The sequence below is a fragment of the Equus przewalskii genome, chromosome 21 (genome assembly GCF_037783145.1).
Source record: "Equus przewalskii isolate Varuska chromosome 21, EquPr2, whole genome shotgun sequence".
Lineage (NCBI taxonomy): Eukaryota > Metazoa > Chordata > Mammalia > Perissodactyla > Equidae > Equus > Equus przewalskii.
The window spans coordinates 772,074-907,389 of NC_091851.1; the positions used below are offsets into that span (position 1 = coordinate 772,074).

General features: G+C 48.4%; 1 long non-coding RNA gene across 1 annotated transcript; it reads left to right on the forward strand.

The window, feature by feature from the left end:
* The first annotated feature begins 29,752 nt into the window (after nt 1-29,752).
* LOC139078180 (uncharacterized) lies at nt 29,753-89,260 on the forward strand. Its single transcript, XR_011531016.1, has 2 exons — nt 29,753-29,832; nt 85,357-89,260. It is a non-coding gene; the product is annotated as an uncharacterized lncRNA (long non-coding RNA).
* Nucleotides 89,261-135,316: the final 46,056 nt, after the last annotated feature.

Sequence of the window (135,316 nt, forward strand, 5' to 3'; positions counted from 1 at the left end):
TCGGCTCTGGCTCAAGGGCAATTCCTCTCCATCAGAGATGATAATGGAGGGCTGCTCTTCTCTGGGGCTTCGAGGGCACGGATGTGGGGTCTGGGACTCGAGTTCAGGTCTTGACCATTGCTTGGAAGCTGTGGAGTGTGGGTGTGTCACCCCTGCCTGGGCCCCCTTTCCCTCCATTTGAAAGCGAGGTCAGGACTCTTGTGGGGGTCGTCTTCAGGACCACAGGTGGATATGGAGCTGCTGACTTCCATTGGTTCGGTAGGCTGGGATCTGTAGCTGCCTGGCCTCAGGGGGTGGGAGCAGGAAGCCAGCTGTCATAGGGGTAGCAGATCTTGTCAGCGTGTGGGCCCTCCGGTGGCCACCTGCCCACATTCTGCCACACACCCAAAGGTCTTTGCATCTCTGCTCACAGGACAGGAAGGGTTGAGGGGGCAAAAGCCCCACCCAGGAGGGGTGGGGGCTGGTGGGTGAACACCTCTCCAAGGGGCACCTTCTCCAGTCCCAGAGCCCTAGCAGAGGGAGCCAGGGGCCTGGCCAGGAGGGCCACCAGCCAGCACCTTACCTGGCCTCTCCTCCTCACTTCACACCCCTCGTCGTGCTCCCTGGGAGCACCAGTGTAAGGGGCGGAGGTCTGCAGGGTGGGGACTCCTCAGCCTGCCAGGGCTGTGTCCCATCTCTTGGCCTGGTGGTGTAGTGGTTAAGTTCAGGCACTCCACTTTGGCGTCCTGGGGTTCACAGGTTCGGATCCCGGGTGCAGACCTAGCACCGCTTGTCAAGCCACACTGTGGCGGCATCTCACATGAAACAGAGGAAGACTGGCACAGATGTTAGCTCAGCAGCAATGTTCCTCACACACACACACACACACACACACACACACACACACACACACACACAGAGGAATATTATTCAACCATAAAAAAGGATGAAATCTTGCCATTTGTGATAACATGGATGGACCTCAAGGGCATTATGCTAAGTGAAATAAGACTGAGAAAGACAGACAGAGAAAGACAAATACTGTATGATCTCTTTTATATGTGGAATTAAAAAAACCTGAGCTCACTGATTCAGAGAACAGATTAGTGTGTGCCAGAGGTGAGGGGCGGAGCAGGGTGAAGTGGGTGGAGGGGTCACAGGTGAGAGGAGGAGCCCAAACACTTGGTAGCTTGTCCACTGTGTGACGCATACTGTTTTTTTTTTTCTCTATTTTGATGAACATTTTGCCATTTTTTACACTGTACCAGAACAAACTGAATTATGACTTATATTTCACGATTTGGGAAACTGAGTTCATACACAATGTTAAAATTAATTTATTATGAAATTTTACTCACACACTGAAGAGCATCTAAACCACATGGACCGTATAAAGAATAAAAACAAAGCGAGCACCTGTGCAGCTAAGACTGAGCCCAGGCTACGAGTGAGCATTCCAGGGCTCCGCCCCCTCTCCACACTCACGTCCACTCCAGGGACGGTCCCATGCAAAAAACCCCTAAAACAAAAAAACAATATATTTTTTTCTTTGACCATTGTGTTATGCCATTTTAAATTTAATTTAAGGCGGTGCTACCTCAGAAATATTTGTGTTAAAAAACAGACATAGGAAATAGAAATGAAGTAGAAAATAAAGCGTTGCAAAGCAAACAAGCTCCCTGCCAAAGCCCCAGCGCATTGGTTATCCCGCTGAGGCCACAGAGAGGGATTGGAGTCATTTTTGTCGGTTGCTGCTTACTATTCCAGAAAATGCGTCTGACAGTTTGACCAGGTCTCTCTTAAAGAGTTTTATCTTTCTATTTGCTGGATGTTCCGGTTGTGTCTTGCTGCCTCAGTCGGTGCCGGGAAAGGAGCACACGAGGCAAGCCAAGGAGCATGTGTGCACAGGCCCGCAGGGTGTGGCCCTTTCTCTTGTGGGGTCAGCACGAGGGCGAGGTCACTGGGTCACTGAGGGCGTGTATTTTGAAACTTGCTATTGCAGAAGTCTTCCCCAGAAGGCTGTAGGAATCCAGTCCCAGCACCCCCAGCAGAGGGCGAGGGTTTGTCCCTGAGGCTATAAGCACTGGGGCTGTTGCTTAACTTTTCCCGTCTCCTAGGTAATCAAACTGCTGTTTATCTCACAGCAGACCAGTCGTGCTGCTCTGTGAACTCGTCCTAAAAACTGACATTATCTGCATGATATTTTTCTGTTTAGAAATGGTCTTTTTCTGTATTCTCCCCCTTTTCTCTCCAGCATTCTCTCTTGGTCATCTTTCTTGTCATTCAGATAACATGTTTCAAACAGTTCCCGGGAGATCCTGGGTTCTCGTTCAGCTGCTTTTCTCCTCTGTTTCCTCTGGCCCCTGAGCCCTGCTTGCAGGCAGCGTGGCTGCTTGGCGGTTCTCTGGGAGTTCAGTCTCAGGGTTTCTGGATAAGATGTTTTTTTATGATTGGCACCTGAACTAACAACTGTTGCCAACCTTCTTTTCTTTTTTTTCCCCTGCTTTTTCTCCCCAAATCCCCTCAGAACATAGTTGTATATTCTAGTTGTGGGTCCTGCTAGCTGTGGCATGTGGCATGTGGCATGCCGCCTCAGCATGGCCTGACAAGTGGTGCCATGTCAGTGCCCAGGATCCGAACCAGTGAAACCCTGGGCTGCCGAAGCGGAGCGTGCAAACTTAACCACTTGGCCACGGGGCTGGCCCTCTAGATAAGATTTTTATCCCGGATTGCTTTATAGGAAGCTTTTCAGTTTTGTAATTGTGTCCAAGTATTCTGAATGTATTTTCTTTGTAGAGCACTCATCCTGGCTGGGATCAAATGCATCTTGATTGAGTCTGAACTGCCCTCCATGGTGACTGAGCTGGTTTCTGAGCATTTCTTCCCATTGGTGGTTTTTGTTGCTGGAGAGCCAGGCTCCCGGCCTCTGTGGAACCAGCGCCACCCCCTGCAGTGCTGTTATATCCCAACCAGCAAACAGCAGGGTCTCTGTGCCCTATGGGGGAAGGGCTGCCGCTTAGATTACCGTCAGCATGGTGTGCACCTGGGGACCCACGCTGCCTTGTCCAGAGGAAGAGGGACGTGTCAAGTGTGAGCCGACACGTGCCCACAGGCCACGGGCAAGTGGAGGTTTGGGATGGCAGAATCGACTCTTCTGAGTGCCTTTCTCCTCCTCCTCAGCTCTGGAGAGCTTCTTGAAGAGCTGGAGAGGAAACCAAATCACAGATGTTTTATCTTTCAGTTTTATTGAGATATAGTTGGCATACAGCACTATGTGAGTTTAAGGTGCTCAGCATGACTTGACTGACATATATTGCAAAGTGATTACCACAGTGTTTCATTAACATCCATCATCTCATATAGGTTCCAAAAAAAAGAGAAAGAAATGTTCTTTTCCTTGTGATGAGAACCTTTAGGATTTACTCGCTTAGCGACTTTCCAATATCCCATACAGCAGTGTAGCTACAGTCACCACGTTGTGCATCACATCCCCAGGACTGACTTATCTTATAACTTGAAGTTTGTACCTTTTGACCACCTTCATCCAATTCCCCCACCCCCCACCCTCCTCCTCTGGTAACTACAAATCTGATCTCTTTTTCTATGAGTTTGGCTTTTTTTTTTAGATTCCACATATATGTGAAATCATATAGTATTTGTCTTTCTCTGTCTGACTTGTTTCACTTAGCATAATGCCCTCAAGGTCCCTTCATGTCACAAATGGCAGGATTTCCTTCTTTTTATGGCTGAATAATATTCCATTTTATATATATACCACAACTTTTTTATCCATTCATCCGTTGGCAGAGCCTTAGGTTGTTTCCATGGAAACAGAAATGTTTTTCAAAGAATTGGCACCTACATGGAATCCTTTAACATTCTCAACTGTCCATAAGAGTCTACACATCAAATGAAAGAGCTGAGAGGAACTACGCCTCTGTGGCATTGCTGTCATCTATCTACCTACCTACCTACCAATCTATCATCCATCTATCCATCTATCTGTCTACCTACTACCTACCAATCTATCATCCATCTATCTACCTACCTACCAATCATCCATCTATCTATCTATCTACCTACCTACCTACCAACCTACCATCCATCCACCTATCTAGCTGTCTATCTACCTACCAACCTATCATCTATCTATCTATCTATCTATCCATCTATCCAGGATCTATCTAATCTGTCACTCTAAGTGATAATGTTCTATGTAGAAAATTTGAATTATTATGCGACGGAGTATAGTCAACATAAGAAAACTTGCACATAATCTCACTATCTACAGATAATCTCTCTTAATATTTTTGTGATTTTCTTTCAATGATACACACACACATGCATTTATATATTTATTTCAAAATTTTATATATATATTTAAAATTTGGCTCATGCTGTATATGCAATTCTCTCTTACTTAACAATATATTGTTAGCATTTAACCACATCATCAAGTATTCTTTAAAAGGTAATTTTTAGATAAACTTTCTATTGAAGTATAATACGCACACACGAGTGCACACACCATAAGCACGTAGCTTAAATGATTTTTCACATGAAAACGTCATTTTTGTACTATAAAGTAATCTCTTGCATGTAACTCATTTGTGCAGCCCCTTGTTGCTAACTTTTCACAATGGTGGATAGCTCTGTGGTGGACATCCTTGTGCACAGATCTTCCCGTCCATCTTGGGTGACAGATTTTTAATTGAACACACACAACCGATGAGAACAGGCACCACTGTCTTTCGCTTTGGGGACCTGGGACCCGGGACCTTTATACAAGGGCCCACGTTCATGTGCTACTTCTGCAGGATTCGGCTTGTGTTGCTTTGTGAACGGGACGCAGGGGTAAAGAGCCACAACTGGCGCGACTCAGGGTGGTGCAGTGGCTGGTCATCTCAGGCAGCAGCCGCCCCTCTGCCTTTTATCTGGGCAGCCATGTCCCTGCCTCGGCGGTCAAGGGGGACATTACTGTCAGCCTGCCTCTGACACAGGCCCAGTGCGCCGGCTGAGGGCATGGTGTGGGGTCCTGAGCAGGGCCTGAGCTCAGCTGACCTTTGCTCCCCAGGACAGTGCTGCTCCAGTGTGAGGAGGAGGAGGGGCCATGCCTGCGTGGGGCTCTTGCGGCCTTTGGGTGCCTGGAGGAGAGCCCGGCCCTCCACCTGCCTTGGACAGGGTCTTCCCAATGCGAGGGGCTGGGGGACTCTCCAGTCCAACGGTCGGATTTCTCTTCTCTTTTTGCCAGACTGGCTGCTTGCCTCTGTCCCTCCATTCCTCCCTTTCTTCTTCTTTTTCATCTTTTGACTGTTCCGTGGAAATGCAGGCTCTGAGGAAATATTACCCCTGCGCTCTGAGGTCAGTGCGGGGCTGTGGAGACCTGAAACAGAGACTGGCAGGTGTTCAGAGGGTCTACTGCCATGTAACCAACCACCTTGAACTTAGTGGCATGCAACAGCGACCATCACCTCCTGCGCTTCCCTCTCAGGACCTGGGTGGGCTCCGGTGGCGGGTCTGGTCCTAAGCCGCTCCAGGTCGCTCCTGCGACTGGTTGGATGGGGCTGGAGGGAGCAGCGGCCTCATTTCTCCTGTGTCTCAGCCTCTCCGTGGGGTCCTCAGTATGGGGCCGCATGCCTCCTGAGGGGGCTCCCAGAGGTGTGGCCTGTGCCTTGGCCAGCATTGGCTTGATGCGGATCCACAGTTCCTTCCGAAGCGGGGAGTGGGGAGGATTTGAGGCGGAAGTGAAGGCTCCACGATGTGTGTCAGAAAGAAAAGGTGAAGAGGTAATAAACCACGCCCAATAAGGAATGGTCGTGACCTTGGGTGCGGCAGAAGAGGGGGAGCGAGGGCCATGCAAACTGGGGGGGCAGGAGGCAGAGCTGAACGAAGCGTCGAGCACTTTCTGGTGGGAAGTCTGACGTGAAACACAAAGTTGCCTTGCTTTGACTGTAAGTCCTTTCCACTTCACCACATCTTTAGTAGAGTCAGCCATAGACGCTTGGGCCTTGGGGGAGTGTGTGTGTGTGTATGTGTGTGTGTGTGTCTGCATTTGTGTGAATTTGTATTCGTGTATGGTGTGTATGGTGTGTGTGAACACAGTGTGTCTGTGTGTGTGTGAATGTGTGGTATGTTTGTGTGTGTATTTTTGGGGGGTGTAGCGTGAGTGTCTGTGTGTGGGCACGTGTGTGCCCGTGAATGTGAACAAAGATGGTGGCCTTCAGACAAGATGACCCAAGGAGCAGAGGCAGTCAGCAGAGGCAGGGCTGGTGCTGGAGGCACCTCAGAAGGTCTGTGGTGGATCTCTGGAGAGCCGCTGAGGAGGCAGGACACTGCTGAGGGCTGCACTGTGGCCGGTGGGAGGGGGAGAGGTCAGGAAGACAAGCTGACAGAGGCAATATGGAACCAACTGGATGTCCACAAGGGCTGCTCCGTCCTGTCGGTGTCTGTGTGACAATGGCGTAGGCCACCGTTTTCGAGGCGTACAGGTTGCGAGTTTATGGCTATGTGGTTTCCTTTGCATGGCAGTTCTAAATAAGGATGGAAGGTCAAGGTCAAGGTACGCTAGGGAACTAAGCTGGTTGAAACGGCTCTATGTCACTTCTCTTACAGGTCCCCAGAGGGTGGCTCTGGAGGAAGGTGCCAGCCCTACGTCGGGCTCCATCACTCACCCTCCGTGAACCCCCTAAGCCTCGCTGTAAAGTGGATGAGATGCCCACTCATGCAGGCTCTTGTGAGGACTGCCACAGGGTGTGTAAAGCCATACACCAAGTCTGCCCCGTTCTTCCCATGAGGACTATGGAGATCTAGCAGCCTCAGAGGGGCCCCCTCCCCTGAGGGGCTTAGCACTTCCCAAGCACACTTCCACTCAAGGGAGAGAATCCCAACTCTAATTAGCTTAGCAAAGAGGAACTTACTGGGAGCTGGGGATCTCTGTGGGGTGCAGGGGGGTCTTAGGGACTGCCTGGACTCTTTCTGTGAGGACAATTTAGAAAGCATGCCCTCCATGCTACTGTCACACAGGGAGTCCTAACACCATCCGATTTCCTCAGATGCAGGAAGATGCAGTCCCAACAAGAGCTTTGCAGAGCTGGTTTGTCTGAATCTGGCTCCAAACGAGGTTCCCTCACTGAACGCCTGTGCGTGGGCTGGCGCCGGGAGCACAGCAGCAAACACACAGGGCGCTGCACACTGCCCAGGGCTCTGCTCTCGAAAGGGGACTGCACACCCGCCTTCGATTTCAGAGTACCCAGTGGAGGCAGCATCTACCGCCCCGTGGGAGAGACAAGGTGGCCATGGGACACATGGGAAACACACGTCTCCAACGTGACTCCCAGGCTCTGTGACTGGAGTCCTAGCATCTTCGTGTCCGAGAGGATGCAGGGGTCGGATGACCCAACTTCCCTTCTACGATATTTCCAGAGTCTGGGTTGCCACCTTTGGTTGCCAGACCATGTCTCAGTTTGAAGACCCTCCTTTTGTTGAATTAGACGCAGATTTGGTTGCTCCCTGCTGAGCTTGGTTTGGGGATTGCTTTCCTTGCCTGTTGGTCAATGTCACTCCTAGTGGGGGCCCAGGGCTATCTTCCCACTCAGCAATGAGGCCCCTTGGGAACATCCCTCCATGGCCTCGACTCCTCAACTCCGCCCTGCAGTGTCCCTTTCTCACAGACACAGACGGCACCACAGACGGAGGGCTTGCTGAGTCTGTGCCCTTCCCAGGAAAAGCCCTGTAGCAAGGGGTTGGGAATAACGACCGCAAGTCTCGACCTTAAAGCCCCTCTGGGCTGAGAAACCACAGCTGCATGCAGTTCCTGTTCTGGGGGTGAGGAGGCAGAGGCCCACGGTGCCTCCCACATGGGCTGTGATGACTTCCGTTCACCGAGCTCTGATGCCTGCCGCCCCTTCTAAGCTCTTTAAGCTCATGTCAGTCCCCATACCATCCCCACCTCGTGGGGTCGGTGCTCTAACTGTCCCCATTTCATGGCTGTGAACACCAGGCACAAAATGGTCATGTAACCTGCCCGTCATCAGCGAGTGGTGGCAAAGCAAGATCTGAACCCAGGACATCCTAGTCTGTGCCACATTCCTCCAGCGGTTGCTGTGGGCTCTGTCATGTCATCTTCTCCTCTCCGGTGCCTGCCAATGCTCCACCCCTGAGGCAGCTCGGGGGCCCTGGAGGTTTTGGGACTAACGGGCTTCACCTTTGGGCAGAGGGCAGGATTAGGTCATGTCACATCTGGGCATGACTGGGCCCTGCATTCAGTAAGGAACAGAGGGCGGGCGAAGCTGACAGTTCTCAGAGTTTTGGTGTCCTGCAGTTTACCTCACCGGGTGAAAATCGTCCGTGTGACTCCTCCCCATCGTAGTGCTCCCTGCAGGAGAGCCTGGTGGGTCCTGAGCTCAGAGACTTCTTAGAGAATCTGGGCCCCTGAGACAAGAGTGCTTGAGCTTCCCTCCTCCCTCTGCAGACAGAGCACACTGCAGCCTTCCCTGCCCAGCACAGCTCGCGCTGGGCACCGACCATGTGAGAGCAGCTCCTGTCCTTCTGTGCATGGCTCGCATTATCCTCCGTGCAGCTGGTGGGTCCAAATCCACTTTCTGAGGGAACTGCTGCCAAGTGCAGAGGGTGGGTGAGACCAGGGTTGCACCCTGCTGAGTGCAGAGCTCCCATGTGGCCCAGGTCACTGGCCCTGCAGCCTCACACTCCTCATAACTGGTTGTGGGGCTGGGAGGCCATGAGCAGCACTGCCTGGAGACTGAGGGCCCCAAATCTATTATTTCAGAGCTGGAGAGAACTTCGACCAGCAGTTCTAGCCTTGAACATGTGTGCAAATCAGATGCAGATCTTGTTAGAATGGATTCGGATTCAGTGGGTCTTGGCAGGACCCGGATTCTGCATCTCTGACCAGCTCCAGGTATGGCCGAAAGGGCTCAGGGCCGGTGCAAGATCTCATAGGGGCTTAACGGGAGTCCCCGGGAGCTTGAGGGGTCAGGTGGCATGCATGGAATCTGGGGCTCTGCCCCCAGGCCCTCTCCTCTCTGAGGCTGCTGGGATCGTGGCCAGGCTGGCCTGTCTTCTGACGTTTGTGCATTTGCTCTGGAGTTTTGGCTGCCCCCGGGTGGTGGTGGGGCCACCTGCGGGACGGCAGCTGTGGGCACAGGAGACTCCCCATGCATCTCCCTTCCTCCAGTGTCAGTGCCTGCTGGCATCTGCCTGCCCTGGGCGGTTGACTTTGTATTTTGTCCTGAGGTGATGGTTGTAGTCCACGGGCAGGTCTGTCTAATAGGAGCTTGCTTGGCTCTCACCAGAACGAGGTCTTGGATGTAGGGGACGTGTCACATGGCCTAAGATGCACCGTTATTTTCCATATGAGTAGGTATCATCCAGCACCCCTGGCCTTACTGTTTCTCACCCGCATTCCATTGCACATCCTCACCCCCCACCTTTCTCCCTTCCTACACTCGCTCCCTCATTCTCTTCCTCTCAAAGCTGCTCTGCACCCTCCCCACCCCTTACACTTGTACATTACCCTGGCGGGGGTGAGGGCCCAGGGCCAGTGGTTCTCACACCTGAGCTACACCCAGAGTGACTGCGTCAGGCTCCCTGGGGTGGCCTCGGGGTCTTGGAGAAGGGCCCCAGCAAAGGAGAAACTGTACCCTCTGCTTAGTGGCCCTTTCAGGACAGTCTAGCTGGCAGACTGAGAACTTAGCGAGAATGGCAAAGTGAGCCTGCACTGGGCCGCAAAAGGCAGAAGATGCCACCGCCTCAGACCTGGGCCTGAGAGAGCAAAGGCCTGGCTTTCAGGAGGTTGTGCTGGCTGTTGGAATTTTGAAAAGCCCCCCAGCTGATTTAACCTGCAGCTAGGCTTGTGAGAACCACAGCTTGGGACCATCAGTTTTTTGAGATTTGCAATCTGCTCAGCCTCGTTCAACCAGCTTTGCTCACATCACCATCCCCAGTCCCAGCTCGCTCTGCCCAACACTGGCTTCCTCTTTTCCTTCTCAGAGTCTCTCTAGTTCTTAAATGTAGTGAGAACTCGAGGGCCGTTCTCTTCGCTCCAGTGATGCATGTACTCGTGAACACGTTTGAGCAGCTCTTCTGTGCAAAGGGCCCCCTCTCCAGCTTTTGCAGCTGCCAGCCTATGGTTTGGGCCAGGCATCTCTCTCTAAGGGGGTGGGAGGGCTGGCTCGACAGCAGTGCTGGTGCTGATAGAAGCACGGTGCCTGGAGGGGCCACTCCTTGAGGTTCCAGCACGCAGGAGACAGCAGTGGGCCAGAAACTAGGAGGGTGGGAAACTGCGAGCAGGTCCCAAATGACCAGCTGGGGAAACTGGGCAGGCCGCTCCCGGGCCGGCCTCTTTACGCACGTGCTGAATGCAGCAGGTCACCCACGAGGAATCTGCCATTTCTCATGCTGTATTAGTTATGTTCACACTTGATTTTAAAATGTTACTCTTTTTATTGTGATTACAAAAGAAAATTGTTCAGTGCACAAAATTTGAAAATGAAATCGTAGATGAAATAAGAAATGTGAAATTGTTCACCACCCAGCGAGAATCTCTGCGAGGGTGTTGGTACATGTCCTCCTAGTCCTTGTGTCAAAATTGAACCCTGCACAAAATTCAGTGACTTTGCAACAGCTCTGTGAGGTTGGGGGAGTAGAGAATGCTATTTGGGCAGGTTGAGAAGGCAACCTGAGGGCAAGTCTGAGGGTGAGGTGTGTGCGGTGATGCAGGTGTGTGCACACTCGACTATGGGAGACATACGATCGCCCACCTGTGGGCTAGTGTCCCCGCGGACTTGCAGACACACAGACTCTGACATGGTGGTCTGGGGTGGGCCTGAGGCTGTGCCTTTCTAACCGGGTCCCAGAGGAGGCCCTGCTGCTGGCCTGTGGACCGCATCTGAGTAACAGGCACTGGAGAAGATTGAGGCAATCCCGCTGACCTGCGTGCTGCAGACTCCTGTGGTGCCATGGCGTGAGATGGGGAGGGGTCATGTCTCCTTAAATGTCTGCTCTAGACCTTTTAATACAGAACTTGCAAAACTTTATTGTGAAAAATGTTCCATGTTCCATTTTATGGTTTTCAAATTAAAATACTGGCTCTCTGGGGAAGCCTCTTCATTGTCAAGGATAAACATAACATGTCACTCACCCTGAAGCATCTTCTCAGCTCTGGGGCACTTGTTTGCCCAATTCTTGGGGAGGAGTGCACCTGTGACCCAGGCTGGGCGTGATACCGGCCCTGATATCGGTTTCCCCTACATTAAACCCAGCACAAATGGGGTTAAAACCACAGCGTTCATCCCCTTTCCCTGCTTACTCCTCAGCTTCCCGGCACCAGAATCCATCATCCACCACGGAGGCAGACACCCAACGATACCCACCTGCAGATTTCCTTATCTCAACATCCTCTTCCCGCAAGCAGCCTCACAGGGCCAAACACAGGCTGGTGGGAAAACGCTGACCAGCAAGGCCACAGGCTCCCCCTCCTTACAAGCTCACAACCTCTAAAACCCCTTGCCTCACATATTTCGGAGAGACGAGACGAATTTGAGGGCTCGCTTGTCTCCCCGCTGATGTCACCCAAAATAAAAGAGCTTTCCTTGCCATAAGCCTGGTGTTGCAGTTTTATTCAGCCCCTCTTGTGTGGCAGGTAAAAAGAATTTGGATCTGTGTCCAGTAACAGGCGGCCATACGGCGTTCTCTCCCACGGGCCTTCAGACAGCCCCTGATCTCTAGGGAGGAAGAAGGAATGAGGTTGCAAAAGAGAAACTGTGGTTTTCCGACTTGACAAAGCAGGAGAGTATCTTTTATGTCCACGGTGAGCCTGGGCTTCACGGCCGGCAGCAACCTTCCCCACCCACCTACTGGTTTGCAGCCCGGCACTGTGCAGTCCCTTGGCAGCCTTGCAGTGGCAGGCACCCACAGCCTCCTGGACGGCTCTGCAGGAGCACGAGCTGCGAGGCACAGCAGTGCAGGGCGGCTTCACAACAGGGCTGCAGTGTCTTTTCTCCATCAAAATCAATTTACCCAGAGAACATAATTACGCTGCCAAAACCACTCTAAGCGGCCTGAGGATAAGATGAGAGCATCACAAAATGGAATGAAACAGTTGGTTTTATCTTAAAAAAAAATCTGGAGAATTGGAAAATGGCTTGAATGCACAGCTGTGGCACTTCCCAGAGCTGGGAAGTGGGAGCTGGCTTGTTGTGAGCATCATTTCCTGTCCGGGAGCCCTGTAGCCTCTCGTGGCAGATTATGCGAGGTTTGGCTGGCTTTTCTCCTGCTTTTTGATGGTGACATTTTCAGCCTGGTGGAGGGAGAGCGACCCCGGGCCCGCCCCAGTTTCTGCAGCAGCTTCCCTGGGAGGGAATCTGCTGCCTGGGGTGCTGCTCCCAGGCCTGGGGAGTGGGTGCCGTTCCCTGAGGACCCTGCCCTTCTGAAGGGTCCTCCCTGCTCCTCGGGACCCCGGGCCTCTGCCTCCTGCTCTCCTCGGGAGAAGAGGTTAGGCTGGAGGACACTTGGGCTTGAAGCCAGCCACACTGGATTTGAACCCAGGCCCCTTCATTCTCTAGTGGGGTGACATTGGGCAATCATGAGACCCCTCTGAGAACCTCAGCGTCTCACTAGCAGGCGAGACGTGCAGAGATGTGGCCGGGGTCACTGAGAGACTCTGGTGTATAAAGTGCCCGAGGACAGGCGAGGGGGGCAGGGATTTACCCAAGAGCCTCAGACTTCAGAGTCTGATGCGGGCCAAGCCCCGTGTTTCCTCCTCTGCCCCAGAATGGGTCTGAGGCCTGGACCGGGACACTTGCCCTGGCCCGGGAGGATGCTGCCCTGGGGCGAGTGTGTGTAAGAAGTTTCTCTTGGTGGTTGTGTTGGGGGGATTTTGCTTCTTGCTGCTGGTAATTGAGGCCGCAGAGGTGGCATGGTGCACCTATCCTTCTGGATTCTTCAGTCAGTTGTAACGTTCACCGGCAACATCCATCATTTTATCAGCGCTCAGTGAACTGGGAGCTCATGACTGCACCCTCTGGTTTTCCTGGCTCCGTCAGCCTTCTCTCTGCTTTTACACACGCGGTATTTAGGAGCGTTGACAGTGTTCCTAAAATCCCTTGGCGCCGAGGGCAGGTTGGCAAGCTCGCTAGAAGATTCTGCCACGCCTCCTGTCGCACTACCATCCAGTGCAGACTCACGCTTCTCCTGGTCCTTACCCAGTGCCTGCCTTTGGGATGTTGTTCCTTGTTCATAACTCTCAGGGCAGGCTGGCTCCAGGGAAGAGGGACCGACCACTCTGGGGGGTCATGACCTGAGGGCTGATGCTTTACAACTGGTATTTATTTATTTATTTTTTAAGATTTTATTTTTTTTTCCTTTTTCTCCCCAAAGCCCCCCGGTACATAGTTGTATATTCTTCGTTGTGGGTCCTTCTAGTTGTGGCACGTGGGATGCTGCCTCAGCGTGGTCTGATGAGCAGTGCCATGTCCGTGCCCAGGATTCGAACCAACAAAACACCGGGCCACCTGCAGCAGAACGCGCGAACTTAACCACTCGGCCACTGGGCCAGCCCCCAACTGGTAATAATTTTTGAGATTATGAAATATTCCAAATGTACAGAAAACACCAAAGTATTACTACAATAAGCATCTGACATCTGCCACTCAGATTCAAACAATAGTCACCATTTATCCTATTTAGTTCAGATTCCTCATTTTTTAAAGAAACAAAACATTATGCGCACAGCGGAGAGCCGGTTCTGCGTGCCCCTCACTCCATTCCTCCCCTCTCCAAGTGGGCACAACTCTTCAGAATTGGGCATTCAGCGTACTTCTTGTTGTTAAAGTTGATATGGAGAATATTATACAGTCCGTAATCTTCTGTAACTTCCTTTCTTTCACTCATCATTAAGTTTTCAAAACTATTCATACTCACACATGAAACTCCTGTTCATCAGTGCAGCAGTCACACTGGGTCTCGCTGTGTGACCATGTGACGGTGCACTCCCCAGTCCTGCGTGTTTCCAGTCTTCCATCTGCGTGCACAGGGGAGATTCCCTAGGGCGCTGCTGGGAAACAGAATTTCTGGTCAAAGGGAACTTGTAGCCTTCTCTAAATTTGCATTTTACTGACCATTTGGGTTTGCTCTTCAGTGAAATGCAAATTCATGTATTTTTCCATTAGATTGTTTGTGTTTTTCTTATTTTTTCTAGTTTTGTATACATTATGGTCTCAAATTCTTTTTGTTTTAAGACGTATCTTGCAAATCTCCTAGCGTTTGACTTGGATTTCCGACCTCTGTGTGGCACCTGCGGATGGACAGTTTTGAAAAACAACAGTGAACATACCCGTCTGCAAACTCACGTCCTGTTTAACGAACACTTCTACGGAGCCACAAAGTTAGTGTCTTATTTCGGCTCCTAAATCTTTAGGTCTTCCTCTGTTTGGTGGCGTGCATGCTTGAGGTGTGATCCATTTCCACTCTTTCTGCGGCGCTCACCAACTGCTTCCGGGTCATCTCTCCACTGCTCCGCAGTCTGCTCTTGCCCTGTACTAAGCACACGGGGTTCGTTTCTGGACTCCACACTCTGTTCTGTTGTCCATTGTTTGTCTCTGTGTTATTTTGGCTTTGTAATAAGTTTGACAATTAGTTGAGCAAGACTTCCCCTGAGTTTTCCTTCCTCAGGAGCATCTGGGCTCTGCTGAGCCCTTTACCCCTCCATATATGTTTTAGAATCAACCGGTCAGTTTCCGGAAACTATCTCATGGAGATTGTGACTGGGTTGCAGTCGTCAGTTAATGCTTGTGGAGAACTGCCATCGTCACAGTATCGAGTCTTCCTGTCCACAGTTTGTCGTTTACTTAGGTCTCCTTAAATGTCTCTCAATCAGTTTTACGCATTTTCCCCACATAAAGTCTCATATATCTTTTGTTAGATTTGTTCCTGTCCACCTTTAAAAAATTTATTTAATTTCTACCATTGTGACATTTTTCAAATTAATTTTCTAACATTTTCTGGGCTTTAGAAATGCAATTGATTTTTGAATGTGACCTTATTATCTAGGAACCTTGCTAAACTTTAATTCTAATAATTTGCTTGTCACTTCCCTTTTTTCTTGGGTTGTCTATGCAGACAATGAAGTCCATTGTAAATGACACATTTGTTTCCTACTTTCAAATTCTTATATACTTAAAAAAGAATTTTACTTGTCTTCTTGTGCCAGCAAAGCACCTCCAGATGACTTTGAGTAGAAGTTGTGAATGTAGATGTTCTTGTCGTGTTCTGATTTTAAAGGGGGATGCTTTTTAGAACTTTTACATGGTGTATGAGATTTGCTCAAGTCTTTTTGCATATAACCTGATTAGATTGAACAGCTGTCTTTCTATTCCTATTTTACTAAGAGTTTTTTTTTTAATTGGTGATCTCTTTTTTCAATTTTTTGTTGTGGTAAAATACACATAACATAAAATTTATCACAACCATTTTCAAGCGTACAGTTCTGCGGTATTAAGTATATTCACATTGCTGTGCAGCTGTCACCGCTACCCACCTCCAGAACTCTTTTCTTGTAAAACTGAAACTCTATAACCATTAAACAACTCCCCATTCCCCTCTATGCCCTGGCCCCTGGCAACCACCATTCAGTTTTCTGTCTTTATGAATTTAACGGCTCTAAGTATCTCATCAAAGTGGAGTCATACAGTGTTTGTCTTATTGTGACTGGCTTATTTTGCTCAGCATAGTGGCCTCAAGCTTCACCCATGTTGTAGCATATGTCAGAATTTCCTTCCTTTTTAGGGCTAAATAATATTCCATTATATGTATATACCACCTTTTGCTTGTCCATTCTCCTGCTGACAGACCCAGGGGTTGCTTCCACCTTTTAACTATTGTGAGTGATGCTGTAATGAACAGGAGTGTACAAGTACCTCTTCAAGGCCCTGCTTTCAATACTTTTGAGTGTATATCCGGAAGTGGGGCCATTGGATCACATGGTAGTTCTATGCTTAATTTTCTGAGGAATCTGCATACTGTTCTCCACAGCAGCTCTACCATTTTATGTTCCCACCAACAGTTCACAAGAGTTACAATTTCTCTACATCTTCGACAACACTTATTTGCTGTTTTTCTTTCTTTTTTTAAAAAAAATAATAGCCATTCTAATGGGTGTGAGGTGATATCTCATGGTAGCCTTGATCTGTAACTCCCTAAAGATTAGTCATGTTGAGCATCTTTTCATCTGCTTATTGGCCGTTTGCATATCTTCTTTGGAGAAACATCTATTCAAGTCCTTTGTCCATTATTGAATTGGGTTGTCTTTTTGTTGTTGAGTTTTAGAAGTTTTCTGTATATTCTGAGTATTAATCCCTTATCAGGTATATGATTTGCAAATATATTTTCTCATTCTGTGGGTTGCTTTTTCACTCTGTTGATTACGTCTTTTGATGCACAAAATTTTAAAATTTTCTTAAAGTCCAATTTGTCTATTTTTTCTTTTGTAGCCTATGACTTTGGTATCGTAGCCAAGAAATCATTGCCAGACCCAATTTTGTGAAGTTTTTTCTCTATGTTTTCTTTTAAGAGTGTTACAGTTTTAGGTGTTACATTTAGGCCATAGATCCATTTTGAGTTAATTTTTTGTATGGTGTTGGGTAAAGGTCCATCCTCATTCTTTTGCATGTGAATACCCAGTTTTCACAACACCATTTGTTGAAAAGACTCTCTTTTCTTTATTGAATGGTCTTGGCATCCTTGTTGAAGGTCATTTTACCATACATGCGAGGGTTTATTTCTGGACTTCTCTTCCATTAGTCTATATGTTTGTCTTTATGTCAGAACCACACTTATTTGATTACTGCAGCTTTGCAGTAAGTTTTGAAATCAGGAATTGTGAGTCCTCCAGTCCTTTTTCAGAATTATTTTGTCTATTCAGTGTCCCTTAAGATTCTATATGATTTTGGGGATGAATTTTCCTATTTTTGAAAAAAATGTCATTGGGATACTGATAAGAATTTCACTGGGTCTGTAGGTCACTTTGGGTAGTGTAGATGTTTTGACAATATTACGTCTTCTAATCGGTGAACGTGAGATGTCTTTCCATTTATTTGTCTTCTTTAACTTCTTTCAGAAATGTTTTGTAATTTTCATTGTACAGATCTTTCAGCTCCTTCGTTAAGTTAATTCCTAAATATTTTATTCTTTTTGATGCTATTGTAAATGGAATTGTTTCTGTAATTTCCTTTTTGGATTATTCATCATTAGTATATAGAAATGCAACTGATTTTTGTGTATTGACTTTACATCCTGTTACTTTGCTGAATTCATTTATTTCTAACAATTTTTGTGTGTGAAATCTTTAGGGTTTTCTACATATAAGATAATATCATCTGCAAACAGAGGTAATTTTTTTTCTTCCTTTCCAATTTAGATGCCTTTTATTTATTTATTTTGCCTAATTGCTCTGGCTAGGACTTTCAGTCCTGTATTAAACAGAAGCAGTGGAAGTGAACATCTTTGTCTTGTTCCTGGTCTTAGAGGAAGAGCTTTTGGTCTTTCACCATTGAGGGTGATGTTTACTGTGGGTTTTTCATATATGATTTTTATTAAATTGAGGTAGTTTCCTTTTATTCCTAGGTTTTTGAGTGTTTTTAATACTTTCTTATGTTTTCTTCTTACTAATTAGCACCCTTTCTTTTCAGCTTAAAGAAGTTCCTTTAACATTTCTTGTAAGGCCAGTTTAGTGGTGGTGAACACCTGTAGCTTTTGCATGTCTGGAAAGCTCTATCTCTCCTTCAATTCTGAGTGATATTTTCGCTGGGTAGAGTATCCTTAGTTGGAAATTTTTTTCATTCAATACTTTGAATATATTGTGCCACTTCCTTCTGGCCTGCAAAGTTTCCACTGAAAAATCTGTTAATAGTCTTATGAGGGCTCTCTTGTATGTAACAAGTTGTTTTTCTCTTGCTGCTTTTAAGATTTTCTTCTTGTCTTTAACTTTTGACACTTTAATTGTAATGTGCCTTGGTGTGGATTCTCTTTGGGTTCATCTTGTTTGGAACTTTCAGGGCTTTCTGGATCTGGATGTCTGTTTCCTTCCCAGGTTAGGGAAGTTTTCAGCCATTATTTCTTCAAGCAAGTTTTCTGTCCCTTTCCCTTTCTTTTCTCCTTCTGGGAGTCCTATAATGTGAATCTGCTTAATGTTGTCCCATAAGTTCCTTAAGCTATCTTCACTTTTTTCCATTCTTTTTCCTTTTTGCTGCTCTGATTGAGTGCGTTCAACTGCCCTGTCTCCAAGTTCACTGATCCTTTCTTCCACTTCATCTAGTCTGCTGTTGAACCCTTCTGTTGTATTTTTCAGAGCAGTTATTGTATTCTTCAGCTCTGTGACTTGTGTCTGGAAGTTTCCTGTATGTTCTATCTCTTTGTTGAAGTGCTCACTGTATTCATTCATTCTTCTTTTGAGTTTGGTGAGCATCTTTATTACCATTACTTTGAACTCTTTATCAGGTAAATTACTTATCTCTATTTCATTAAGGTGCTTTCCTGAGGTTTTATCTTGTTCTTTCATTTGGAACATATTCCTTTCTTTCTTCATTTTGCTTGGACTCTCTGTGCTGTTTTCTATACTTAGACAGAGTAGTCACCTCTCTCAGTCTTGAAAGGTTGGCTTTGTGTAGTAGATGAGCCTTATCATTCAAACCTGCCCTCACTGTTGATTTTCTCAGCAGCATATTTTGTTTTTAATAGCTCCCAATAGTTGAGGGTGTGCTGAAAATTGTCATTGTCAGAAAGGGAAGGATCTCAGTCAGCGTCTAGATTCAGGCTGATTGGAAGCCATAACCTGGGCAGCAGCTTTTAAAGAATGCACATACATACAATCTTGTGGGACTGCGAGCATAAGCTCTGTTGGCCACCAGAGCAAGGTGATCAGGAGGTGTCCCTTGGGAAGCAGTCACAAAAATTGGGGCTCCAGATGAGTGTATAAGCTCCCTCTGGGAGATACCAGTGAGCTGTAGCGAGGCAGAGGGAGAGTGTAAGATGGCGCCCCCAGCCTACGTTCCCTGAGAGCGCCTCTGCAGCCTCTGGATGTGCACCAAACCTGAAGCCTGTCCCTCAGGCCACAGCTCCAGGACAAGCAAGCAGGCTTCTCCCAGAAAAGGTGGGGGTGTGTCTCAGTCTGTGCTCTGTATAGTGCCTGGGAGATGGTGGCCTGCCAAGAACTGTCTCTGATTGTTACAATCTGTGGGTCCCAGGAATGTAAGCCACCCTGGCAGCCAGAACCAGGAAGTCAAGGGGTACTAGAGTGACAGCTACAAAAATCAGGGCGCTAGATGTAAAAACTGGGGCATCAGACACGTGTAAGAGCCCCCCTCCAAGAGCTACTGGTGCTCTGGAGTGTAGCAGAGGGAGAGCACAAAGATAGCGCTCGCCCTCCAGGGTCTCAGGAAAGGTTTATGGCCAGCACCAAGATGTGCATTAATTTGAGGCCTGCCCCTCAGTCTGCAGCTGTGAGGATAAGCTCACAGGCCTCTTTCACAGAAAGATGGAGCTCCTGGGTCTGTCACCTCTTGCTGTGCCCTGGGGGTGGTAGCTGTTTAAGAACACTTTCTCCATTGGTTACAGTCCTCCGGGACCTGCAAGTATAAGGCCTCCCGGCCACCAGAGCCAGGCATGTAGAGGGTTCTCTGGTGGCAGCTGCAAAAATCAGGGCACCAGACAAGGCTGTAAGCTCTTTTCTGGAAGATATCAGCAAGCTGGAGTGAGGCAGAGGGAGAGCACAGAGATTGTGTTCACCAGCCTCCATTCCCTGAGAGCCCCTCCACAGGCACCTATGAGTGTGCCAGAGCAGAAGCCTGCCCCTCAGGCCAGAGCTCCTGGACCAGCAAATAGGCCTCTTCCTCAGATAAACTGCGATGTGTTTCAGGCTGCAGTCTGTGTGGTGCCCTGGGGGTGGCGGCCTGAGGAGAACTGTCTCTCTGATCATCACATTCCCAGGGCACCCAGGAATGCAAGACCCCCTGGCCTCTAGAGCCTGGTGACCAAGGGGCAGCCCCTGGGTGGCAGCTGTAAAAACTGGATCACCAGATGTAAAAACCAGAGCACTAGATGTGTGTGGCAGCTCCTCCTGGGATATATTGGTGCTCTGGAGCAGAGCAGAGAGCGTGAGGCTATCGCTCACTGGCTGGAACAGGGCAGCAGGGAGTGCAAAGACGGCAACTGCTGAAGGAGAAAGAGAAAAAGGGGGAAAAAAGGAAAGAAAAAGAAACAAAAAAGAAATAAAAAGAGCAAAAGAAAAGGAAAAAGATGGTGCCCATGGGCTTTAGCAGGACACAGAAGATGGTGCCTACCTCAAAGGAAAAAAAAATATGGAGCTCCCTGGCTTGAGCAGGGCAGAGGCAAACAGGAAGGCAGTGCCCTGCAGCCTCTGTCCGTGAAGTGTCCCCGGCAGGCCCTGCCCCAGCCCAGCGCTCCAGAGTTAGCAAATGCACGTCTCCAGAAAGTCTGGGAGCTTTCCAAGGGCTTCTGTGCTGGGCTTGGGGTGGGCAAGTCTGGGCATGAGCCCTTTAGAGGCACTTTTCAGTTCACCACAGCCCTGTGGGTCTCGTAGGTGAGAACTCTGTTGGTCCTCAAAGCCAGATGTTTCGTGGACTCGTCTCCCAGGTGCCAGTCCTAAAAGTTGGGGTATCTGATGTCGGGTATGAACCCTTTGGTCCTCAGGGTGAATCTCTGGGTTTTGAGTTCCCTCCAAACTGTTGTGGATTGCTGGGCCAGGGGTGGGATTTATGGTGAGATTGTGTCTCAGCCTTTCTTACCTGTTTCAATGTGGTTTCCCTCTCATTTGTCTGATGTGAAGGGGTCACTCCACCAGTTTTTAGGTTTTTTTTTCAGAGGAAACTATTTCATATATAGCTGTAGATTTGTTGTGTCCATGGGAGAAGGTGAGCTCACAATCTTCCTATGTTGCCATCTTGAACTGGAACCTCAGTGTTTTTCTTTTTAAATCATGAAAGCGTGTTGAATTTTGTTAAATGCTTTTTCTGTATTAATTGAGATGATTATTTGTTTTTTTTTCTTTCATTCTGTTAATGTGGTGTATTACATGGATTGACTTTTATATGTTGAACCATCCTTGCATTCTAGGAATAAATCCAACTTGGTCATGGGGTACAATCCTTTTAATATGCTGCAGAATTCAGTTTGCTAGTATTTTGTTGAGGATTTCTGCATCAATGTTCTTAAAGGATATTGGTCTGTAGTTTTCTTTTCTTGTCTTTGGTATCAAGGTAATTCTCCCTTCATAGAATGAGTTAGAGACTGTTCCTTCCTCTTCCACTTTTTGGAAAAATTTGAGGATTGGTGCTAGTTTTTTTTTTTTTTTTTTAATGTTTGTTAGAATTCACTGGTGAAGCCATTAGGTCCAGGGTTTTTTTTTTTTGGGAGATTTTTGATTAGTGATTCAATCTACTTACTAGTTATATGTCTATTCAGATTTTCTATTTCTTTGTGGTTTAAGCTTGGCAGGTTTTGTGTGTTTAGGAATTTATCCATTTCATGTGGGTTATCCAATTTGTGGGCATACAATTGTTCATATTATCCTCTTATAATCCTTTTTATTTCTTTAGAATCAGTAGTAATGTCCCCATTTTCATTCTTAATTTTAGTACTTTGAGTCTTCTCTCTTTTTTTCTTAGTCCATCTAGCTAAAGGTTTATCCATTTTTTGGATCTTTTTGAAAAACAACTACAATTTGGTTTCATTGATTTTCCTCATTTTTCTATTCTGTTTCATTTAACTCTGCTCTAATCTTCATTATTTCCTTCCTGCTGATGGCTTTGTTTTATTTTGTTCTACTTTTTCATATTCCTTATGTTGTAAAGATAGTGTTGATTTGAGATCTTTCTTTTTTTTAGTGTGTTTATAGCTATACATTTCCACCTTAGCACTGTTTTTATTGTGTCCCATAAGTTTTGATATGTGTGTTTTTGTTTTCATTCACCTCTAAGTATTTTCCAATTTCCTTTTTTATTTTTTCTTTGATCCATCAGTCATTAAAAGTGTGTTGTTTAATTTCCACAAATTTGTGAATTTTCTAGTTTTTCTTTTGCTATTGATTTCTAACTTCATCCTGCTATGGTCTGAGAAGATACTTTGTATGATATCTATCTTTTTAAATCTATTGAGACTTAATTATTACCAAACATAAGGTCTATCCTGGAAAATGTTCCCTGTGTGCTTGAGAAGAATGTATATTCTGCTGTTGTTAGGTAGAGTGTTCTGTATATGTCTGTTCAATCTAGTTGGTATTGTGTTGTTCATGTCCTCTATTTCCTTACTTATCTTCTGTCTGGTTATTCTATCCATTATTGAGAGTGAGATAAAGAAATCTCCAACTATTATTGTAGAATGTCTATTTCTCCTTTCAATTCTGTCAATGTTTGCTTCACCCATATATATATTTTTTTTGTTGAGAAAGACTAGCTAACCTCTGCTACCAACCTTCCTCTTTTTGTATGTGAGCTGCCACCATAGTGTGGCCAGTGACAGATTAGTGGTGTTGGTCCATGCCTGGGAGCCGAACCCAGGCTGCCAAAGCAGTGCATGCCAAACTTAACCACTAGGACACTGGGGCTGGCCCTTTGATTCATATATTTTGATGGCCTGTTATTAGGTACATAAATGTTTTTGTTATATCTTCTTGCTATATCAAAACTTTTATTAATATATAACATCCTTTTTGACTTTTTGAAACTTTTTTAATTTAAAGTTTATTTTTTCTGATATTATATGTCCAACACTGCTCTCTTTTCATTACTATTTTCATGGAATATCATTTTCTATCCTTTCACTTTAAACTCTGTGTCTGGATCTAAAAGTGAGTCTCTTGTAGATAGCATATAGTTGTATCATATTTTAAAAAAATCTGTTCTGTCAATCTCTGTCTTTTGATTGGAGAATTTCGTCCATTTACATTTAAAGTCATTACTATTTAAGAGAGACTTACTTCTGTCACTTTATTATTTGTTTTCTATATGCCTTGTAGCTTTTTTATCCCTCATTTCCTGCATCGCTGTCTTCTTTTGTGCTTTTTTGTAGTGAAACAAATTTCTTTTTATTTCCTTCAGTGTATATTCTTTAGCTTTTCTTTGTGGTTATCATGGGGATTACATTTAATGTCCTGAAGTTATAACACTCTAATTTAAATTTATAACAGCTTAACTTCAAGAACACACAAAAACTCTCCTCCTTTAACGTCTCTATCCCACTCCTTTCAGTTGTTGATGTCTCAAAATTACATCATTATGCATTGTGTGTCCCATATATAACATGATAATTTTTTAGTGGATTTGTTTTTAAAATTATGTAGAAAACAAAATGTTTTTGATTTTGGAGTTACAAGCCAAAGTTATAATAATATTAGTTTTTAGGCTAATAATTGTTTCTGTGTAGAAAAAACCCCTAGGGTTATATACCACTGTTACAATAATACTAGCTTTTGTAGTTGCCCATGTATTTACTTTTACTGAGATCTTTATTTCATCATAAGGCTTCAAGTTGTTGTCCAGTGTCCTTTCATTTTAACCTGCAGGGCTCTCTTTAGCATTTCTCGCAGAGTGGGTCTAGTGCTAACAAACTCCATCAGCTCTTGTTTATTTGAGGATGTCTTAATTTCTTCCACACTTTTGAAGGACAGTTTTGCCAGATATAGCATTCTTGGATGACAATTTTTTTTCTTTCAGCACTTTGAGTATATCAGCCCACTGCCTTTTAGCCTCCAAAGTTTTTGATGAGGAATCTGCTGATAATCTCATTGAGGACTCCTTGATTGTGATGAGCCACTTCTCTCTCCCTGCTTTCAAAATTTTCTCTTTGTCTTTTGAAAATTTGATTATAATGTGTCTAGGTGTGGGTCTTTTTGATTCATCCTACTTGGAGTTTGTTGAGCTTCTTGGATGTCTTTCATCAAATTTGGAGTATTTTTGGCCATTAATTCTTCAAATATTCCCTCTGCCCCTTTCTCTCTCTCTTCTCCTTCTGGGACTCCCACAATGGGTGTGCTGGTCTGCTTGATGGTGTCCCACAGGTCCCTTAGGTTCTGTTCAATTTTCTTCTATCTTTTTTTTCAAACTTAATGACTTCTATTCTCTGATTCTTTTTTTCTGCTAGCTCAAATCTGCCTTTGAATCTCTCTAGTTAATTTTTAATTTCGGTTATTGTACTTTTCAGCTCCAGAATTTCTTTTGGGTTTCTTTTTAGGTTTTCTATGTCTTATTGATATTTCCATTTTGTTCATACATTCTTTCCTTGACTTTGCCCATGTCTTCCTTTAAATCTTTGAGTATATTTAAGATAGTTGTCTTTGTCAAGTATATCTGCCATCAGTTCTTTTTCAGGGACAGTTTCTGTTAGTTTATTGTTTTTCCTTTGAATGAGCCATACTTTTGTTTCTTTGTTTATCTTGTGAATTTTTGTTGGAAACTGGACTTTTGAATCTAATAATGTGCTAACTCTGGAAATCAGATTTTCTGTTCCTCAGAGTGTGCAGTTTTTTCATTTTTGTTTATTAGTTTTGTTTGTTGATTGCTTCAGGCTATCTTTGTGCTGTATTTCAGCCTGAGGTATAAACTTAAGGTCTTCTCATGTCTTGTCTGAGTCTTCACCTTCCCCTAAGCGTACACAGTGACTTTCTAACTTTCCCTGTATATGAAGTTGCTTTTGAGTGTCCTAGTCTTTAACGGCTCCCAAAAGGGGAAAAGGGAAAAGTGAAGGGAGAAAAAAGGGCATTCCCTCTTTAAATCCCCTTCAACTCACTTTAGCTAAAGGGGAAAGGGCTTGTAATTATGGGGAGGTTCAGGAACAATGGCTTCCTAGCTCTTTGCCTGCACCTCTGGGATAAGAAGCTGCAGTGATCCGAGCACCATCCCTGATCTTTGGAAGACAGGGTCCTTTTTGCCCACCCTGGATCTCCAAAGTTGTGTGCAACTGCTTCAGGAGCACATGCACAGCTGCTGCTGTACTGAGAGCTGACATTGACTGAAATTAACCACAGTTTGCTGTCCAAGCTTTCCCCTGGAAGCATCAAGCCTTCAGTAAACTCCAGAGTTCCAAAATAGTTAAATCATCCAGATTCTGCAAGCGCCATTGTTGTCTAGGTGTGGACAGATTCCTGGTGCATCCTACTTAGCTGTCTTCTCAGAATGTTTGATTAGAGTTTTTAGCTTGTATGAAGAATTGAATTTTATCAAATACTTTTTCTGCATCTACTGATGATCTTGATATTTCTCCTTTTACCTATTATGTAGAAACTATATGCCACAGTTTCAAACCAACCTTGCATTTATGAGATAAACCCCACTTGATCATGCTATCAGTTTTTAAATACTACATTCAAGTTCCAAAATTTTGCACTGGATTTTGAATTTATGTTTGTGAGTGAGCTTGTCTTGTAAGCCATTTGGGTTTGGTGTCAAGGTTTTACCATTCTCCTGAATCAAGCTCTTCTTACATGCTCTGGGGAGGTTGTGTAATTGCAGAGATCTGTCACCTGACTGTAAAACCTTCTGGGCCTAGTGCTTTCTGTGTGGGAAGATTTTAATTTCTTATTCAATTTCTTTAATTGTTATGAGAAAATTTGGTCCATTATTCTAACTAAGCAAGCATTTCAAATTGAGTGTAACATACATTTGTAAAACGGCACAATTCACATTACAACTTGATGCATTTTCACAGTGAACACAATTGTGAAATCATCATCTAGATCAGTCCCTCTATAGCCTGTCATGTCTCCACCTATGTGTGGCTGTTTTATCAAATACTTGTCTGCACCTATTGAAATGGTCTTGTGTTTTTCCTTTATTCTGTTAATGTGGTGAAACATAACAGGTGATTTCCAAATAATAGGTCAAGCTTGCATTTCTGGAATAAACCCAACTTGGGCATTCTATTACCCTTTACTTTACATATATTGCTGGATTTTACTTGCTACTGTTTTCTTTAAGATATTTGCATCTATGTTTATGAGGAAGATTAGCCTCTAATTTTCCATTCTCAAAATGTCCTTTTTACATTTAGCAATCAAGATTATGATGGCCTCATAAAGCAAGTTGCTGCATTTGTGTGTCAGTTTGTTGCCTTCAACTGCAAGAGATTGAGCATTAGACTAATAGTGTCTTTACAAAACCCACATAATTATTTCACATTATAAAAAGTAAGGAGGGAGTTGGTGCCAGAGCTGATTCAGGGGCTCACCATTGTCATCTGGGACCCAGGTCCTGTAAATCTTTCTTCTCTGCCATTCTCAACCTGTTGGCTTTTTTCCTTCAGGCTTCATGGTTGCAAGATGACTGCCCCAACTCCAGGCTTTGTTTTCCCATACTATCTCCCCACCTTATCACATGGAAAGGCAAGCAGCAAGTGGATCCTGGGAGGTGAGATAGACAGATCGATCTTGGCTTCTCTTTTCTTTTCAACATAGAGAAAAAATGCCTTCCTCCAAAGTGCACAGAAGATTTCTCATAATGACTCGTTGGTCAGAACTGGGTCATATGCCCATACATGAACGAAACACTACCTAAAGAACTGGGCTCCTAAGTCTGGCTTGGACCATTCCTGACCCGCCCCTGCCCTCCCTGCCCCAATTTAAGGTTGGGTCCCTGCTGTCTAAACACCAATGAGATCCAGGTCAGGAAAAGGAGAAACATATGCCATCTAACTTTGTTTGCCACACTTGAGTCTCAGAAACTTTGGGGGCTGGTAACTGTCCATAGGAGAGCACTGACCCTATTCAAGCCCCTATTGTGCCTATAAACTGGGCTCCTGAAAATTACTTGAGTTCTCAGAAGTGAAGGTAGGTAATCCTATTTAATAATGTTAGTAGTATGGAAGTTAGGCCTATTCTGTATAGAAACAAGTGACTGAGGACTCTGCCTCTACCCTGAACCACACTGACAAACAAGATTTTTCTTTCAGAATGTCCCAAACCTCTTAATCATGGGTCTTGGATTGAGTTCGCATTTGGTGTTAAATCTTTAAAAGGGTCAGCTCTATTTTTCACATATTTGTTAGCAAGGCTTATCTGGGAAGTTGGAAACCACGAGTAAGTACATTTCCATGAAGACTTGTCAACAAAGAGAGCACAATTGAATTCCAACCTGATGCGTGGAGCTGGTGGCCATCTCCTGTAAAGAAGGGCCCTGGTCAGTCTCCAGAGCTTTCCTCTTTTCACTTTTGTGTTGGCTTTTAATAGAAGCCAGGCAATTTGATGCACAGAGTCCAAGAAACAGAAAGTTCCAGCAGAAAAAAATCGTTTGGTGAGAGGCAATTTCAAGAGCTCTGGCTCAGTTCTCCAAAGGGTGGCAGGAAGGGGGCAAACTGTTCCGTCCTAGGAGCCAGACGACCTGCATTTAATTCTCAGCCCCATCACACACGACTTATGTGATCTTGGACACCTCTGAGCCTCACCCTCCTCAGCTGTGAGATGGAAGCATGACACCCAGAATGCCCATCTCCAGTGAGGTGATGACCACTAAGTCTGCCAGCTGTTGCTGCGCGACCAATGGCTCCAAAGCTCAGTTGCATCTGCGGGCTGGGAGCTGGCCAACGGAGGCCAGGGTGGTTCTGCTCCACACGTCTCCATCCTCCAGCAGGCTGGCCTGGGCATGTTCTCATGGCCTTGGCAGCAGCACAAGAGGGTGAATGGAAAGACACAAGGCCTCTTGGGACCTCGGCTTAGAGTTGGCACAACATCACTTCTGTCTTATTCTATTGGCTACACCCAGAGGCAAAGGCAGGGAAATAACCCCTGCCTCTGTAGTGGGGGAACCACAAAATTGCACAGCCGATCATGGATGTCTAATCCTGCCGCTGGGAGGGAGGCAGCGTGGTGGATGGATTGCTGCTCCAATGACAAAAGTGCTAGTCAATGGAGGAGAGGAACAGTCCTGTTTTATATACAAGGTGAGAAGAATGTTAATAAATATCGTTGAGCTTTATGTCCTAGGAGCTCTGTATTCCAGTCACTCTTTCTGTGCTGCTCATCACTTTATTTGAAGGTGTTTGACACCAATGGCGATCACTAATGGAGTCAGGGAGAGGGTACACATGGGAGGCAACATAGCTTGGTGGTTGAAGGTGCTGGCTTCAGAGCCAGAGCAGCTTCATTTCAGCATCCTGGCCTTGCTGCAACTACTCTGCATGACTTCAGGAGTGTCAATCTCTCCAAGGCTCAGTTTTGCCAGGCTGACCTGAGAGAGATCCAGCACGTAGAACTAATCTAATAAATGGTTATTGTTACTGTTGTTTCCGTGAGGTCTATCCAGATAGCCCCAGGCCCACAGTGGGCATAAGCCCCAGGCTTAGTGAATTTTGTTGGTTGTTCTATTCAAGCTGGGCATGCCCAGCACCTTGGTTGACTCCAGTTATGTGGAGTCACATGTCAAAAACTGTTCTAAGGTTTTGTCACTGACATGTTTTCTGTCTCAGTTTGTGTTACCCCCAAGCTCCAGGGCCCATGGCTGTGGGACGGGGCAAAGCCCTGGACACCAACATGCTTGTCCATAAAAACGTGCTGTCGATGGAGGAATGGAGAGCAGATCAGCGGCTGCCAGGGGCTGGGGTGGGGTGGGCTGACCCCTAAGGGGCAGCATGAGGCAGTTCTTTGGAGTGATGAGACCGTTCTGAATCTTGATTGTGGTGGTGGTTCCACGACTGTGTATGGTTGTCAAAATTGATAGAATTGTAACCCAGAACAGCGACTTTTACTGTATGTTAGTTTAAAACAGAAATTAAAGGATGAACAATATGCTGTTGAGAGGCAGTTGAGCACAGGGCAAGAGTGCCCTCTGGAGGCAGACTGCCTGTGTTCAAGTCCAGGCTGGCCCAGGTCCCAGCTGGGGGACCTGGGCAACCGCTGTGTGCCTTGGCTTCCTTTTCTGTAAAAGGAAGGTGACGGGCCCTGCTGCCTGGAGTTGGAAAGAGATTAAATGGGTTTGGCCATTCAAGGCTTGTGGGCAGGTCAGTGCCCAGAAAGTGCCTTGTAAGGGATTGTTATCATCACGGGCATCTCCATACCCCGAGGGAGTGTGGTCTCGAGGTGGGGGAAGGAGGGGCAGACGGGGTGGAGGTTTCTGGCCCCTGTGGAGTGCTCTGCTGTCAGGCGGCTTTCTGTGTTCATGTCACACTGTAGTGCCAAGACCACTTTTGGGTGGGATGCTCTGTGTCTCCCCTGGTATCTCTCGTGTCCTGGACACATCCTGGACACGTGGCCTGAGCAGGGAACAGGGCTGGGCTGGTGGGTCCCTCCTGCGTCCAGTGGGCAGCAGGAGGCTGCTGATGGCTGCCGCCCTGCCCCCCAGCCTCAGAGGCCTCAACCCCTGGTTAGGCAGGGCTGTTGCTGGGGCTTTTTTCTGGTGTAACCCGGTTTGCTGGTCAGTGGTCACAAGGGAGGTGAGAGTGGTCACCTGGACTTGAAAACCCTCACTCTGCTTTCTGTCATGCAGCTGCTGCGCCGTCCGAGGGCTTATCTTATAGGAAGAGAAAACACAACCTCCGTGGCCTGATGGAAACTGGTCCTTAGGGGTTTTCCTGGTTAAGGGGCAGGAGACCGGATCTCCCACCTGTTTGGGTATGTCTGAGGTGTTCTTTCTGGGTGACTCCTCTCAAATCCACCCTCAGCCCTGTGGTTCAGCCGCACCCCCTCTGGGTCCTTCTAGGCACACTCGCCCTGTCTGCTCCTATTTTGGGATGCAGCTCCCACCATCTGTTTCAGCCACCCATGCGTTTCCATCTGCTTTCTGTCTTCCAGAAATTGAAAGCAGCCAGCTCGCTGATGGCCTGCCTCTGATTCTTTTTGTGGTAAGAGATTTCTTCCCTCTTAAATTCATTTGCTGACTTGGGAAGGAGGAGAGATTCGTGTGTGTGGTGAGCCTTGGACCAGAGGGGTCTCTGCTGAGAAAGCAAATGTACGTGGGGGGGCGGGGCACTGGGCAGTTTTTACATCCTAGTGTGAGTGACTCTGATCAGAGTGGTTTTGAAAAGGCGTTTTGGAGCTTGGAGAGCTGGAGAGGGCCAGCCGTGTCTGACCGGAATGCAGGAGGCAGTGTGAGGCAATGGGGCCTGGGCCGGGCCGGGCCCAGGAAGGGTGGCCAGGAGGTGGAGTGGCACTCAGGGCAGGAGCACTTGAGGACGGGCCCATGGAAGGCTGGCGTGGGGCTCCTTGGGTGGCATCCAGAGTGTTCTGGGCGAGCCCTTGTCCAGACATCAGGGCATTCTCTTTTTCTCCTTACCAGGCCCCCAGCTGATGCAATTGACCAATTTTATCAAACAGAAAAGTAAAGAATTTAGAACTCTAATAGGCAAACATCAGCCCAAAAAGTTTTCACCCAAGCCCTTTATTCAAGAAACAAAAGAGGAGCCAACCCTGATGGCCTAGTGGTTAAAGTTTGCCACTCTCGCTGCTTTGGTGGCCTGAGCTCAGTTCCCAGTTGCAGAACCACACCACTCATCTGTCAGTAGCCATGCTGTGGTGGCAGCTCACACAGAAGAACTAAAAGTGGGGCCGGCCTGGTGGTGCAGCAGTTAAGCTCGCACGTTATGCTTTGGCGGCCTGGGGTTCACTGGTTCAGATCCCGGGTGCAGACATGGCACCGCTTGACAGGCCATGCTGTGGTAGGCATCCCACATATAAAGTAGAGGAAGACGGGCAAGGATGTTAGCTCAGGGCCAGTCTTCCTCAGTAAAAAGAGGAGGATTGGCAGCAGATGTTAGCTCAGGGCTGATCTTCCTCAATAAAATAAAATAAAATAAAATAAATTAAAAAAAGAAGAACCAGAAGGACTTACAACTAGAATATACAGCTATGCACTGGGGCTTTGGAGGGAAAAAGAGAGGAAGATTGGCAACAGATATTAGCTCAGGGTGAATCTTCCCCGGCAAAAAAACCCAAAAGGGGACAGTCAGATGGTCCGCCTGCTAGATTCTCACTGTGAAGTCCTTCATGAAGCCATGGGTGAAGCTCTGGGATCCAGGTGAGGTCTTCTGTGCTCCCCTGGGCAGGGGCGGGGGCAGATGCCAGTGAGTGGGGACGAAGGACTGTCTGGGCGGTGCTGGGCTGGGCAGTCGTGTGCCCTGCCCCTGTTTGATAATGCTCTCCTGGGACCTTGGCGTGCACCAGGCTGCTGTTATCCCGAGCAGCGAGCAGAGTTGCTGGAGCCCTGGGTGGGAGTGAGGGGCACGTGGAGTAGGGTGAGGTGATGGAGACACACTCATGTGGCAGGGTCCCCAGACAGGCCATGGGCAGAGTCTGAGGTGGTCCCCAATGCTGTGGGTACCAGCAGGTTGTTGCCTTTTTCCCTTTAGATTATTACACTTTTTCTGACTTCTTTTTTAAATAAAATGATTGGCGGCTGTGGCTCCAACTATGATGTTTCCTTTCTCTTTCAAAACACTAACCATCAGGCTTCCTCACGCCCAACGGACATCTTCCAGCGGAGGAAGCATGCTCGCATCACAGGGCAGAATGAAGTGTGGCAGGGACACAGCCACACGCCCTCCTGCTGTCCTCTGGGGGATGTGCTTACAGGCCCATCCCTCCCCTGGGACAGGTGCTGTCATGCTGTGGGGCAGGGAGAGCTCCTGCCCAGATGCTCGGCCGCCCACAGCTCAGGCCTCTGTGCCGTGACCGGACATGCGGGTGCCCCAGGCCAAGCCAGACCTCGGTCTGCTGTGTCAGGAGGTAACTCAGGGCTCTCCGCCTGCCTGGCTGAGCATCCTTCCTCCTCAGCCCCCTCGGCTGACCGCTGGCGGGGGGCCAGCCCGCCCCGAGGCCTCAGCCGGGGCGCCATGCTTTCAGCCAGATACTTCCTTCAGCCCCGCGGTTCGGGCTGTCAGTTGTGGTTGCTGCAGCCCGGGGGCCATGGTCTTCCTGTAGCCCTGAAGGTTGCAGTCACCATTTTCCTGTCTGCTCCACTCTGACGCTCGCTGCACAAGCCTCTGCCGGGCTTTCTTGGGCTCTGTGTGCCCCAGGGAGCCTTAGTTTTATTTCGTCCATCACGTGCTGTCAGGGGACAGGAGAGGCTGCTCTGTGGCCTGGCTGCTCCTGCGTGGGACCGGCCATCACCCGCAGACGCTGTGGTTGCCTCCTGCCCTGGAGATTTCTGCATATAGCCGCTGGCTGCAGCAGCCCCGTGGTGCTCGTCCATGCTGGGTGGCTGCCAGTTCCCCCACTTTATGTCCAGGAAGGTGGTGGTTGGCAGTTTCTCTGCTTTGTTCCTTGTCCAAGGTGGGCCAGGCACAGGCTTCAGCCGCACTGGCTGACCCCGTCCTCTTCTCCACGCTGGCTCACATCCTGATGCCCCCACAGCACTGAGACAACATGTACTTGTACTCCAGTGCCCTGGACCCCACCTGGCTACGCACTAGCTCTGACGAGAGAGGGGCAGGAGTGGAGATGGAGAGCCAGGCTCCTTCTCACATGGGGACCTGGGGCCAAACTGCAGGACCCTTCCTCTGCCTATAAGGGCGGCCAGGCCACTGGCAGGACATCTCCTCTTCCCAGTCCGAATGGCTGGGGGCTTGTTGCCAACACCCCTAGGGTGCACTTCCAGACAGGAGTCAAGTTCATGACCACCACCCTCCCACGGGGGCTCCCCGGGCCACACTGCGGCCTAGGCACCAGCCTTCAATAACATGGAGTCACCCCCCCATTCCAGGAAGGACTGCCTCTACTGGTCCTTAGATGGCCTTGACCCTGATGGCTGTGCCCTGCTGGGGGGACATGTGGTGTAAGTGGGCAATGGGTGACAAAAGTGCCTTTGTCTCCAGGGCCACCATGGGAATGCGTGTGTGGGGCTTTACAAGTACTCTAAGCATGGTGGGTTTCTCTGGGGCTCAGCTCTCTGTTCTAAGAATCAAAGAGACCTGCTAAGCCTGGGGGACTGAGGGGTTGCCAGGAGGACCTTGTCTGATCTCACTCCTGAGGTCGCTGGAACGTCCCCCAGATGCTGCTCTCAGTGAAGCAAGGGCTTCTGGTGAATTTTCCTCCTACTGCCCTCATTTATGGTGCCGCAGAAACATTCCCAGCCAAGAACCGCCTGCCCTGCTCTTTCTCCAAACTCTGGGTAGGAATGTGACCAGGCACCCTCCAAGAAATGTTTCCAAACCTCTCTGTGTCTTCTCCCCCTTCTTCTTCTTCTTCCTTTTTTTTTTTGAGGAAGATTAGCCCTGAGCTAACTACTGCCAATCCTCCTCTTTTTGCTGAGGAAGACTGGCCCAGAGCTAACATCCATGCCCATCTTCCTTGACTTTATATGTGGGACGCCTACCACAGCACGGCTTGCCAAGTGGTGCCATGTCCACACCTGGGATCCGAACCGGCAAACCCCAGACTGCCGAGAAGCGGAACGTGCGAACTTAACTGCTGTGCCACCGGGCCAGCCCCCTCCCCCTTCCTCTTCTGTGACCCCTTTTCCCCCTCCTCCACATGACATGAGCCTCCGAGGCTTGGCAGGGAGAGCGAAGCCAGTGGAGTCAGGAGTCATCGACCACCCCCTCATCTTCCTGCCCTCTCCACACCAGCCACACTTCTCCCTGGGGCAGTGGGCACGAGTGAGGGGCAGTTGGCCGGCTGGGCCTCCAGGAGAGCCAGGGGAGATGGGCCAGGAAAGAGCAGCTCTGGGGAATGTATGTGGCCGTAGGGGTCTGGGTTTGGCAGGTAGCTCAGCGCAGCGCATGGCGAGTGGGGCCCAGGGAGGTGCGGCTCCTCCCTACCAGGGAAGTACCGGCTAGAATTTAGGGGGAGGTCGTCTGAAGGGGTCAGAGGGCGTGAGAGCCTGGACTGAGGATGCACTGGCTGGCTGGACAGTCCTTCTTCCTCCCTCTGGGCTCCTGAGGCGTCATGCACACAGGCTGGAGAAGGCCGGTGTCCAGACATTGCTCATCTGATGCCACAGTCTGTTCCTAAAATGAGAATTCCAGTCTGAGAGCACCAAGCAGGAGCCTGTTCCCAATGCTTTAGATGGGAAAAATTATAACGCATTTCTCATGGACCCAAACCTCCAAACATGTCTCTAAAATGTATCTAAATCACCATAAAATGCTTATTCATAAGTGATAACCCCAAATAAGGCCCCCACAGGTAGCTGAAACACTGTATCATGCTTCCTCACGAGGGATTACCTACGATGCTAGGATGTCATAGGCTCAGCACATCCCTTCTTGGTCACCAGCTGCAGTGGCTTTATCACGGCTGTGTAGTAGCAGGTGACCCTGCTGCCCTTGCAGCCTTCAGCATCCTTGGAACCCTTGGAGCCAGCACCATCTGAGAGCAAATCTCCATCATGGCTGCAGTGACTACTGCTGTGTGAAAAATTACCCCAAAGCTGAGTGGCTTAACACAACCATTTTGTTACACTTCTCACAGCTTCTGAGACATAGCATTTGGGCAGGGCATGGGGAGCCAGCTGGACTTTGCTCCATGATGTCATGGCCTCAGTTGGGAGACCCCAAGTCTGGCAGCTGGGGTCCTCAGGAGGCTTCTTCATCCACATGTATGGATCCTGGGCTGGGATGGCTCACAGGCCAGGCTCACTGGGGCATCCGCCAGAACGCCTCCACAGGACTCCCTGTGGCAGGTATTCCTCACAGCATGGTGGCTTAGGGCTTCAAGAGGGAGTGCCAGCGAGCAAGGTGGGGGCTGCATTGCCCTTTAGGACTCAGGCTTGGAAGTCACTGGCATTGCTTCTGTCTGTTGGTCGAAGCAGTCACAAGACCCAGTACTATGCTGGTGTTTTCATTTAACACTTCTGACACCAAATGTGTCTGGGACTTTTACCCAAAACAACCAATTCTTTGACACCAACTGAGTGCAATTCAATTCTGACACTAACTACCTACCAGGCATCTGACCAACTTGGCTACAAAGCAGGGGTTCCCATAACCCCCTCCTTAGGTTCGATAATTTGCTAGAATGGCTCACAGAACTAAGGAAGACAGTTTACTTAATATTACTGGTTTATTATGAAGGATACAACTCAGGAATAGCCAAGTGGAAGAGGTGAACGGGCCAAGGCACGGGGGAAACGGTACGCAGAGCTCCCAGGCCCTGTCTGGGCGGCCACCTCCCAGCACTTCCACGTGTTCACAACCTGGAAGCCCTCTGAGCCCCACCGTTTAGAGTTCTATGGCGGTTCCATCACGCAGGCATGATTAATTAAATCATTGGCCATTGGTGATCGACTCAATTTGCAGCCTCTCTCCCCTCCCAGGAGATTGGGAGGTGGGGCTGAAAGTTCCAACCCTCTAATCATGCCTTGGTCTTTTTGGTGACCAGCCTTCATCCTGAAGTTATCTAGGGGCCCCCAGCCACCAGTCATTCATTAGCATACAAAAGACACTCATCACTCTGGAGATTCTCAGAAGCTCTTGTGTCAAGATCCAGGACTAAGACCAACTCTTATAACAAAAGATGCACCTATCCCCACCATCACTCAGGAAATCCCAAGGGTTTTAGGAGCTCTGTGCCAGGAACTGAGGGCAGAGACCAAATATATCTTTCTTATTATATCACAACATCACGCCCAGGTTCAGAAAGGAGGGACACGGATGCCACCTCCCAGTGGGAGGAGTGTCAGGGCCACAGCATGCGGGTGGGGGATGTGGTGCAGCTATCTTCAGAAGATACAAGCTGCCGCCCTGGCCACTGGCGCTGTGTTCAAAACACACGTGATTTGGGCATTCTACCAATTGTATTTGGAAAGTGAAGACTTTTTTGTACTCTATTGTGTTAAAAATTGTGTACTGAATTTTTGGGATGTAAAAATAAAATTTTCTTGTGTAAATATCAGCTGACCCTCACTCAGATGGCTATGATAAAAAAAAAAGAGAATAACGCGTGTTGGTGAAGATATGGAGAAATCAGAGCCCTCACATACTAGTGGGGACCCAACATAGTGCAGCCGCTTTAGAAAACAGTTTGATGGTTCCTCAAAAGTTAAACACAGAAGTTACCCAGTTATGCAGCAATCCCCTCTCTGAGGTGTATGCCTAAGAGAATTGAAAATACACGGTCACACAAAAATTTGTACACAAATGTCCATAGCAGCATTGTTCATAATATCCAAAAGGTGCAGACAATCCAGAGTCCATCAATGGATGAATGGATAAACAAAATGTGGTCTATCCATACAACAGAGTATTATTCAGCCATAAAAAGGAGCGAAGTACTGATTCACGCTGCAACATGGATGAATCTTGGAAACCTTTGCTAGGTGAAATAATGTTACAGAACCAGGTTTGTTTTTGCCCGCTGCCCAGAAAGCCAAACACCGAGAAGACGAGTTTGCAGCAGAGAGAGGGTTTACTCACAAGGCAGCCACGTGAAGAAGTGAGAGTATGAGTCTCAAATTCGCTTCTCAGAAAATAGGGACTCAGGGATATTCATGGGATGGGGGGGCAAGGTGGTCTGAATGTGGAGAGAGAGGTGATTGGAGGTGAGGAGAGGTGAGGTCATTGATGATCTACGCAAGCGTAGTCAGACTCCACGCCTCTTCATAGGACCCAGGTTCACACAATGGCAGCGTTAACATGACCTGAGGGTGGAGTTTTTAGCCTCTCAACGTCAAAAGGTCACCTATTAGACATCTGTGCGGGCCCAGTTGATGGGTTGGTGGTCTCAAGTGGCCTGAAGTGGACAATGGGTTCTAATTCCTGAAAAACAGCTCACACACCCATTACCATGGTGACCCAGGGTCCAGGGAGGTGTTATCTGTAGGAGCCTAGTGGGAGTCAGACAGCCTATTGCCGAAGCAGCCATTTAACAATGGGTGGGTTAAACAGCTAAAAGCTATAATCAGTAATTGCAAAAAGGAGAAAACTTTAGTACCTAGATACTTAATCATCAACGGCTGTTTCCTGGTTTCAATAAGCCGGACACAAAAGCCCACATATTGTGATTCCTTGAATATGCAAATCCATAGTAGACACAAAAGTAGATTACCAATTTCCAGGATCAAGGGGGGCGGAAATGGAGAGTGACTGCTAATGGGTATAGAATTTGTTTTGTGATGGTGAAAATGTTCTGGAATTAGTTGCACAACATTGTGAATACACTAAAAACCACTGAGTTGTTTTAACAGTGCGAATTTCATGGTATGTGAATTACAGCTCAATAAAAAATTGTTTCAAAAAATATTTTTAAAAAGCAGCTGAGTGATGTCTGTTGTATGAACTGGTCGTTAGAGTCGGGAGCCTCTCTACTGGGAGAGGCCCTGCAGGCGTTGCTGCAGACAAGGCGTGCCCCGCCCTCGGCCAGGCCTCTGCAGGGGATGAGTGGGAGATGCAGCTCACGCTGGCCACCCGAGCCAACCTTCTACCTCAGGCCAAATAGGAATCTTGGGACCAGTTTGCTCAGCCAAGCCTAGTGGGTAGCATGGACAAGAGGATGAGATGAACAGGAAGCAGATGCTAAAGCGCTGGGCCCTTCAAGGATGGCAATTTTGAGGGTGTGGTGAACCTGCCCACCAGTGATGGGTCCTAGGGAGCGCTTGGCCTGGCCAATGAGATCCTCTGCATGGGAACGTCAGGGCCGCTGGGCGCTGGGTGGAACGAGGTGGGTGCAGTGGGAGAGGAAGCCTGGGGTCAGGTGAGAGTCATGTCAGGCAGGGATGAACAAAGCTGTTCCAGGGACTCAGTCTGGCCAGAGTCACTCTCCCCTGGGGGGACAAAGTTGGCGAATTCTAGGGGTGGGTGTCAGCACCCCAGAGGGTGGCCTGAAGTTGAGGACAGAGCTTCCACCCAAAGGAGGGTGGAAATGCTGGGCAGGGGACGAGGACGGAGCTCAGAAGGGACTGGCTGCCACAGTGGGGGAGGGAGTGAGGGGGTGCTGCAAATTTGGGGGCATGCTGTGTGGTAGTCCATAATGCTGGGGTCCCCAGTGATCCAAGCCTGCTGGTATATGCAGCCCGTGTAGTCCCCTGCCCTGTGACTTGCTTTAACCAATACAATGCAGAGGAAATGACACTCCCAGGCTTAAACTGCTAAGAGGCCTGACCGCTTCTGCTTTTGGCCTCTGGGGAGCCCTGAAACTAGTGGAAAGACTGAGGTCCAGCTATCTCAGCATCCAGCTGAGCCCAGCTCCCAACTAACCTTTTGGCTGAATGCAGCCACAAGTGTGCCCACTGGTGAGACCAGCAGGAACGCTCAGCTCGACTTAGCATTGCTTACGTCACTGACTTTTACGCTTGCTGAAACTGCCCGCTGCAGGCCTGTGCCCTCTGCCTCCAGGTGGATGGGCCAGGCCCTGTGTGAGCTCCTGCAATGCCCTCCTGTCCTTCTGAGCCCGTCTTTCCCGACTCCAGGTGGCTTCCCCACACACGTGCTCAGCCTGTCTCACCTGAGGCCTGGGGCCACTGCAGGTCTCCGAGCGCATCGTTGTCTGCTCTGCGCTCTCCTCGCTGAACTCCGAGCTGCCGTGTGCGGGGAGACCCCTGGACTCTGCGGGCGCCCCCTGCACCGCGGCCCAATGCCGCCGTCTCCTGGCCGTGAGCGCTTTTCCCATCTCAGCCATCCTGTCTTCTGCTGCCTGACGCCCAAGTCTTGCAAATAGTTATGTTACAGGCTCTTAACATCAGCCCTGATATCAGTTCCCCACATTGAACCCAGCGTGTATGGGGTTAAAACTAAAACCCACCACCCCCTTTCCTGCTTCTCTAGCTCCACTCACATGTAAATCCCTGTTTCTTTAAACTTGGACTCTTTGAGCTTTACAACTAAATGGGAGTTACAAATTGTTAAAAGCCCAGGGGGCCTGGAGTTGGAGGCGCACTAAAGTTTAGCTAATCATGTGTCCTTGAGTTTGCCAGGAAAGCCGCTGTCTCAAGAGTATCAAGGAGCGGAGGCTTCCCAGACCTCAACTCCTTGATTCCCGACGCTCGAACCCGCCTCAAACAAGAAGACGAGACAACGGCAAAGGACGCCCACCTGCCATCCTCCTATCTCACCCTCCCCCCGCCTTGCTGCAAGCAGCCTCTCAAGGCCAAATGCAGGCTGGTGGGAAAGCACAGAGCTGCACAAGCTACATGTTCCCCCCTCCCCTACCCAAAACCCCAAATAAAAATCCCTGTCCATTCCTCATCGGGGAGCTAACAATTTTTGAGGCATGAGCCCTTGCTTTGCTCCCTGTGCCTGGCATAGTAAAAACCTTTCCTCTTCCACTCAAGACTCTGTTCTCGTTATTTGGATTGGCGTCGGGTTCAGAGACCAAACTTTCCGTTACAGTTACTGCACATATTTTGTCCTGTGTTTTGGCTGTTTCAGGTATGGGTGGGCGGGGGTAGAAATCTGAGCCCTGTTGCTCTGACTTGCCCAGAGGTGTTAAACGTGCTTCTCTCTGGTTCCCAGTGAGTGCGAGCATCTCCGTGATTTGCTAACCTGAAGCTTCCCATTGTGTGAACTGCCTGCCCTTCTTCCTATGATGTTTTGGGTCCTTTTTCTTATTTATTTGTAGGAGTTCTTTGTACAGTTTAGATATCAATAATTTGTCAGGTTACAAGTTTACGAATGTCTCCTTGCAATCTGTCATCTGTCTGTTGGTTTTGTGTAGGGAGCTTTATTGAATCAAAATACTTCATTTCAGTGTTGACAAATCTATCTGGGTTTTGCCTTATTATTATTATTTTTTTTTAGGGAATATATTTTCAGTCATGGATTACGCTGATTTCCTACATTTCCTTCAATTAGCTCTGTTCCTATTTAAGTATTTAATTCATCTGAATTCTGCATTTGCTCAGGAGGTAAAGGGGATAGCTAGCCATTCTTTCTACAAGCGCTTTTTCTAATGCAAATTTTTGCCTACTCATTGCTTTCTGTTGTCGAATTTATGGCCTATCCAGCCCCTCTGTGTGTGTGTGTCTGCCTTGGGGTCCATAAGGTGTGCTTTTGATCTATGTATGTATTTCTGCACCAGCATTTGCATTTCATTCATTCATTCACATATTTACTAAGACGTTCAGACTTTCCTTAATGTTTGGAAGGCAAAGTCTCTGCTCTCTGCCTGGCCATCCCTTCACCCAGGAGCCTTCCTCAGCCAGAGGGCTGAGCTTCTTGGGGGGGGGGGGTGGTGGTGTGTGTGTGTGTGTGTGAACATCTTGTATTTTGGAATAAGTTTAGATTACAGAAGAGTTGCAAAGATAGCACAGAGAATCTCTATCATCCTCACCCAGTTTCCCCCATCATTCACATCTTCAATTACCATGGTACATTTGTCAAAACTAAGGTCATAATTCTCATCGGCACAGCGCTATTAACTAAACTCCAGACTTGGTTCAGAAGTTGCCAGATTTCCCATTAACGTCGTTTCTGTTCAAGGACTCCATCCTGGCCACACCGCCTTTAGTCCTTTTGTCCCTTGCGTCTCCTCTGGCCCATGACCGTTGCTCCGATTTTCCTTGGTTTTCACGACCTAGACAGTTTGAGCAGTACTGGTCAGGGGCCTGCAGAGCGCTCTCCAGGGTTTGTCTTGACAAATAAAAACGGCAAGCAATAGGATATATTGGAGTATATGAGGAAGCCATTTGGTGTAAACCTAATTCGGCCTAACCTTGTCTTTCCAAAAGGGCCTGACCGAGGCCGTTGAGCATGCATTGTATATCTGCTTTAGACATTCCCCATGGCAAGAGCAAAGGCCCTTGAGATAAAGGTGCAACTTCTCTCCCCCTCCCAACGTTGGCATCTCCTTGAAGATTAAGTATCTTTCCTTAGGCTAGAAACTGATTGCTGTGCTCACCTGTGACCACCCAGCTTGAGACGATAGACTTGCCTCCTGCTATGCCCACCAAGATAGCAGACCCACTACCTGCTGTGTCCATCAAGTGCTGTGCCGACGGGGCAATCTTGTGACTATTGTGGGGGGCACATTTCAATCATATGTGAAACACCCTCTTTGAGGGTATATAACCACCCTGTGTACCCCCACTTCTTTGGAGTGCTCAGTTCCTTTGTGGAAAGACTCTCCCAGGTTATAATCCTAAGATTTAAGCTCAGAATAAACTCACCCAAATTTTCATTTATAGATTGGTTATGGATTATTTTCGTCGACAGTCTGATGTTTTTCTCACATGAGACTGGGGTGATGGCTTTGGGAGGAACACAGAGAAGCGAAGTGCCCTTTTAGTCACATTCTATCAGGGGTCCTGACACCCACCTGGCATGACTAGTGAGGCTGCCCTCGGCCACGGGCTCATGTAGGTTTGCCAGGTTCATACTCTGTTTGTCAGGAAACAAGTCACTAAGCCGAGCCACACTCAATGCTGGGTGGAGGGGATTAAACTCTGCCTCTGGGAGGGGTAGTAGCAACATAAATTATTGTCTTTTGAAGGGAAGATTTGTCTCTTTTCCTCCATTTAGACTTATTTTAAATATGTTCACTTTAACTCCTGATCAGGCATCGCCGGCCAGCCTGCCTGGTGTGAGGCCCCCTCGCCCCACCGTGGACGCCTGCAGCATCTTCCTGCCTGCACTGTTGCTCCATCCAAGGCCTGTCCTAGCCCGGCTCCCAGAGTCTTTCTACAGCTTAGCTCTGACCATGTGGCCCTGAGTGCACACAGCTTCGTTGGATCCCAGCATCCAAGGTTGTGGATGTCGCCTTGCAGTGGTTTCTGGTTCAAACATATTTTGTTGGACTTGCACAGAGTTTAGATACTTTACAAATTAGTTTCCACATTTATAAATCCCAGCATTACCTGGGAACTTGTTGGAGAGCAGATTCTTGGGCTTATCCTGGACGTGCTGTACTGGAATATCAGGGACGGGGCCTGGCAATCTGAATTTGAAAAGCCCCCTGGTGGTTCTGATGCACAAGAGTTTGAGACCCGCTGTTACAGATAATACAAGTACAACATTACTGACTTTGATAATGCTTTCCTTGGTTGGAAGCTCTAGGGGGCAGGTGGTTTGATTAATCTAGAGCTGGGATCACTCCAGTGGTCCTGCAGGTGCATGAGGGGTGTTGGTGGGGCTGTGAGAGTGAAAGGCTTGTGCCTGAATGGAAGGTTCTGTGTGCTGACTGACACTGTCCGCTTGTGGAGCACTGTGGCCATTAGCATTGAACTCCTCCTCCTCCTCCTCATCTCTTTCAGTAAACGCTACTTTCAATGCCTCGTTATTTTCTTGTTGCATAGTAGCCTTGAAGGTCCCTCTGCTGAAAATGATGGAGCCTTTACTGCTGCTCCTTGTTCTTTTTTTTTTTCTTCTGTGTGTGTGTGTGTGTGTGTGTGTGTGTGTCTGGATTCAAATTACTGCCTGTGGTCATTTGCTTTAATTCTGAAGAATTTCCTTTTGTATTTCTTGTAAATGGGTCTTCTAGCAACATATGTTTTTGTTTATCTTGAAATGTCTTTATTTTGCCTTCATTTTTGAAAGATAGTTTTGCTGGATCTAAAATTCTTAGTTGACAGTTTTTTCTTTCAACACCTTAAATATGCTGTTCCAGGGCCTTCTGGCCTCCACTGTTTCTGAGGACAAGGCAGCTGTTAATCTTACTGTGATGTCCTTGTGCATGAGTCACTTTTCTCTTACTGCTTTAAAAAATTTTCTCTTTGTCTTTCAGCATTTACTATAATGTGTTTTGATGTGAATCTCTGTTTTTATCCTACACAGAGTTCATTGAGCTTCTTGAGTGTGTAGATTAATGTTTTTCATCAAATTTGGGAAGTTTTCTGCCATTGTATCTTTGGATATTTTTTCTGTTCCTTTCTCTCCTTCCTTTCCTTTTGGTACCCCCATTAAGCATATGTTGGTATGCTTGATAGTGTCCACATTTCTCAAAGGCTCTCTTCATTTTTACTTCAATCTTTCCTTCTGCTCTTTGGATTTGCATAATTTCCACCATCTACAAATTCACTGATCCTTTCTCATGACAGTGCAGATCTACAGTTGAGCCCCTGTAGTGAGTTTCTCATTTTGGTTTTTGTACTTTTCCTACTCTAGAATTTCTATTTGGTCCTTTTTTTAAAAAAAATATAAACTCTGTCTCTATTCATATTCTCTACTTGATGAGATGTTGTCATCAATATCTTCCTTTACTTTTAAAGCATCGTTTCCTTTAGTTCTTTAAGCATATTTATAATGGCTGCTTTGAAGGCTTTGTCTGTTATATCTGACATCTGGCTCCTCTCTCAGGCAGTTTTTATTTCCCACTTTCTTTCCCTGTATAAGGATCACTCTTTCCTGGTCATTGCATGTCTCATACATTTGTTGTTGTTGAAAACTGGGCCTTAGGCGATACATTGTAGCAACTATTGACACTGTTCCCCCTCCCCTCTCTGGAGTTTGTTTTTGTTGTTGTTTATTTGTTCAATGACCTGGCTAGACTCTGAGTCTATCAGTCTATTAAGAAGTCTATCTCTCCTGTGGTGTGGAGCCTTTGGTGCTGTTCCTCAGAGGGCACAGCCTTGGGGAAATGCACAGTCACTCAAGGATGATAGTGGTTTACCAGACTCTCTTTGACTCTCTCTTTCCTATTCCATCTAATAATGTAGCTGGCCTGTGGTTTAGCTTATTGTTTTCATAAAGCTACCAGATTTCTCTTAATTACTTATCCAATATTGCCATTGTTTTCTAGAACACCCTTAGACTTGGACTTGCCTACACTGTGTTTCAAATTAAGTCAGTTCCTTTGGGGATTGCTGTTAAGCCATCCGTCCTTGTGGCCTGCTCTCCCCCTGGGCACAGTCTCTGAGTCACTACTCTCAGGGTTGGGTGGGAACCTTAGTCTCTGGTCTTCTTCACTTACCTTTCCCAGCATGAAGGGTAAGCTGGGGGGAGGTAACTGCGGGTAAGGTGGTCACGGCACCAGCATTCTCAGCCTTCCACTCCAAGGATAGGGTCTCTAGCTTATGAGTGGGGCTGAGTGGAAGAAGGGAGCTCTTGACCTTTCAGCCACACTCACCAGGAATTTAGCCTCTACAACTCAGAGGGGGAGGGGTGAGAAATACTGGTATCCTGCCCCTCCTAGTGATGCCATACCCCTTGATTTGGTATCATCTCTCTTGATTAGGGGCTGAAGTGGTCAGGAACCCCATCTCCTTGGCTGCATCCTCTGGAGTGCAGCTTCCATCAAGCCTGGCTAGGGTGCAGGAGGGAGAATTGGCTGTGGCTCAAGGTCCACAGATTATGGCAATTCTCACTGAGATTTAGTAAATTTTCTTGAGCAAATATTCTTTCAGTTCCTCTATGCCCTTAGGGCAATTTCCAGAGACTTCAAAAGTTGTTATTTTTAAAAATAATTTTACCACCTGTGGTTGTTTCACCAGGGAGCAGGTCTACAGGCTCCTCACACTTCTGTTCCAGAAGTGGATTCTTTCTTTATCTTTTTGGGATTGGTTCCTACTTTTAGTGCTTTCCTTGTCTTGCATTTCTTTTCTCTCAGGTGTGAATTCTGTGTAGTTTTGTTAGCTCTGCCTTCCAGCTGACTAATTCTCTCTTTAGCTATTCTGCTATTTAACTCATCCACTGAGTTTTAAATCTCAATTAATATTCTTTTCATTTTCAAAATTCCATTTGGTACTTTATTAAAACTGTATGTTCAATTTTGATAGTCTCTTATTCCTTCACTTTTATTTATTTAAGCATATTTATACTTTTGAATTTGATAATTCTCATGCCTTCAGTCTTCGCAGTATAATTCTCTCTCCTCACTTTTTTGTTGTCCTTGACTCTAGAATGAGTGGCTTGTTCCCTCAAATATTTAGTGATTTTTTGAAAAAAATTACAATTGATCTGTGGGGATGTTTTGTGCCTCTGGTGTAAAACACCTCCACAAAAGATATAAGTTTGCTTCTGTCAGGAGCCTGGAGGTTGTTAATCTAGGTCTGCTGTAACCTGGATTTTCAGCTTTTATTTTTCCTCAGCAGAGGCAGTGTGATTTCTAACCCCAAACCACTGGGTGTATTGTCTTCTTAGCAGAGACGCCTTTTTTCTTTTTTTCAAAACTCCAAGATCCTTCCAGCGTCAGAGATGACTCAGTTCCACTCGCAGTAAGGCCTAGCCTGTTCTCTGGCAGGTTCTGGTGTTGGGTGGGCTCCTCACCTCCCCCCAGCTGCCTGTGGATAGCCTTCCACCTCAGCCAGACCCCATAGTCCCATCCCTTCACCACAGGGGCTCTTGCAACTGCTTCCCTCCTTGCCAACCCTCCTCACCCATCTCTGACATAGCTGTGTGACCTTGGGTTGGTTTTTTAGAAACTCTGAATCTCAGTTTCCTCATATGTAAAGTGGCCACATATCAGTACCCTAATGGCAGTTATTTCTTTTCTTTCCATTTATCTCTTCTTTTATATCCATTTTCTCTCACTTAGAGTGATGGTTAGCCAAGACCATTAGAAACCCTAAACTGTGTATTAAATTAGATAAAAGCTCTACTTACCATGTAATAATGGTTTCTTTGAACCTATTTCACCTTTTGATCTGTTCTGCTGTTTTTTTATTGCCTCTCTGATTTTCCAAGAGGGCAGATGACAAAACAAAAGGCCTCAACATAAAAATGTCTCTTGATAGCAGGTGTAATAAATCTTCAGCCAGAATTCAAGTAACTCTTGCCTTTAAGTCATTATGAGAGAAAGGTAACTAGCATGACACAAAATGACAACCCACTCAAATGCAGCCCTTTGAAGGTGTTCTGAATGTTGGCATTTAAATACTGCTAGAGTGTCTTCAGATTGCTGGAATCTTCCCAAGACTGGGGTGTTATGTACTTTGAATGTTTCTCCAAAGGTAAAATACACTGATTGCCCGTCTATCTTGAGTCCTGTACGTGTAGTGAATGCCTTTGCTTCTATTGCCAGATGCTCTGAAAGGGGATAAGATTTTAATTAGCAGTCAACAAAATTCCTTTCCACTTTTCATTGTAATGGATCTGCAATCTGTTACGTCTACCTGCTCATTATGCAGCATGGCTTAAAATGTCAGTGCTTCCTTGGGAGTCACAGGCTCTGAGAAGTTCAGAGAAGTGTGCCACTCCTCTTCTGAATGGCAGTTCCCTCTCTTCCATTTTCCTCCAAGGCAATTTTTTTCCTACAAGAGATGAAGATATGGCAACTTCTCTCTAGTTCTGAAGACTTCCTTCAGGAGCTCGGGCGTGGCTCACTTGCCCGTCCAGAAAAGCTCCCTTGTTCTTCTGGCAGCTGGTGCCACAACTTCCGGAAACGGCTTGTTAGGACGCAGGCTTGCTGTGCCTTGAAGCTTCTCTGCCTTATGAGTCTGATTGGAAACGTCTCTCACAGACATGCTTGCACACTGATGAGCCATGGGCTGGCTTTGGAATGACAGTCCCTATTGCTATAAATGGCACCTGAGAGGAGACTTAGCTAGGCAGGAGGGGGCACTGTAACATGCAAAGGAATGGAGGGAGGAACCCTTTCACCCGTCCATCCATCCAAACCTTCATCCATCCAAACTCCACCCATCCTTCCATCCACTCACTCATTCATTCATCTTTCCATGCATTTAGGCATTAATCAATTAATTTTTTCTTCAGTGAGCATTTGAAACCTCTGCACCTGGTGCTGGGGTTATAAAGACAAGACCTGGTCTTGCCCTCAGGTTGCTCAGTCTCATGACTGAGGTTGACGTGTAAACAGAGGTTCATTATACATTGTGAAAAGTGCCATAATAAAGTGCATTCAAATGGAGAGGAGAGTAGGGGGCAAGGTGATGAGAAAATGCTTCACAGAGTTTACATTTATGCCAGGTCTAGACCAAGGGGACTGAAGCCAGGTTGGAATTGCAATCCCTACTGAGGGTCTGGTATGGACAAATGTGTGACATGTGGGAGGATGTCCTCCTTGTGAATGAGAGAGGCAGGTGGGATGGGAAATGTGTGCAGGCACTGGATCTTGAGGGACCTCTAAAGCCTTGCTACAGAATTTGTGCTTTCTCCTATAGGAGATGGAGAATATTACACATCATTCTGGATGTCTTTTGGTGAATGAGGAAAAGAGCCCAGGTGAGAGGTTATTGCCACTGTCCAGGCAGGAGGTGCTGACAGCCTGAGCTGAGGTGGGCAGTGTGGTGGTCAGCAGAGGATGCTCTCTGGGAAGCGGCTTTGGCAGAAGTGAGGAAGAGACATGGGAGGGGTGTAAGACAGAGCTCAGGTATCTAATTCTGGAGCCACCTGGAGACCTCGGAAAATGGGCTGCAGGTGTGATGGATGTGGGTGTGAGTATGGCAGGTGGATGATGTGTGTTGGTGCACGGTTTTAGGGGTCTTTGGGATGTTCAAGTGGAGAGGTCTCATAAATAGTTGGAAACATTTCTGAATTCAGGAGAGTGGTGTAAGCTACAAAGGCACAGAGGTGATAGGGACAGAGACCTGGTGGTGACGGTCAGTAGGGACATGTAGGTGATGGGCAGCAGAGACACGGAGGTGACTGGCAGCAGCCAAAGAAATTCTTTGGATGCCCTGTGAAGAGGTTCTAGCTTATTAATTAATATTTCTAATAGTCATGTCACACTGTTGGTTCATATTTAGCTTGTGGTGAGCTAAAAGGTAGGACTTTTTCACCAGAACTGCTAGTAATTCAAGTCTCCTTCATTCCATTTCTGGATGATGACTGATCCTTTGAGTTCAAATGTGGGACCTCACATCTGGTTGGTTTTGGTCCGACACCGGCCTGTGAGGACCTGTCTGATTTGCTGCCCCATAAACAAACCGTCCCTCCCAGTCCAGTGCTTGCCATGGTGGGATCTCCCGCAGTTGTCCACCTCAGGCTGTTGATAAGCATTGACTGGAACAGGGCCAGGGACAAGGAGTGGTGAGGCCAGAGAGGCTCCCCTCCAGGCTGCGAGGTTGGGCCCTGTTGTGTCTTCTTTGGGTGTGATCTTCACCCCGGGGAGCTCACGGTCCCCCATCCCAGCACCTCTCACTTCTCCACCTGGGGCACAAAGACGCCACTTGCTCAAGGGGAGGTCCAGGTTGTTGTGACAGTCCCTAAACGAGTATGTCAACAGAGGTCACAGTTCATGTGCTGTCAGCTGTCCTTGATGCACCCAGTCTAACTCTGATTTTTGTCGCGTTTCCTGTCTCTTGAAGAATTCTAAAGTTGCAAGGAAGCGAAGACTCCTATTTCCTTTGGAAGGAGGAAACAGGAGCAGGAAATTCCCCTGCCTCTCTACAAGGGGCTGTCTAAACCAAATTACAAGTTATTTTTTATTTGTGAAAGGATGGTGAAGAATTTAGAAAAATTGTGTAAGTGGCAAAAAATCTTTTATTTCATTTTTCTTAAATGTCAGCTTTTCAAAAATTGATAGACAAATTAGAAGGGGAGAAGTATGTGTGTGGGAGTCCCAATTTGAACGATGTGAGGCCTGGTTCCCACACAGCACACTAGGGTTCCAGGTTATTAAGACACTCCACGAGGCTTGCCTCCTAATTCTGGGAGAAAACAAGGCAGTGAGTGCTTCTGTCACTTGTTCTGCTCTGGTTATGGAGGAACGATGGTAAAATTGGCTCAGCCCTTCTGTGTGGCCAGGGTGCCTCTAGAACCAAGGAGGCTGTGAAAACAAAACTGCCTTCCGAATTTACCAGCTTAATTGCTAACATTCACCAGTTGCAAGTAAAAGTTTTGGTGACAAGAACTATCTCCTTGTGGTTGGGTAGCAGGTTAAAAAGCTGTAGATGCAACGTACACTGTTTCTTCCGTCTGTGTGTCCTCGGGAACATGAGGTGTGCAGACAAGGCAGCCCTGGCAGAGAGGGAGCTGTAGGGCCTGTCGGCTCCGCTCTTGTGGGATTCACACCCTGCCCCCATCCCGTTGCGTCCAGCCTCTGGACCACTCAGCTCATCTTGTTTTGTCCACTGGGACCTGGGCAGAGGTACGGGGCCACTCCCGACCACTTTGGGGTGAGGGGCAAGTCCCTTCTCCTCCTTCTGGAAGTGAGGGTGGTGATGATGGCGGTGTTCCTCCCCTAGTCTGTGAGCACCGAACAACAGTGATTAACCTGCCTAAGAGCTGTCGGCTTCTCCTTACGACCACGCGCTGGCGACACTAAACAACGTGAGTGGTAACGTATTACTCTGGTTGATCTAAGTTCTAAACAATTGCTTTGATTATTGTTGAGTTTCAATTATGTATGATAGGTATAATTTACATATATTATATAAAATATGCTATGTCCTATATTATATGTGTATGCTATATATGTTATATAGGTGCTTTAAATTAGTGTGTATTTATTACTTATTCTTTAATAGACATTGCTTTCTACTAGCTGATGACTGGAGAACTCTCATCTATAGAGGCAGCTCCCCATACACCTAGACTGAGCTACATACTTTTGTTTTGAGAGTCAGGTCACAAACGTTCAGAGTCATCCAAATTCCCTTCAGATGCAAATCGTGTCTTCAAACCTCCGTATTCCTGTGCTTCAACAGTAGATCCTTTCTCTTTCTTTTCTTTAAATTGAGGTAACATTGGTTTATAAGACTGTATAAATTTCAGGTGTACATCATTATATTTGGGTGGATTGGCCCCCCAAAGGCTAACTACCATCTGTCAGGGCACACGTGCCCTTTTTCTACTTTCACCCTTGCCCTCTCCCCCTTCCCCTCTAGTAACCACCCACCTGTTGTCTGTGTCTATGTGTTTGTTGTTGGAGTTGTTTTAGCTTCCACATATGAGTGAAATCGTACAGTATTCGGATTTCCCGTCTGACTTATTTGGCTTAGCATAATATCCTCAAGGTCCGTCCATGTTGGAAATGGCACGATTTCATCTGTTTTTTAATAGCTGAGGAGTATTCCATTGTATATACACCACATCTTCTTTATCTAGCCGTCAGCTGATGGCCACTTAAGTGGATTCCAAGTCTTGGCTACTGTGAATATACTGCAGTGAACTAATTTTCAAATTAGTGTTTTTGTGTTCTTTGTATAAATACCCAGAAGTGGAATAGCTGGGTCATATGATTTTTCTATTTTTAATTTTTTGAGGAGTCTCCACACTATTTTCCACAGTGGCAACACGAGTTTGCATTCCCAGCAGCAGTGGATGAGGGTTCCTTTTCCTCCACATCCTCTCCAACACTCGTTATTTCTTGTCTTTTCAATAATAGGCGTTCTGACAGGCATGAGGTGATATCTGATTGTGATTTTGATTTGCATTTCTGTAATTAGTGATGTTGAACATCTTTTCACTTGCCTGCTGGCCTTCTATATATCTTCTTTGGAAAAATGTCTGTTCAGAGTCTTTGCCCCCTTTCTTTTTGTGAGCACGACTGGACCTGAGCTAACATATGTTGCCAATCGTCCTCTTTTTGCTTGAGGAAACTTGTTGCTGAACTAACATCTGTGCCAATCTTCCCCTATTTTTCATGTGGGACGCTGCCACAGCATGGCTTGACAGGCAGTGCCAGGTCTGTGCCTGGGATCCGAACCTGAAAACCCCAGGATGCTGAAGTTGAGCATGTGAACTTAACCAGTATGCCACTGGGCCAGCCCCTCTTTGCCCATTTTTTATTTGGGTTGTTAGTTTCTTTGTTGCTGATATGTATGAGTTCTTTATATATTTTGGATATTAACCCCTTATCAGATGCATGATTTGCAAATAAATATGTTCTACCAATTGTTAGGTTGTCTTTCCATTTTGTTCATGGTTTCCTTTGCTGTGCAGAAGCTTCTTAGTTTGCCGTAGTCTCATTTTTAAATTCTTTCCCTTGCCGGGGGAGACGTGATATTTAAAAAGATACTGGCAAGACTGATGTCAAACAGCATACTGTCTATGTTTTCTTCTAGAAGTTTCATGGTTTCAGGTCTTACATTCAAGTCTTTGATCAGTTTTGAATTAATTTTTGTGTATGGTGTAAGAAAATTGTCTACTTTCATTTTTTTGCATGTGACTGTCCAGTTTTCCCAACACCATTTATTGAAGAGACATTCCTTTCTCCGTTGTGTGTTCTTGGCTTCTTTGTTGAAAATTAGCTGCCCATAGATGTGTGGGTTTATTTCTGGGCTCTCTATTCTGTTCCATTGATCTGTGTGTCTGTTTCTGTGCTAGTACCATGCAATTTTGATTTCGATACCTTTGTAGTATATTTTTAAATCAGGGAGCGTGAAACCTCCAGCTTTGTTCTTTTTTCTCAGGATTGCTTTGGCTTTTTGGGGTATTTTGTTGTTCCATATAAATTTTAGGATTCTTTGCTCTATTTCCATGAAAAATGTCATTGGGACTTTGATAGGGATTGTGTTGAATCTGTAGATTGCTTTAGGAAGTATGGACATTGTAACTATGTTAATTCTTCCAATCCAAGAGCACAGAACATCTTTCCATTTCTTTGTGTCTTCTTCAATCTCTTTCAACAGTGCTTTATAGTTTTCAGTGTACAGGTCTCTCACCTCTTTGGTTAAATTTATTCCTAGGTATTTTATTCTTTATGTTGTGATTGTAAATGGGATTGTATTCTTGATTTTTCTTTCTGCTATTTCATTATTAGTGTGTAGAAATGTAACTGATTTTTTATGTTGATTTTGTACCCTGTGAATTTACTGTATCTGTTTATTATTTCTAACAGTTTTTTTTTGTGAATTCCTTAGTGTTTTCTTTATATAAAATCACGTCATCTGCAAATAGTGACAATTTTACTTCTTCCTCTCCAATTTGGATCCCTTTTATTTTTTTCTCTTGCCTAATTGCTCTGTCAAGGACTTCCAATACTATGTTAAGTAAGAGTGGTGAAAATGGGCATTCTGTCTTGTTCTTGTTCTTAAAGGGATAGCTTTCAATTTTTTATCATTGAGTATGATGTTAGCTGTGGGTTATATATGGCCTTTATTATATTGAGGTACTTTCCTTCTATATCCATTTTATTCATAGTTTTTGTCATAAAAGGTCCTGAACCTTGTTGAATGCTTTCTCTGTGTCTATTGAGATGATCATGTGATTTTTATTCTTCATTTTGTTAATGTGGTGTATCATATTGATTGATTTGCAGAAGTTGAACCATCCCTGCATCCCTGGAATAAATTCCACTTGATCATGGTGTATGATCCTTTTAATGTATTGTTGGATTCTATTTGCTAACATTTTGTTGAGGATTTTTGCATCTATGTTCATCAGTGATATTGGGCTGTAATTTTCTTTTTTTGTGTTGTCCTTGTCTGGTTTTGATATCAGAGTAATGTTGGCCCTATAGAATAAGTTAGAAAGTCTCCTCTCCTCTTAAACTTTTGGGAAGAGTTTGAGAAGCATAGGTATTAAATCTTCTTTGACTGTTTGGTAGAATTCACCAGGGAAGCTGTCTTGTCCTGGACTTTTGATTACTGTTTCGATCTCCTTACTGGTGATTGGTCTATTCAGATTCTCTATTTCTTCTTGATTCAGTTTTGAGAGGTTGCATGATTCTAAGAATTTATCTATTTCTTCTAGATTATCCATTTTGTTGGCATATAGCTTTTCATACTGTTCTCTTACAATCCTTTCTACGTCTGTGGTGTCTGTTGTAATTTCACCTCTTTTGTTTCTGATTTTATTTATTTGGGCCTTCTTTCTTTTTTCTGGGTGCGTCCAGTTAAAGGTTTGTCAGTTTTGTTTATCTTTCCAATTCTGTTTCATTGATCTTTTCTATTGTCATTTTAGTCTCTATTTCATTTGTTTGTGCTCTGATTTTTTTTAATTTCCTTCTTTCTACAGATTGGGCTTAGTTTGTTCTTTTTTTCTTCTACTTCCTTTAGGTGTATTGTTAGATTGTTTATTTGAGATTTTTCTTGTTTCCTAAGGTAGGCTTTATTGCTATAATCTTCCATCTTTGTGCTGCTTTTGCTGTATCTCATAAATTTTGGTATGTCATATTTTCATTATCATTTTTTCCCCAGATATTTTTTGATTTCTCCTTTGATCCAATAGTCATTCAGTAGCAAGTTGTTTAATATCCACATATTTGTGGCTTTTTCAGTTTTCTTCCTGTAGTTAATTTCTAGTTTCATACTGTTGTAGTCAGAAAAGTCGTTTGGTATTATTTCAGTCTTCTTAAATTTATTGAGACTTGTTTTGTGGGCTAATATGTGATCTATCCTGGAGAATGTTGCATGTGCATTCAAACAGAATGTGTGTTCTGCAGTTTTTGGGTGGAGTGTTCTGTATACATCTACTAAGTCCATCTGGTCTAATGTGTCATTTAAGGCCAATGTTTCCTAATTGATCTTCTGTCTGGATGATTTATCCACTGATGTAAGTGGAGTGTTAAAGTCCCCTACTATTATTGTGTTAGTGTCAATTTCTCCTTTTGTGTCTATTATTATTTGCTTTGTGTATTTAGATGCTCCTGTGTTGGGCACATAGATATTTACAAGTGTTATGTCCTCTTGTTGGGTTGTTCCCTTCCTCATTATGCAAGGCTCTTCTTTGTCTCTTGTTATGGCTTTTGTTTTCAAGTCTATTTTATCTAGTATAAGTATTGCTACCCCAGCTTTCTTTGCTATTTGCATGGAGGATCTTTTTCCATCCCTTCACTTTCAGTTCGTGAGTGTCTTTAGGTCTGAAGTATGTCTTTTGTATGAAGCATATATATGGGTCTTATGTTTTTTATTCATTCAGCCACCCTATGTCTTTTGATGGAGCATTTGGTCCATTTACATTTAAAGTAACTATTGATAAAGTAACTTATTCATAAGTATTATTGCCATTTCGTTGCTTTTTAGGGGATATTTTTGTAGTTCTTCTCTCTTCCTTTCTTCTCCTCTTGCTCTCTTTCCTTATGATTTGATGGCTTTCTTTAGTGCTGTGTTTGGGTTCCTTTCTCTTTATTTTGCATGTATTTATTTTAGGTTTTTGGTTTGTGACTATCATGAGGTTCATATATAATAACCTGTGTAAATAGCAATCTATATTAAGTTGGTGGTCTCTTAACTTTAAGCTCTTTAAAAGCCCTACACTTTTATACCCCCACCCAAGTTTTATGTTTTTGATATCATATTTTGCCTCTTTTATTTTTTGTATCCCTTAGTCTCTTACCACAGATATAGTTGATTTCAGTACTTTTGTCTTTCGACCTCCATACTATCTTTATAGGTGGTTGATCCACTATCTTAATTATGTATTTGCCTTTACCAATGATATTTTTTCTTTGATAATTTTCTTATTCCTATTTGTGTTGTTCTGTTTTCTACTTAAATAAATTCCTTTAACATTTCTTCTAAGCCTAGTTTACTGGTAATGAAATCCTTAGTTTTTGCTTGATGGGAAAACTCTTTATTTCTCCTTCTATTTTGAATGATAAACTTGCCAGGTAGAGTATTCATGACTGTAGGTTTTTTTCCTTTCAGCACTTTGAATATTATCATGCCAATCCTTTCTAGCCTGTACGGTTTCTGCTGAGAAGTCAGATGATAGCTTTAATGGGTTTCCTTATGTAACTTGTTGTTTTTTCTTGCAGCTTTTTGGATTCTTTATCTTTAATTCTTGACATTTTAGTTATGTGTCTTGGTGTAGGCCCCTTTGGATTCATCTTGTTTGGTACTCTCTACTTTCTGTACCTGGATGTCTGTTTCCTTCCTCAGGTTAAGGAAGTTTTCACCTATTATTTCTTCAAATAAGTTCTCTGCCCCTTTGTCGCTCTCTTCTTTTTCTGGGACACCTATAATGCAGATGTTAGCATGGTTGATATTGGCCCAGAGGTCCCTTAGACTGTCCTCATTCTTTTTATTTCGTTTTTCTTTTTTCAGCCTGGGTGATTTCTTCTACTCTTTTATCCAGATCCCTGATCTATTCTCCTGTGTCATCTACATTACTGTTGTTTCCCTCTAGTGAGTTTTTTTTATTTCCAGTATTGTATTTTTCAGTTCTAATTGGTTCTTTTTCATATTTTCCAATTCTTTGTTGAAGTTATCACTGAGTTCATCTGTTCTCCCAAGATCAGTGAGCATCCTTGTGACTATTAGTTTGTACTCTTTATCAGATAGATTTTTTAATCTCTGTTTTGTTTAGTTCTTTTTCTAAGGATTTGTCCCATTCCTTTATTTGGAACATAATCCTTTGTCTCCTCATTTTGCCTACTTCTCTGTGCTTATGTCTATGTATTAGGTAGATCAGCTACATCTCCCTATCTTGGAGATATGACTTTATCTAAGTGATGCCTTATGGGGCCCAGCAACATGCTCCCTTCTTGTCACCTCCCCTCTTGTCCAAATGTTTCAGGAGTGTCCCCTCTCTGGGCTGCATGTACTCTTCTGTTGTGGCAGGGTTGCTATTGCTGCAGGCACAGGGGTAGGGCAGGTGGCTTCCTGGACCTGGTGTTTGTAAGGCTCAGACATGTGTGATGGCTATGGTCAGTTTATTGGGCATGGCAAGCACCAGCAAAGCTGGCTGTGAGGTATAATTGTATAAAACTACTGCTGTTTTGTTGTTAAGCAAGTCAGGCCCCCAATGTCTGGTTGCTAGGCTCAGGGGCTCACAATTGCTACAGGCCTCTGGTGTGGCTCCCTCTGGCGCATGGCTGTTTTCCACTCTCTTTGGGTGGGCCAGGTCTCTGGCCAGATCTGGCTATGCTGTCCCTCCATACACACCTGCCTCAGGAGAGCATCTGGGTGGAGCTGGCCCCAGGTGTGGCAACGCACAATGTTTTTAGGCATTAGAAGTCAGGGCAGATCCCCTGTGTGGCTGTTTGCAATGGCTAGCAGCACAAATATGCTGGGGGCCCAGCCACCCCACTGCCCATGGGCCCACATGCCCCACCAACATGGACCCACAGCCCTGCCCCAGTGACTCAGACCCACTCACCCCTCCTTAGAGGTCCCACACAGCCCAGCTACATGGGCCCACAGGTTCGCAGTGGGCTTGCTGGTGGGCAGGGTTGGCCCTGGAGCAGGCTGCCTGTCCTGCCTGGGGTGCTCTAGTGGGTGGGGCAGACCCCTGTGCTAACAGGCTAGAGGAAGGGATCCAATGGTGGCTGTCAGCATCTGTGTCAGGGAAAATAAACTAGGTCACAAAAATGGCTGCCTCCTGTGTTGCAGTCCCTGGGTGGGTGGGCTCAGCCACCTCTTGCTTCTCCAGGATGTTCTATGGGCTTAGTAAGTGAGTCTCTTGTACCAATGGATTACACACTTTTCTATCTGGTGTTTTCATGCTGGTTTCCTTTTCGAGTGAGTCTGTGCGTGGGCCTTTAAGAGCAGGTTCTTCTTTCTCTGAAGTTCTAGTTTTCCTGAGCATATTCTCCATTGGTTTTCAAAGTCGAGTATTATGGGGTCTCGTCTCTCCTGTGCTCGATAAGGGTTGGGCTGCCTAGAGTGGAGCTCAGATCCTTGCTCCCCTAGGAGCACCTCCGTCCCTCTGAGAGTGCTACTGACTGCCTGGTACCGAGGCTAGGGTGGGTCTGTCCTCAGCAGGACTGCACTCTGCCCCACCTCGTGTCGTCCGTGGTTCTGGAAGTTCTTTTCATCTAGTTTCCAGATCTCTGTCAGGGGCAATTGCTCCACAGGGAGCTGTAGGCTCGCTGTGTCCATGGGAGGAGCTGAGCTCTGGATCCTCCTATGCCGCCATCTTCCAAACCCCACTGTCAGAAGATTCTAAATTAAACACAATAGCAAAGTGTTTGTAAAGATAAATGAGTAGAACTTGAGTTACTTCAATTCTGTCACGTGACCACTCAGTGATGTGATCATTGGAACCTAAATTTATGTTTAAAATTTAAAACAGTGAAATAGAGAATTATTTTTTGAGGGTTTTTTTTTTCTTATTGGTAATTGCAAATTTTAGTTCTCACATGAAATATTTTGCTGAGTTTGAACAATATTTTTACAGTAGAAATTTCTGCTTTTATTAAAATTGTTAATCATTTTAAATCTAAAGAACAAATAAACAATAATGATTACTGATTATTACATGATTATTATTATATTTTTTAGTGAGAAAGAGTCACCTGAGCTAAGAACTGTGCCAGTCTTCCCCTATTTTGTATGTGGTACACCACCACAGGGTGGCTGACAAGTGGTGTAGGCCCACACCCAGGATCTGAACCTGCAAAACGCAGGCTGCCCAAGTAGAGTGTGTGAACTTACCCACTATGTCACAGGGCTGGCTCCAATGATTGTTTACTTTTATTTACTTACTTATTTATTTATTTATTTATTTTGAGGAAGATTAGCCTTGAGCTAACTACTGCCAATCCTCCTCTTTTGGCTGAGGAAGACTGGCCCTGAGCTAACATCCATGTCCATCTTCTTCTACTTTATATGTGGGATGTCTACCCCAGCATGGCTTTTGCCAGGCAGTGCCATGTCCACACCCGGGATCAGAACTGGCGAACCCCGGGCTGCTGAGAAGCAGAACATGTGAACTTAACTGCTGCACCACTGGGTTGGCCCCTGGTTGTTTACTTTTAAAGTCAAGTATCTAGAGGTATAATTTGCATAAGATAAAACTCACTCTTTTAAGATGTACAGTTTGATAATTTCTCTTGGGTAAATAATTAGGAGTGAGATTGTTGTGTTGTGTGGTAAATGTATGTTTACTTTTATAAGGAACTGCCAACCTTCTTTCCAAAGTGTACTGTTTTGCATTCCTACCAGCCATGTATGAGAGTGTTAGTTGCTCTGTATCCTTGTCAACACTTGTCATTGTCAGTATTCTTAATTTTAGCCATCCTAATGTAGTATGTAGTGGTAACTCATCATGGTTTTAATTTGCATTTCCCTAATGCCTAATGATGTGGAGTTACCTTTCTTTTTTTTGTGAGGAAGATTAGCCCTGAGCTAACATCTGTTGCTAATCTTCCTCTTTTTTTTTTTTGCTTGAGGAAGATTGCCACTGAGCTAACATCTATGCCCATCTTCCCCTATTTTGTGTGGGATGCTGGCTCAGCATGGCTTGACAAGCAGTGCTGGGTCCTCACCCAAGATCGAAACCTGAGAACCCCAGGCCACCGAAGCAGAGTTATATTTAACTGTTATACCACCAAGCTGGCCCTCTGGAGTATCTTTTAATGTGGTTATTTATCACTTTACCATATCTCTACTTAAGTGAAGCATCTGTTCAAATCTTTTCCCATCTTTTTGAGTTGGGTTGTTTGTTTTCTTATTCTTGAGTTTTGAGAGATCTTTATGTATTTCAGATACAAGTCCTTTATGAGCCATGCAGTCTTTTATCAGCAAATATTTTCTCCCAATATGTAATTTTGGATTTTATTAATGCTGTCATTTTGATAAATAAAAGGTTTTAATTTTGACAAAGTCCAATTTATCAATATTTTCTTTTACGGATAATGCTTTAGGTGTCCTTGCTCAGAACTTGCCTCTTAACCCAAGGTTACAAAAACTTTTTTCTTATGTTTTCTTACAGAAGTTTTGTAGTTTTCTCTTTTATATTTATGATTCATTTCAAATTAATTGTTATATCTAGTGCAAGGTATGGGTTGAATTTTGTTTTATACATATTGTTGTACACTTGTTCCAGCACCATGTGTTGAAGAGACTGTCCTTTCCCTATTAGGTGACCTTGGCACCCTTGTCAATAAATAATCATATATGTGTGGTCTCTTTCTGGACTCTGTTCCATTGATCTATATGATGTCCTATGCCAATGCCACACTCTCTTTATTTCTGTAGCTCTACAGTAATGCTTGTTATTGAAAATAATTTTATTGCATATATGAAGGGGCTTTAAAAAATGTTCTGCTCCGGAAGTCAAATATGCTAAAGACACCGTTGACAAGAAGAGATGAGTAAGAAGCAGGTGCGAGATTTTTAAGTGGGAAATCTGTAACCTGACTCCTCCTTGTGGTCCCTTGGGCAAGAACCAGAGGTCCTTCAGCCTGGTGAGGAGGACTGCGGTCCCCCACACCACAGTGAGAAGCTCTGCCAAGAGCAGAGTCTGGCTTGGCCACTGGAGGTTGGTGCTGGGGTTGACCCTGGGAGCTGTGGGCACCTGTGAGAGAGACGCTAGGCTGGAGTTTTCACTGAGGAGCAAGAGATGCTCCATGTGATGCTCTCTGCCGTGAAATCAATGGAAGATTAGGGTTTGATGAGCTGCCAAGCAGAAACTTCTCCTGCACCGGACTGTAGAATGAGCTGTCAAACTCTGGTGGCCATCTCCCAGATACTGGCTTGAGAGAATGGACAGTAAATCAATCGTCCATTCTGCAAAAACCTCATGTAAGTAGCTTGGGGCTGTAGTGAGGAGGGAGATCCATTCTGGGTTTCCTGGTACACTTGGCTTGAATCACATGTCAGAGGAGCACCTTTCGGTTATCTTCAAACCATTTCTGTTGACCCAGAGCTTCCTGTGTAAGACAGTGTGGTGCACATCGGAGCGCTCAGCATGGTCAGTGAATGGCACAGCTGCAAGCCTAGTTGGCCAGAGCAAGGGACCAATGTGCTGAAGGCCGTAGTTTCCATTCTTGAGCTGACTTTGTTCCTCATGAACTCACCTGCTCTGCTGACTTGCTGGTGGTACCGTTGGTGCCACTGCCCGTGTTGGTAAAGTAATTTGGCCACGTCCCACAGAGCTGCTGCACCTGGTTAAAAATGTGGGCTCCTTATCCACCACCTGCACCTCAGGGCTGGGCTGAAAATAGCCACATTTTAGGTTTTAAACCAATAACCTGCAATCTGAGTGTCAAAAACCTCTCATAGTATGGCCCATGGTCAGACTCGATTTATAATCAAGGAATCCAAGTTTTGTATAATCGCCAAAGAGAGAATTATAGCCAGTGGTTCAGGGATTCACAGATAATTGCTGCAAGAAGGCAGAGGCTGAGCCAGCACAGTTAGGGAAAGCGCCACAGAAGCAAAAGCACTGAGGTTGTCCACTGGCAGCTCACGGGCCATATTTGGTTTGTGCTGGTGCTCTGTGTTGCCGTGGTTGTTTTTTTTCTAGTACAGTATTTCTTTATAAAACTTTAATTGGTTGCCAAACACAGACACTGAGCACTTTGGTTAGAAGTCTGGATTCCCCATTCCAGTGTGGCACCACCTGGCTCTAAGCAGCCTGTGCTCTTTCCAAGGCCCCTGCCCAGCCCCTGTGACGTCTGGGGTCTGGACCCTGAGGCAGGACCTGAGCGGGCCTTCAAGAATGAGTGGAGACCACCTGGGAACTCCTGGGTAGAATCTTGTATTCTTGGCTTGGGAAGACGCTTCAAAGCAAGATATGAAAGGCAGAAGCTATAAAGAAGGAGATTTGACTATGAGTATTCACATCTCTGCACATCAAAAATACCTACCCAGAACTGGGAGGCAGATGGTGAATGAGGGAAACATTTACGTAGATGTTAAAAGAAAGAGGTGAGCACTGAAACACGGAGCAGAGCCACGCACAGGGGCTGCATCGCGTGCATCAAACACAGTTGGTTCATACTGAGAAATTGTTACTCTTAGGAAAAAAAGGAAGGTGACAATGAGGTAGTTTCTTTTTTGTGTGTGTGTGAGGGAGAGGGTTGCTGAGCAGACATCTGTGCCAAGCTTCCTCCATTTTATTTGGGATGTCGCCACAGCATGGCTTGACAAGCGGTGTGTGGGTCTGTACCTGGGATCCGAACATGCCAACCCTGGGCCACTGAAGTGGAGTGCATGAACTTAGCCACTGTGCCATGGGACCGGCCCCAAGGTAGCATCTTTTGTTTGACAATTGGAAAGGTTTATAAACAAATAAACACTCACACACACAATCTTGCACAATGTGGGGAAAGGACACTTCCCATCTTGCTGGTTGTAACATAACTTGAAAGACTCCTTCTGGAAGGCAATTCTGCAACTTGTATGAGAAAGTTTTCCACTTCTAAGAATGCATCTTCAGGAAATATTTTAGAATAAGCAAATTATTACAGTTGTTCACTGAAGGCTTGTTTATAGAAAATTGGGAAGAAGCTAAGTGCCCGACAAGGAGGAAATAAATTGTCATTAGCTGATGGTTATTAAGTCTCACTAAGCACTTTGAGTAAATTACCCCTTTTAACCTCCACCACAACATTGTGAGGTAGATGCCATCAATACCTGATCTGCTACAAGCCCGGCTGGGCTAGGGTGGCAGGATATCGTGCCAAGAGACCGAAGAAATGACCCGGACACTGCGAATGAGACATATAGATTTATTGGGACTGACTTTCAGGGAGCGTGTCCAGTGGTGGCCGGCTGGATGGAAGTGTGCACCTGCAACCGCCCCCCAAGAGAAGCTTGCTTAAGTAGGCAGAGGAACAAAGGCTGCATGCTTGCCAGAGGGCTGTCCCTGGTACGACCAGAGTTCTCAGGACAGTAGCTCACGTGGAGGGTCTCTGTGTCCCTATAAGACACGATGTGCCTCTCCTGGGATAAGGGAGGATCCAGGCTGGCCAGGCACAGATTGTCACAAATACTGGTAGCTGGGCTACCTGCCCAGAGGGTCCAGAAGGACACACGGTTGCCGTGGGCCTGGGGGTTTCTGCTGAGCAAGCAAGGCCCAGGTCCTACATTACCCCACCTTACAGATGAAGAAACTGAGGCACAGAGCAGTGAAGGCAGCCAATAAGCAGCAGAGCTGGCGTCTGATGTAGGCAATGTGTCCCCTGGGCCTAGAATTTCACACCACACAGACCCCCTCCCAAGCATCATGCTGCATCCCTTGAGTGGAATTCCATCAAAAGTGGTGTCGCAGAACACTTAGTGACTGAAAAGACAGATGGGAGATGTTCTTAAGTGAAAACAGGTATAATCCAGCATGTACAAAATTGTCCTATTTTTTACCAAAAACCCTCATCTCTGTATGCATAGAAAGATGAAAGTTGTAAACCAAACCAGTCTAGGTATGGCTACGTAGAGGTAGGAACACCTCTAGGTAAATACTGAGGATTTTTATCTCCTTTTATCTTGTTCCTATTTCATAAACATTGTATTAAAACTATGTATTAAATTTGAAGTAGGAAAAATTACCTACGAAGTTAAAGTAGGGGTTTGGTTGGGGGGAGGGTATCGTTTGGTGGACTGTGGTGGACAGAGCTCTGTGGCTTTGGAGAGACTGTTGGCTTATTATGAAAACGACTGAAGAGGAGCGCCCTGGGACTAGGCTTCCTGACTTCTGTTCTGTTACAAGACGGTGCTCTTGAAAGCAGGTCATCTCTCTTGTCCGTCCTGGGCAGTGCACACGTTGGGCAGTGCGCCTATGACGGACCCACACCAGGTATCAGTGGAAGGAAGGCAAGGAGGCAGGAAGAAAGGAAAGGACGGGAAACTGAAGGAACTCTCCTTCAGATAAATCGGTAGCCCCCTTTCTAGTGGTCAAAGTTTGCTTCTGATGCTCACCCTTGCTTGGCTGGCACAGCCTGCCTCCTGTCCAGCTGCTCTTCCATTGGGCATTGCCCCTGTCTATGCTCTGAGCCGGCCGGGCTTCTCCTGGCCTTCGATCCTCCTGCCTTGCTCCCCGCTCCAAGCATCCCCAGTCCCCCTAGTATTCATTGGATCCCAGCCCTTCTCATATTCTCGAGGTCTTTGGCTCCTATCTTCCCCTCTCCATCAGACTTCATCATCCTCGGTCATCCTCATCAGGGTCAAGCAGGTCTCATATTGAATAACCCTCCGAGTCCTATATCCCCTGTTTTCTCTCTGTTTTCCTGTTTTCCAAGGGAAACTCATTTGACCTTTGATCTATGTGGCCCGTGTCCACTCACTCCCTTCGCAATCTCCCTTGAACGGTCGAATCAGGCTCTAGCCCCCACCACCCCGCAGAACTGCTCATGTCAAGTCACCCAGGGCCTCCATCACCAAGTCCCTTGGCTGGTCCTCCCTTTGGCAGGTGGCCAGCTCTGGAAGGCAGTGGTTGATCCTCCTCCTTTTGAAAATGCCGGGTTCCCTCTTCCCTTCCAGCCTCTTCTTTTCATTCTCCTTTGCTGGCTCCTCCTTAGGGCTTAGTCCTCAGCTCTCTTCTCTTTTCCTCCAGCTTCCCTCTCTTAGCCGTCTCACCAGCTCACTGCCGTGAACGCCCCCTAAATGCTGGTGGCTTTCATGCTGCTGTCACCACCTCCCTTCCCTGAGTCAGCCTTGCATCTGCCGCTTGCTCAGCATCTTGCTTGCTATCTAACCAGCTTCCTGAACCTAGCTTGCCCAACATGGAAATCTTGCCTTACCACCTCCCCTATGAAACCTCCCCAACACCACTCTGTCACAGGCTTCCTCATCTCAGTTCTTAACACTACTGATTATCCAGCGTTTCATATCAAAAGCCTGGGAGCCAGCCTTGATTTTCTCACTTTGTTCCCACCACTCTCTTGATCCGTGAGCACCTCCCCTGAGCTCTGCCTTCAGAACACCTCTTGCACCTGGCCCCTTGCCCCCAGCCAAGCCTCTGTGGTCTTTCCTGAGGGGGCTGTAGGAGTGCCCATGTTCCTGTCCCTGTTCCCGCTCTTCCTCCCTTCAAGTTCTTCCCCTCTCAAGCCAGATTGAGTTAATTAAGCCGCAATTCCATTAATTCACTACCTGCCATGCTCCCTGGCCCCTGTGGCCTCCCATCTCTTCCAGACAAACCCTAGTCTCAGCAACTTCAGGCTCTGTGACCCAGCGTCTGTCCACCTCTCGGCACCATCTCTGCCCACTTCCCTCAGCCTCACAGCCCCAGCCACATAGGCCTGGCCATTTCTTCACGCACTGAGTGTGTTCACACTGTCCCACAGTGCTTCCTCCCACTGCCTCTTCCCTGATCTTCCCATGTGGCCAGCTCCTTTTCTTAACTCCGGTTTCCACTCCCAAGTCACACCCCGAGAGAAGCCTTCCTTAGCAGACGTAACGAGTGCCCTGCCCTGGCTTTATGGATTCAGTGTAACACATAGTAAGAGGTCAACAAACATTCCTTGGACAGACGAATGGACGTGTGAGTATTGCCTTTTGCTCTTTCCCAGCACAAGCCTGTCTGTGCAATGAGGATTCCAGTCCAGTGTCCTGGCTGCAACTCCAACTCCCTGTGGGATTGAGGACAGAAATCACTGTCGAGTGGGTGTGTAGTGGAGGCTTTGGGACAAAACTCTCATGAAGGGGGTCTTCGTAGGTTCACAGAGGTGCTTTACCCTCTGTGGTTGACCTTCTGAGACAGCCCCATGGCAGCATCCTCCAGTCAGGATTTGGGGACTGTACCAAACAGGATGCTGCTCATTTCTATGAATTTTGTGCAATGAAGCTGGTTTATTGAAAGCCTGTTTTCAAGCGTCATCTAAAAGGATGAAATGCATTTCTCTGCTCTGATCTCCCCGAGGAAGGGAGATTCTGGGTGGGCTTTTCAAGTCCCCCCAGACCAGAAGTTAGGGCCATGGGGCCTGACTGGGCCTGGGCCTGACCAGTATCTGCCTTCAGAAGGGTTTGGTGGGGGAACATGGCTAGTTCTAGCTGGGCAAAGGGCCTCAGAGCATCTGACAGGGGCTGGTGGGTCCCAAGATGCTCCAAACGACTGGGACTGGAGGGTCCAGAGAACATGCTCTCTCAGATCTGGCAGAGACTCTGGCTCTACCCGGCCTGTGCCCAGGGTCTAGCCTTCTGGAACGTGCCTGTAGACCAGCATTGGCCTAGTCAGTCTTAGGAGGGGTGGTGGCCATGGAGTCGCCTCTGGCCTGGCGGGTTTGCCTCTGTGGGATCATTTCCTTGCCGAGGATGCATCACCTGCACCTTCCATCTTTCCCAGCTCAAAGAAAGCCCTTCGGGTGCTGGGGAGGTGACCTGGGAGGGCACCTTAGTGAGGTAAGCGGAGCTCAGAGGTGACATGGACGGGCCACCTGATAGTCCCTGGTCCATGCCCTTTCTCTCCTAACAGAGGCGCTGACGCTCGAATTCCAGGATCCTGGGTTTTATGCAGCCCTGGGAGCCTCTACTGTCTCAGCTTCCAGTTGTTCTCAGTATCCCAGCTTAGCATTTGGATGATATTTATGCCCAGAGGGAGAGAAATTTACTGGGAAACATGGCTGGCACAATTGCTGAGGGCTCAGAATTTCCAGAAAGTCACTAAGAGGGCCAGAATTTCCTTGTTGTCTGCAGTTGTCTGGCAACTGAACTGGAGGGCGGGGTTGCTCAGCCTGGCAAAGGACAACTTCGGGGTTGGATGGTGGGGTCAGGTTTGTCCCCCATCCCCGAGCTGTGGGATTGTGGGAAAATCTCTCAGCTCTCAGCAAATATTCAATGACATTCTGAGGTATGAGCAGACTGCCATGCGTTCATTCATCTTGCCAAGGAGGGCCAAGAGGCTTCTCACTCAGTGCCTCAGGTTTGAGTGGTGACAAACCCAAGAAGCCATCTCTGAGAGGACTTTCCCCTTCTCTGTCTCACTCTCCCACCCCTCATCCTGGGATCACAGCCTCACACAGCTTTGACTCAGACTTGGTTTTTGGAGGATCCAGGCTACAACAATCCAGAAAATGTGTCTCTGATCTTTCTTCCGTGTTGAAAGCCCTATCATAGCTGACCTGTACCTTCAGAACAAGGTGCTAGCGTTATTGCATGGCCTACCAGGCACTCCCGGGCCCGCCCCTGCCTGCCTCCCTCCATCATCACCCCGTCTGCCTCCCTCCATCATTGCTCCTGTTTCCTCCATCATTGCCCCGTCTCCCTCCATCATCACCTGGTCTGCCTCCTTCCATCATCGCCGCGTCTCCTCCCTCCATCATTGCCCCTGTCTTCCTTTATCATCACCCTACCCACTTCTCTCCATCATCACCCCTTCCTCCCACCATCATGACCTCCTGCCCTCGCCAACGTCACTCCTGCCTCTCTCAGGGAACCTGAAACTCCAGTCCAAAGGGACAAACAGTGAATTCCACCTGGGCTGTGAGTGGCAGGGATCTCAGGGGAGTCTTTTGCAGGAAAGAGTTATTGAAGAGTCTCTTTGTGTCTGTAGAGGTGTGGAGGTCATGGCATAGGGGTTATGTATCAGGGTTGGTGTAGGGGTTACGGTATAGGGCTTATGGTGTACAGGTTATGTATGGGGTTATGTGTAAGGTTAGGGTGTAGAGGTTATGATGTAGAGGTTATGGTGTAGGGTTTATAGTGTAAGGGTTATGGTATAGGGATTATGGTGTACGGGTTATGGTGTAGGGGTTATGGTATAGGGGATATGGTACAGGGGTTATGAGCACAGTCAGACTGTGAGACTCAGTTCTAGTTCTGCTCTCTCATAGCTGTGTGACTTTGATCAAATTAATTAACCTCTCTGAGCCAAAGTTCCTTCATCTGTGAAAACAGGGTACTGATAACATCTACTGTATAGGGTTGTCATAAGGATTTAAAGAGCTATCCCATGTACTATGCTTGGCACTTGGCGACTGCTTGGTAAATATTCATTCTTTGTATGCGCGGAGTTTGTGTTCTGGAATGTACCCCCCACTGCCCAGCTGTTGAGGCCGTTCACTCACTCAGCAGTGTATGTTGGTGCCTCCTAAGGGCTGAGGACTGTGCAAACACTGGTGGAATTTTCACCCTGATGAGTAAGACTGACGATTAAGTGAACACTAACAATCGTGATCTGCGAGGAGCCGTGTGCCGGGTGGGGTCTCTGAGAACATGGGTTAGCCAGCAGTTCTCAAAGCGGGGTCCCTGGCTGCTCAGCATCAGCACCACATGGCACTTTAGAAACGCAGGTTCCTGGGCCCCAGCCCAGACCTGCTGGATCGGGGCTCTGTGCTGAGGCCCAGCAACCTGGGTTTTAATTAGCCCTCCAGGGGGTTCTGATGGACCGTGAGAACACCTGGTGTGGGAGGACTGTGCCACCCAGTTATCACATGACCAGATAAGATAGGATGCGGCTTGCTTGCCCTGTAACCCCACTTTTCCTGCCCTGCACCCCCCACCCTGACGTCCACCCTCACTCTTGGAAATGCCGTCGACTTGTCCCAGCTCTCAGGCTGTATTTGACACTCTGTCCACCCTCTGCCGCTGCCCATGTCTGCATTCTGTGACCAGAGTTAGTGGCTGAGTGCCCCGGGCCTGGCACCTCCAGGAATGTCACACGTGCTCCTGGAACTTGCGTGGCTTGGACGAGGGCTCCCTCCCACCTGCTCCTCTCAGTGCAGAGGCGTCTGTTTGCGCTGCAGAAACACTCAGGTTTCTGTGCTCTGCAGTCTCGTGTGGAGACATACGAATGGCCCAGGAGTCCGTGGGTCTGATGAAAAGGAGGAACGAGCCACCCTGCGAGGGGGAGGCGCCGCCGAGGCTGCTGGCGGGCTCTACCGGGAGGCCAGGGAAGGCCGGGTGGGATCCCCCAGCTCAGTCCTTTCTCACTGTGCACTTGAGTAACTAAAGTGGGACTGAAGGAAGCTCCCAGAAGACAGTGGGGTGGGCGGGCCTCACAAATCCCTGTGGGTGTGCAGTCTTCCTCTCCTTGTGGTCTTTTAACAAAGCGCGGCAGAACTTTGCTCTCCACAGCAGAGGGGAGGATTCATCCCGGTGCTCCCACCGCCGAATACAGGGGGTGCTCCTGTGTGCCCCAGAACTCCTGGCTCCCGAGGATCTGCACCAGAGGCCTGGGGAGAATCAGAGAAGCTCCTGCACCGGAGGGAAGGCAGTGGGATTTCCCAGGGTTAGTAAGATGACAAGATAGCTCCTCCGCTTTTTGGACAGAAAAGCTTATGCCCCCCTGTCGTCAGGGCCTCACAAACGCTGGGAGGAGGAGAATTACACCTGTGTCCATCCACAGGGGCAACCGCCTGAGGCAGGTGCAATTTCAGGAGCTCTCTGTAGGCTTACTCAGCTGTTGCTGACCCTCAGGGGTTGATACGGGTGGAGGGCTCCCTGGAAAGAGACCCTGGGATGAAGATTCACAGGCAGATGATTTCTAAGGAAATGCTCCCAGGGGAACCAGCCAGGAGGTGGAGGAGGCTGGGGGGAGGGGAGGGGCCAGGCAGTGTGGGGCTGACCCCGGGGAGCTCTGGCGAGGGGCTTACACCAGACTGTCAGGCACTGAGACAGCATGCTGGATCTTGTATTCTTGAACTAGTCCATTGCCCGGGAAGATTCGGTGTTGTCTCCAAGTTACAGGAGAAGAAATAGAGACCCTGCAAGCTTAGGTGATGAGCCCAAAGTCACCCAGACAGCTAATTAGTGAGGAGCGGGCATTTGAACTAGAACTATTGGGCTCCAAGACCCACGACTGCAGATGTAGGGAAAATAAGGGTCAGTAGTAAAGGTTTGCTTGTGCATTGGGGTGGAGAGGGTGCGGGCAGCAGCGCATGAGAACAGACTCTAGGCCCCAGAACTATGTTTGGCCAAGGATCTCACCATGCTGGAAATGCCCTGGGTCTTGGATAAATACCCTTGTGATCACAGCACTGGCCCTGGGCATGGCCCAGGGCTGCCCATTCATCCTTGAACTTCCTATAATAACGTATTCTCCAAGTACCACAAAGGCTGTAAGAGATCTAAACCAGAGGCCAGGAGTCCTGACCTGTATCTGTCTTGCCTCAGCTGCTGTGTGGCCTTGGGTGAGTCACCCACCCCCCACCCCCCACCCCCCCCCCCGGGCCTCACAGGTTCCTTCTGTCCTCTCAGATTCCTTCTGGCTCTGATGTTGGCCAGTTCTGGGAGATGTGAGCTGGTGTGGAAGGTGTGGTCTTGGCCCACTGAGCTTTCTGTTGCCTGCTTTGTCCCACACCGTCTGGCCTGTATCCTTTCTGTCTTTGGCCTTGGAAGTGGAGTTAAGCAATGACCCTGGTTCAATCTTCTCTCGGAAGATACCGATCATCTCTTTTTTAGTTGTCACCCACCTTCCTCACCTGTCACATTGACACAAGTTAAAGGCCAACTTGGTCCCCAAGGCAGAGTTGATTAATGCTTATACTTTGATTCTTGGGGAAGATAAACCAACAGAAGGCACAAAGATTTAGGTGGATGGAGCTTTAATAATAATAAAAAACCCCAGGGATCCCCATTCCTCCACTAAGCCAGCTCAAACTGACAAACACGTCTGCTCGAAGACAGACCGGTGGGATGGTTTGTCCAACGGAGGTCCATGATTGCGTGTTGACAATGCCTGGAGCACCGTGTGCTCCGGGAAGCCCTGTGGCCAGGTGGCACTAGCTGAGAAGAGAAGCGGCTCCCCCTGGGCTCCTGTGGATGCACCAGTTGTGGTTTCAGAAAGGAAAACCTAACAGTCAGCTATGCAGTCATGTGAGCTGGGCTCACTGCCTACCAAGCCGGACGGTTTCTGGAGAGGGTTTCATTACTACCCTTTGATTTCACACATACATTCAGGACATCTTGCTCAAACAAGGGCAATAAAAGGCACATTTCCAAAGAAAGAGGGCACTGTGTCTGGGGGGAGAGGACAGGATGACGACAGGAAGCTGAGGGTCAGGTCACACATGCCAATTTTCTGTAGCAGAAGGACACCACCGGGGACATCATCTTGCTCAGGCATTTCCGCTGTGTCCTCTGAGTCCTAATGTTTTATGGAAGTGCTGAAGGAGACGCCAAAGAGATGGGCTGAGCGGGCAGGGGAGAGCATGTCCTGGGCCTCCAGCCATGCCCCAACGAGAACACTCACTGTAGACCATCCACGTACGAAAGGCACCCACTATAATTTCTCTGCATATAGTTACAGTAGATCTGCTAATTTGACCTTTATATATGCAGGGTTTTGTTTGAAAACACAGTTCTGCTATTAAAAACTTTAGAAAACCACTGAACTCGTTTAATCCTCTCCCTTTACACCAAGGAGCTAGAGGCAGGAAGAAGCTCATGGAGCACGGCACAGGTTACCCAGGGGGATGGGGACAGGCGCCCCGGCCTCGTCAACACGCAGCCAGTAGGGAACCAGACCCCTGACAGCGTGCCCCTGGGGCTGGGTGTAGTGACAACGGGGGAGGGGCTGTAGGTGGGCGTGGAGCCGCTCCTCCTGGGCCTGGGTCGGCCTCTGAAGACCCTTCCTAACTACAGAGTCTTGTCTTTTCCCTAAACTTTTCCTAAATCAAAATCTGTTCTGTATCTGTCCTTTCAGACTTCCAGCTTTTGTTTCTAACCCTTAAAATACCTGCTGTGCCTTTTCCATGTGGTCCTAAAGCTAGCATCATTATCAGCTCATTTGCTCAGCACATTACAGTTTACGAATGGCTTTTACAGGGACCATCCCACTCGAAGTTAAAGGCAGCTCCATGAAGAAGGTGATGATGTCCCCGATGCAGTGGTGGGGGCGAGGCGACTTGCCTAACTTCACAGTGGGTAGCAGAGGGGGACGGGCGCTGCAGACGCTTCCACTTAGGCTTCACACGTGCTCCACGGCAGGCCGAGGGCTCGCTCCTGTAGACATGGTTGATTATTCAGCTAATATCTATGGAGCGTCTGCTCTGTGCCTGCTGCTGTTGCAGACACTGGAGATACAGCAGAGAAAAAGGGGATTACTTGAGCTCAAAGATCTAAACACCAGTGAGCTGGTCTGAAAAATTCTATGTGTGGCCCAGAGTTCTCGGTGTTACTAACTTCGGAAGGTCAGATCTATGAGTCCCAGTGTAACACTGTCCGCCCGTCCCTCAGACGAACACCAGTTTGCATGCACACATTGCAGGTCCTGGGGAGCTTCATCAAAGCTTGTGCATCCTCAGTCAGGGGTATGGTTGCTATGCTCTTTAGACATTTGTGCTGCAGGAGAAGATATCCTCTTGGAACAGATCTTGGAATGTGTCACAGAACCCAAGTGCAGGAATGTGTCTGGGCTTGAAACTAAATGAAATGAAACCCGAACCAGAGGCGGGAACTGCCTTGTTCTCTTTCTTGCCAAGTATCCTCTTGTTCCGTTCGAACGTGGACTTTCTTCTGCTGTCTCCTGAAGCTGGTTTCCTGCATGTGGCAGGAAACCTGAACTCTCAGTGCCGCACATTTGCACTGACAAATTGAAATGGCAAGCAATAGGATATATTGGAGTGTATGAGGAAGCCATTTGGTAAAAACCTAATTCGGCCTGACTTTGTCTTTTCCAAAAGGTCCTGACTGTGGCCGTTGAGCATGCATTGTATATCTGCTTTAGACATTCCCTATGGTAAGAACAAAGGCCCTTGAGATAAAGGTGCAACTTCCCTCCCCCTCCCAATGTTGGCATTTCCTTAAAGATTAAGCACCTTTCCTTAGGCTAGGAACTGATTGCTGCACTCACCTTTGACCACCCAGCTCACCTGTGACCACCCAGCTCGAGACAACAGACCTGCCGTCCTGCTGCATTCACTGAGACAGAAGACCTACCTGCTGTGTCCATCAATCACTGTGCTGACAGAGCAGCCTTGAGACTATTCTAAAAGGGACATTTCAATCATATGCGAAACATCCTGTTTGAGGGTATATAGCCACTCTGTATACCCCCCTTCTTTGGAGTGCTCTGTTCCTTTGTGGAAAGGCTCTCCCGGGCCATGGTCCTCAGATTTTAGCTCAGAATAAACTCTTCCAAATTTTCATTTATAGATTGGTTATGGATTATTTTCGTCGACAGCATCTTCTGGCTTCAGTCCCCCAGAGAGCTCAGCAATGTCTGGGGCAGTGGTGGGAGACCCACCTTAACCTGTACACATATGCACACACACGTGAGCACATATGCACACACACGTGAGCACACACACAGGTAAATGGTGGGTCAGAGGCACAGGGAAAGTTTCAGAGGAGAGGAGGTGCTCGAAACACAAAAATAGACTGTTGCCTGGTAAAGTGCACTCTGCACACTCCACACCAGCCCTGGCATGTCTTCACACTCAGAGATGTGGGGAAGAAAGGCATGCATGCTGCAAAGAGGCATTCAGAGACCTCCAGGCCCCAAAGGCCCCTGACGGGCTGCTCCATAGACCAGGGCCCAGGCAGATGCTCGGTGGACACCCAGCTTCAGGAGGGCGACTGTGGGTAACAAGATGCCATGTGGCCCAGCACAGTGCTGTTTCACAGGGTCAGCCTTCTCCTAATGACAGGAGGCAACGTGGTGTGAACTCTTTGGTTACTGACGACACTGAAGGAGGTCCCCTCCTGGCAAGTCACATCAGACTCCCCACCAGAACCAGCTGTCCCACAAAGTGAAGTATGTTTGCAGCAAAGAGGAGACCCAGGGGAATCATCTCCAGAGTCATGGCGTCCCTGAACCATGGGAAGCAGGGACCTTTTCTTTGGGATGAGGAATGAATATTCCAAAGGGAGAGGTGGGAATCCTCTTGCACAAGCTCAGTTTGAAATCGTGCTTCCACACGCACTGCAGGTGATGGCAATAAGGGCGAAGCTCCTCCTGGAGGGCTCTTACCCTTCAAAATAAGGCAAAGGTCACAGGTGAGGTCTGGTGGTGAGGCCTGGTCTGGTTCCAGGTGGTTGGTGACGGCATCTCCTTAACATAATAAAAGGAAAAAACAATTTGGAACAAGAGTTAAATGCTTCTAAACCCACCCTTGAGTTCCTCTGGGCAACTAGCTCGTGACAGCCTCTCCACCTCCTTTGTGATTTTTCAGGGGCATCTGTGCAAAGATGAATTATCATTTTTTCAACGATTCTGAGATGCACACATTTTAAAACACATTTTAGCATCTCCAAAGTCAGGATAGGCCATAGAGTCAATGGCACGTCGTAGCTTTCCTGGCAGAGGGTTTCTTACTTAGCAGTACCTAAAATTGTGGTCTTATGTATTGATGGAGTTTCAGATTCAATGAAATGTGACAGTTGCAGGGGCAAATTTCTTTGAAAACAAAGAAAGCAAACGATGTAGTTGAATGGGCCAAACTGGCAGCCAGAGTCGGTATTACGGCTTGAGGCAAATGGGTTTCAGAGCTGCAGGGGAACTGGCCAGAACGGACGGACGCTCGTCTCCAGGGTCCTGGTACTGGAAATAAGCTAGGCTTGAGGTGGAGCATGGCACATTTGGGCTAAATGTAAAGAAAAGCCCCCTTGTCTTGCTTTGCTAAATATTGAAATCAGTTTTAGAAAATGATTGTGGAGTTCTGTTGTGAAGTGACTTCTAACCGCAGGACAGACTCTCCATTGTCTGGGATGCTGTAAGAGGGCTTTGCCCAACAGTCCAAGGGTAGGTCAGTGGACTTTCAATGACAGCGCCTTTGGCTACAATAACTGAAAATGCTAACTCAGATTGGCTTCAGGAGGAAGATAATTTATTACCTATGTAAAGGGCAGTCAGTAGGCAGATTCCAGAAATCCTCATTAAACTGTTGAGTTTCCCCTCGCTTGCCCAGTTAGTTTTTTCTTTTAAAAGATTGGCACCTGAGCTAACCTATGTTGCCAATCTTTTTTCTTTCTTCTTCTCCCCAAAGCCCCCCAGTACATAGTTGTGTATCCTAGTTGTTGGTCCTTCTGGTTGTGCTGTGTGGGATGCCGCCTCAGCAAGAGTAGTAGCAGTGCCATGTCTACACCCAGGATCTGAACCAGCGAAACCCTGGGCCGCTGAAGCAGAGGGAGAGAACTTAACTACTCAGCCATGGGGCTAGCCCCTGTCCAGTTAGTTCTAATTAAATTGTCAATTTTTCCTAAGGTAAAACAAAAGAAGATTTACTGTGTTCTTTCTCAGGAAGGAAAGTGATTATGTCAGCAGCTACAAACATAGGTTCCTTACCCACCACACAAGAGGGGCCAAATAAAAATTGGAATGCCAGGCTTATAGCAAGGGAAGGGTTTTTATTTCGGGTGATGTCAGCCAGGAGAAGAGATGAACTGGTGTCTGGTTTTTCTGTGTCTGGATCTGTGTATCTGTCTGTCTCTGTGTATCAGAATGGGAAACGTGCTGTCTGTCCCCAAGTGGAGCCCACTGGGGCTGATTCTGAGTATATAGTCTAATTATAGTTATAAGCCAACGTCTAAAAGAGATGATTTTCTTTTGTAACACCGCATGGCCACAATATTCTTTAAACTCTGGAGAGAAAATGATAAACAATGGATCCTTAAGTTGGGAAACTTTTGGAGAGCTCTTGTCATAAATAGTTGTTTTATTGGTACCTATCAGAAAACCAAATTAAAGGGGAAATGGAATGATTAGTCTTAAGAACTTAATCAAACTTGAGGTCTCAGTTTCTTCTCATGCGTGGTCTTACAGATGCTAATGAAAACATTAAGTTAACAAAGAGAAATCAGAAAGGGAAGAGTCACAGAGCTCATACCAACAGGATGGAAATCTTTAGCTAGTTATTAAAAAGGAAAATGGGATAAATAGGACAGACGTAAATAAAGTTAAAACAAAAGTTTTAATAAAACACTGCCTACGGTTGGGTAGGCTAAATGATCCCCCTGTTGCCCCCCAACATTAAAGGACATCAGACAGGCCTGTTCTATTCACCTCAGTTTGGAAAAATTTAAAAAGTCGGGAGGGTGAAATCACAGTGAGAAACTTGACCAGCAATTGTTTAGGGCAACAGTTAGGCTGCTAAGGCTGGTAAGACTTTAAAGATTAAAGTGTTTAAGCTAGTATTCTATGAAGAGGTTATGTTGACTTTGCCTGGGTTTTTTTGGAAATAAATGTTATGACTGGATAGAAATGCTTCCCCTATGCAATATCATAATACTGGAACTTGTTATGGAATTCTAATATAAGTTATAATTAGAAGCGTAAGAGTTGGTAAAATTAAGATAAAGTTTTGTAAAAGTTGGTATATTTAACAGGACTTTATGTAACATGATTATATCTCTTTTGCCTGATTGTGTTATAGATTATGTTGTGGGGATAAACATTATGTCTCACTGGGGACCGTTTCCCCTGCCTGATACTGTAAGAGCGTAGAAATCTACCCTTCAGGCAATGTTAATTAAACATGCCAAAGGACAGCTCACTTTAAAATGGGCCAATTTCAGTTCACCCAAACTGATGTATTTACATATGCAGTTGTAAAAAGCCAGCTACAACAACAGGAAACCTATTTTAATCTTTTGAGGCTTCTAAATAAAATCAGGAATATGTTACTGCCTCTTTAAGAGAAAATAATTAACTAATTAGACGTGCCAACAGCGGAAGCCCAGTCTGCGTCTCCTCTCACCTCTCTCGCTGAGCTTCGCTTCAACTCTTCAAAATTCCTGATCTAAGGAAGACAAGTGAAAATAAGTGCACCTTTGAGACAATTTGAAATTGTAATGGCCATTCTGGGGAATCTCTGTTTCAGATGAGCTCACCTTAGGGGTCACCCTTAAAAGAGGGCATTCAACATCTCTCATAATGGAATACGGTCTTTGATTAATATACAGAAGCTTCTAAAAGAGAGAATTATTTAACATAATATAAAATGATCATTGATGAATGGAAGCCTGTTGAAGTTTGCTGGTTTGATTAAAATAGGCATGTCCTCTAAGTTATCAGCATTGGACATGATGCAGACATACAGCCTGGGTTCACTGGTCAAATGAGCTCGTTACTCTGTTACAAAATTTGTCAGCAAGAGTAGTAACTTAGAATAACAGCTGATTTTGTTTAATGTCTCATGAGGTTTTTGTAGGATCTAAATATAATTATTGAAGATAGGTAAACTGAATAAATGTAAAAGGATGAGAATTTTTGGAGAAACTTTTTAACAATAATTATGTATTATGATGTATGTACTTAAGATGATGGCTAATTGCTTTGATGTCACACAAAGTCTTTGGGAATAATCTAAACATAATTGCTAAAAAGAAATAATTTAAATAGATAAAAATGGGTAAAAGTTTTTGAGTACAATAATTATGTTTTATGGTATATACGCTTAAAAATAACTTCCGATATCTTTTTGGTAACTTAAAACTTTAGAGTTTTACTAAGTTAAATGATAAAATCTGTTGAGTATGTCGTTTGTTTTCAGATAGGATGGGACACTGAAACATTACTGCCAAATATGTCTGAGTTTATCTACTTTTGGCTTCTTATTACAGAGAAACTAAAAAGTGTTTAGGTCTATTAGTAAACACGGCTTGTGTTTTATTACTGTAGTGTGACATGTTTCTAAAAATTATAAAAAAAGTTTAAAATGTTAATATAAAAGACAGTTCATAATTGCTTTTTAGTTTTTACTAGGTTCTATAGGGTTAGAGATTCTAATTAAGATACATAACTAAAGCTACTAAAAATTAATTTAAAAAACCATCTCCATATTCAAGGAAAGTAAAATGTATGTTTTCAGTAAGAAGGTATAAAAATTAAAGTATTTTTGCTTGCTGGGTTAAGAAGGATAAATTTGTCCTAAAGTACTAGAAGGAAAGAAAAAACCAGGGACAAATTCTAAATATAAAAAGTAAGTGATAAAAGTTTGTAAAAGTAAAATCCTGAGGAGTTTTATGCCTGGCCAAGTTGGCTAAGATTAAACTAAATCCAATTTAGTAAATGAGTTTTAATGTCAAAGTACACTGGTACAAAATTAAAACTTGGTCTTCTTTTTCTTAAAAGGATAATTTCTCCAAACTTTGAGGCTGTTCTCCGTAAAAAATTATGACAGGTTTTTCCTTTGAGTAGTCTACCAGAATGATAGAGATTTTATATTTTATCAAAATAAATTTCCTATATTGTTTTTATCAGGTCCTTAATCACAGATGCTAAGGTTTTTCTTACAGCTATTTAATTCTCTGCATTCACCTAAAATTCTTTAACTGTCACCATAGTTAAAAGGATAATTAAACATTGCTTCGTGGGGACCTATGATATTGTATTGGCAAGTGTTATTGATATAAATGTTTTAAAATTATATAACATTACTAAATTCTGATCTGTCCTGGTTATCAGTCATAGGTCTGATTATTTTAAAGTGTTAAATGTCACCAATTAGCTAAGTTCTTCGTCAGCTGCCATTTTGGGGTCCTTTTGTTTACAGACAGTTATTGTTTTACTCCGATGCTTTTGCAAAATACATTGCATCTTCAGAAAAATTCACGGAAAGAACTCTAACAATCTAGAGTACAGACTTCCAATAAACTTTCAGATTATAAACTGGGTTGGGTAAGAAATTACAGAACTGTAACTGAAAAACTGATGGCCTCAGGAAAGTGCCAGCAGAAAATCAAGAGTTGGTTACATGAAACTAAAGACTGATAAGGATGATTATAATTTTTGTGACTTTTCTTTGAAATATTGCTGATTTTTTTGGTGTTTTGTTTTTGCAGATTTAAGAAAACCTTTTTCCCTTAAGGAACCTATGTTTGTAGCCAGTAACAATTATGTTAACCTGTCCTTGCCCTGGGCCTCCATGGGGCTGTCAAGGACACTCCTCTGACCTGCCACCTGACCCGCTCAGGGCTCCCGGTGGGGGGAGGGGAGCTGCAGTCATCACATCCACACAGGGCAACATCCAGAGGGAAGAGGGGAATGTCCTTGCCCACTGTTAGCATTTTAGGAGAATGGACCACTCCAAGACTCACAGCCAACTTCCTCTTATGCTTCGTTGGTCAGAACCATTCCCAACACCATCTCCTGTTCTCTCCCCTTCTGGAACACTCCTGCCTCACCCCTCCTCTCTCCCCTCCTGGACCTCTTCCCCCTCACGCCTCCTCGCTCCCTCTTGGACCTCTCCTGCCCTCCCTTCTCTCCTTCCCTTTCCTCTCTCCATCTCCATTTGACTGCCAACCTCTGCCTCCTCTCCCCTGGATGCTGCTGGAGGCTGTGTCCTGGAGGTAGTGGTTGGGATCGTGGCTCCAGATTCCTCCTTCCCTGGTTGTTCCAGGGCGGCCAGTTCTGTTCTGCATTTCCTTCCAGCTTAGCAGCTGTTCCTTCAGTCCTGGTCGGTGCCTGATTCCTGCTCAAACTAGCTAGAGAGGTTTCTGATACATGCATCTGATCATGACTGATAAACAAGAACAGAAGAAGGAATGAATTTTTCATTTCCTTCTCTTTCCTTAAAACAATATTCACCTGCTGTAGATTTCTGAATGTTTTACCAAAACACAACAAGCAAAGTGGGAAGTCTACCTTGAAATCTGCATCTAAAACTAAAATTAGGAGAAGTCCCATAGACTAACTCTCTATCTAGATAAGAATTTAACTGCTTGTGAATTTTAGTGAAATCACAAAAAGAAGGAAACTCCATACATTTTCTACAGAACAGATGCCCAGTTGGAAAAGTGCCAAAGGACGCAAAAAAAATGTTCGATGTGGGGGCCAGCCCTGTGGCCTAGTGGTTAAGTTTGGCGTGCCCCGCTTCAGAGGCCCAGGTTTGGTTCCTGGGCACAGACCTACACCACTCATTGTCAGCCATGCTGTGTCAGCAACCCACATACAAAACAGAGGAAGATTGGCAACAGATGTTAGCTCAGGGCGAATCTTCCTCAGGGGAAAAAAAAATATGTTCAATATGTTGTAATATAAACGCATCCCAAAAGGCCTCTTAATTTCAAAAAGAAGCTCATCATGATTACCTTAATTAATCAGTTCTGATAAAATGTGATGGTTCTCTATAATCAAGGCAGTACCCACCAGCTCAGGAATATTTATTGAAGACGTCACGTATTACTGCCTCAAGAGTAAGAAATGTGCTGATCTGTGGGGTTTGTTGGAGAGTAATCGCTAACATTTAAGTGACAGGCATTATACTGAGTTTTTACATGAATTTTCTCATTTAACCCCATAAACAAGCCCACAATAAAGAAACTGACATCTAGAGAGGCCGCACTTACAGTGGGCAGAGCTGGGATCTGAACCCTGGGCAGAGTGACCCCCAGCCCTGCATTTAACCACCGAGTGCCACAGCCCTCCAAGGGTGCTGTGTGCAATCTTCTCTGACCCACCACCTGGTGCTGAGACCCGGGGCCTACATGTCTGGACCATCTTCCACATTCTGTCTCCCTGATTAATCTCTGGCTGCTCTCCTCTCAAGAGGGGAATCTCACAATTTATTATGCTTTTTGGCTTATGACCCTTTTATTTTACTGGAATTTTAGGAATTAGAGAAGGCAAAACAGTCTTTGCCTCCTTAACCATTCCATTCTTGCAGACCCAGTGCACTGGGATACAGTTTCAGAACGAAGTGCATCCCGTTTGGGTCTTGACACGAACTATGAGCATCTTTCCCACCTTGTGGTTCCCAGTCAAGCCCCAGGTGGCACTTAACAGTGACATTGTCTGAACTGGAGACTTCAGAATCTGGGCTTTCAGATGTCAATTTCCCTGGTTGCGTTTGGGGGAATGCTTCCTGAAAGACTGGCATCCAGGACCACGGTGGAGGGTGCCTGGAACAATCTGCCTTAGTTTTCATTTTACATTCAGCAACATAAACTAAAAAACAGAACAGAAGTTGCAGACTCAAAGAGTTTTACAACTTGGATTGCTGCATTCAGAAGAGACGCTGGTAGACCTGCTGGCCCCTGGGGATTCTGGACCCACGTCCGTCTCCTGCGCGAGCACAGGGCTGAAGCCCAGGCTCTCAGGCAACCATGCGGACACACGCTGCCACCTGTGCAGACGCTCTGTACAGTCTGGTGTCTGACGGGTGGGAAAGCACCAGCTGTCGTCAGGACAACCTTCGTGTAGAGGAGGGGCTGGCGGGGTTATGTTCTTTCGGAGTTCACTTACCTTTTGTCTGCAGGGTAACTTGGCTTCTTTGCACAATAGGGTGTTCTCCTTGAACAAACAGTGAAGAGCGCCCCCGTCAGTGGGTCACAGTCAGTCTGGCCCGCTGTGGGTTTGGAGCATCTCCTGGTGAATTCTCCTCTCTGGGGCCATCGGCCATGGCAGCCTCCGGGGGTGTGGCAGCTCTTCAGTCTCCCCCAGCTCACTTAAGTGGGTTTATTCTCTAGTTTTCATTTCCACTTTCCTTAATTTAAACATCTGATTTATTAGACAAACCTTTGTGAATGTCCTTCCACTTTCTTCCCTTCTCTGGGATGTGTTTGCTTCCTGGCCCCCTAGCCCCCGTCAAGGTAGGGCTCCTTCTGTGCCCTCCCAGGGCCCTGCCTTTGCCTGTTCATGAAGCACTTATGACACAGCCCAGGGTGCCTGGTTACTGTGACAACACCATGGCCTCCCCGTGGGGCTACTTCCCACGTGGCAGTCCCAAATCACAGTCCTCCTGCGTGGGTGCCTCCAGAGGGCAGGCCCACAGCACGCTGCCTCCTCACCACAGACAGAGGAGGTTGGGAGACATCGGACTTTGGATTTCATGTTGGAAAGTGAGATTTACCCCATGAGAAGTAATGCAAGAAGAAGACGGGTGTAAGTGACGTGGGGCATCCGATGTGTGTGGTTGGCAGATGTCCACTAACTGCTATTCCTCCTTCTTCTCCTTCTCTCCTCTCCTTCTTCTAAACAAAGCTGAGGATCTCGCAGGCTCCAGTTGCAACTAGTATTCAGGCTGTCTCTGGTGCACTGACGCTGGACACGGGCAGGGCACTGACACTGGACATGGGGCAGGGCAGGAAGGGTGGCGGTTCCTGTGGCTGGGACGCAGTTTTCAGGAACATCTTGGCTTCCTGGGTGCTGATGAGCAGGAGCCCAATGTCCCAGCTCCCTGTGCCTGTGAGGAAGGCAGGAGGGCACAGTGGGATCCAAGGATGAGCTGGTTGGAACACCTTCCTGCTTATTGTAAGACGCGGGTGGTTCAGAAGCAGGAAGGCGATGCTAGTAAGTCACCGTGGGCCATTTTGTAGTGATCACTTTCTATAAAATAGGTCACTGTCTTAGCCCTAAATCTCTCTTAGTGGGCTCAGGCCACCATAACAGAATACCACAGACTGGGTGCCTTAAACAACAGAAATTTGTTTTTCATAGTCTGGAGGTGGAAAAGTCCAAGATCTAGGTGCCAGCAAGGCAATTTCCATTCTGAGGACTCTTTTCTTGACTTGTTGATGGCCACCTTCTCACTGTGTCCTCACACAGCAGACAGGTGGGGAGAGCTCTCTCACGTTTCTTCTTATAAAGGCACTGATCCCGGCGTGAGGGCCTGACCCTCATGACCGCATCTAACTCTAATTATCCCCCAAAGGCCCATCTCCAAACACCGTCACGTGGGAGACGAGAGCTTCAGCATGCGGATTTTGGGGGGACACAAACATTCAGCCCATAGCAGTTGTGATGCTGTGGTGTAGACGTTATGTCTACACCCTCTGGAGCCAAACTACCTGGTTTAAATCCTGCCTCTGCCCCTTGCAGGCAATGGGACCTTAGACAATTTCTTAATCTCTCTAGGCCTCAGTTTCCCCAACTGTAAAATGGGGATGATAAAAAATAAACCCTCCCTTGGAATAAATAGTAAATGCTAACTGAGGATCTGTTAAATAAACCATAATATCTACTCACATAGGTTTTCACAGTCAATAAAGTTGCCTAAAACCCTATGAACCAAGCTAGTCTTCATCTTGTTTCTTTCCTCAGGGAGGCAAAATTTGGTACGGATAACCCTCCCTGGCCTGGGAGCTAGACTGCTAGCAGAGAAACTCCCAGCTGTAGTCTTGGTGACAAGGGCTTGCCTGGAACAACAAGGCCCATATTTTTTTCCATGGACTATACATAGTGTGTTAACAGTTGAGCACCTCCGCGTGTGTGTGTGGGTGTCTGCACATGCACACACCTCCCCAAAAAGGCCCAGGCATCACCATGCTGGGGGCATGGCACCACCACCGAGTTGTTGGAGAAGCCTTCAATCCGAGATTTAAGTTTCCGTGCTACCTGGATCCTCCCTGCTCTTCTCACCTTCTCCATTCTGTGTTGTCCAGCCTGTGACCTGTGACCTTGGACTTCTGTCCAACAATGGGCTGGGGTTCTGAGCCTCAGGGCTGAGATGCTAAGTGCCACGGTCTCCTGCCTGCAGTGCTCAGTGTGGAATTTCTGAACAACTGGGCTCCTGTTGCTTCAAGTAATTCTATATTTTACACACATCTGTATACACAGGAACTGCAGGGAACACGGTCCCCTGGGCGACTTCCTTCAAAAGAATTGGGACCAAGGCCAGCGGCACTGCTTTGTCCCTGTGCCTACTGTGTGCCTCTGGCCCTGCCCAGGCTCAAATCCACGAAAGCTTAAGGAGCATGTGATTTCAGGGGGCAGGTGCATTCGTTTCCAGCAGCTGCTGTAACAAATTACCACAAATTTAGTGGCTTAAAACAACACAAATTGGGGGCCAGACTGGCGGCATAGTGGTTAAGTTTGCATGGTATGCTTCAGAGGCCCGGAGTTTGCAGGTTCAGATCCTGGGTGCAGCCTAGCACTGTTCATCAAGCCATGCTGTGGAGGCATCCCACAGAAAATACAGCAAGATCGGCACAGATGTTAGCTCAGCGACAATCTTCCTCACGAAACAAAACAATGCAAACTTATTATGTTATGATTCTGGAGGTCAGAAGTTCAAAATCGGTCTCAATGGGCTGAAGGCAAGGCTGGCTCCTTCTGGAGGCTGTAGAGAAGAACCTGTGTTCTTGCCTTTTCCAGCTGCAGAGGCTGCCCAGCTTGGCGTGGCTAGCCACCCTCTCCTCCACCTTCCCAGCCAGCAGTGTGGTGTCTTCCTCTCTCTCACCTCTGCTTCTTTCGTCACGTCTCCTTCTCTGACTCTGACCCTTCTGCCTCCCTCTCATAAGGACCCTTGTGGCTACATTGGGCCCATCCTGATAATCCAGGATAATCTCTTCATCTCAAAATCCTTCATTTAACCACACCTGCAGAGTCCCTTTGCCATGGAAGGCAACACCTCACAGGTTCTGGGGGTTAATATATGGACAACTTTGGGGGGCCCAACTGTGTCTGCCACCAACGGGGGGCTGTGTCTCTTCCTGTGTAAACAGACACTGCCCTTGGGCCAGGCACCATGTCGGGGTTCCACGTGAATCCTTTAATTTAGTCCTTCTAAGGGGCTCATGAATTGGGCATATTCCTCACCTCCATTGCAGAGATACAGGAGCTGAAGCGCAGGGAGGCCAGCTTCCCAAGGTCATACAGATGTGGGGATCAGGTCAGGACTCAAACACACCTAAGCCTGTTTCAAGAATCCCTTTTCTTAACCACAGGCTCCAGTCCATCCCCCCAAACATCCCTGCAGCCCAAGGTGGGCCAGCCTTCCCAGCAGGTTCCTCTATCAAGCCACCTGTCTTCTCTCACCTCCAGCGCACCTCCTTGCCTGGGGTTGCCTTCGACTCCTCAGGGTGTGTATTAGTTACTCACACTGCATAACAAATGGCATGAGCTTCGCAGCCTGAAACAACACACAGAAGTCTGGGTTCAGTGGTGTTCTCCGACCCAGGTCTCACAGGCTGAAGCTGGGCTGTTGGCTGGATTTGGGGGAGAACCGACTTCCAGGCTCATTCAGGTGGGTGGCAGAACCCAATTCTTGGTGGCTCAGGTCCCCATTTCTTTGCCGGCTGTCATCTGGAGGCTGCTCTCAGCTCCTGGAGGCCACCCACGTTGTTCTATCTTCAAAGCCCACAACGGCACCTGGAATCCTTGACACTTGGAATCTCACCAGCTTCCATTTCTTCCACTAGCTGGAAAAATCCTCTGCTTTGAGAGGGTGCATGAGAATAGGTCAGGTCCACCTGGATGATCTCCCTTATGCCATAGAACCTAGTGTGGTCACAGGCATGACATCTCATCACGCACTCAAAGGGGGGTCATGGAGGTCACTTCAGAATTCTGTCCAACACGGGGCTTATCGGCACATCCAATCCTCTCTCCTCAAACTCATTCCACTTTAGTTCCCAATGCCGAATCTTTCTCTTCACAAGACTGGCTGTGGAGGTGAGAGGGAATCGAGTGAAATGGCTGTCGAGAGAGATACGCGTCCTTCCTGAGTGGCTCCAGGGCGGCTGCAGACATCAAAAGACTTGGATGGGCCATGGGGTTAAGAGGCTGTTTCCCGGACATGAGGATGGCGTTAGCGGATGCTCTAGAAAACCCCGTGAGTTCTCCTAGGATATTTCTGTGGAATCTGGGGTTGGAGGTCAGGACTGTCAAAATCCTTTCCAAATTGCACTCAAGTCTACATTTTACCCTTTCCTCAAAATATTTAGCTAGTCCCCGTAGGATTTTCTAGCTGTATGTCATGGGAAGTGATTTAACTGCCCTGTGGCTCAGTTTCCCCACTGGTAAAGCATGGATGACCATCGTCTCCAACTCATAGGTTGTTACAAGGATTAAACAGAGTCAACGCAGGCAAAGTGCTTAGAACACACCAGCTCGTCAAGTGAGTGACACAAAAAGGAAGCACACTTCTAAGGGAAAGGTCAGAAAGTGCTCAGTTTCGAGATGCAGCTGGAAACTGGTACAAATTAACCAAGCGGAAGGGATGCCTTACGGTGAGAGCAAAGTCACTGTCTTCAGCGATGGGGAACCTTCAGGAGAGTCAGCGGAGAGCATCCGAGTCAGGAGACGGTCCCGGGGCCGGCAGAGCGGGAAGCCCTGGCGTCCAGGCTGCAGTCATGTCGTGTTTGCAGGTGGACCTGAGATTGTCATCCAGGGCACCCTGGGGGAGGCGATGAAGGCGCTCCCCCGCCCAGCCTTCCTGACTGACCCACAGCGGGAGGAGCAGCAGCAGCCGGCGGGCCAGGCCCTGAGCAGCACCCGGAGGCCGCCCGGCAGCCACCGGCAGCCACCGCCTCTCGCAGGCCGCGGGCTTTCTCTTCCCTCTTCCGCTCACTCGGATTGTTCAGATCTTGTGCTCTCCCTGGAATTTTTATTGAGACTTTCAGGTTTTTCCAGTGACTTATTTCTGCTGGCTTCACCAGCAGCTCTGTCACAACTCTAGAGATTGGTGCGGCATTCTTCCTGAGATATTTCTATGTTTGTGATGTGTGACTGCTCATTTTACTTTGGAAAATTTCTGGACTAAAATCTTTTGGCTATCCTAGACAGTGGAGAAATTATAAACATGAGTGTTTATACTGAAATTGGAATTGTGTGGGTGAGTGTGCATACGTGTATGTGCATATATGTATATCTTTTTGTGTATGAGTGTATGCACAAACGTTTGCATGCACATGTCCATGTGTGAGTGTGTATGCATGTGTGTGCACCTGGCCCCACACATCCGTTCTTCCTTGCTCCACCTCTGTTCCCACTGGGCTGGGCTGGTAAGGGCCTGAGTTAGTCTTGTCAATTTTCACAAAAGTCTGTCCACCCAATCTTGCTCATTTAATTGTTTTTTGAGAATAGGAGAAAATACCTACCTGCAAGGCCTTTCTTGGAGACGAGAACTTGAAGGGCAGTGTCCACTCTGGATGAGAGAAAGGCATCTTGGGGGCGTTTGTCGGACACGCAGACCCTCCGTTCTTCCGGGTGCGCTGGGCCGAGCGCCTGGAATGCCCAGACTCCTGCCCAGCTGTGGTCGCTGCGTGGAGCCCGGCGCCGGCCCAGCTCGCTCCGGGCGGCGGCGAGGGGAACGACCGCGGGGCCTGTGCCCGCAGGCACTTCAGGGACGCTGCCAGGGGTTTCTCCCCTAGTAACCCAGCCCCTTGTAGGAGGCTCACGGGACACACTTTTCTCCAGCCCTGTGAGTTGGGAAAGGCTTTTGCTAAGGAGCCAGCACAGTCTACTTTTGCAGAGTTCATTTCGTAACTGATTGTGGTTTTCTCTTTCTTTGTTCACCAGGGAGCTGAGAGAAAACTTTACGTTCAGCTTTAGGAACTGGGTTGGACATTGGAGCCTAGACGGCTGACCTGCCTTCAGTTTCCACGCTATCCTGGCTCTCCCACGGTCTTGAGTTGAGAACATTTATTCACATTTCCCCCATTTTTGTGTACTGGTGTGCTCTATCAAATCCTTGGTGGAATGAGTCAACAGCAAATGATAAACAATTTAAAGCCCTGTGATATTTAATTGTAGGCCAGTGGGCTTCAGACACCTTGACAGGAGGACAGGACGGAGCACTAAGGTGGAGCTGAGCTGAGCACAGAGGGGGTGATGGTGGGTCACAGTGTGGGGTCAGGAGTCTGGAACTCTACCCAGGCACTCAGTGCCCACTTAGAGGGGAAACTAGCCATGACTGCTCCGTTCCTGAGGTGGGAGCACAGCCGCCAGCTCCGGGCCCACCTCTTTGCAGCTGGCATGCATACTGCCTGTGTCACTTGGAGTACATTCCCTAACCTCTCTGAGCCTCCATTTTCTCCTCTGCAGAATGGGATCAGTGACAGAGTCGGCTTTATAGAGGGTTGTGAGTCTTGAATGAGGCTACTTTGTTGGGTGCTGAGCAGAGGGCCTGGCACCAAGCATTGGCTGTCATAGTTATTATTATTATTAGCGTAATCACCAGGCCCAGAAATTGTGTGTAAACGGAGGTTGGGGGTGCTGGAAATGAGAACTTGACTTTTGAGCTTACACTATTTCTTACCACAGGCTGTGGGAGGCAGAATTCAAAGATGCCGCCCAAGATTTCCCACCTAAAACCCAAGGCCTTGAGTAGCCCTGCAATGATGACACAGTGGATGGCAGGAGGGTTCACACACGCGGATGGGACCAGGTCACCAGCGCTGGATTGCAATCTGGAGGCCTTCCAGGCAGGCCTAACCTCACCATGTGGGCCCTTTCACACAGAGAACAGTCTCGAGCTGGGGCGCCGTCACGAGACTCACAGGCGACGGGCAGGCTCTACATCCCTGGCCTTGGGGTGGAGTGGTCATGAGTAAGGACTGAGAATGCCCTCCAGAGCTCAGGACAGTCCTTAGCTGATGGCCAACAGGGAAATGGGGACCTCAGTCCTACAGCCACTGGGAACTGAATTCTGCCAACAGCCTGAATGAGCCTGGAAGTGGGCCTTGCCCAGAGCCTCCAGATAAAGCACGGTGTGGCCGACACCTCACTTAGCCTGTGAGAGCCCAGCCGTGCCCTTAGGACTGCAGAGCTGCAGGAGTGTGTGATAATAAATCAGTGTTGCTCAAGGCTGCTAGGCTTGTTTTTGTTACCCAGTGTAGGTAACTAATAAGCTGGGGCATTCCCACGTGGGGCTGTCCACCTTCCAGGCACCGCTGGAGGAGACGCTGGGCAGGGCAGACATACCACGCAGTGGGTTCTTGTCCATCTCTGGAAGACGGTTGTCCCAGACTGGCGTTGTCAGTGGCTGTGACTCCGGCTGTGGGCCAGTGAGGCGTGGGTGCTCCTTGCTGCTGCAGTGGTCAGGGGCTCCCAGATGCAGACGCCAGCCAACAGGGAAGGGACTCATCTGTGCTAAAGAGAGCAAGAGCGTACGGTGACATAGCTGCAGGATGCATGGGGACAAGGCGCTCTTGCCTGTCCCTGGAGGCTGAGCACGACAGATGAGCATGGACAAGGACAGCCTGCTGGAGGGGTCCTTCTAACATCACTTTAGTTCAGCTTTCCACTGATCAGGGAGGCCCTTCTGGTGAAATGTGTGCAGCTTAAACCTGAGACTATAAACCTAATAGGAATTTGGTTCACTTCACAAGTCAAGATAATTGTACTTTGAAAAATGTTTTCAACGTAACATTAATTTTGACCTTTACATAAAGTGTGATGCGTGTGTTTTAAACGTGGCCTCCTGCATGGCGCTTCTGCCATCAGTGCACCGCTTCTCTGGGTTGCAGTGGCAGATGGTTCTGGGTCTAAGATAAGCAATCACTTATTTTCATGCTCTCGAGGGCTGTGTTATGGTGAACAGACATGTTATGAATGGGATTTTCTTGTTTTCCTTAAAGGGCCTCAAGAACAAAGGCCATGGGGAAGGCCCTGCACTGTGTTAGGTCCCTCCACTCAGAACTCTGCAACCGTGATCAAGGGGTTAAAAACGAAGAGCAAGCAAGGCATCAGCCCATCAGGTTCCTCCCCACTCCTCTGCTTCCTGTCCTTGGAAGGGTTTCTGATGGAACTGGCAACACTTTCCTACAGCCTTTGATTTAAGATCCTCTCTGTGACATATTTAAAAACAGATTAAAGACGTACTTGAACTCCCACTGGATCCACTGTGTTTCTGAGTCGCTTCAGAACATTTCCCCTCCCCGCTGTGAGCAGGTATTTAGTTTACTTTCCTAACCTCAACCACATTGTTCTGACAAAGGAGCCCTGACCAGATGCTGCCCCTGCAGAAATTTAGAAAAACAGATTAATAGAGTTTAAAAAAAAATTGAAGCAAAATTCACACAACACAAATTCACCATTTTAACCATTTTAAAGTGTACAATCCAGGGGCTTTTAGTACATTCACAGTGTGGTGCGACCATCACCACTATCTAACTACAGAACACTTTCATCATCCCCGAAAGAAACCCACGCTCATTAAGCGTCACTGTCTATTCCCACCTCCCCTCACCATCTGGCAACCACTCACCTGCTTTCTGTCTCGATGGACTTGTCTTTTCTAGACATTTTATATAAAATAGAATCAGAATACCTGGACTTTTGTGACTGGCTTCTTTCACTGAACATAATTTCTTCCAGGTCCATCCACGTTGTAGCATGTGTCAGTACTTCACTCTTTTTCATTGCTAAGTAATATTCCATTGTATGGCTAGACCACATTTTGTGTATCCATTCATCTGCTGATGGACATTTGGGTTGCTTCCACTTTTTTTGCTGCGATGAGTAATGCTGCTATGACCATTAGCGCAGTCACTCTTAGGACAGCTCGCCTGGACGTGAGGAAGTGACGGTCTTCTGTATGTGCGCTGCTTGCCTTGTTTTGCAGTGATCGGGGGGTCTTCCCTACACCAGTAAGCCCCCAATGACAGGAACCACATCTCACTCACCTTGACTCCCCTACAGCTGAGTGGGGCATTAGCAGCCTCACGTAAGGCTTGCTCCAGGGCATCAGTAATGTGACCAAGAGTCATTTTTTCTTACTTCATTTCCCTGATCCACTTCCAGGCCGCCTCTGGCCTCCTGGTCTCAAGATGTCTCCCAGCACCTCCTAGGGTCCCAACCTTCATTTCTGGCATATGGGAAAAAACAGGTGTCATTTGAGCTCTTATGGAAGAAGGGGGAAGCTCTTCTTCTCTCACAAGCTCCTCCTTCTCATGGTCTCTGGTTGGGTTAAATGTCACTGCAAGGCCACCACGGTGGTTAGGGGGAAGTCAGTGGGATTGGTTCCCATCCCTGAAAATCACGGGTGGAGAGAGGGATCGTTGAGAGGGTGGATTCCACAAAGGGAGTCAGGATGTTTTGGTGGAGGAGCAGGGACTAGAGGCCGGGAGGGCGCTGGCGCAGAGCCACTATGTGATGTAGGTGTTTCACTTAATGCCTGTAACTGCCCCACAGGTTCAGTTGTACAGAACAGAAGCCAAAGCTCAGAGGGGCTCAGTGGGTAGGTCTGCGCCTCCACCGCAGCCCCTTCTGAGTGGAGCTGAGGGCGCGCTGAAGGCTAAGTCAGTCATCTACAGCCCTCAGCTCATAAGTGGCGGGTCTGTCCGAATCATCTTTCCCCACTATACAAGAGTTTTGTCATTTGAGGATTTCTTTTTAAAAAATTTATTTGTTCAATTTATTAAAATGTGTTAATTCAATAAAATATATAATTTTAAATATGATTAAAGTAAAACTCACTCTTTCTGGTGTATCGTTCTGTGCCTTTTGCAAGATACGTGGAGTCATGTAACCATCGCCGCAGTTGGGCTACAGATCAGCCCGCTCATCCCCAGATTCGCTGGAGCTGTGGGTCCCTCCCCAGTCCCCACCTGGAAACCGCTGCTCTCTTCTCGGTCCTCATCGCTTTACTTTCTGAGGATTCCTTTTAAAACATCAAGAAAATATCACATAAACAGCATGATAGCATTTAGAGTTTCCAGACAATAGTGATCCAAACCGCTCCTGGATTCAGGTAGAAAGAGTGCATTAATCGGTCACGGCACCGTCGACGCCTTTGACAGGTGGCGCTATTCATGTGTGTGAGGCTCTGTTCTTGCATTATGGGTTATTCCTGGGGCACATATTGATCCACAGCCCCTTGCAGTGATCCACAACCCACAGCTTGGTGACCATGGGTGTCCCGTCAAACCAGGGGAGCCGCACAGGCTGAGAAGAAAGCAAGGATGGACCTGGCCCCTGCCGTCCTGGGGAGCTGGCTCTACAAGGCTGGAGCAGCTTTTGCAGCCCGGTGTGTGCACGTTGTACAAGTGCAAATAGCAAGGAGCAAAGAGAGAGAGATGTGGGGATTAACGACCCATGCTAGTTTCATTTTCACTTTTCAGATCAAACATCACTCTATTTTCCATGAGGAATATTAAAGACAAAGGACGTGTCAGGTTGGTGAGAGACCTACTGGAGGGTCTTTGAGTTCATCTTAGTGATAGAATAGATATGAGTTTGTTGAAAAGAATGTGCTCTGGAAAAAAGATGCAATTAATAGATATGTCCAACAGAAGGATCCATGTGCTCTAATCGCAACCCCCGAGGCTTCGGTGGTGAGCACAGAGGGAGCACCTGCGAGCTCCAGCTGGTGCCGGTGTCTGGCAGGATGGCAGGGGCAGCCTTCTCTACACAGCTGGACAAGCCTTGTATTGCCAGGCGCTCCTCTGGCTGGGCAAAGTGGAAAACATTTAAAAGAGAAGAGAAGGGAGTTTTCATTTCTACTTTGTCATTGTGGATCGAAGACGTTGTGTGACACCAGAATGCCCTGCCCCATTTGCTTCTTTGTGATCAGATCTTCATGCGCCCACCTTTCTGTCTCTCTCACACACGCAGCTTCTCTGAATATTTCTGCCATCGTCAGGAGTTCCCATTCGCGGTCTGCCACTCCTGACCCCTGGTCCCCTGTCCCCGCAAGGAGGGGAGGTTATTAAAAGCGGATTCCTGGATTCTGTATTAGTCAGCGGGCAAGCCTGGAATTTGCATTTTTAGTCAGCAACCAGAGGGCTCTGATGAGGATGGGCTGTAGATTACATGGACCTCTGGGTAACCATTTTAGAGATGTCTCTGATTGTTTAAGTCCATGAATTTTCCCATTTTTCTGCTGCATTTACCTGCAGGGGCTGATTACTCAAAAAAAAAAAAAAAAAAAAAGTAAATCTTACAACTGGGTGGTTTGGGCACACTGATTTATAAGCGTGTCCCACTTTACACAAAACCAAAGCACAGAAACCTATGTGTACCAGATGGATATGGCAATTATTGTTTGTTTATAAACTATAAACTACACTCACCCTTGAGTCTTGCTAGCCTCGGTGTCTTGATTTCTGCCCTAAGCAAAGTTGTGAGCAAGGGCGTGGGGCATGAGGCAAAGGCAGAGGGTCCCACCCATCTCCCCAGCCTGTGTTCTGGGGGTCCAGGATGGAGGTGGTCTGGGCTTCCAGGCTGGGGCATGAGGAGTGCCAGGCAGGCTGGGGACTTGGAGACCCCACTCCAGCTCACTCATTCCTCTTGCTCTCTTAGTAAGGAGGTGTCTGGTCAGGATGCGACCCACGGCGGATGTGGAAGGCTGATTCCCCCAGCCCCCCACATGACCCAGCCTGCCCAATCAGGGTGTCTCTGCTACCCCAGCCACAGGACTGGTTCAGCCGTGGGCCAATCGGAGGTTCCGGGGAATCTTGCTGGAATCCCCGGGAAGAGGCACCTCGCTCCCCCAGTCATGGCTGTGGGAGCATGTTGCCCACTGGGGAGCCTGCCTAGATGCAATCTCCATGAAGCCTCACAGCCCAGAGGTGCAGGAAAGAGGCAGGTTTCTGAAGCCGGGCTGGGAGAGAAGTACCTCCTGCCCTTCTGTGCTCTGTCTAGGCAAGTGTAGGTTGGGTGTGCTTGGCCAGCTCCTGCAAGGGTGCCGGTGGATGACTCATGCCAGCCTTGAGCATACGCCTGGTCCTTAGGGGTTCCGTGGTAATGCCTCAGTGTCCTAGGATAGACAGGGGCACTTACATTCCCCCCAGGGATAGCTGGGTTTCTCTCCATGGCTATACTTGAAAACAACAGCAGCAGCAACAACAACAACCCTTTGTATTTCGAAATAATCTCAAAGTTAAAAAAAAAAAAAAAGCAAGAATAGTACAAGGCCCTTTTCCCTCTGAACCATTTAAGATTAAATTGCCGACATGACGATCTAACACTCCCAAATAGCTTGGTGTGTAATTTGTGTGATTCCTACAAACAAGGACATTCTCCTCTGTAAACACAATGCAGCTACATCAAAATTAGGAAATTATCACAGATACATTAACACCCATGGTCCTTAGGCCCCATTCAAGTTTATGCAGTTGTCCCAATAACGTCCTTTATAGCAAAAGGATCTGGCTCAGAATCACAGGTTGCCTTCAGTTGTCATGCCCCCTCAATCTGTGCAGCTCTTCAGTCGCCCATGACTCTCACGGCCTTGCTACTTTTGCAGATTACGGATTAGAAAACTTCTGTCTGATGTTTCTTCATACCAGGACCAGGCTGTGCATCTTGAGCAGGAATATCACAGAAGTGAGGCTGTGTCTGCTCATGGTCTCCTTACAGGTGACACGATGGACTAAACATTCATCATGGTGATCCTTGGCTTTGCAGCACCAGCAGAGGGCCATTTGCACAGAAGGTCATGGTGCCAGTCATGGGGGAGCAGGGAGGGTGAGAATTCCAGCATGACCAGTAAGACCCACTGCCAGGGACTCTAGTTCTGGGAACAGGGCAGGGATGGGGTCCTCATCCCCAGAGACAGGAGAGTCATAACACTTGTTCCAGACTTCCACTCGTGACTCTGCTGCAGACTCGCTGTGTGACCCTGGGCACACTGTTTCCCTGTGCTACTTCTCCATTCCTTCGCTATGAAGTAGGGATGGCACAGTGAGTCCTCCTTACTTTGCAGGCTGGTGTGTGGGTTGCACATTTGAGCAGGAGGTTTGAGTATCAGAAAGCCCTGGACAAACACACTGCCCAGGCCTGTGCTTGGGTTTCTCCACTTGAGGTTCAGCTGGAATCTTGGGGCCTGTTCACACCCACCATCTCGCACTTCTGCTGACTTTGGCTCCCACCCCAGATGAAAGCCTTCTGGGAGAAGAACAAAGCTAGGGGACTGGCGCTACAGACTCCAAGACTTACCATAAACCTGCAGTGACCAAGACATGTGGTTGGTTCGTCCAGTGAAAGAATGGACAAAGAGGTCGGTGGAACAGACTAGAGCACCCAGAGATAGACCCACGTGATTATAACCAACAGATCTTTGAAAAAAGAGTAAAAGAAATACGATGGAGCAAAGATAGTCTTTTCAACAAATGATGCTGGAATAACTGAACATCCACATGCAAAAAAAAAAAAAAAAAAAGAATCTAGACACAAACCTTACACCCTTCACAAAAATTAACTCAAAATGGATCACAGACCTAAATGAAAAACTATAAAACTCCTTGAAGGTACTCTAGATGACTAGATGGGAAAATCTAGGTGACTTGAATTTGATGACGATTTTTTAGATACTACACCAAAGGCTTGAGCCATGAAAGAAAGATTTGATAAGCTGGACTTCATTAAAATTAAAAATTTCTGCTCTATGAGAGACACTGTAAAGAGAATGAAAAGTCACATACTGGGAGAAAATATTTGCAAACATGTCTGATAAAGAACTGTTATCCAAAATATTCAAAGAACCCCCAAAACTCAACAATAAGAAAACAAACAATTCAAACAAAAAAGTGAGCCAAAAACTTTCATAGATACTTCATCAAAGAAGATATATAGATGACAAGCATATGAAAAGATGCTCCACATCATATGTCATCAGGGAAATGCAAACTAGAACAACAATGAGATACCACTACACACCTAGAATGGCCAAAATTGAGAACACTGACAACACCAAATGCTGCTGATGATATAGAGCAATGGGAACTCTCATTCATTGCTGGCGGGAACGCAAAATGGCACAGCTACTTTGCAAGACGGTTTTGCAGTTCCTTACAAAACTAAATATAGTCTTACCAAATGACCAGCAACCACACTACATGGTATTTATCCAAAAGAGTTAAAAACTTATGCCCACACAAAAATCTGCACACGGGTGTTTGTCACCGCTTTATTCATAATTGCCGAAACTTGGAAGCAACCAAGACGTCCTTCAGTAGGTGAATAGATAAATAAACTGTGGTACATCTGGACAGTGGAATGTTAGTCAGCACTAAAAAGATATGAGCTATCAAGCCGTGAAAAGACATGGAGGAAATTTAAATGCATATTACTAAGTGACAGAAGCCAATCTGAGAAGACTACACACTGTGTGATTCCAACCATAGGACATTTTAGAAAAGGCAGAGCTACAGAGATAGTAGAAAGATCAGCAGTTGCCAGGGGTGGGGCAGTGGGCATGAAAAGGCAGAACACAGAGGATTCTTAGGGCACTGAAAATACTGTGTGATACTTTAATGACGGATACATTTCATTATACATTTGTCCAAACCTACAGAATGTACACCACCAAGACTGAACCCTACTGTAAACTATGGACTTTGGGTGATAATGATGCGTCAGTGTGGGTTCATCAGTTGTAATTAATGTACCACTCTGGTGGGGGATTTTGATAGCGGAGGGAGGCTCTGCTATATGGGTGATCCCTGCATCTTCTGCTCAATTTAGCTGTGAACCTAAAACTGCTCTGAAAAATAAAGCCTGTTAATCAAAAAAGAGAAGAGAAAAAGCCCTCGTGCATCCCAACCTAAGACATCCCCGAGTTCTGGGGAGCCCTGTGACATCTGAACACACCGCTACATCTCCGACTTTCCATGGGATATTCCCGCCTCCTTTGTGCCATGACCAAACCCTGGCCTTCCCCCGAGGGCTTCATTTCCTCCGCGGCCCTGCTGGTCAGAGAGGGGGTCGTGTTCCCCCGGCTCCCACAGTGGCACACGGGGCTCCCTGCCCCCCTTGTTGTGCAGACTCTAGCTTCCTTGAGGCTTATCTGATTTGCTGGTACACCTCCCTGCTCTCACTGACAGTATTGTCACCAGGTTCACAGTCCCCACTCTCCTCTCCAAGTCACCCTACGGTGCTGCACTGTCCAGGTGGACAACCTTGCGTGCACGCTCCTTCAGCTCTAGTCACCTCCATCTCCGCTTCTGTCCCCTCTCCAGAGCCCCCCCAGCTCCTGACAAGCTTGGCATCTGAAATATGCCACTCTAGGCTCCCACTCTATTACGCAGCCTTTCTTCCAGACCCCAGGCCTACCACACTGAGACCAACTGACTCTAAACATGTCCATTTACTCCAAACCCAGGGGCCTCCTGTCTTTAGGAGAAGAGGGTGGTTGACTCCCGGCTCCACCGCTCACCACTGTGAGGAGAGGGCAAGCCACTCAAACTCTTGGTGTCTCCCTTTCATCATCTGTGAAATGGGGATGATGACAAAACCTCACAGACATTTGTGAGAAGTGAGTCTGGGGTGGTGTCAGAGCTCAGTAGTGGAGCAGCTGTGCTTCCCGTCCTTCCGTCGCCCACTTACCAGCTGCGCCCGTGTCCTTCCCTCGTCTCCATGCGAGGTCTTCAGTCTCCTTGCCTGGGGGGTTGCCCACGTGCTGGATCCAAGAGGAGCCCGTGACGGGGACTTGCTTGGCCGCTGCTGATGAATCCGATTGGGCAAGTCTGTATTCTCGGCAGCTCCAAGAGTCTTAACTCGCAGAGGGAAACGCCAAGGGAGTTTTTTTTTTTTTTTTCTCTCTGATGGTCTGGTAAGAAAACAGCATGGAATTGGGTTTAACTTTCAAATGTCCTGTGAAAATGAAGTTAACAAGATCTCTTTGAGATTAGTTACTGACATCTTGTTTCTTTTTTTTAAAGTGTGATTTCCTCCAAATTACACCACGGCAAACTTCCCAGGGGACTCTTTCAAACCGAATGCCTCTCAGGCTTTTTCCGTTAGGTCCCCTGCGGGGCACAGAAGCATTAGGGGGTTTGAAATTCTGGAAGCTTAGGACTTCTGACAGCCTCTCCCTGCAGCGGTGCCGCTGGGCTGGCTGCCCGCAGGGTGCTGACGAGTCTGCAGCTCTCTCTTCTCCCGCACTGGGAGCTCACCGGATCACGTGCACCTGAGTGGGGATGTCATTGGTTCCTTCAGTGAGCCCAACGGTCATTGTAGGAAGAGAGAAGGCTCATTTCCATCCATTTCAGTCTGGATTGGGTACTGGTTATAGCACAGAGAATAACTTAATGCTCCAAAGAAAAAAAAAAGACAACGAAAGACCTCCACACCCTAATTGGGCACACAGGCATTCTGGAAGGCTTGAAACTGAAGGTACAATAAGCATAATGTTCACTCATTTTGCTTTTTTATTTTATTTTTAAATTTTAATTTTTTTCCAGAGATATTGAGATATAATTGACATGAAACATTGTGTAAGTTTAAGCTGTGTAACGCGTCCTTTTAATATACATCGCAAAAAGATTATCATCATAGCATTAGCTAACACTTCTATCCTGTCACATTGTTATCATTTCTTTTTTGTGGTAAGAACAATCAAGATCTATTCTTTTAGCAACTTTCAAGTATATAATACAGTGTTATTAACTATAGTCATCATGCAGTACATTAGATCCCCAGAACTTTAATCATGTCCTAACTGGAAGTTTGTGATATGGGCTCAACACAAGGTTGACGTAAGGGAAGCCATATTGTAGAAAAGAGCCCATGTTGTAACTTTGGATGACCTCTGACTAACTAACCCAGCTGGATTTGCACCCTCCAGGAGATCCTCCTGCTCTGTAGTTTTATGACCCCTGCTATTGCATGTACTTCCCAGCTGCGATAAGATGATAACTTTGTTCTTTTGAGTTCCTTTGAAATGTGATGGCCCCCAAACAGAGAGTCTATGCTCACAGCTGTCGTCAATAAAAACTGGAAGATCTGGTGTGGCCACTCCCAGTCTGTAACACCAGAGGGTCAACGTTCCCACCCCCTCCACTATGACCCACTGGCTTGTATAACTGCTTCAAGATTCTGTGCCCCCTTAAGATGGTTCTTTTGGACGTTAGTCGACCATTTTCTCCCTTGCTAGCGAGCTGTAATAAAATGCCCTTTCTCTGCCACCACCTTGCCTCCTGAGAATTGGCTTTGTCTCACGTTGAGCAGATTGTGCTCTTTGTGCGGTAACATTTGTACCTTTTCACCAACGTCTCCTCATTTCTCCCACCCCCTAGCCCCTGGTAACCACCACTCTACTCTCTGCTTCTATGAGTTTGGGTTTTTTTAGATTCCACATACAAGTGAGATCGTACAGTATTTGTCTTTCTCTGTCTGACTTATCTCACTTAGCATAATACCCTCAATGTCCATCCAAGTTGTCAAAAATGGCAGGATTTCCTTCTTTCTCATGGCTGAATAACATTTCTGTGTGTGTGTGTGTGTGTTTGTACCTCACATCTTTTTTATCCATTCGTTCATTGGTGAACACTTCGGTGTTTCCATGCCTTGGCCATAGTGAATAATGCTGCGATGAACATGGGGAAGCAGATATATTTTCAATATCCTCTTATCTTGTTTGGATATATACCCAAAAGTGGAATTGCTGGATCATATGGTAGCTCCATTTTTAATTTTTTGAGGAACCTCTGTACAGGTTTCCCGAGTGGCTGCACGGATTTACTGCCCCACCGACAGTGCACCAGGGCTCCCTCCCCTCCACGTCCTCACCAGCACTTGTTATCTCTTTCCTTTTTGATGATAGTTTAGTTTGATTTTGAAAAGACTTAGCAAATGCCTTTTTGTAATCTCAAAAATGGAGTATTTGCTCTCCTCCTACTCAGGTTCCATGGCCTCTCTTTGAGAAGCTCAGATTCTTCAGTGGTTGCTTTTGCAGGAACCATGCCCTCCTGTCTTCCTTGCTGAGCAAACCCTGCTTTTGAGCCCTGGAGCTAAGCGCCTAGCCCCAGGGGGTGACCATGGCTAGTCCGAGCCTCTAGGGCAGCACCACTTTGTCTGCCAGCCTCCTTTAAATCCAGGGGAGATCCATTTCTGGCTGATGAGTCTTAAGGTAAAGTAGACTCCTGATGGCTGCTGGGAAATGTCTTTGCTTCTTGATAATTGGTGAGAGAAGCACTGAGAGAAGGAATCTTGCTGGTTTGGCTAGCCCACGTGGTCATGATGCCTGGAGTGGTGGCAGCCATCTTGGGGCAAGGGTCACAGTCCAACACACGAAGAACGGGAAACATCCTTGCACAGCTGAGATGACACCAGCAACTGCCCATGCTTAGATGTCTTGTTACATGAGCAAAATATACTCCTACTTTTAAGCTACTAGACCACTTTTCAGGTGCTGACAGCCAAAGTATTCCTGACATTAGGTGCACTCTGTTTAGCTGGTGTATGGCAAAGGAGGGTGGGGGTGTTATTCCTGGAAATGTGTGAATCCAGTAATACTCTAGGATGCAGTTGGCATCGTCCCCATGGAAATGTCTTCCTGATACTGTCATGTATTTCTTAAGCTTAACAACGAAGCATTTCAGAGTCCCAGGCAGGGACTAGCGGGTGGGGAGGACAGACGTGAAAGTGAATGAGGTGTGGAGGATTATTGGGATTGATGACTCCTTCCGGCATCTTTAGAATGGCTCCATTGACAGGTCCGTGCACGTCCCCTGATGCTCATGTGGCAGCTTGTATTTTTCCTGCATGGCCACAATAGTATCTCACCACAGACGCTTTTCTAGAATCTTGCCATCAAGAGATTGAATATATGGCCCCTTCCTCTGATCTGTGCAGACCTTTCTGGTAGCTTCAAGCAATAGACTCTGGAGGAAGGGACGCTGTGTGAGTCAAGGTGAAGCCATACAATTGCCATCCATTCCTGCTTTGTTCCCCTCTGATGCCTTCTCTCGGATCCTAGCTACCATGCTGTGTGGAAGCCCACATGCCCTGAGGAGAGGCCCACCTCGAGGGGGCTGAGGCCTCCAGCCCTGGCTGAGCTCCTGGTGGAAGGTGAGTGTGCCATCTGGAAAATGAGCCCTCTACCCCTGCCTGGTGTCCCCAGCTGATGCCACACAGAGCAGAGATAAGCCACTCCACTGTGCCCTGTCCACACTGCAGGTTCATGAGAATGACAAATGGGTGGTGTTGGTTTAAGCAGGAGTGACCAGAAAGGTTAGTCGTTTACCTTGGGAAAACTTGTGCTCTAAAACCCAGAGTGTGTTTTAACCGTTAAATTAATCTTATGTTTGCTTGTTCTTTTCAAAAGCAATTGTACTGTCTGCTGCAAATAGAAGTCGCCCCTGGAAAATAGAATGTAGATGGTAGGAAGAGAGACCACGTGGAGTGAGGCATCCAGCAGCTGGCAGCCTGATGCTCAGTGGCAGGAGGACCAGAAGCTCGCGCTGCTCCATCCGCCGACCGTGGGAGGTGAACTCGTGTTGCATGGAGGAGCCCCAAGTGGAGGGCCCCGAGCCTGCCCAGGGCCCAGGTCCTCTGCTGCCTGTCACCTCTGCAGGCTGATTCCTCAACAAATGCTTCCTGGACCTATATGCTCGAAACACGCCAGCCTCCTTGACACGTCCGCACCCCCCAAATGTGCCTTTGGTGCCACCTGCCTCTGCCGGCACCGTGCGTTGGCTGCGCGCTGCCTCACACCTGCCTGTGTCGCTCTCAGGGGTCACGTCTGAGAGAGGTCCCTCGCCAGGAAGCCCCACTGCACCCAAGCCGACCTGACTGTCTTCCTTCTGTGCTTGCGTAGTCCCCCTCGCCGGACTCCCCAGCTGGACCCTGGGCTTCCTGAGGAGGCCCTAGGCCCTGGGGCTGGGGCTTCAGTGATTGGCCACGTGGGCAGTATTGATGGACTGGGGCATGGGCACGGCCCAGGACACAGCTCTGCCAGCTTGTGAGGGCCCAGGGCTGCCCCCTGGGGACATCGGGGGCTCGAGAGAGGGCCCCTGGACAGTGCCCTGTGGGGAATGAGGCTACTGCTCCCTGAGCCCCGTGCCATCCTGTGTCTGTGTGAAGGCTGTGTGGCCCGTGCCTCTCTCCAGGGTCAGCTCCTCTTTTAGTGTCCTTAGCAGTCTCCCCTGGAGAACACTGTGATGTCCTGTGTGCTAAAAAGAAGGCTGCCCTTTTTGCTGAGATCTGCCTGGACCCCCAAGATGAATCTGCCACTTTTTGTCTGTAATTCTCTAGAATTTTTAATAAGTTGGGCTCTGACAGGCCACGTTTACTTCCACAAAGCTTAAGTCAAGAAATGACATTCCTCCATCAACCTGCACAGGTTTCAAGCCAGAAGCAGGCTGAGGTCGCCTCTTCTCTGCTCAGGTCCGCTGCATGGGGATTAGCCATCTTGAAACAAGACGTAAGATGCTGCGGGTTTACTGTGACTGATGTTTCCTAGGAAGTGGGCACTTTCTTCATGCTAGAAATCTTTATATTTATTCCTAAAGCCACAGGATTTCCAGGATAAATGAGACAGGAAAGTTCTTGTGCCATGAGGTGTTTATCAAGTCCTTCTGTATGGAGCCCCAGACTTGACCAGGCAAGGAGATTAGACAGAAGACATGAGTAGACATGTGTTCACAGGTGCATGCGCACATGCACACACGGTGCATACACAGGCACAATGCACTTACATACATGCACACACATGCATGCACACACTGCACCCAGGCCAACCTGGCTGCCTTTCTTCTCTGCTTGCATAGCCCAGTGTCCCAACAGGTGCATTCACACATGCACAGACATACACGCACACACACAGAGAAAATGGAGAGTACATCCGTTCAACAAATATTTATGGAGGGCGTACCGAGGCAGGTTAGGCTCTCAGGAAGCAGCCTTGGGATGGAGGCCAGCATGCAGGGGGTACTGAGCAGTGCTCTGAGGACAGTACCCGAGGAGGGGGAGGCAGGGTACAGCTGGATGCGGGCCTTGTGATGGCCAATCCCACAGGCGCTCTGCAGATGAAGGGTGCCTCAGAGTTGCCCTGAGTTGGGTCAGAATGGCCAAGCCTTTCTATTCCCACCTGAATGAACCACTGGATGTGTGATGTCCTGGGCAGGCCACGCCCCTGGGTGAGGCAGCTCTCTGCAGCTGAGGCATGTGTAGGAGTATAACAATAGTAACAATAATAGTCCCTTTCCTGAGCCAGCAGATTCTGGAGGTCACGTGAACTGCTCCTCTTAAATTTTAGTTCAGTTCCTTGTCCTCTGTTTCATTTGGGACATCCATCGTTTAGCCAACAGGACAGAGTCTGGATGGCCCGGCAGTTCTTAGCTCTAAAACAGGTTGTTGCTAAAACCCTTGTTCATCCTCTATCGATACACAGCATGGTCACCTGCTCACAACGTCAATGTGACTTGTTTCTTCATCATGTACTTCTATTTTTTAAAGCTGGCAGAGATTAAAAAACATGGCTGGTGGGGAAACGGTGTCCCCTGTGGCCTCTCTGCTTCTCTTGTGGGGCGTGTGGTCCAGACGGCCACCCGGGAACTGAGAGAGTGCCGGGTGCCTCCGTCCCAGTGTGGATTGAGGGGACTCAGGCCCTGCCCGCTGGGATCCGGAGTCAGCATGCTTGGAAGGAGGGATAAGCAGTTTCCTCACTGATCCCACATCCTCACGCTTGATGGGCCCCTCTGGGAGGTACAGGGGGCCTCCTTGCACACACGGGCACCGGACAGGTGGAGCGCGCTGGGGCTTGTCTTCAGGCCCAGGTTTAGGTTTCTGTAGCATTTTTGCCCAGGCTTACCCTTCCTTTTTCCCGTCCTATGACCCCTGACCCTGCCAGTGAAAAGCTGACACAGTGGCGTGAATTCAGATCTGCTTCTTCCCTCTCCCAGGGGTATCTGCGTTGTGAGCCTCACTTCTGATTGTGGGATTAAAACCTCTGCTCCAGGATAAATGTCAGGGAGACAAGGCGGGGAGCGCTTTGGGGCTTCTGACACCCTTACATGGAGCTGAACCACAATGGGTTTGCTCGAAACAGCACGTGTTTGTGCCCGCTGCCCTGGGATTGTTACTAACGGCAACTCTTTCATTCTCTCAAAAGTGTCCTGATCAGAATAATAATGCTGTCGTCCCTCTACTCACAGATCATCTCAGAAGAGCTGTGGAAGCTGTAGGGTAAGCACATCATCCCTGGGGACACAACATTGAGATGTAGACTTAGAAACGATTCTGGCTTCTTCACTGCCAACTCCCCAGCGCCTGAGCAGCGTGGAGCAGGTGCTCCATAAGCAGAGTTGGGAATTCCTCCCTTGGTCCCACTTGGCAGATGAGCAAGCTGAGGAGAGGATGGTAACATGGGCCCCCCGCTTTTCTTGGATCTATGGCTCTTCCCCTGCTTGGTGTGACTTCAGGCACGTCCCTGTTGGGAGCTGGGGCTGCCCCACTGGGTAGGCCTCTCTGGGGTCTGTCGGCTGTGGCAGACCAAGGGGCCGGGCTCAGCCCCAGCAAGGCTGCATGTTCTGGTCTCGATGCCTCTGCAGTTACAAGTCTGCTCCCATGGACACGACCAGCCCAGGCATTCATCAAAGGCACGTAATTAGGCCCCCCAAGCGGAATCCATTGAATGTCTGCACACAGCTGGGGGTGGGGCGTCTCTCCTCATTGATGCAGAGTAGCAAGCTCCTTGAGATGCAGGAGAAGTCGTTAGTGGAACAGCATCTTTCAGAAGACACATGCACAGACGTGCTTTTTCATCCTGGGGACAGAAAAGGCTTCCCTGTGCCCTCTTCCACTGGGTCTCCGGGGCTGCCGAGCCAGTGGATTTAGGCTTGACCTAATTTCCTAATAGTTGTCAAAAAACCAAAAGCCTGCATTCTAGAGGTTGGCTTTCCTATGAAAAGTGCAAACATTGGTGAACTTTGTTTATGCTGACTAACGTGCTGAAGCTATAAGGGAAGATGCATTTCAGCCCCAGTGTCACATAAAAAGTAATTTACTCCTCCTGACACACGTGCGGCTCAGCGGAGTGGAGGTGCGAGGTGCCTGAGAGGACCAACCAGATGTGGGGGATTTGGGGCCCAGAGGCCACCTCGTGGGGACAGAGGGACAGGGCCTCTGCTCGGCAAAACCACAGGCAACTGTGCCCTTCCTTGGGTTTGAGGTCCCTGAGCTTTCCTATCAGGGTCCTCTGGAGTCACTCTGGACACCAGGCAACTCCTGCCCTAGGTCAGGTTATGAAATGCAGCTGGGGCTGTCCACCTGCAGCCTCCTGAAGACAGGCGCCCATCAGGTGACATGGAGAGGGGGGCAACTGTGTGTCTCCGACTTGCAGGACAGACGCCCCGTATGCCAGTGGCTTTCACCTTGGTGTTGTGAGAAGGAGGGTGGGGGCCAGTGGAGAGTTCCAGGCCCTTCCTCACGACAACCCAGATACCCTCTCCTCTTCTGTGCAGTGGAAGAAAGTGTCCCGTGGCTCGCCGGTTGTGAGCACTCAGGAGCTGCCGCGCCTCAGCAGCCGTGTTTCATAGCCGCGTCGCCTCTGCGTTCACAGGTCAGAGAAAGCACCTCTGGTGGACAGCGTTTGGCTCAGGAAATGTTATCGCTGTAGGATTCCCTTCTGGCTGGCAAATCAAATGGACAGACCACAGGGCAGCCCGGGCCTCCTCAGCTGAGGCCAAGGATGGTTTACCCACCTCAGTCCAGGACTAGGGTGGATGGATACACATTCATGCTCCAGGGTTGACGTTTTATTCCTTACAACTTTCCCTCCAACATTGTATTATAAAGTGTCAAATCTACAGGCGAGGTAAAGGGGAGGGTGCCTGCCGGGAGCCGGGGCTGCTCCCTCGACTCCTTTGGAGCCCTCCGCATCCCCATTCCCCAGCCAGGGGCAGGCTGAGGACAGAGCCACTGTTTTTGGTCACTTGGAGAACGTCTGGGTCTGCCTCCCTCTCCTCTCACCTCTTCAGGCCCAGAGGACTAAGGGAGGGCCAGGGTCAGCCTCTCTTGGCATCCTTCGTGCTCCGGGGAACGAGGCCCCATCCGTTGGACAGGAGTGAGCGGCTTGGCGATGATGGTGGACAGCAGAGGCTCTTGTTGGACTCAGCCTGGGGCGTTTCCCTCTTGTGGTCCCCTGGCAGAGTCCTGTCCCTCGGTGTGTGCAGTTGCAGCGGAGGTGACTGTGGACCGTATGCCCTGTTCTCAGAGCCCCGTCAGCAGGGTCATGCTCTCCCCCGCCTTTCAAGGGGCCCGCACTCTGCTCTGTCTGCTTGGACTCCAGACAAGCACCAGAGGGTCTCAGCCCCACATAGGAGCGGCTTGGTGATGTCCGCCCTGCTGTGTGCTGGTTTGTGGGTCAAGAGGGTCAAGGCTGGCTAGTTTGTATGTTCAAATGCATACATACGGTTAAAATGTCTGTGGAAAGAGAGGGTGTTTGACATGCAGAGTTGAATATATTTATTTTAACATGAGTAACTTCTTCCTGTGTGATATTTATTCTCGCTTTGTCCCGCTGCCCCTAAACAGGCAGTGAACTAGAGAGCTCAGGGGAAACAGCACAGGTCCCCACCCTGCGTCGGGTGTGCAGATGCGGCAGGGAACAAGGCAGAGACGCTTCCAGCCGGGAAGAGTGACACGATGCCAGGTAAGGCCACAGGGGCTTCAGGGGGAGGTCTGGGGTTGTTGGAGCGGTCCGGGGGTCAGGGAGGCCTGGAGAGGGGTGGAGGAGACGAGGAGGCTGAGGCTTGGATTTTCACTAATGCCTTCAGGACGCCATCCCCCAGGCTCGCAGTGGTGGCACAGGCGTGTGGAGGTGAGGACACACAGCCAGCAGGCACACTGAAGCCTGAGGCGGTGGTAGGGCACAAAGAGTGGAGGGTGACAGGGCCTGAAGCTGTCTTTTATTTCTGGTGTAGACTCTTAGTCAGTTTTTATAATATTTGATTTCAAAAGTCAGGAGCCAAAGTAGGAAGGAAAGTGAGAGGTGGAGAGACTTAAGATTGTTTGGTCCAATTCCCTTTACTTTTCTTCCTGGGTCTAAAACCAAACCAAACCAAACAAATCTTGACCCAATAAAAGAAACCTGGACCAGAGACTCCCCAAGTGACGTGGATGCACAGGAACGAGTCGTCCATGGTACCCTGTGGAGAAGTTAAAATGAAAAAGAGCCAGAAGCACTGAGGATGAAGAATTTCAGCGCCAGGGGCACGCGTGCCGTCTGGCTGGTCCGGGCAAGGGGTCTCTTGTCCTGCCTAAAGATGAGAAGGGTGCGGGAGGATCCAGACGCTTCTCGCTGTCCCCTCAGGCTAAGATCTGGGGGAGATTTTCCTTGAAAGTTTCACTGGGTATCTGGGTTGTCGTGAGGAAGGGCCTGGAACTCTCCACCGGCCCCCACCCTCCTTCTCACAACACCAAGGTGAAAGCCACTGGCATACAGGGGCGTCTGTCCTGCAAGTCGGAGACACACAGTTGCCCCCCTCTCCATGTCACTTGATGGGCGCCTGTCTTCAGGAGGCTGCAGGTGGACAGCCCCAGAACATCAATTGTGTTCTGCCCCATGTTTTTTATGAACCTTGCACTTGCACAGTTAGAAACGTTGAACAGCATGCGATGGGGAACAATCAAAGCTTTTCTACGATCGGGACCTACCTGAGGGGGTCCCGTGAACAGGCGGCGAACAGCAGGTTTGCGATTGTAAACGGGCGGCGCCTCCTCTTCCCCAGCGACTGGGGGTCCTCGGGGGCTGGCTGTGTGCTGGGGACGCCCTCTGAGGGCTCACAGGCTGTGGGACGCGAGGGCGGCCGGTCAGGAGGCAGGTCTTTGCATTAGAGTCGCTCCTTAGATGGCTCCTGCCGCGGACCTGCTTCACACCAGGCTTGCTAACGCAGCGAATTTTCGGGTGTCGTGTGCAATCATCAGTGCTCTGTGACCTGAATATTGCCGCATTCCTGGGGCGCCCGTGCACGTGGTGGGCACTGCACAAGCGCGTTCTTGGAGTGCTCCACAACTCCCGAGAGTGGAGGGTGTCCACAGCCTCGCACGCACTCTGTTAAGTCAGCGGTGCTAACGAGGTTCAGGAGAGGGGCCCCGAGCAGAGGCCGGGAGGAGCTCGTGGTTACGGAGAACGGGCCCTTCTGGGGATTTGTGTCACCCCAGTTGGACCAGGCAGCACTGATCTGTCCTAAGGCTATGACAGGGATCCTGGGTGTCATGTCATTGGGGTTGGTGTGAGGATGATCACACAGATGTGTGATCTCTGGGTGCAGGGGCCAGGAATTTGCTTCTGCAAAGAGAAGCACACACTCTTCCATGTGTATTCCAATTGTCTGCAGTCAGCAGAGAGAGGCGGGTGACCTCGGGCCATTGGAGCGCACCTGTAAAGCGGCAGGGGCGGCATGGAGAGGAACGGCACTAACCAGGCTCCTGCCTGATGGCTCACGAGCGTGGGTCTGCAGGAGGCAGAGGGCGGCATTGGCTTTGGTCCACTTCTCTCCTGTGGGTGTGGGTGGAGAAGCAGCTGGAAGGTGTGGGAGCAGTGGCCTCCCGGGCAGGCCGAGGTCACTGGGCCTCCAAAACCCAGCAGAGTGCAGCACGTGTCCCCGAGGCTGAGGAAAGGCCTCTCCTCTCCCCTCACCTGACCTCTTGCCTTTGACCTGGCCCCTTCCAGACCTGCTCCTGCCTGCTTGAAGATGGCTCAGACTGAAGGACCCAGAGACCCCCAGGGAAATCCTGGGCTCAGGGTAGGTCCCCGAAGCTTCACCAGGAGTGGCTGGAGCAGGTGGTTGGCATAGGGGTGAGGAGATGGGCACAGGAGGAAGAAGCAGGCAGGTGTCTTGGGTGGCAGAGCCCGGTGGAGGGGTGGAGCAGCTCACCCTCTGTTGCTGCGTGCCCCGCTCCACCTGGGGCAGTGCTGCCCTCAAGCTGGGCCGGGTAAAGGGGCTCAACCCACTCTGAAAGTGAGGGGCTGTGGAGCAGGGAGGCAAAATACCCTCACATTTCCTTGTTTCACCTTTTCCAGGATTTTCATCCTGTCTCTGCAGTTGGTTAATTCCATTCCATGCCCCCAATAATGGTGGTGCTGGCAGAAGGCTGGTGTGTACTCGAGGGGCGGCACTCACTGGGTGGGGTCCCTGCAGGGTTGGGTGCTCCGCAGTGGACTGGAGAAAGCAAAGGGCACTGGGCTCTCCCGTTGGATTAGCACCTGTAAGAAGTCCTGGGATGGATGGACCCACCTGGCCAGCTCGGGGGACAGAGCTGGCTCACCAGCATGGGACAGTGATAATAGCCGTATGCAAGAACTCTACAAGCCTGCGACTGCCCTTTGCATAGTAACTCTGATCTCATTTAATTTGATCCCCTTGTTGATGTTGTAATGAAGATGGTACTTGGAAAATTGCTCAAAGCTGCAGAACTGGATTCAAATCACTCTCTCCAGAGTCAGTGATCTTTTCCCGTGCTGTCCTGCACTGGGGTCTCATGGAGCTCTGCCCCCAGCTCGGCCCAGGAGCTTATCTGAGTCGCCTGGAGTCTCCATGTTTCAGTGTTCTCTGTGAAGGGGGGCAGTGGAGTAGGTAAATTAGGAAGAACCCAAACTCTGGGACTGGAGATGAAGCCTTCTACCTGCTGTGGCACCCACCCTGTACTACCCTACTCCCTAGAGGGCTTTGGGCAGGCCCTCGCTCTGAGGTCATGCTAGCTATTGCTTGTTCCAGTAATCTATTGCTGTGAAACAAACTCCCCACACTTACGGATGGAAAGCGACATTCAATCGCTGTATTGGGCACATGGACGCTGTGGTCAGGAATGTGGACACAGGCACGGTGGGGGGCTCCCTGATGCTCCGTGATGTCTGGGTCCTCAGCTGGGAAGACTTGAATGGTGGGGGACTGAGGACCCTTCCAAGGGCCCCTCTGGGCTTGGCTGGCTGAACAGTACGGTATCTCCCATGGCCTCGCCATGGGGCTGGGCCTTCTTGCAGTGTGGCAAGGAGCTCTAACAGGGAGTGTTCCGTGAGTCGGTGCCCAAGAGAACCAGGCAGGAGCTGCATGGCCCCTTCTGACTCAGCCTTGGAGTCACGAGCATCACTTCTGCCGTGCTCTGTTGGTCAAAGAAGCCACAGCTTATCTAGATATAAGCAGAGGGACTCAGACCCCACTTCTTGGTGGGAGGAATGCCAAAGAATTTGTGGGCCCTGTTTTAAAACTGCCATAGTGCTTTAGTAAAACCACACACCATGCTGACCGGCTCATGTGGCTGCGGTCCTAGTCATCGGCTTGCAGAGGACAGGGACAGAAAGGAACTTCACACACGTTTGGTCGCACTGTCTCTCACCCAGGTGCACTCGACTCCGAGCTGAACGGGATCACCGTGCACGTACTCGGCTTTGGGCGTGCTCTAGAGGGGCTTTGGCACCCCTAGAGGGCTCATCAACACACAGATTCCTGGGCACACCTCTGAGTTTCTGATTCAGTGGGTCTGGGGTAGAGCCTGAGAATGTGCATTTCTGAGAGGTTTCCAGGAGATGCTGATGCTGCTGGTCTGGGGACCCTACTTTGAGAACCACGGCTATTGAGTGACCTCCCACACCACCAGGCCTCTGGAGCCTGGAGGCTCCAGTGGTTAGAGTGGTGCCCTGTGTGCATTTTTATCGTGCTCATCAGTTAAAAAAAATCGAGCATACCCCACACATATCTGTTTTAAAGCGATACGTGTACTACTGCTAATTTCGTATTAAGTGTTAGTGAGGCTTGATATGTATCTTACATTTCTAGTTTCAAATGTATCTACATAAAAGTTCCAGCATTTTCTTTCTGCATTACGAAAGATGGTTCAGGAGCCTGTGGGTGGCACAGGCTGTGCTGGAACCCCGGGGCAGAGCACGGCAAGCGCACTCACACCCGAGGGTGCCTTAATGCCCAAACGCAGCATTTGCAATCATAGTTCATGAATATTTATCGAACCCTGATTATGTGGAAGGCAGTGGATGAGGTGCTATAAAATATTCAAAGGAAGCAGAAAATTAATCTTATCCCCAGTTGCTGCTTTTGAGACCGTGCATTTCCTCTCTTGTGCCGGTGAGGACTGAAGGCAGCGAACATGCTCGTTTGGGAGGGAGACCATGAGTGTGCGAAGAGCGAGTTCCCAGACCAGGTGGCAGTTCAACATTTCCAGTCGTGTCCCTCCAAAGGCCACATGTTGAAGTCCCAACCCCTAGTACCTCAGAATGTGACTGCATTTGGAGATGGGGACTTTAAAGCGGTGATTAAATTAAATGAGGTCGTGTGGGTGGGCCCTAATCCAATATTCCTGGTGTCCTTTAAGAAGACAATTAGGACAGAAACATGCACAGAGGGAAGACCACATGAGGACACGGGGGGAAGACAGCCATCTGCAAGCCACGGAGAGAGGCCTCAGGAGCAACCAGCTCTCTCGACACCTTGGGCTCAACCTTGTGGCTTCTGGAACTGTGAGGAAATTAACCTCTGTTGTTTCAGCCCCCACCTACGATACTCTGTTATGGCAACCGAGCCGGCTCACACCCCAACGTAAAGCAATTCCGGCATGAAAGGGAATTTCATGGCTCTTGTAACCGGGAGGCTCAGGTCTGGGTCTGGAGGCAGCAACACTTGAGGGTGCTAAGGTGTATTCAGGCCCCCTTGCCCTCTCTCCACTTAGCTTCCTTCAGGGTCTGGTCGCTTCCGCTGCTGCTGTAGCTGCCTTTTCCCAGGCAGCCATCCAAATAGAAAGAGTCTTTCCCCAGCTCCCTCGGATCCGTACCATGGAAGGATTTGATTGGCCCTGAGTGGGAGCAGAGCCACCTCCAGGCCAACCACTTTGTGAGGGTGGTGAGGGCCGTGAATGTCCCGCCTGGGCCACTTGTCCATCCCTGTGTGCTGAGGCCGGAGGGGTGGCGTGTGCCGAGGGAGGGACACAGCAGACGAAACCAACCTGGGTCTGCTACAGCCATACATTTGGACAAAAGAATGTGTAATATATTCTACATTATTTGGTAAATAAGCTTATCTAATAATTAGGAGCCTTATGCATCACAGTGCAGAGCAACCTCAAAGTTATCCGATGGATGGCGGATGTTCCAGATGATCTTCAGTGCTTCAGCAGGATTTTAATAAGAGCCACTCACAAGAAGGTGTTCCATGGTTAAATACATTTGGGAAATGCTCGTTAACCTCCTTCCTGGAAATTCAAAATGCATAATCCTGAATTAAAGTCCCTAAGAACTCCAGAATTCCAATTCTTTGAAGAAATCTCTCTGACACAGTTTAACCCAGTATTTACCAAATGTATTTGATCAAGAACCCTCTGCACTCCACCGTTCTAGACATCAGCGCCGAGTCCCGTGGACCCAGTGTTCCTGGAAGCCGTTGCTAGGGTGGGCCCCACGCTTCAGAGGGTCTGGGTGTGGGCACACTCACTGAAACTCACTCACCTTCTCCACTGTCACGGTGGCAAGGTGGTGCCTGTCTTAGAGATGTGGAGGCCGAGGCTGACTTGATGCAGCTGTGTGCCGAGATCTCACAGCTGGCGAGGCAGGGGCCAGGTGTGAACCCAGCTGCATCTGAGCGCCGAGCTGGTCGTCGTCCCAGTTGGTCTTGCAGGGGCCGCAGCTCTCTGTCAGGACTGTTCCCTTTGTCAACGGGCATGCAGCCCAGGGAGCAGAGGGCTGGGGCAGGTGCTCCAGCGAGAGGGGGGCGTCTGCCGTGCCCTGGGCACGGATGCTCCTAAATGACCGAGGGTGCAAGGATGGCTCCAGATCCGCTTCCGGGACCCCTGTGGGATCCTCGTGGGGTTTCCAGATGACAGCTGATTTCTCTCCCTTTTAATCTATGTACATCACTTGGAAGCTACCAGGTTTCTGGAATGTTTATCCAGATTGTGTAAATGTATAAATTCAGCTAAATATAAATTTATATATATAAGTATCCCAGTTTATAAATATTCTAGAGAGGCCAGCGGAGAACGGGGCCACAGGGTCTTTCTGGCACGACATCCTGCAGCTTGCTGACAGCCTGTTAAAGCACAGCCAGCAGGTGAGCACCCTGAGCTCACACCCCACCTGGTGGGCCAGCTGTGCTGTGTGGACCGCGTTGCCGTTCCTGTCAGGGCCCCAGTCTGCCGGCGTGGGCAATTCTTGTGGTTTGTGACTTGGGGCCGGGGGTAGGTTTTGGGTCTTGGTGGCTCCTTCAGGGAAGATGTAGTTTCCGGATTGGAAGAGGCTCCAGGTCAGGGGGACGTGGAGCCCTGTTGGGACAACAGTGTTCTCAAAGTGTGCCCCTGAGCTGCCTCCAGGATCTGCCCAGCTAGCTGGCAATTGGACCCTGGTCTGCACAGCACGGAGGAGAGCTGTCCTTCAATCCCTTTGATGTTATTTATTTATATTTTCCTAGAAGTTTGAGTATTTCCCCCAGGAATTAGCCCTCTATTTTATTGATCAAATCAATTGTTGGTCTATTTTTATTACAATGAATTCTATTTTTTTCCCTTTGCTTTTCTGAAATTTGCATGGTAGTACTTCCGTCCTTTTTATAAAAATTTAATCTAAAAAGAGTTTAATCTCTAAAGCACTTTTCATTTATTTCCTTGTTATGATAATGTATTACAATTTTATTTTCTAATTTTTAAACTTAAAATGGATGTTTTATCTGAGAAAGATCTTTCACAAAAATATAGAAAAAACAAAATTTATGATGAATCCCATTTCCCCAAATATGTAGCTGTTAACATTTGAATATTTACTCTTCGAATGAATGTTGGATTAAAAAGTTTTTTTTTTAGAGCTTTATATCTTTATTTTATCATTTAAAATGAGAGAGGAAGGCCCTGTGGCACAGTGGTTAAGTTCGTGCACTCCGCTTCAGCAGCCCAGGGTTTACCGGTTCGGATCCTGGGTGCAGACCTACACACCGCTCATCAGGCCGTGCTGTGGTGGCACCCCACAGAGATAAACTCGAAGGACTTACAGCTAGGATCTACAGCTATACACTGCGGCTTTGGAGAGAAAAACAAAAAAAGGAGGAAGATTGGCAGCAGATGTTAGCTCAGGGCCAAATCTTCCCCAAACAAAAGAGAGAGACAAAATTGCACAAATGCTCTTACACAGGTAGAACATGAGTACAATATTTCACAACGCTTTTGATATAACTGGCGTATATTTAAAGTAACTTCGCTTATTTTATAGATAGTAGAACATTATTGCTCCTGGGTAGTCTTTTTCTTTTTATTATTTTGAGATTTTTCTTTCTTTCTTTCTTTTGGTATAATTTGTAAAGTAACATATCTGCTTTTTCTCCTGGTGTCCTGCTGTCCCCAGACTTGAGAGGAAGACAGTGTCCATCAGCTCCAAGGCCCAACAGAGCCGTGGCAGGAGGCGCCGGCGGGAGCGGGGTCCTCGTGCCGGCTCTGCCGCTGACTACGCCCGCGACCCTGAGCAAACTGCCTAACACGTCTGCGTCTCAGTCCTCCCGGGGGTCCGCTGTGGACGACAGTGTCCCCTCGCAGGACTGCTACAGGGATCAGACAGAAAGGCAAGGCAAGTGCTGGGAAGGCGTCCGGTACCAAGTGTGTACGCCACAGCTCTTACCATTGCTACTCATGCACCCTGGTTCTTTCTGCCTTGATCGGAACGTGAAGAGCAATCCAAATTTTTTTCCTTCTCTTTCTACCTTTTGACCTCCTTCACCCCTTTCACCCGCCCCCACCCCCACCTCTGCAGAACAATCTGTTCTATCTAAGGGCTTGTTTGTTTGTTTTTTTTTTCAAAATTCCACATATAAGAGAGATCATACAGTATTTGTCTTTCTCTGACTTATTTCACTTAGCATAATGCCCTCAGGGTCCGTCCACATTGTCACAAATGGCAAGATTGCCGTCTTTTTCACAGCCGGCTGGTTATCCATCGTATATATACACATCTTCTTTATCCATTCATCCACCAGTGGACACCTGGGTTGCTTCCCTGTCTTGGCTGTTGTGAATAATGCTGCAGTGAACATGGGGTGCTTGTATCTTCTTGAGTTAGTGTTTTCATTTTCTTCAGATAAATACTCAGAAGCGGTATTGGATCATATGGTAGTTCTAGTTCCGAATTTTTGAGGGACATCCATACTGTTTTCCACAGTGGCTGCACCAATTAACATTCCCACCAGCAGTGTATGAGGGTTCCCTTTTCCCCACGTCCTCTCCAACACTTGCTATTTCTTGTCTTTTTGATAACAGCCATTCTAAGAGGTGTGAGGTGATATCTCACTGTAGTTTTGATTTGTATTTCCTTAATAATTAGTGATGTTGAGCATCTTTTCATGTACCTGTGGGCAATCTGTATGTCTTCTTTGGAAAAATGTCTATTCAGATCTTCTACCCATTTTTAAATCAGATTGTTTGGCTTTTTGCTATTGAGCTGTTTGAGTTCTTTATATATTTTGGGTATTAGCTCCTTATCAGATATATGACTTGCAAATATTTTCTCCCATTCAAATGAAAAGGCTGCCTTTTCCTTTTGTTGATGCTTCCTTTACTATGCAGAAGCTTTTTAGGATTTTTGGTTTGATGTAGTTCTAATTGTTGATCTTTTGCTTTTGTTGCTTTTGCTTTTGGTGTCAGATTCAAAAACTCATCACCAAGACCAATGTCAATGAGCTTATTGCCCGTATTTTCTTCTAGGAGTTTTATGGTTTCAGGTCTTATGTTCAAGTCTTTAATCTATTTTGAGGCAATTTTTGTGTATGGTGTAAGACAATAGTTGAGTTTCATTATTTTGCATGTGGCTGTCAAGTTTGCCTAACACCATTTATTGAAGAGACTGTCCTTTCCTCATTGTGTATTTTTGGCTTCTTTATTGTAAATTAATTGACCATATATGCATGGGTTTATTTCTGGGCTCTTTATTTTGTTCCATTGACCTGTGTGTCTGTTTTTATACAATACCGTACTGATTTAATTACTATAGCTTATTAATGTTTCTCTTTCCATAGTTTGCCTAGCCAGTGTGGCCACTCCAGGCCTAGGACTCCCCAAGATGGGGACCCATTCCTCACTCCCACGGGAGCATGTATGGAACTCAGACCCCTTCTGGGATCAGCCCTGTTCTTTGGCGGGTGATTGTGGCTTCCAGGATCCATCCTGGAATTTCCAGCAGAACCTTGAAAAGATGATCCCCCTGTCACTAGACGTCAACCATTCTCTGGGATGAATATTCTGGGTTATTGTGTTGACATGCCTGCTGTGAGCCCGTAGCTGGGGAGGGCGTAGAGCCCCCTCACTGTGCACTCCTCTGGCTCAAAATGGAAGTTCAGCGCAAGCCCCCGAGTGGACAGCCAGAGGCAGCAGTGGGGCTGGACTCTGTGTGCAGAGGTGCTGGCCAGCAGTGCAGGAAGCAGTGCAGGAGGAGGTGGTTGGTACTCACCTGGAACCGTATCCCCTACAAGCAACCCTGAGGCTCTGTCGGTTCTGGGAATCAGGGGAACCCGCCGAAATCCAGGTTCCCAGGCGCCAGCCAAGGGCCCACTTTGCAAGCAGTCTCACCTGCCCTGCCCGCTCTTTGATGCATGGGTGTGGATGCTCTTCGGACGAGAACAGGGTGGCCCACGGGACTTGTGGGTAAGTGCATGATGGTCCAGTGGAAGTGCACTCTGAGGAGCCAGAGAGCCTGGGTGCTGAAGGCTGGCCTGGTCTTCTGCCTCCTTTTCTCATGGGGTGGCCCTGCTGACCCCCTGCACGGCCCTCACCGCAGTGCTGATAATCCAGACTGGGCTTCTCCCCACCTGCCCAGGGGCCGGGAATCTCACCACTGATTGGACCTCTGCAGGATGTCGCCCCCACCCTGTGTGATGTAAACTGCCCCTGTGACGGACCCCAGGGCTCTGATCCTCCCCTGGTGACTAATGGAATGCACTGAGCAATGTCAGGCTTTTCTTTTGGGTGGCCCTGCTTGGTTGGGGTCCAGGGTCTCCCTGTGTGCAGAGCACTACAGTTCTCAAGTCTGACTTAATCTCTGCCCCTCAAGACGAATCAGCCACAAAGCTGACGCCATCCCCTGGGTCTGTAGTCGCCGGAGCATCTCACCCTACTGCCCAGATAAGAAGGCCCCTGTGGTGTTGATTCCCTCCCCCGCCTCCGCACAGCCCTAATCATCCTCTAGTGGCAGGGCCCCTGGGAAAAGCTGCCAGATGGTGCAGCCCAAGGTTGCCTCTGGCTTGCAACTGCCTCTGGGGTGCAGCCCGGGGGTGCAGGTCCGTGGGGGAGACGCATGGCTCTAAGCCAGAAGTCCTCCCTCTCGGCCGTGCCTCCAAATCAAGGTTTTGCAGGCGATAGAACACTTTCTTTCTTCTAACCTCACACTCTTGTTTACGAGGCTTTTGGGCGCTTCAGGGTTACATCCAGCCGTGGTGCTCCCTGTGCCTCCAGGCTCTCGGGGGGCTCCCCTGTGCAGGCTGGCCAGAGTGGTGGCGGTGAGGGCAGGCCCCAGCATTCTGCAGCTTTTGGAGGGATGCACCCGACACCCCGCTCCGTGAGCCCAGCCGGGGCGGTTCTCTTTCACTGTTTTCATGTCACAGCTATGCTGGTTTCACAAAGTCCTTTCGTTTTCCATCTGAGAGAAGAAATCAAGCATCTGCAATTACTGGCTGGTTGAAGCTGTGAAGTGACCATGCATGAACCCGGGTCTTGAGTGGCTCTTTCCCTGGCTGCAGGAGTGGCTCCCATTAAAGCGAGCTGCTCAGATGGTTTATCTTCAGAAAGTGACCCTGATGGCTGCTGATGCACAAGTGGAATAGTTTCAGCCAGATGATGCAGCGGCCACCTACCTTGTTCTACAAAGAGCCATCCCTGCGTGTCCTCATCGTAGCTGCTCACACTCCGGGATCACAGCCTGTGGTATGCCTTTTTTTTTTTTTTCTGCTTTATTTCCCAAACCCCCCCAGTACATAGTTGTATATCTTAGTTGCAGGTCCTTCTAGTTGTGGGATGTGGGACGCTGCCTCAACGTGGCCTGACGAGCGGTTCCATGTCCGCGCCAGGATCCGAACCCTGGGCCGCCGCAGCAGAACGCGCGAACTTAACCACTCGGCCGCGGAGCCGGCCCCTGTGGTATGCCTTTTAATTTCAAAGAGCGGGTGGGCTGCAGCCTTGTGGCTTTTTGGCTTTTGCCTGAACTTGGAGCTGATAGCAAATCACACAGGACAGCTATTAATGGACAAGTTGTGTTTACAGGTTTGTCAACTTAAATTAAAGCCGGTCTGTAATGCATTGAGGGCATTATTTCTGTCAGAGGCCTGCTTCTATCTCAGGCCTGCTTCCATCATATTTCAGCGACTGGTCCTCAGACTTTCAGTCTTTTTGGTTTACTAGAGTTGGAAATGCTGACTCACATTGGCAAAGCTCACAAGGGATAGCTGTATAAACCAGAGGGCCAGTTTGCTAATTTTCCAAATGAAGTGGGAAATTCTCATTGGACCAGACTTTTGTGTAAGCCCCTGTCTGTCAGTACCTTCTCCTCCCATGGACAAGTGATATAGGAAGCCAAATTATGAGTTAAAGGCTGTTTGATGAACATAATCTTAGCAGAATAAGCAGGTATGTGTTTGAAATATTTAATAACAATCAGGCTTGTTGGTCATCCTGATGCACCCATCTCTACCAAGTTGGCTCATTAGCAAGTGGGTCACAACTCTTGGAGTTCACTGATTAAGATCTCCATTCCAGGGACAATGCTGAAAGGGTTGTGCCTCTCTGATACTTCATTTTCTGTTTTGCGTGGCTGTCCGAGTCCCTCCCAGTAACGCATGTGGCAAACAGTTACTATCTGCTTCCCCTATGTTCCGTTGAATAACGGAAGCCACTGAATTTTTGCCCAGTGGGTGGCCACCCACTTAGAGACCGCACTTCCCAGCCTCTCTGGCGCTTGGCTGTGGTGATGTGACCAGCTTCCTGCCAAGGGGATGCGAGCAGGTGTGCAATGCTGGGTATTGGCGTATTAAGGGACTCGTGTGTGCACACTTTCCCTCCTTCCCCGGAGCTCAGCTGAGCTTGGAGGGGGAGGCCGCTCTGCTGCGCCAGGGAAGACGATGCTTTGAGAAGAAAGGCTTGTGCCCTTGATCCTCTTCTACGCACACACATTCGCTACACACATGCACACCACTTCCCCGCTGTCCACACGCGCCACACCCCTCCAGAAGCCCACGTTCTGTGTCTGTGGTACGTTCTGAAACCTCCTATAGTATTCTGCTGCAGGAACACCCTTCTCTATTTGTTTTTTCTGGGCCAATTTTATGCCTCTTCTCTCACTTTTCCTCAAAACATAGCTGCTTAGTGGTTGGGGCATGCATGGGGCCCTCTGGTTGGAGCAACCTCTGGCCTTGGCCTGGCCTCCTTTTCCAGGAGACATCGTGGCAAAGCGGGGTGAGCCCCAGGGGGTGGGTGTGTTCCGGGAGAGTCTCTCCTGGGGCAGAGCCTGGGGGCTGCGGGCCTTTCCTGTGGGCACCCGCCGGTGCCCCTGCCACCCAGCTCAGCTGGCTTCCCCTGGCCCTGGCCGGGGGTTGTTCACCTGCCCAGGCCCTTTCTCTGAGGCACTAGAGGGAAGAACATCTTTGATTATTTGTCGGTTTTCACACACACGATAGTTGCTCTTTGTTAGAATCCTAGGGGGCCACCAAACCAGCCGTGCGTGGGGGGCTTCCCTGTCCTCGGCTCTGAGGTGAGCTGAAGCGTAGTTCCGCGTCCTGGCCTCTGGGTAATTTAGGCCAACAGTGGCGAGCTCTGTTCTGTGAGGCGTTGCCTTAAATGAAGGCGGTGTCATTAATCTTTAGCTTTCGACGGGCCCAGCTTATCACACTTCTCCTTTGGCCTCTCAGCTTCAAAGGCCCATCCTCCCTTGCTCCTTTTATTTTTTTCCTATTCCTTTACACCAGGTTAAGTGCAGGCTTTGAACAAAAAGCTGGCTGTGCTTCCTAGTTTCATAAATATGAGGTAAAACTAGGCCACTCAGTTTTCAAATTCCTTTATGCAGGTCAACAGTGTCCCTGAAAAGTTTGGCAGGATAACGACAAAAGAAAAAAGTTGGTTTAACTTTTTTTTAAACTTTCTAAGGGGCAGGTGGAGTGGGAGTGGCCTTCTCCTTCTGGCGTTGGGCCAGGGCTAGGTGGAGGAGCTGCTCCACCCGGGGCCCTGATTCTGGAGGCTTCTATCTGCCCACAGCCCCGTGGAGCAGGCATTCTTACCCCCATTCTGAGGCCATAAGATGCTCACTCCAAGTCCCGCTGCAGGGAACGGGCTGAGCCGGAGCTCAGGCCGGCCTGGCCCATGTCCTGTTGGACCCAGTGAGTGCTGAGGGGCAGCTTCAGAGCCACGTCGCCTCCATTTCCCCATGCCTCCCTCGCTGTCACGTGGAGGAGGGCCCTGGCACCTGAGCCTGGGGATGGGTGGGACGTGGACAGCTCTGCAGAGACGGGGCTCCGGCATCTCGTGGCTCTGGGTGGCATTCCGCCTGAGACTCACCCTCTGAGAGGCCCCACCAATTCATGTGTCAAATGGAGCCACACAGATCTGGGCTGCCACCGGCCGGCTGTGGGATGTGGGTGAGTGTTAGCTCCTTTGTTCTTTAGGTGCCTGTAAAATGTGCATTTTGAGGCTGAAGAGAGACATGTGTATAAAGTGCCCCAGTAGGTACATAGCGAGTGGGCCCTCAGAACATGGCAGCTGTTGGGAGGGAGCTTTCATGTTGCTCTTCCTCCTCCTCATTCTCCCTTGCCCTCTCTCTCCCCGTTTCCCTCCCCGTCCAGATCCCTGTTTTGCTCAGGCACTAGGAGGCATCAGCCCTGCTCGTAATTGAACCAGAGGGATCAAGGGGCTTGCAGGGCTGCAGGCGGCCCCTATCCCCAGGGCTCAGGAGTCAGTTTCCAGCTGGGGACCTAGAGACTTTACATCAAGGGTCAGGGAAACGCCAACCTAATACAGCCATGGGGTCGCTCAGAGGCCGACCCTGAAATGAGGGTTGGAGGAGAAGAAATTTATTGGGAGGTGGTCCCAGGAGGGGCGGAGGAAAGACAGGGCAGGGGAGGTGGCAGATCCAGGGCAAGGTCACTGGGGTGGGACTCCTGGGAGGGTGTGGAACGTGCCTCAGAGCTGTGTCACAGGCTGGAGCTGGGGGAGGCGTCAGGCTGCCGGGAGCCACACACGGGCAGGCGGGCTGGCCACTGCGGTGCCTGCTACAAACAACACACGCAGTCATTTTCTTTCCTTTTCAAGTAAATGACCTAAGAAGGACCCACATGAGGCAAGCATTTGATTCCTGAACTTTCAAGGTGTCTATGGCCAATAGACCCATTTCCTCACATCCACCCTGGACCACGGGGCGGCTGGCAGGCAGGCTGTTCACCTACCTGGGCTGGATGAACAGCAGCTGCTGAGACAAAGCAACAGGAAAGCATGTTCGCAGTGGCTGGGAGAGAGGATGGAAGGGGCGAGACCCAGCGCCCAGCCCAGACACGGTGTGTGGGCAGCGGGTGTCTTTGAAGCAGTCCCTGGGGAGAGGCAGCGCGGGCCCCTGGAGGAAGGATGGAGTGCCCAGCTCTGCAGACACCTGCTCGCACAGCACTTCATGTCCCTCCTCTGCTGGGACACAGAGGAGCAGGCCAGCGTCCCCACCTGCTAGGGTGCAGCGACCCTGGAGTGTGGGCGCCTGAAGCACTGGCAGGTGGCTGCAGGCAGCTCGCTGGGACTGGGGGATGCAGGTGTCAGGAGCCCTGCCAGCCCTGTCCTTCCTGGGCAGCTGCGGGTCCCTGAGGCAGGAGGGCTGCTGCAGGGTGGAGGTGCGGAGCAGAGCTAAAGCCTGCCCGGCACCTGCAGGGCCTAGCCCACCGCTGGAGAGCAGCACAGCCGGAGGGCTTAGCAGAGGGTTGTGCTTCCATCTGATCCTGACAAAGCCTGGCCTCCTGGAGCCCAACATGGCTGCATGGGGAGGCTGACCTGTGAGTGGACCAAGAGCCTGTGGAGTGAAGCTGGATGCTGACACAGGTCACCAGGGAGTGGGGTGTCTCAGGCAGCACTGGCCCAGAAGCAGACCTTGAGGCAGGGGTTGGGAGCAAGTGTTAATGTGGGAGGGGCCCCAGGAAGCTGGTGGAGGAGGGGAGTGGCCGAGGCAGGAAGGAAAGGCCGTCAGTGGAAGGGTGAGGACGCACCCCTGGAGGAGGAGCAACTCCCACCTTGCCCGCCCTGGGCTGGGGCAGCTCCTGGGTGTCCCTTCTCCTGCTCCTGTGGCTGCCTTGCCATGGGTGGGGCAGGTCCCAGGGCCCAGAGAAAGCCCTCGCAGAGATGAGGTGCTGGCCCTCGGAGTGCAGGCTGCCAGCTCCAGTGTGGCATCAGGGCTGGACCGTACTCGGGGTCTGCTCCATGGGACAGCGCCCTGGTCCCCGGCTCCCTCTCCCTCCTCCCTGGATGGCCCTTCACCCCTCACAGCACAGCACGTGGTTCAGGCTGTGCCTGCCCCTTCTCTGCTCAGCCTCAGCCGTGAGGTGGGGAGCTAGAAGCCACGTCACCTTTCTGACAATCGTCCCATCTCACACATCGCGGAGGTGATTGCAGGAGACACACTTGTGCATAAATGCCCTGTGGCGTCCACAGTGTAGCATCAGCGTGACCCCTGAGGGGGACTGAGGGGCTCGGTCGACTTCCAAACCATTGCAAGTGAGGAAGAACAAGGAGCAGCTGCAGAAGCCGCCTGCCCCTGTGGCCTTAACATTTGAAGGCAAGGACACGTGAAATCTAGTGCCACTTTGCAGTGACCTCACAGCAGCCACGAGCTCCCCACCTGCATCATGCTCTGGCTGAGGCACGCCCTGCTGTGTCACTCGTGCAGGTGCACGGGGAATCGAGCAGGAGGAGCCTATGCGCCCCCTTCCTGATTGCTGCCCTTAGGCGAGAAGGCACCTCCGCTGGTTTCAAAGACTGCCAAGGGCTCCGACCGCCACTGAGTCTGTGGGCTGTCAGGACGTTCAAGGGGCTCCGGGCGCCAGGCTTCTGCTCACACGATACATTGGGAGCCGGTGTGGGTAGGACACTGGTGCCAATCCCCACTGGCCTGCCTGCATGCCTGTGTGCCTCACCAACTGGGGGGGCGCATCCCCAGTAAGTGTAGACTGATGTTAAAGTTAAACTATGTGAAGCAAGTTGCAGCACAGGGCATAAGCCAGGGAGATGCAGAGAAAGTTGTCTGGGGTTTTGTACCATGGTCTCTCCTCTCCACAGGATATGAACCGAGGCTGGCCGTGGTGCGTGTGGCGTGGCCTGGAGCACTGTGTGGTCTGGGGATGCTCCCTGGCTCTGTGTGGCAGGAATGAGAGGTGAAGCTTAGCTGGTGGCACAGCCGTGAGACAGAGAGTGGTTGTGGCAGAGCTGGGGGCCCCAGTCAGGCCCCCGCCTCCCAGGACAGTCGCGGACAGGGCCCTTTCTCACTCCCCCTTGGGAAGCCCTCCCCGGCACCACCGCACCTCCTTCTCTGTCTCCAGGCCTCTTTCCCCTGGAGGCTGGTCCACATCTCGACCCTCTCAGGGTCACATCTCTTCTCTCCCTCACCCCACATTAGGATTTCCACCTGCTGTTCTTACGGAAAAACAGTGGTTCAGCTGCACGATGGGCACAAACGGCGGCTGGCGGTCTTAGCATCCAATTCTGTGGAACTACTCTTGTGTCCCTTGGTGGAAGCATTCTTTTCTTGGCAGCTAAGACCCCAAAAGAGCTTGGTTCAAAGTTGTGTCAATGGGAAGCAAAAAATCCGTTATGGGTTATAGCAGGCGAGAGAAGCCAGCCTCATGCAGTTCTAGAGGTTGACCTCTGCGTGGGCTGGAGCTCTACTCCTGGCACTGAAGACGGGATCCATCAGGGCCTCTGTCTGGTTTCCACCCAGGAAACCAGAAACCACAGGCTTGTTTTAACAACAGACTCTCAAGGTAGGAAATGGTGAAGCAGGCATGGGAGCCCTGAGGAGCATCGTGTGTACACCTGGGCATCTCAGGCTGGGGAGGTGGTTTGCTGGGAACCCAACCTCCTGCCATTATGCTCATGTCACTGGCTGAAGGCACGGCTAGGGAGCCAAGGTGTCCCCTGGGCGTTGGCTCTCTTGATGATCAGTTGGGAATGGTCTGCCACTTGGGTGCAATCTAATTCCAGCATTAATAGCTTCGGTTTATTAAGCCATTAATACTGTCCAGTATTGTGCTCCTCTAGTCCTGTCAACAACTCAAAGAGTAGACACTGTTGTCCTTACCTGAGAGTTAGAAGTGTTTGTGGAGCACTGGGGGACACAGATAACCCCCAGAGGGTCTGGCAACATAGGTGTTGGTGATGACAGAGATGAAGGTGGCCCCATGATGCCAGCCTCCTTGTGTTCAGGCCTGTGCAGTCCTCTCCCCTTGAATGTGGATGGGGTCTGCACCTTGCTTCTAACCACGAGGATGTGCAGAAGGGATGGGCTTCTGCGATCACGCCTGGGATTATGTTGCGTGACATAAGACTCTGTCTTGCTAGCGGGCTTGCTGTCTTCTCATCTGCTTGATTGGGGAAGCAATCTGCCATGTGAGAAGACCTACGGAGAGGCTGCATGGCAAGGGCCGCAGACAGACTCTGGGAGCTGAGAGTGGCCTCCGGCTGGCAGACAGCAGGCAGGGTCCTCACTCTCACAGTTGTGAGGAAATGAATTCTGCCAACAACCAGAGGGGCTTGCAAGTGGATCCCTCCCCAGGTGAGCCTCTGATGAGACCTCAGCCCCAGGTGATGCCTGACTGCAGCCTGGTGAGACCCTGAGCACAGGACCCCACTAAGCCTGGCTAGCCTCCTGTCCACAGAAACCATGAGTTACAAGAGTGTGCTGTTTTAAGCTGCTAAATTTTTGGAAATTTGTTATGCCACTACAGATAGTGTTCAGTTTACACGAGTGCCGGGAATAAACGAACAAACACACGATGATTCCTTGCATAAGGGTTTCTGGGCTCCTCGGGAAAGGAGGAGGGGCAGAACCAGGCTCCACTGGCTGAGATTTTGTACAGGCTGATCCTTCCTCCAGAGGCAGCGTAAGTGGACGGCAGGAAGGCTGGAGCCAGCCTTGGGCCCCGAAGTGCGTGTTACTGTTTCTTGTGGCGCCAGAGGTTCCATTATCAACAATCGGTTCTTGTAATGTTTTCTCTGCCTTAAGGGCCCCCATCGCTACTGAGAAGTGGTAGTCTTTTGAATCAGGAATATTTATTAGATAGGTTTTTAGAGTGCCCGCTCAGTGCCAGGAGATACGCTTATGCCGCAGCGAGGAAAATACTTGATCTCGCCCTGGGGCTCTCACCTCAGCAGCAGAGACAGGTGTGCAGATGCCAACTGTGATGCACAAGGTGGGGGAGGCCGGGGTGGGGTTAGAGAGGGTGAGGAGGCTCCCTGGAAGGGCTGCTTTGAACCTCGTAAGACCCCATGGTGTGCCATGGCCCTAAGAGAGTCAGAGGCTCCGGGCAGAGAAATGGGAGTCTCCAAACCAGGGGGCGAGAGAGCCCTGTGACCTCACAGCCTTGTCCCTGGTGTCCCTCAACCCCTGCTGGGGGGCAGCCCTGTGTGAGGCTGTGCCTTAGGCCGGATCACCCAGCAGAGGATGTTGACGCCCAGTCCACTGTCTCTGGTCTGCACCTGGTCCTAGGAGGCTCTGCGGCCCCTGAGGGGACGCCTCCTCCATCCCCTGCTGTAGCCTGGCCAGTCTCTTCTGGTGGTCCTGGCTCTCTAGAAAGGCTGGTGCAGTCAAGCGGGGTGAGTGAACCAGGGGCAGGTGAGGGCGAGCCCTTTCGGACACTAAGATGGAGCTGAGAGTGCAGCTGAATTTAATTTCAACCATGAAACCAGGAGGAGATGGGAATTTTTGCTGCTCTTAGTTTTGTCCTTAATGAGTGGCCCATGCAACCGGGAGGTGAGCAGTCCAGTCTCCTGATCTGAAGCACTGAAGAAAGTTTCCGGAAACACCAACGAAGTAGATGAGAAATAGGTGCCCGAGCGGCCTGCAGAGTGCCGTGGATCAGTTTGCTCCAAAGGATAACGGAGGCGGAGGGGATGAGGCAGACCCCATCAGGGCTGCTGCAATCTGCTTGCTGTTGCACCCGGCGTGCAGAGACAGACCGTTCGGCCGGCTGGCCTCGAGAAAGATTAGTCGCTGGCTTATAGGAAAGGCATGGGGCCATGCTGCTGGGGTTGGCGATGCTTCACAAAAATGCGTACTCATTTGCATTTTCCCTGTGTTTTGTTAATTTTACATTTTAGGCATTGCTCAGCTGGTGAGTTTGTATGTTTCCTGAAGATTTGCTCCTCTCTGCTCAGTGTGGACTCCACTGCGAGCAGCAGTGGTTTCACAGGCGCCAGGCATTTGGGAGGATGGACATTTTGCTGTACAGTCTGGATGGGCTTGGAAGCATGTTGATCGCCTTTTTCTGGGAAGAGGAAAAAAGAAGGTGTGCTGTGAGACGTGGAGAGAGAGAAGGAAGAAAGGACGAGGAGGGGTAAAGAGAGAGGTTTGAGGGTGGTGTCCCCATGCCAGCATGGCCACAGTGGCTGCATTTCAATTAATTTTCATCCTTTTGTTTGAGATGGGGGTGTAGCCATGGGCCAAGACATTGGAACATATTTTCTAAATCTTCCTCCAAATGTGCAAGTAATCAGAGCTTACAGACTTTTACGTAGCCACAGTTCCTCAAAGTCTCAAATCTCTTTCCTTACCTGTAAAATGGAGATAAATAATCTCTATTTCACAAAGATTTATTTTGAGGCAAAATAAAAGAATAACTGTGAATAGTGCTCTGAAAAGGATAAAGTAGCTGTGTCAACCTGCCTTAATATTTAATCCCCTTGAAACAGCTGGCTGGCAAATCAGGCGAGGGCTGTCACTGAGCCAGGCACAGGAGCATTTAAGGGGTTCCCATCTTGACTCTAGATGTGGGCCCTGCGGTCTGGGCCGTGGCCACCGCAGGGGTCATTAACTGTTGCCCAGTGGAGGGCATGTGCTTCCCTCTCGTGCTGGCTGACTGCACCGCCTCCTGGGCCGTTACGTTTATCACTGTGCAAATTATCCTCAGTGATGGCACGGGACAGCGGCCTTGGCAGCCCAGTGTCAGCATCTGACACAGCGGGCAGGGACACCTTTTGCTGCATGTGCTTGGGGGCTGGGGACGTCCTCAGAGGCCCTTTCTACTCAACCGTCCCCGAGCTGACTCTGTGGGACAAGGAGGCTGCAAAATGACCCCAGCACAGCCCCCTCCACATGAGTTCCATGGTGTCTTCTTTCTGTACTTCATTCACTCTTTCATTTGAAGAGGTTCCAGGGAGGCTGCAGAGGTCAGGGGGCAGGGAGGGAGGGGCGCAGGTGGGAGGGAGGAAATGAGGATGTGATGAACAGTGTGCTGCACACACTGAGTATTCAGACAGTGCATGCTGCTTACCCAGCTACTGATGGGACCACTCATGGTAACCAAACAGACTCGTCGGATGGGGATGGACAGGTGGACTCGAGTGTCCCTTCCGCCTCCATTGTGGTGGCTCTGAGTTTCCCCTCTTGCCCTTGGGGGGCAGCGCTGCTGAGAGAGAGAGCTGGGAGCTGGTTCTGTGGGGAGCTGCCCACCACCCTCCTGCCTCCCCTGTGGCTCCTTTTCCGGCCAGCTCTTCATGCTTGGCATCCTCACACTTATCTGCCAGAGTGCTGAGGAAGCAACGAGAGCTTTCCCCAGGATGGGTTGTGCCCTCTGCTCTCTCAAGGGCGCGCCAGGCAGCAGGAGCAGGTGGGAGGACTCCTGTTGGTCCAGACAATTGTCCTGCCCCCAAGCGAGGTGTGAATTTAGTGATGCTCGTCCCTGGGTGAGAGGCTCTGACGTGAGCTTCAGGCTGGAGCCAAGGCTGGACTTTTGCTGAAGACTGTGTGGGGAGGAGCGGGCCAGGATTTAGAGAGCCCCTGCGTTCTCATGGAAGCGTCTCAGGGGACCCTGTTCAGGGAGATTCTGTGCTCCAGGGAGAAGCAGTGCGCACAGCAGAGAAGCATCAGTCTGGGAGAAGTTTTATTTTGATGGGTAAATACTTCCGATAAAAGGAGCAAAGGAATTTAGGATTTGGGCTGCAAGGCTGGAAAAACTGAAAATGTCTTTAAGAAGACGCGGCAGGCTAGAAAGCAGAGCAGACTAGGTGTGGCAGTAAGAGCCTCATCAAAGAGCCTCCCGCGCTTCCAGGCAGTCAGCGCCTGGGCAGGAGGGCCGGCAGACCAGGTGGGCTCTGGGGAACGGGCTCCATGAATTCTGCAGAAGTCATGAGATGAGGCAGGTGTCCCTGGGACGCAGGCTCTCTGTGCTCCCTGCTTTCTGTCCAGTTCAGGCTCCCTGACTTCTCCGTGGTGCACTGACGCAGCCACACTGTGGCATCCAGCTCAGGTGGTGGCTCAGGTGCACCTGAGCGGCTTGCACCATGTTGCTGGTGGGCGCTCACACCTGGTACAGGCTTGAAACCCAGGAAAACCCAAAGCTAGCCCACCAGATCACCCAGGGGTGCTGTTCAGGGAGCCCCCACAGATTCCAAGGAAAGGAAGGAGGAGTGGGGAGTGGGTGGCGGGTGAGGTGGGTGGTCCCCACCACATGGCCTGGCTGCCCAGGTCCTGTCTCTGGGGCACCCAGACTCGGATCTCAGGCTGACCCGGCCTGTGGGCCACTGTCTTCAGCCACTCTGAGCCCGCAGGACCCTCCTGCTCCTCCTGCTCTGGTCCCACTTTCTTGCCCATGGTTTCTTTTTGGTGGCCTTCGAGGAACATGTCCCCCCACGTTCCCTCGAGACAGGTGCTGCGTCTCTTCCCTCCGCGCTTCACTGGATCAGAACTCCCATGTGCTTACCCTTTGCTAGTACCTTTGAGGGAGCTGTTTTTCTTTGCAGTGGTGCGTGGTGGGATCTGTGGGTCTCAGCACCTGGGACACGCTCTGGCAGCGGGTTTGGACAGCCAACCCTCCTTACTGCTGCCACCCTTCATGTCCTGGTGGCAGGACTCCTGTCCAAGGATGGGAGAGGACTCTGTGACTGATGCTCTGGCTGCAGAACGCAGATAGCCGTACTTTTACAGAAGAAGAAGCAGAATGGCCGTGAACGGCGGAGGCTTCCCGGTGGAGGAGGCACAGCAGCCGAGGAGAGTGCCACCTGCGCCTTCAGAGGAGCCTGACGAGCCCACCGGGAAGCATAGCTGGTTGGGCGGGCTCCCAGCGGGGACAGTGGTGATTACACACATATGCAGGGTCTGTAATTAATTATATGATCAGAACAAGAATCAGCTGAAGGTCTGTCTCGAAAGACGCTGGAAGTAGGCAGTGCCACAGGCTTGAGGAAGGGCACCGGGATGGGCATGGGGCGAAAGGTGGTTGCTGCTGCTCTCCCTCTGGACTTCCAGCCCTGGGGTCCAGCTCTGCCCTCGGCTCTCTGTCCCCAGTGTTTCTCGTCACGCTCTGGGGAACAAGTGTTCTGCTGGCCCCAGTCTCCGGGCGCTCTGTCGGTTCAGAGGAGCAGCTAGCTGGGATCTCCGCAGGCTCCAGGCAAGCCGTCCATGTGCGCCTGACCTCCAGCAGGCCCTCCCCCTATGCCTGTGGAGGAGAATCTGGGAGTCCCACGCAGACATCTGCACTAGCTCCTCTCGGAAAGGTGGACACACGGTGAGGGAGGCCCAGCAGCAAGCCCTGCCCATCCAGCTGTGATGCTGATGCGGGTGCTTCCTCTGCCAGAGTGCCTGGCAAAGCAGGATGTCGTCTTCCCTGGAAGCAGTGAGGGCACCCCCCTCTGCTCTACCCCTGCAAGAGTCAAGTCTGGTCCAGAGTTCAGCTAGCCTGTGCCCTGGGCTCCAGAGTTCTCGAATCTGTCCTGTCCTACCTTTGTGCCCCACAGTGCAACCCCTGCCCTGGGCCTTGCACACGAATGAATGCACACGTGAAAGAGTGGATGATGGCCTAAAACGAGGAGGGACTAGGCCACCAGCAGCATCTCAAGTTGGGGGAGACCTTGCAAAGTGTTCCCTCGGAATCTCATAGGCTGTCTGGGTCCCTCTTCCCGTGCTGGCTCCTAGGAGGGGGCTGGGAAACTGATGACTAATGCACTTATCTCTCCTCTCTGCTTCTGGAAATTGTTTTAGACTTGGGGGGAGTGTCTGGGTGGAGCCCCACGAGCACGAATGAACACTGCTTTCTTTCCGTGTGTGCTGCTGGCTGCGTCTGAGACCTTCCGTGGGGCTGAATCGCTTCACCGTGGACCTCCCTAGGCCTCGTCAGTGGGCTCGTATTTTTTTTTTTTTTTTAAAGATTTTATTTTTTCCTTTTTCTCCCCAAAGCCCCCCGGTACATAGTTGTGTATTCTTCGTTGTGGGTTCTTCTAGTTGTGGCACGTGGGACGCTGCTTCAGCGTGGTCTGATGAGCAGTGCCATGTCCGCGCCCAGGATTCGAACTAACGAAACACTGGGCCGCCTGCAGCGGAGCGCGCGAACTTAACCACTCGGCCACGGGGCCAGCCCCAGTGGGCTCGTATTTTTACACCAGGCTGTTGGCTTCTATCAAGGGCCAAACAACTAAATGCCGGGTGCTTTTACTCTTTTCTCGTCAGTCAAAGCTCTGTTGAAGGCCACTCCTTGGTCTTGGCAGCATCCCGGCAGGAGGCCCGGCCGGGAAATGCCTTCCAGGGTGCTGTCTTCCTTCCAGAGCCGCCCTGGTGCGCTTAGCTGGAGGGCGGCTTGGGGAGAAGCATCCTGTCCCGGTTCTGCCCTCCCCACAGGGGTGCTCCCTGGAGGACGCAGCGCAGATGTCTCGCGTGGAGAGCCCAGGGCGGCCGTGGTTTCTTTCCCCTTCCCTCCAGTTGGCGGAACAGCCTCCGTTGCCACTTCAGCGGCGGTATTCTGTGCCAGGTGTTTGGAAGTGGGCTGAGTCTCAGCTGCAAATTCTCTGATTCCTTGTTTCTTTTTTTTTTTTTTTTTTTTATTAATGTTATGATAGATTACAACCTTGTGAGATTTCAGTTGTACATTTTTGTTAGTCATGTTGTGGGTACACCACTTCCCCCTCCGTACCCTCCCCCCACCCCCCCTTTTCCCTGGTAACCACCGATCAGATCTCCTTATCAATATGCTAATTTCCACCTATGAGTGGAGTCATATAGAGTTCGTCTTTCTCTGACTGACTTATTTCGCTTAACATAATGCCCTCGAGGTCCATCCACATTGTTGTGAATGGGCCAATTTCGTCTTTTTTTATGGCTGAGTAGTATTCCATTGTGTATATATACCACATCTTCTTTATCCAATCATCAGTTTCTGGGCATGTAGGCTGGTTCCACGTCTTGGCTATTGTAAATAATGCTGCGATGAACATAGGGGTGCAACGGACTCTTGAGATATCTGATATCAGGTTCTTAGGATAGATACCCAGTAATGGGATGGCTGGGTCATAGGGTATTTCTATTTTTAACTTTTTGAGAAATCTCCATACTGTTTTCCATAGTGGCTGTACCAGTTTGCATTCCCACCAACAGTGTATGAGGGTTCCTCTTTCTCCACAACCTCTCCAACATTTGTCGTTCTTGGTTTTGGATGTTTTTGCCAATCTAACGGGGGTAAGGTGATATCTTAGTGTAGTTTTGATTTGCATTTCCCTGATGATTAGCGATGATGAACATCTTTTCATGTGTCTATTGGCCATATTCATATCTTCTTTTGAGAAATGTCTGTTCATGTCCTCTGCCCATTTTTTGATCGGGTTGTTTGTTTTTTTGTTGTTAAGCAGTGTGAGTTCTTTGTATATTATGGAGATTAACCCTTTGTCGGATAAGTGGCTTGTAAATATTTTTTCCCAATTAGTGAGCTGTTTTTTTGTTTCAATCCTGTTTTCCCTTGCCTTGAAGAAGCTCTTTAGTCTGATGAAGTCCCATTTGTTTATTCTTTCTATTGTTTCCCTCAACTGAGGAGTTACAGTGTCCGAAAAGATTCTTTTGAAACTGATGTCAAAGAGTGTACTGCCTATATTCTCTTCCAAAAGACTTATTGTCTCAGGCCTAATCTTTAGGTCTTTGATCCATTTTGAGTTTATTTTGGTGTGTGGTGAAAAAGAATGGTCTATTTTCAATCTTTTGCATGTGGCTGTCCAGTTTTCCCAGCACCATTTGTTGAAGAGACTTTCTTTTCTCCATTGTAGGCCCTCTGCTCCTTTGTCGAAGATTAGCTGTCCATAGATGTGTGGTTTTATCTCTGGGCTTTCAATTCTGTTCCATTGATCTGTGGACCTGTTTTTGTACCAGTACCATGCTGTTTTGATCACTGTAGCTTTGTAGTATGTTTTGAAATCGGGGATTGTGATTCCGCCGGCTTTGTTTTTCTTGCTCAGGATTGCTTTAGCAATTCGCGGTCTTTTGTTGCCCCATATGAATTTTAGGATTGTTTGTTCAATTTCTGTGAAGAATGTTCTTGGGATTCTGATTGGGATAGCATTGAACCTGTATATTGCTTTAGGTAGTATGGACATTTTAACTATGTTTATTCTTCCAATCCATGTGCAAGGAATGTTTTTCCATCTCTTTATGTCATCGCCTATTTCTTTCAAGAAAGTCTTGTAGTTTTCATTGTATAGATCCTTCACTTCCTTGGTTAAGTTTATCCCAAGGTATTTTATTCTTTTCGTTGCGATTGTGAATGGGATAGAGTTCTTGAGTTCTTTTTCTGTTAGTTTATTGTTAGTGTATAGAAATGCTACTGATTTATGCACGTTAATTTTATACCCTGCTACTTTGCTGTAGTTGTTGATTATTTCTAATAGTTTTTCTGTGGATTCTTTGGGGTTTTCTATGTATAAGATCATGTCGTCTGCAAACAACGAGAGTTTTACTTCTTCGTTACCTATTTGGATTCCTTTTATTTCTTTTTCCTGCCGAATTGCTCTGGCCAGCACCTCCAGAACTATGTTGAATAGGAGTGGTGAAAGTGGGCACCCTTGTCTTGTTCCTGTCCTCAGAGGGATGGCTTTCAGCTTTTGTCCATTGAGTATGATGTTGGCTGTGGGTCTATCATATATGGCCTTTATTATGTTGAGGTGCTTTCCTTCTATACCCATTTTACTGAGGGTTTTTATCATAAATGGGTGTTGGATCTTGTCGAATGCTTTCTCTGCATCTATTGAGATGATCATGTGGTTTTTGGTTTTCATTTTGTTGATGTAGTGTATCACGTTGATTGACTTGCGGATGTTGAACGATCCCTGTGTCCCTGGTATAAATCCCACTTGATCATGGTGTATAATCTTTTTGATGTATTGCTGTAATCGGTTAGCCAAAATTTTGTTGAGGATTTTTGCATCTATGTTCATCAGTGATATCGGCCTGTAGTTCTCCTTCTTTGTGTTGTCCTTGTCAGGTTTGGGGATCAGAGTGATGTTGGCTTCATAGAATGTGTTAGGGAGTTCTCCATCTTTCTCAATTTTCTGGAACAGTTTGAGGAGAATAGGTATTAAGTCTTCTTTGAATGTTTGGTAGAATTCTCCAGAGAAGCCGTCTGGTCCTGGACTCTTATTTTTGGGGAGGTTTTTGATTACCGTTTCTATTTCCTTACTTGTGATTGGTCTATTCAGATTCTCCATTTCTTCCTGATTCAGTTTGGGGAGATTGTAGGAGTCTAGGAATTTGTCCATTTCTTCCAGGTTGTTCAATTTGTTGGCATATAGTTTTTCATAGTATTCTCTTATGATCTCTTGTATTTCATTGGTATCTGTTGTGATTTCTCCTCTGTCATTCCTGATTTTATTAATTTGCGATTTCTCTCTTCTTTTCTTGGTGAGTCTGGCTAGGGGTTTGTCAATTTTGTTAATTCTTTCGAAGAACCAACTCTTTGTTTCATTGATCCTTTCTATTGTCTTTTTTGTTTCAATATCGTTTATTTCTGCTCTTATTTTTATTATTTCCCTCCTTCTACTGACTCTGGGCCTTGTTTGTTCTTCTTTTTCTAGTTCTGTTAGGTGTCGTTTGAGGTTGCTTACGTGAGCTTTTTCTTGTTTAGTGAGGTGAGCCTGTATTGCGATGAATTTCCCTCTTAGGACTGCTTTTGCTGCATCCCAAATGATTTGGTATGTCGTGTTCTCATTTTCATTTGTCTCCAGATAATATTTGATTTCTTCTTTAATTTCTTCAATGATCCATTGTTTGTTGAGAAGCGTGTTGTTTAGTCTCCACATTTTTGCACCTTTCTCTGCTTTTTTCTTGTAGTTGATTTCTAGTTTAATAGCGTTATGATCAGAAAAGATGCTTGATATTATTTCAACTCTCTTGTATTTATTGATGTTTGCTTTGGTTCCCAAAATATGGTCAATCCTTGAGAATGTTCCATGTGCACTTGAGAAGAATGTGTAACCTGCTGTTTTTGGATGAAGTGTTCTATATATATCTATTAAGTCCATCTGGTCTAATTTTTCATTTAATTCTATTATTTCCTTGTTGATTTTCTGTCTGGATGTTCTGTCCATTGGTGTTAATGGTGTGTTGAGGTCCCCTACTATTATTGTATTGTTGTTGATGTCTTCTTTTAGTTCTATTAAGAGTTGCTTTACAAATTTTGGTGCTCCTGTGTTGGGTGCGTATATATTTATAAGTGTTATGTCTTCTTGGTGGAGAGTCCCTTTTATCATTATATACTGTCCCTCTTTGTCTTTCTTTATCTGTTTTGCTTTGAAATCTACCTTGTCTGATATTAGTATAGCGACACCTGCTTTCTTTTGTTCATTATTAGCTTGGAGTATTGTTCTCCATCCCTTCACTCTGAGTCTGTGTTTGTCTTTGGGGCTGAGGTGTGTTTCCTGGAGGCAGCATATTGTTGGATCTTGTTCTTTGATCCATCCTGCCACTCTGTGTCTTTTGATTGGGGAGTTCAATCCATTTACATTTAGAGTGATTATTGAGACGTGGGGGCCTACCACTACCATTTTGTGTCTTGTTTTCCGGTTTTCTTCAGTTTCCTTTGTTTCTCGTCCCATGGTTTAATCTGTTCTGATGTAGAGCTGCTACTCTCTGTTGTTGTCCTTCTACTTATCTCCTCTGCTCTTGGTTTTGTAGCCCCTTTCCTTTTTTGGATTTTTCAGGAATGAGGGTTTTCCTGAGGATTTCCTGAAGAGGAGGTTTTGTGACAATGAACTCCCTTAATTTTTGTTTATCTGGGAAAGTTTTTATTTCTCCATCGTATTTGAAGGATATTTTCGCTGGGTAGAGAATTCTCGGCTGTAGGTTTTTGTCCTTCAGATTTTTGAATATATCATTCCACTCTCTTCTAGCCTGTAAAGTTTCTGCTGAGAAATCTGCTGATAGCCTGATGGGGGTTCCTTTGTAGGTTAGTTTCTTTTGCCTGGCTGTCCTTAATATTTTCTCCTTGTCGTTGACTTTTGCTAGCTTCACTACTATATGCTGTGGAGTTGGTCTTCTTGCATTGATAAAGTTTGGAGATCTATTGGCTTCTGTCACCTGAAGATCCATCTCCCTCACCAAATTTGGGAAGTTCTCAGCCATTATTTCTTTGAATAGGTTTTCTGCCCCTTTCTCCTTCTCTTCTCCCTCTGGTATACCTATAATCCTTACGTTGCATCTCCTAATTGTGTCTGATAATTCTTGGAGAGTTTCTTCATTTCTTTTAAGTCTTGCTTCTCTCTCCTCCTCTGCCTGCAACAATTCTATATTGCCATCTTCCAAATTGCTAATTCTTTCCTCCATATTATCGGCCCTACTGTTCAGAGCATCTAGATTTTTCTTAATCTCCTCTATTGTGTTCTTCATTTCCAATATTTCTGTTTGGTTCTTCTTTATCGTATCAAACTCTTTTGTGACATAGCTCCTGAACTCGTTGAGTTGTCGGTCAGAATTCTCTCTTAACTCAGTGAGTATTTTAATGATGGCTGTTTTGAAGTCATCATCATTTAGGTTATATATCTCATTTTCTTTGGGATTTTTTTCTGTGTATTTGTTACTTTCTTTCTGTTCTGGAGATTTAATGTATTTTTTCATATTGCTTGATGATGTTGATTTGTGCCTCCGCATGGAGATAGAGTTTAGTTGCTCCTTTCACTTGTTTCAGCTGCTGCGGTGGGGGGAGCAGCTGTTTATACTTCACCAACCAGGAACCCTGTCCGTAGTTGCTAACTGGGCCTGGGCCCCTCTTCGTAGCCACAGTGGCCCTTTGGATTCCCTCCTCTGCCGTGGGGGCCGTCACGGGGGGCTTCAGGCTCCAGGTGCCTACTGTTGTTGCCCACCTAGATGCGCTCTCTCCTTGGGGTCTGCAACGGTGTTATGGGCTTTTCCAGCGGCCAGGGGTGGGATCATTTATATTTGTCGCTCCGTTGCTGTCGGCACCCACCAAATCTCACTTGTCCTCTATGGGTCGCAGGAGAGCTATTGGCATCTTCTACAGTCTGTGGTTAGTACACCTAGCTATGCTGCTTTTGCCCTGGGGTCTTCCAGCCTTGTGGCTGGCGGCTGGGTGCCTTCTACTGGTGCTGTGCAGAGGCTTTCCCTAAGGCTTCTGTGAGCCTGTAGGGTTTCCCCCTAGGCTACTAAGCTGGGTCTCTGGAACTCTCTCCAGCCCCAGTCCTCTCCGAGATCTCCGGCAATCCCTAGCCTCACCGGGTGGGCAACGGCAGCTGGGGGTCGCCCCGTCCTCTGGGCTTCTCTCCGGGCCTCTGCCGGGAGCCCTGAATGCTCAGCGTGGCCCCTCTGCTACCGGCAGACAGAGAGTTTTGTCTGCTGCCTGGCGGAGCTCCGGCGCTTCCCCTCCGGGTCGCCGGACCCGCCTTTGAAAGTTCCCCCGCCCCGGTCCTCTCCGAGATCTCCGGCAATCCCTAGTCCCATGGGGCGGGCAACAGCAGTGGGGGACGCCCCGCCCTCTGGGCTTCTGTCCGAGCCTCTGCCGGGAGCCCTGAATGCTGGGCGTGGCCCCTCTGCTAATGGCAGACAGAGAGTTTTGTCTGCTGCCTGGGGGAGCTCCGGCGCTTCCCCTCCGGGTCGCCGGACCCGCCTTTGAAAGTTCCCCCGCCCCGGTCCTCTCCGAGATCTTCGGGAATCCCTAGTCCCACGGGGCGGGCAGCGGCACGCTGGGGGTCGCCCCGCCCTCTGGGCTTCTCTCCGGACCTCTGCCGGGAGCCCTGAGTGCTCAGCGTGGCCCCTCTGCTACCGGCAGACAGAGAGTTTTGTCTGCTGCCTGGCGGATCTCGGCGCTTCCCCACCGGGTCGCCGGACCCGCCTTTGAAAGTTCCCCCGCCCCGGTCCTCTCCGAGATCTCCGGGAATCCCTAGTCCCCCGGGGCGGGCGTCTCTCTGGGACCCTCCGGGCGCCCCGAGCACCAGGCTGTGTCTCCCCGCCAATGGCGGGGAGAGAGTCTCCCCGCGGGCTCAGGTGTGCAACTCCAAAGTTTCCCTCTGCGTTTAGGAGTAATTGCAGGGGGTTTAGGTAGGGTTCTGGTCACCTGTTTCCACCGTCGCTCCTCTGTTGTGTTCTTGCTCCTGCCCTAGATGTGTGTGGATCCTCTGGGGGCGTCCGTTGGAAGAAAGCCGCTTGCGGGTACTAGGCTGCCCGTGGGGATTGGAGAGTTTTCACCTATTTCCACATCCTCCCGGAGGGAAAGTCCGTCCGCCTTCCGATGGATAGTCGCGTGGGTGTCTCAGACGTCCTGAGATGCTGTCTGGATATCCTTTGTCAAGCGATAAGTGTCCGAATAATTGTACACTTGGAAAGGGCGAGAGACAAAGAGGACTACTCACGGCGCCA